Source organism: Spermophilus citellus (genome assembly GCF_964194105.1).
Source record: "Spermophilus citellus genome assembly, chromosome: 3".
Classification (NCBI taxonomy): domain Eukaryota; kingdom Metazoa; phylum Chordata; class Mammalia; order Rodentia; family Sciuridae; genus Spermophilus; species Spermophilus citellus.
In genome coordinates, this window is record NC_138184.1 from 217,317,232 (window position 1) to 217,461,410 (window position 144,179).

The following is a 144,179-nucleotide window of genomic DNA, read 5'->3' on the forward strand; positions in this document are numbered from 1 at the left end:
CCTCCTCATTGCACCTACACTTACCCTCTCCCCTTCGTGAGACAGCCAGGCTACCATGGCTCCTGGTTATCCTTTGCCATTTCCATTTCACACAAGGCTTGGGCTTGTTATGCTCACAAGTGCTAGAGCAGTGCATGGTACACTACAGGTACCCAGGTTGGGGACAATGAGTGCTCAGAAGTGTTCATCCATAAACACCCACATCCATGACTGTATCTCAGCCTCATCTTTCAGCCATCACACTTCTCCAGAAAAACATCTACTAAAATAATAAAACACATTATTTTTCGCATTTAAATTTTCAGAGAAAGTAAGGAACAGTTTTTCACATTCTTAAATAATTTCCTGAGATTTAAATAAGAAAAAGGGAATAGAAAGTCATAATTGGATATAGAATTTGGATTTTTTTTTTCTTTCAGAGACATATTTTACACAACTTTTGAAATTTATACTTTCAAACAAAATGAGCAAAAAATACACTGAGTGCTAAAAAAATCAAAACAGAAGTAATACAATTTTAATTTTAATATTTTAAAATACAGAAATTGGAAAGTAAGAATACCAAATACAACTTTAAACAAGTCACTGCTTCCCCTATAATAATCAATGTAAGCTACTTAAAGACTTACAAATTCAGAGTAAAACAGAAACAAAATAAATACTGTACACTTTCCCTGCCTGCAGGCAAAAGATGGGAAATACTGTTATGAATCGAAAAAAAATGCTCTTAAAGCTTCCACATCCCACTCCCCAGCCACACCCCGTTTCACTGTCACACAGTGTGCTTCTGTATTCCAAGGACACACATGTGCACACACACTGGCTGCCTACACACATAGACAAGACACTACTCCGCAGACACTCGAAACAAGAAGGGTAACAGTCACCTGGGACCGCAGACATAAAAACCAGTAAGGAAAGTCAGTCAGGCTAGCAAAACATTACTACAAAACTAGTAAGTACCATAGCCAACAACTGTCCCCTTTTCAAATTTCACAGAGTTAAAACCCCCAAAACCAATACTACCCCTCCCCATCACCACCCTCCAACATCCCCCCAAAAGAAAACTTGCTGAAGCACTGGTAAAGTTAGACATTTCACAGTAAATGTGAAAATTCATACTATATAATCTCTTAAAATGAACCTTTTCACCCTCTTTCCACAGCATAAAACTGTTATGGCTTAATTTATATTAAAAGTAGAAAAGTCTTTTCCGAAGGAAATACAGTCTGCAAAGATGCTCGTGCGTTTCCTGATCGGTGCTACTCCATGCCTAATAACTGCACGACGTGCTTTGCAGCCAGAAGCTGTTTGTGGAAAAACTGAGGCTGTAGCTTTTGATTCAGTCTAACCATAAACTGTAAGGCCCTTAGTTTGGTTTAGGTTTCTTTTACAAGATAAAATAACCTTGGGATTCACTTAGTTAAGTTACACCTCAGGTCCCTGACTATAGTGTGGAAGTTATATGTATGCTTTGTAAAAAATAAAACGTTACTTTTGAATCTTAGAGGGAAGAAATGATTCTAGACAAGGAATCAACTCCTCATTATATATTACATTTAATGCTGGTAATTTTTACCAACCAAAATCCACCAAATAAATATAAGAGTATGCCTGGGTTATTTTATTACTGCAAAATATTATATATCCTAGCACTTAATGACCATTGTTTTGGTGAAAAACCTTAGGGGGAAATAGCTTATATTTTGGAAAAGAAATGGCCAAAATAAAACTGGTTGAAAATAAGTTTGTTTGTTTGTTTTTTAAAGGAAGTTCTGTTTATGAGTGCTTTCTGAAATAAAGAAAAGTGAATTCAGAAGGTCATGGGTTTTGCATAGGTAAACTACTTGGAGGTCAAGGGCTACGTGGTAGCCAGGGTTTATTAGTGAAATAGTGCAGAGCAGATAAACTCGTTGGAAGAATCATTGAATACAGTTTTTAAAAGGTTTTAACAAAAATGTAATGTTGCACTTGTTAAGACAAAGTCTTAAGACACAAGAAGGGGCACCAAAGGCAAGAGGGAGAATCTAAGGGTCTCTCAACTCAGTATTATTTTCTCCTCCCAATTAAAGAAGGAAAAATTTCTACAGAGGAATAAAACCAGTCCATCACAATAAGTTAACTGCTTTGGAAATATGCATTTGTTCTGGATGATCTTAAAACTGTTTATGTAATATCAAGTATTTCTTTGACTTATGGCATGCTCACTGAGAAATAACTTAAAATAAGGGAAGGGTTTTTAGTAAGGCTATAGTACTAAGCTGACATTACACTCAACAGCAATTTAGTAATAAGTATAGTAATTTCTCCCCTTCCTTTCCATCTGACCTCAAGCATATGAACATCATCTACGGCAAGGCAAGCAGAGGCTGCAGTGTCACAGAACAGGTGCTGTTTTAGGAAGCAAGGTTTTATTCTATAGATCCCAAGCAGATTCACCCTGTGTCCCCAAGCAAATCACTGCCCTATCAGATGTACATTTGTCTCCTTTTTTCACTGGCTTTCCTAGGCTAAAGATACATGATGCTCACCCTCAAGATCACTTTGGATGAAGGTGTAGGACATCAGGAAAGGAATAGGGAGACTTCGCTTCTCTCTCTTTTGAAGTGCAGGGGATCTAAACAAGGGCCTTGCACAAACTAGGCAAGAGCTTTTCTGTATATAAGGAGAAATTAGTCAATATTTAATGAGAAAGATGAATTTCTGAAAGATGTTTATATTATGAAAGCCCTTGTCTCTCCCATGCAAAAACTAAAAATGCTTATTTGTTGTAACAGTTACTTCTAGCAGTAGCATACTGGGCCATGCAATCATTCCCATCAACTCTCCAAAGTAGCCTTACCACTTTAGAGAGCATCTTTTGAAACAAGCAGATTATTTTCTGTAGAAGACATAGTCAGTCTCCTTTCCTGCACTACTCCAAAGATTTCTTTTTTTACCCAGGCAACTGTCACCCAACCTGCAGCTGTCTGAGGAGTTCCGTCTTTCTAACCACCTTATGTCTTTCTACCAGTCCCAAGGGTAGTTGCTAAATAATTTTAATTCCATAATTTATTCCATTTTTCTCCAGTACCTCAAAAGTATGCCAAATCTGGAAAGCAGTACTAAAATCTAAAGGTATCTTTTAATCATTTTACATCATCTTCATGAACTTGAGAATAAACTCTCTCACTTTCCTATCCATAAACTAGGTCACCTCTTTTTCTTTCACTTCAAGCACAGGATCTAACTGTAATTCAGCACCTTGTTAGAGAATCTTCGGATTTTTTTAGATAGCATATATTTGATAAGAAACAACAGTTTTCATTTAAAAATGTATATAAAGATGCATTCATTACGAGTTGTAACTTAAATAATGATCAATTCTCTGTAAATATGAAGTATTAATAGATTAAGGAATGTTTTTCTTCAGTAATTATTATAATAAGCATTTTCATCCAAATTTACAAATAAGACAACTAAGTGACTTATTTAAGGTCAAGAGCTGACACATCAGAAGCAGAACTTAGACCGGTCTAAAACTCAGGACCTTTTGCTTTCTTCCACATCATTTCACATCTTTATGTTACCAACATTATTAACTAACTTTTGAAATGTTTCTTAAAGAACTCAGGCCGATTTTACTTCTACAGTGGGATATCTCAATTGAAACTAATAGAGATAAGCTACTTTTTTTTTTTAATGAATGGGCCCTCTTTTGCTGAAGTTTGCCTAAAAGTGAAAACAGTACTGCTAAGTTCCTGGAGAATTTCTTGGGCAAAGACTACAACTGCAAGTTGACATTACCCTACCATACTAAATAGTGCGAGGCACACAGTAAATGTTTGATAAATACCTGCTGATCCCATATGAAAACATACAGTAGAGTACAATGAAAAGGCAATAATTAGGGTTGTTAAAAATAGAACATTCAAGTTAAGTATTTAACTAGTGATAAAGATGAGCTTGTTTCCTCTCTGAGTTTATGATTTCAGTCTGAATGTTCAATTTTGTATGCTTCAGAAATGAACTGATACTTATGAAGTTCAAATGTATTCCTAAGACACTGGATTACTATAAACTGCCAGCTTTGTATTGTTTATATCACTCGTCAGTACTGGGGAGCATAACATTGTGTGATGATGTGAATTACAGTACAGTGGATCCCAAGTTAAGAATCAATATAGGAAAATTACTATCAATATAGAAAAAATACTACTGTTAAGTTGCATACATTAAATCACTAATTCTTGATTTTACATATTTGTATTTGCTTACAACTAACTAAATGCTGTCTTCCTGTCTAAACTGTGGTATACTGATCATAAACAAAACTAAGGGAAACACTAAAGGTTACTTGTGTTACTGTTGAGCCCAGAAACCGGCAGTCATTACCTCAAAGTTCAGTCAGTTCCAAGAGATAAAGGAATGCATCATAGCAGTAACTTTATAAGAGGTTTGATTAGAAAAGTCCCTGGATGGGTGGCTGAATTTTTACCAATTCAGAAAAAAAAGATACATGTATTCTCTTATAGTGGTTATATGACCTTGATTAAAGTTTTGGAACTTAGCCAGTTAGTGAGCTAAAACTGCCAAAAAACAAATCCACAGTACTTTCACTTAAAAATTCTACATATTTGCTAATCAGAATTAGTGTTTATTGATCTAAGGACACAGGGTGGATAGTGGCCACGATTTTTGTTCTTTAAAAATAAATTATGTTTTTTTCTCAATTTTTACGGCTAAAGAAAAAAGTAATTAAAAATAAGTTGTGAAAATTATAAAGAAAAAAATCCAGATCATGATGTAACTGGAAAAAGAAATTATAGTCCTATTTCTTAAACCAAAATAAAAATATGTATACTATAACATCAAAACAGGGTCTACAAAAAACCAAGACACACAAGTATATAGAGATATACTGTGGAGGAAGGTGAGAGAATCAATCAAACCCAGATTTTTGCATCTTGATATATGATGACCAGCCAATGGTTGACTACAGCCATCTCTCCACTAGTTAGGTATACTACAGACAGGGTTTTAAGTAGGTTGTTTACAAATTTTAAGGATTTCCATAAAAATTATTTTCCTGACAACCAGATAAGATTCAGACTCTGGCCCAGACACTCTGGACCAAAAAGGCCAACTCAGAAGTTATTTCATAGTTATCTCATGAAATACTGGAATGGAGACAGAGTAAGAAATATTTCTCTTTGGAAATACATATTTGAATGCAACCATGAAAGATAATGGTATAGTTTTTTTCTTAATAACTTAAGTGATACTTAATACAGAAGGAAAAGTCCTGCTACCTTGCTTATATATAAAAAAAAAAAGACAAATCCATAGTATGGCCATATTTCTTCTCCATAAAAATAAATTCCAGCCTATTTGCCTATATTGTCTTTGTAGAAATTTGTAGAATGCTATATTGTCAGACTTAGGAATAGTTCCACTTCACCCCTAGCAATCATTTATTTTTATACCATGGGTGGGTGTGGGGGTGGGGGTGGGGAAGGGAAACCAGAAACTCTGATAAGCAACTGAAAACTAATATTTAGTAAAAATTGTACATAAAGGAGATAAATGATTACCTTAAAGTTCAACCAGATAGTTAACCTAAGTATACACTGGTCAAGTTAAGATATATGGAAGAAACTGCAAAAAGAAGCACCCATTTTACTCCAAATCCATATATGAAATAATTATGCACAAGGTTAAGAAAAAGTAAACACAAACACACACACACACACACACACACACACACACGATCTACTCCAACATGCTTGCATCTATACAACTTAATATAGTATAATCCTATTATATTACGGCTTATTATGCAGATTTGTATATCCTACATCAATTCATACTTTTCAACAAATTAGGTGTAAAGAATAAAAGCATCATGAGATATAACCTTGCAGCAGGCGTTGGCCCTGTCCTCCAACACCGACAGTAGGAAGAAGGCCCTCTGTAGTTACAAATGTATTTGGAAAAAATACAAACATGACTATTTAACCAAACTTATAATACTTTCCGCACAAGTAGGAAAAAGATATTAAAGCTGTTCTCTTTGGGACCCAGATATCATCAGCAGAAATGAAAACATAAGAAGCCTAGTTCTTTATATTTAGAAGAAAACCACAAAGGAAATGAGAAATGAGGGATCTTTTATGAAGTTCTTACACATTGGCTATGGAAGTATTTCCCTGCAAAGAGAAGAGTCTTAAAGAGTCATCACAAAATGACAGGGGGGTGCAGAGGGAAGGTGGGGTATAAGGGAATCAACCTGGATAACAGTATGCACCTTGAATGTTAGCAAAAGCGAAGCTAATAGCTTATAAAAAACACATGAAATATATAAAATAAAATGATTTTCATATACATCTTAATTTAAAATAATTAATGCATCAAATCCCTGTTTAAGACTTTAACCTGAATATCAAATTTAAGAGTCCAGACTAGTTACTGTTACTGTGGCTCTTTCCCACATGTAACACACACACTATCAAAAATAATTTAAAAACCTTCACATTCTTAAATCTAAATTAGTGAGATATTTCTCCAGAAATCTTCCAAATAAATAGCTTTAAAAAAGAAAGAATTTAAAAGCTGTTAACTTTAAAAAAATCTGTTAAATAAATTATTGATAATTCTTTACCCTACTACTGAAAATAAATCAAGACACTACCAACAACAAAATGAAATTCAAGCCCTGACAAGAGACCCTTTCCAGTTCAAGGTCTCTTTTTAAGGTTCTACCCTCCTTCTTCCTCTCCCCCACCAAGTCCAAAGGGTTATTGCTGAGTGGGTGTGGCACAGTGAAAATGCAGCATCAGGTTCATTCTGTTCTTCGGGCAGTGTTCTTACTGTACACGCAAATGTTCCAGGCAGGGGGTGGTGGAAGCTCCAGGCTTCTGCACCCCAAGACTGGTCTCCAAAGTGAAGAGTGGCTGCAACAGTGGCTCTGTCACACAAAGAAACGTGCATGGCCATTTCTGTTCAACTTAAGGATCTTTCCAAGACGTTGTTTGGCTGTTGCCATTCCTTTTTTAGGACGTTTACCTATAAAACAGCAACAACAATGAAAAGCATACTCACCAGACAGCACAGAAAGACTTAAAGAGAATTTTACAGTAAGCAAGCCCATTAGGCATTTGACTACACCAAGCCACACTTTTGGACTTCAACTGTTTTTTTTTTTTGTTTTTTTTTTTTAATGTGGTGTCGGGGATGGAACCCAGTGGCTCATGCGTGCTATGCAAGTGCTTTACCACTCAGCCACGACTCCAATCCATGGACTTACACTGTTTAAAACTCTTCCCCCTCATCATGCTGGGGTAAAGACTAACCTCTTTCTAAACAAACTATGGTTTTCAGCTACAAAATGTACTGCAATTTCACCGAAACCTCACAAACTGTTCTTTCTTGGGTACCTTAGGTCATGCTCTCTCCTCAGCCTTCCTTTCTGTCTATTCTATCTATTCCCCAATTCAGCTTGGTTAACTTCTTATCATCTACTTTTAGGATCTGCCTCTCCTCCTGATCTTCAGGGTTGGCCAGGTAACTTCCTTCTTTGTTCCCACAGTAGCTTGAGCATACTATTATAGAGCTGTCAAAATTCATGAGATAGTGAGCATCTTGAATGAAGTAATGATGCCATTACTGCCAAACACAGTCAGAAATATACTTAATCTGCAAATATTTAAAATTTACCTTTTGTTGCCTGGTTGCTGATAGGTGGTGGATTTGATGCAGGTCTCTTGGTGGGGTGAAGGGGCACTGAAAAGGAAGTTTCACCAACTGGCCTTTCTGGGCTTAGGCTGCCATTACTCATCTGGCATGCCCCTGAAAGCAAGCTGGAATTCTGCATGTACTTTCCATTCTGAAGACCTGAGCCACTGCTCTCCATATAATTCCTACTTTGCACCTTCTGACTGGTTTCTGATGAACCTTCCTTTTTGTTGCATTTCTGGCTTCTGCTTAGGTCCTGAAAAAAAAAGGAAACAAAGCTGAATTTTTAGGGTTTATGATAAGTGAGGTATTCAAACTCTACATTAGCAAAGTTAAGAGAGAAAAGAAACAAACTATTAAATGTTAGTTTTCTTAATGTATTAGCTACAGATGACCACCCTTCATGATGGTCATCCCATCCATAATAAATCTAATAGTTCAGAAGAATCCAGGTCTTAAAGTTGCATTATAACTAAGTCAAGAAGGGGGGGGGGGGGAATAACAGAGGTGTCTGCTGCCATTCCATGAGCCATGGGGGATACAAGATGGGACACAGAGACCCAACCATTTCCTTAGCACATCACAGCTTCCACAAAACTCTCATGATGTAATGTGCTATATTTTTGGAACTTAACTTTGAGTGCCTGAGTTCAATACCCAGTACCACCAAAAAAAAAGGACTTTAACTTCTGTAAGGTTCATCTACACTGTATTTGTTTGCTAGAAAAATCCCTAATTCCAGAACCCTAAGCCTGTTTTTTATTTGACTATAATTCCTCTTTCAGTCTCTCAAGACTATTGAGTTAAATCTTCAAGCAGGGAGACACTACTAACTAATGAGTCTTGAAATTAACTAAGAAGATCATGACCAGCTGGAGAAAGGAACAGACTGGCCTTGATGAGTACCCTGCAGTGTGATGTTTCAGAAACTAGCTTTAATTATGCACACATGTGTATGAAAGAAATGTGAAAAACATTTGATCTGACTCTGCATTGATCAAATAAGTTTCAAAAGTAGTAGTATTAAATACAGAATTGCTGTAAATTAGTCTAACAAATATTCTAGACCATAATCCTATAATTTGACATGCCATTGTAATATCTCTCTAGATTATAGACAAAAGAAATTTGATTTGCTCTACTGTGATCTTGCTAATCATATGCCCTCTGCTTCTTCATTTATTTTCAAAGACAATACAAAACACAAAAGCCAGATTTAAATAATAGCTTACTTTTAATTTTTAATAGCTTATTTTTAATTCTAAATCCCTCTGATGTTAGTAAGTAACAAACTGTATATCCAGCCACTACAAAATCCACTACAAAATCACACACTGAAAAAGTGAATTGTAACCGGTAAGAAATTTCTTACTTGATCTTTGACTCTGGAGCATATCCGTCTGCTCAAAGAACTAGATTACACAAAGACTTTTTTTTTTTTTTTTTAACAACAATAACAACAAAAAACTTGGGGTACAGCACTTGCCTTGCATGTGCAAGGCCCAGCACCACAAAAAAACATTGCCACAAAAAACCTGACTTTTTCTTATTGCAAAAGTACTAAAATTTAGAAAATCCAGATAAGCCAAGCCAAGAAAAGAAAACCACCCATAATTCCACTACTCAGATATCAAAAATATTGAATTCATGGAGGCAGAGTCTTACTGCCTTTTCTGTGCACACACATACATCTCCCCCTAGGAGAGTTTAAATTCACACCTCCAACTCAACCCAAGGCTCTGGAAGACACTTCCAGTCCTGCTGAGGTCTATCAGTACAACACTAATCTTTATTCATGAGAGTCTCCTTTCGCTTTTTCTTAAACTGCCTACTCAGCTCCCCTCCTCTCACCATTCCCCTCAAAGTGTTTTTTTTAGACAAGAGAGAAATGACAGTATTTCTGCATTTGCTTGATTTACTTTCCTTCTTAAGTATGATTGGGGTTGGGGAGTTTTAGGGGCCCCACTCCACTTCATGATAACACTGATTCTTTCTCTGGCTGCCATTTTCTAAGGCTCACAACAAAAGGTCTTATCATGTTCTTTGTTTGGTGTTAATGTAGGTTTAGTTTGTTTGTTTTTTTTGTAGTTGTAGTTGTTGTTGTTGTTGTTTGTTTGTTTTAATGCTGTTTGGGGTTCATTCTATATGGTATAAGCACAAATATGCTGAGATCCTAAAACATCTAGTTTCTGTCTTAGAGCAGAGGTTTTTAATTTGTAGTCAATGGAGATTTGGTGATGGCAGCACACATCATTTAGCAAATGTAAGCAAAAGTCAATTAAATATTTTTTTGGGAAAGATAATCTGTAACTTTCATCAAATCCTGAAAGAAATTTAGTATCAAAATGTTTAAGAGACAATATCAGAGATGAAAAAGAGATGCTCTTTTCCTCATTTTTCACTCTAACCAGATAAAACCTTACAGTTTGCCAACCACTACCAACGGTTTCAACTCTTTCTTGAAAAAGTTACTCTTTTCCATATCACATATCACATTCTGTCTTTAAGCCTTGAAGCATCAGGCATCACAGCAGAATCTCTAAAAATGGACAGTTGTTCAAATGTGCATGTAACTGCCATTCTTTGGCTTCCTAGAGGTAGTAGTTAATAACCAGGTACAGTTTTAGAAATCAAAATAATGATGATTTTAAATCTCCTTTTAATGTTTCAACCTTGAAATATACCTGAGGATTAAATCTGGAAGTTCTATCAAATTGTTTAACCCAGGAAGAAGTCCTCAAGTCTTGATCTTCAGTCTTGACATGGTATCCTAGGGAGAAGTTTTAATTGAATTATCTTTGTACAAACTTGATTTTAAAGAAAAAAATTAGCTTACCATTTTGTTAATTCTTTGGACATTTATTCATATACCTTCACTTTCACTACACTTTTTCCCTCTCAAAACAAAAACAAAAGTTATCAGCTTACAACTAAACTTGTTACTACTTTTTTCAGTTCTCTCAAAGACTCTTTATATGACAGGTTTTATGTCAGATGCTAGAACACCTATGGCCACATATTGTTGATGTAAAACCAAATGTTAATATACTCTCTAAAAATGGCATGTTTTCCCATACAGAATTAAAGGCACGTGTTTGCTTGAACTTTGTAGTTATTTCCATAAAAAGAGCTTTCTTTTTAAAGGACCAATCAGATTATAAGATGACAAAAATGGAGCAGGGAAGGACAGACAAACCCAGATTTAAATATGAGTTTTTCCATTACTAAATAAACTTTAGGCAAACTATTTAACCTTCAACGACTTTGGGATCAGATAATACTAAGTTCAAATTATAATAGTTCTGAATAATAGCTATCTATGTATATGTAAAGTATGAGCAAGTTAAAATAAGTTCACTAAGGCAGGTGCAGTGGTGCATGCCTGTAATTCCAGATTTGGTCTGTTTTACATTTACTTTTTTTTTTTATAGTTTTTTTTTTTTTAAAGAGAGAGGAGGGAGGGAGGGAGGGAGGGAGAGAGAGAGAGAGAGAGAGAGAGAGAGAGAGAGAGAATTTTAATATTTATTTTTTAGTTTTCAGTGGACACAACATCTTTGTTTATATGTGGTGCTGAGGATCGAACCCGGGCCGCACGCATGCCAGGTGAGTGTGCTACCGCTTGAGCCACATCCCCAGCCCTACATTTACTTTTTGTTTTGTCAGGACTGGGGATAAAACCCAGAGCCTCGTGCATGTTAGACAAGTGCTCCACCACTGAGCTATATCCACAGCAACCTTGGGAGGTTGAGGCAATAGTTCAAGGCCAGCCTGGGCAACTTTGTGAGACCCTATCTTAAAATAAGTGGTAGAGCACCCCCTGAGTTCAATTCCCAATACCACACACAAACAAGTAACTTCAATAAATCTTATTTCTTTTCTCTGTAAAATGGGATCAATATTACCTATCCCATAAATGAAATGAATATCAAGCTCCTGGTCCACGGCTGACTCTTACTTATGTGGAACTGAACACCACTGGCATTCAATCTTAATACAGTACTGTGTTCTCCCAAATCCTTCTCAGACTTTTTGGCAAACAAAATTTTTCTCTGGAGGCACAGAGAAGAAAACACTAGGTGGCATCACTGACATGCCATTGAGTCTACTCTTTCCTAATTCTTCCTTTTCAAGGAGGAGAAAGAATATCCTCAATTAGAAACAGTTCAAAACTTGTTTTCCCTCTCATAAAAGGAAAAAAAAAGGTTGACTGTTTTAGTTAAGCAGACCATTTAAGAGACCAAAACATTCCTTCCAACTGGTCAACCTAACAGTGGTGAAAAGGAAACTCCAGTCTTGCAAGAGCAAAGGCAAAGCTGTGCCAGTGAATGCAATTCTCAGACCTGGGTCATTCATATTTTGTGTTCTTATGCTCACATATTACATGATTTGTCTGTCAGTACTATATATATTTTTTAGTGAATTTTCTTTTTTTTTTCAAAAATATGTGGAGCTGAGGATCGAACCTGAGGGAAAAAAAAAGGTTGACTGTTTTAGTTAAGCAGACCATTTAAGAGACCAAAACATTCCTTCCAACTGGTCAACCTAACAGTGGTGAAAAGGAAACTCCATTCTTGCAAGAGCAAAGGCAAAGCTGTGCCAGTGAATGCAATTCTCAGACCTGGGTCATTCATATTTTGTGTTCTTATGCTCACATATTACATGATTTGTCTGTCAGTACTATATATATTTTTTAGTGAATTTTCTTTTTTTTTTCAAAAATATGTGGTGCTGAGGATCGAACCTGGGCCGCACGCATGCCAGGTGAGCGCGCTACCGCTTGAGCCACATCTCCAGCCCCATGAATTTTCTTAACAACATGTCAAACTAAAGATGTGTAACAAATAGTCTTTATTCATACAATCTCTAACCTAAACTAGGATTATAGAGCTATTAAATTGGGGATCATATATTTTCAGAGACTTAATAATTTATGTTTCTTACCATATTCTACTGGTTTATCATAGCGATACAACTGCCTAACTTCATGGTTACTGCTGTGGCAGCTGTTAGGATCCTGGAGAGAGTTCTTCTCACCACCACAGTCTGTGCTTTGCATCTGCCTTTGTAAACACGTGGAATAGCGCAACCCTGCCATAGACAGCATGCCCTGAATAGCTTCTTCCTCTGTGCTTGTCGAGGTAGGACATTCCCTAAGGAGAAGGTCATCCAAAGAGAAAAGAATATGTTTTCTGATGAAATATATGTTAAAAAAAAACTTTAAATTAAAAAAAGTCTTCATTGCATTTATATCACAATGTAAAACAAATACTACCATCAGCAAGCCCACCTTTTAATTGGAATTTCACTTCTAGATGGCTTCTGACTCTTTTGTAGGAAGTTCCTCATCCCATTAGATTCCTCCTTAAAATTTGATGTTATTTCTTGTTTCTTTTCATCGCCTGAACTTTCGGACTCTTCAGTGGTAAAATTAATTTTCTGAGATAATAAATAATTAAATGGAAACAAAGTTATCTAAGAAATTGATCAAGATTGTACAAACTAATCAAAAAAGACTTCATCCATCCAGAGAAAGTTAGAATCTTTTTTTTTTTAGAATCTTAATTACCATAGAATTACTTCAATGTTTCATATGAAAAAAAGTGAAATCTCCAGTAACTATGGTAACATACAACCTAAATTTAAAAACACACTATATGGATTTTAAGGAATAATAAAATATAAAACATATTTGTGAAAAATACAATCAATCTAAGAATAATATAGGCAGAGAAGTTGTTAACCCTTTTCAAAACTGGACAAAAGCTGGATAGTCACAGAATATGTGTGTATAAAATAACTATAGGAAGACCCTGTTTTGCACAGGTCAGACAGACAAGCTTTGGGATGGGCTATTATTTGACTTCCTCCTAGGTGAAGTCCATGGATGCTTATCTCTCATCAAACGACGGAAGCCACAGGGTTTCGAGCATACCAGTGCAGTGCAATCAGCTCCAGAGTCTTCTGAATCAGAAATGTCAGAATATTCTGATGATCTATTCCTGAGTTCTGATTTCACACTTGTAAAAAACCCTGATGAAGAAGACAAAGGATGGAAGAAAAAAAAAAAAAAGCATTAGAACTTTATGAACAAGGTGGCAGGTAGTTTCCAAAGTCTATCTTGCTTCACAATACCACTTGGTCTTTCCTGCCCTAGCCTATTTTTTCTCTACTTTCATTTTCTCCTCATCTCTCCCATCTTTCTCCATAATTAACCAAGATACAGACTGAGGTATTTCTTAAAATGTCTGGTATTTATTGATGATGATAATATTTATATTCCTTACTTGAGTGAATTAACTACATTTCTTTCTAGAAAACAACCTTCAAAACTAAAGTAAGCTGTTAAGAAACCTTTACTTCTCCTTTTGCATTAGTTCTCTCAACAGAAAACAAAAAGACAATTCTCAGAACCCTAAAATGCATTCCCACAGACGTGAATTTATTATAAACAGGGCTTTCCTACTGTCTGTTTCTCCCATGAGGCACTGTCACACAGCACCATTTCTTCCATTCCTGTTGATCAGCTGCCTTTTCACTGGCATGTGAACAAAGGCAAAGTCAACAACTGTATATACCAAATTTACATGGAATTAGCAGGATCTGAGATATTCAACATGCATTAAGTAATACTCATTATCCGGAACATTTACTTATCAAGTGCTAAAATACTGCAAATTTTTTTTTTACTACTTTTTAAAATAGAAGGGCATATGGAAATCTTGACAGATGTTGAGAAATTGACTTTATTCAAGAAAAAAAGATCTGAAGGAGAAGGATGTATTACTTTGGCATCTGATAATGCTATTTTATTTGATGATAATCGATTAACAACCTAGTAGAGGCCTTCCTATCAAGAGGCAATAAAATAAAACTACAGAACAAGGATTCCAAGTAGCTTCAGGTCAGCCAATCATATATGCATGCTAAAACTATATATGTAAAGATCCATAAAACAAATGAGCTTTCGTGTGACTTTAAAACTGACTAGACATGGGTCTCACTTACCCACACGAACCCTCTCACAGATACATCCCTGGCCACTATACCTCATTGATATTCACATTCAGCACTTCCCTATTCAGACATACTTCTGATTTTTCAGAACAGTATGAGGAACACACTTTCAATCCTATTACAAACTTAAGAATTTTAACACTAGTAAGTTTCTTTATCAATTGTTATATGAATAAAGAGAACTTTAAAATGACTATTACAGCAAACGTACTGTTAAGTGGTTTTCGAGATTCTTCACTTTCTGTCCTGTCTATTCTTGAACTCTCGTCTGTCTTCATAATGGTCTTCTTTGTCCTTCTCTTATCCTCTTCATTTTCACTATCTGCTGTGTAAAGACTCTGATCTGCAAAGGGCTGTCTCTCATCTCTGTATCATTGGGAAAAAACAAATCAGAAATAATGCAAGACTATGTATTCCCTCCCACTTCATTTACAGAGCAGAGAACTGAGACACTTTCCCCATACTATAGTCAACACCAGCAGTATAGACAAGGCAGCGCAAGAACAAAGGGAATTTAACAAAAATTATCTGTTTGATACCTGATCTATTGTACATACTTAATTATTCTTCCATTTGTCAGCAGCAGTCGTAGATCATTATCTTTTGCTCTCCATTCAGGTACCGTGGAAGATGGTTGGAGATGTTTGTTGAATTTTCCATTCAGTTTAGAGCTCAAGATGTCCTTAAAGTATAAAAATAGAACTGACTTAACCTCAGGCACACCTGCTCCACTGAAGGAAGACAGGAGACTGCTATTTCCCCATAGCCCTGCCATGCAGAGTGACAGGCAGCTGCCTGGGTTTGGAAACATGCAACAATCCCATATTCTAGAGTTCTTCAAGTTAAGGCATGAGGATGGTTCATCTTTTGGGAGGGCCATTGACAATAAAATACATTTTGTAAAGCAGAATGTAAAATATGCATAAAGCAAATCCAAAGAAAGCTCCACTCCTGCAGAAGCTGAAAAGACGGGGCAATACGGTCTTAGATTTTTTTTATTCTCTTCTTCTTCTTCCTCTAAAGTGTAACTGCTGGGCCTTCCCACTTACCCTTACCTTGACCTCATATCTGTCTTCCCATGAGGCACTGTTAGCATCCACACCATTATCACCAGGCACGGAGGCCATGAGGTGAAGAAAGACACGATGGTAACTCATTTTATTCGTTCGTTTTTTATTTATTTATTTATTTATTTATTTATTTATTTATTTATTTATTTATTTTAGTTGTCAATAGACCTTTGTTTTATTTATATATATGCAGTTCTGAGAATCAAACCCATTGCCTCACACACGCTAGGCAAGTGTTCTACCACTGAGTCACAATTCCAACCCCAGTAGCTTTTTTTTTTAATATTTATTTTTTAGTTGTACACAATACCTTTATTTTGTTTATTTATTTTTATGTGGTGCTGAGAATTGAACCCAGGGCCTCGCACATGCTAGGCGAGTGCTCTACCGCTGAGCCACAACCCCACCCCCCCAGTAGCTTGTTTTTAATGTATAAAAATTATTTCCTTTCTGAGATATTTTTCCTTAAAAATAAGTAGAACCTTTTGTAATAAGCTAAAACTTCCCCAGAGGGCTATGACTTAAGTAGGTTTAGAACAATATATTATTTTATTTTGGGTTTTTTTGGTACTGGGGATTGAACTCGGGGGCATTCAATCACTGAGCCTCAGCCTCCTGAGCCCCGGTATTACAGATGTATGCCGCTGTGCCTGGCTTAGAACAGCATACTCTCAAAACAATGTAATTATTATGTCCAATTTAAAATATTTAAGAAGGTTATAATTTGTATGTAATTTTTTTAATGTTTTAATCTAGTGATTCCTCTACCTTATTCATTGTGGATTACTATTTATCCTGTTCTTAAAACATAAAATCATAGATGACACAGATCTCATCACAAATTCATTATCATGTTTTAAATGGTGCTGCATTGATCTTATTACTGCCTCTCACTCTCCCTTCTGTCCAATAGGCCAGCATTTCTCTGATTTTAAAGGGTTTATTCTAATAGTCTCCTAGTCAGGTAGTCAGCCAGGCTGGTACCGTTGGCTCAAGGACAGGTTTGTGCATTTGCTCTTCCCCAACCTGCAATACTATTCCCCAAATTTGTATATCTACGTGACATCTTCCTGTTAATAAGATGTCAGTTCAAACATCTCCACCTGAGAGGCTCTCCTACCATACCAGCTAAAGCAGCTAGTCACCATGACTATTTATTCTATTGTCCTTCAAAACACTTGGCATCTGAAATTACATTATTTTAATATATATTTTTGCCTCCCAATTTTTGTACTTGAACTCTGATGAAGTTTCATAAGGACAGGGACTTAATTTTTGCTTACTCTGGCAACTTCTCTAGAACCTAAGAGAGTACAGGGTACTTGGTAAACACTCAATAAACATGTCAGTAAATGAATGAGGTCTATTCATCCTAACATGACACTGATGCCTAGAAAGATTAGGCACCCCACCTTGCCCCCAGACAAAAATATTTGTTGACCCCTACAATTCTACAGCAAATAACAACAAGAATAATTGATAATATAAATTTTATTACCCCTTTAAAGAACTTTAACAAACAACTGGGTTTATTTTTCTCATCATGAAGTGTAATACTTACCTCTTCCCATGGACACATCTCTAATCTTTTAAGAACTTCCCTTGTATGGAGCTCTAAGATGTCTAGGTTAGAAGGAGTTCGAATATTATTATGATCTCGAAGTTTCCTCATCTTTCGTCGGGAATGGTATGGGGAAGTTGCTTCATTTGAGGATCGTGAAACTGGACACACAGTAGGAATTCCCTGAGATTTAACTGGTTTGCCATTTTCTTCCTTTAAGAATTAGATTCAGAATGTATTTTAAGAAAAAGGCTACTATATATAGACTTGACTATTCAGCCATAAAAATACTCTTAGAAAACAAAAACTATTCCATTTAATCACAGAAAAGAAAAAGACCAAATCAAAGCCTTGGTTTCCCCATCTCTTCTCTATGTAATATACTGTGAACACATTCCCTTGATTTCCAGTATTATACTAATAGCTGTGTAGGGGTATATCATGAATTACTGGCCTAATACTTACTGGTAGGTAGCTATTCAGGCTGCTTCCAGTTCTTTCCAATGAAAAAATTCTTTTTACATACATATTTGTGTAAATCAATACTTACTTTATATATGTATATACATATATATTTAGTTGTTGATGGACATTTATTTGTTTATATGTGGTGCTGAGGATTAAACCCAGTGACTCACACATGCTAGGCAAGTGCTCTACCATCAAACCACAACCCCAGCCCAATATTTACTTTTTAAATCAAAGTCACAGGGCTGGGACTGTAGCTCAGTGGCAGAATGCTTGCCTAGCATACGTGAGGCACTGGGTTTGATCCTTAGCACCACATAAAAATAAACAAATAAAATAAAGGTATGCTATCCATCTACAACTACAAAAATTTTTTTTTAAATCAAAGCCACACATTTTTGCAGTTTTTGTCCTTATTTTTTTTCATGTTAAATATATTAAAGAAAGTGTATTACAGCAAAATGACTAAATATCCAGATACAATAATGAAATGTTACAGCCTTCTAGAAATAATGAATACACAGAATTTAGTTAATATTTTAAACATTTTATTAAGATTTTGAATGATTCAAAACCCACCCTGATAATATGAAAACAAAGGAGATTTTTTTTCTCCTATCTAACTATATTAATTCTTCTGCCTTTCTTTTCTTTCTCCTTAACTTCGACTGCCACATGGGAACCTCGGCTCTACCCTAAGCCAAAGCTATCTTCTCTAAGGATTACCTATGCAATGGTACTTGAGTTTGGTACTTTTTCCTCCTGGTAATTTCTTATGGACCATACATCTATGCAGTTTTAAAAATTAAATAAGAATATCATGAAAAGCAGCAGTCTACTCTTTCCCATCCCTGATACCCATTTTTCAAAGGCAACCACTTACCCTATGGAAACACTTACATTACATAAAATTTGCCATCTTAACCACTTTTAAGTATACAATTCAGGGGCATTCTGTACCGTCACACTGCTGTGCAATCAGCACCCCATCCATCTCCAGAACTTCTTCATCTGCCCCTATTAACCACTAACTTCCCATCCTCCCTTTTCCCCAGCTCCTGACAGCCATTATTCTGCTTTCCGTCTCTATGAATTTGACAACTCTAGGAACCTCATATGAATGGGATCATACTTGTCCTTTTGTGACTGGTTTATTTCACTTAGCAAAATACCTTCAAAGTTCATCTATGTTGTAGCATGTGTCAGAATAACCATTTTATATACTCTATGTACCAGTTTGTTTATCCATTCATCTACTGATGGACTCTTGCGTTGCTCCTTCCTTTGGGCTATTGTGAATAATGCTGGTGCGAATACGGTACAAACATATCTGTCCAAGACCCTGCTTTCAATTATTCTGAGTACATAGCTAAAATTTGCAATTCTGACAACTGTTTCCCCCCCACCACCCAGTTATTTGTCTCTAACTTTCTAAATAATATGTTTATACTGATTTCAGCTTTAGGTATAACTGAATTCCTACTATGTAAGAAAAAGTTTTTTTAAATTTTAAATTTTTTTTTTTTTGTAGTAGTAATGGGCAGATTGCCTTTGTTTCATTTTTATGTGGTACTAAGGATTGAACCCAGTGCCTCACACATGGAAGGCAAGTGCTCTGCCACTGAGCTACTGCCCCAGCCCGCAAATTAAGTTTTAATCCTCATATACCACTTCCTAAACCTATCCATTCTTCCCTTTTCTTCAACATTTGGAATTTAAATAGGACTCGGTAAAATATGTTTTTTGATCCTAAATCCATTTATATGCAATTACTATCACTCTTTAAGAGATTTTTCTACTACATTTGAACATACTGAGAAATACTTGAACTATTCTTATTCTAAATCTAGGATTTTAATATTTCTTAGATATGTACATCTTTTCATTCCTTAAAACAGCCCTAATGTCAGATGTTAATTTACCAGTTGACTTTTATCTCCACTTAATTTCCTCTTAATTCAAGCTATACACTAGAACAATCACTTTCCTGAAAAATTTTTTAATTAAAAACCTCCTTTCTTAAATACCTAGAATATCTATTAATTATTAAAATACCTAATCAGATTTATAGGTTTTTATCAAAAGTATTTACCTCACTGGCTGCTCTCATATTTTCCCTCAAGTGGACTGCCTTGCCCAACCCACTAATATCATCCCTCTTTCCAACAGTTTCACCTAACTTTACTCACTTCCCTTAGGTTTTTTTTTAATCTTAGTTTTTTCTCTTGCTCTAATTATTTAACATGAATTCATTTCTGAATGGCTGAAATTAACTGGATCTGAAAGTTGTACTGATAACTATGTTGTTTTTGTTTTTTTAATTTTTGAAGTAACCTGAAGAACCTGAGGTAACCTGGAAACTGCCTCCTCATTATTTCATTACTTCATTGCAATACAATATTCCAAATTTTTCTCCAGGATTTTAGAAATCTTGAGACTCTGTCCAGCTCATTCTATTTCTTGTAAGCGCTTTTGGCTTCATTTTCTTCTCTTCCCTTCCTCTTTCCCTCTCTCCCTTCCTTTCTTTTTCTTATACTAGGGATGGAATCCAGGACCTCACATGTGATAGGCAAACACTCTACCACTGAGCTACACCCCAGCCCCTGTGTAAGGTGCTTTCAAATGCTTGCATCATGGTGGTATGCTGGAAGCCATCCGTGAACTATATGTGAACTATGCGTGAACTAAAAGAATGTAGAAGGCATTAGGCAGGAAAGTCTGGTATTGGGGACTTGGATTTTAGAGTCAGATATTTGGATTCAAATCTCAGCTTTTTCGTGACATTTTCGTGACATTTTCCTTTGGTGAAAAGGAACAACTTTGCTGGTTTGGGAATGCCTAATTCATGTAACTTCCTACCTAGCTCTGTCACAAGTTCAGCACAGCATCATGGGAGATGGAGTGACCGGCAGGAACCACACAGCTTCTCAGGGATGGGTGTGGCTTGACAAAATGCCAATCAACATTTTTACTGCCACATGGAAAAGCAAGACTCCTCCGACTAAAATCTTAAAACCTCATCCCTGACTTTGATGTATTCCCCCTTAAAAAAAAGGAGGGTGCCAGGGTTGTGGCTCAGTGGTGGAGCGCTTGCCTGGCGTATGTGAGGCACTGGGTTTGATCCTCACCACCACATAAAAACAAACTAATGTATCCACCTAACACTAAAGATACATAAATAAATAAATATTTTTAATAAATAAATAAATAAAGATATTGTGTCCATCTACAACAAAAAAAAATTAAAAATAAGAAACCGAGGACATTTTTCAGTTGTTCAGTTCCGCTCCTATCAGGATTAAAAGACCTATCAGGCACTCCCCTTTTTATCTAATTTCTGGCTCTGTCTCCATTTCTTATTAATTATTTCAGACTTTTTCTTTCCTAGTCAGCTCACACCTCCTGAGCAGGAACCTACCCTGGCAGGGTACTGGTCACCCCACAATAGTGGTAGATCCATTTGCTTCTCAAAACAGAGTAAGCAAGCATTTAGATGACAGTTTCCATTCTTACCTCTATTGCTCGAATTACTTTAGAAAGTTCCTTAATAAGATGTCCAGGTCTCACATTGTCTGGAATTTCAAAGGCATGTTCAGATACAAGCTGTATTTGGATTAACAAAGATAACAAAACCAAAGTTACTTACACCTTATTAATAAAAAACTAACTTACTGACCCTATTTTTGGGTTCTCTAGACTTTGCAGACATAGCCAGTAAGAATAAGCCCAGTCTCAGAGATCATATAGTTGGTATAATACCTTCTAAGGAGATCCTCATCATCATTTTATGTTCTATAATCATATAAAATCCTCAAACTGAATTAAAAACAGACTTGTTTGAGTGAATTTTGCTTTATATTGAATAGTAACATTATACTCTACACTTCAAATCCTGCTGTAATTCTAACTACACTTACAACTACAGACATATACTAAAATAATTAAGCCTAATATTTAATTGACAATACATAAGGAATTTTATGGGGAACACAGGCACTTAAATAATCCTAGTGTCTCATGGAAATCTAATTTGAATAAATTTTGATAAACTCTTTTCCATTTAACAGTTAAAAGCAAAATGAGGAAACAACCTAATGAACAGAAAAAAAAATTAATTGTTGAGTCACCACATTTACTGTACTGCAAACTAATGTTATTATTTTTCTGCCTATTTCCATATATTAATCTCTATATCTAATAACATTCTGATTTTTTAGACACATTCAACATAGCAGAGTTTCTACTTTTGCTTTGTACCCTCTACTTGGTTTTAGCATAATTTATTGAAACAAACTGATAATAATAGTAGTATTAACATAGTACTAACTCTGTGCTTTCATACTGTTAAATAATTTATAAGCATTAACTCATTTAACCCCTTCAATAACTATATGACACAGATACTACTGGTTTTAGTATTCCTTATCTGAAATGCTTAATACCAAAAGTATTTTGGATTTTGAAGCATTTCAGATTTCAGATTTTTAGATTAGGGATGTTCAACCTGTAAATTATTCCCATTTTGCAACCAAGGGAACTAAGGCACAGAGGTTAGGTAATGTGCCCTGAGTCACATAGTTTATTAGCAGCAAAGCTGAGATATGAATCAAATATCTGACTCTAAAATCCAAGCTCTTAACCATTAAGGCAAGCTGCCTCTCAGAGCAAATTTAACATTACTCATGATAACAAATTTTACTATGCACTGAAATCACCTATGAGGTTTTTGGGTTCAGACCCATCCCAGATCTACCAAACTATAATCTCTAGAGAAGAATCCAGAGGTTTTATTTTTAAAAAGCTCTACAGACAATGCTGATAAATACACACATTTGAGAACCACTCCTCTAAAGCCTCTAGCAGGAAACAGATTACACAGTTTTAAAAACATAAGCTTGATTTTGTTTTTATTATGTTAGGTAGTTGTTAATTTGCTTATGCTTTTCCTTATTATCTAGATAATGAAGTCTTCGATGGTGGAAGACATGATTTTTATTTTCTGAGAATTTTAATATTTATTTATTTATTTATTTATTTTAAATGATCAGCGGACACAACATCTTTGTTTGTATGTGGTGCTGAGGATCGAACCCGGGCCGCACGCATGCCAGGCGAGCGCGCTACCACTTGAGCCACATCCCCAGCCCGATTTTTATTTTCTGAATGTTTCCATACTGACTTTCTCTGTGGATATATAGCAATGATAATAAAGTGAAAGGAAGTGTCAAAATTACTGGGACTATCAGAACCTATTAATTATTATCTCCCAATAATATCTCTTAAAAGTAGAATTTTAATTTCAAATGGACATTCAAGAAATTAACATGGAAATATATTTTCATTAGCATATTATTTATCACTTATTAAAGCATTATGTGCCAAGATCTATGAGTTGAAATAAAAATGAGAAAGATGAAACCTACTTTTCAAGAGTTCATAAACCCAGAGAAAGGAAAAATGCATAATTTACTCTCTACAGATGTGTTTTAAGTTTTTACTCTCTATATATATAGATTAGTTTGAAGTCCACTGGCACAAGAAATAAATGCTCTAGAGGGAAGGAAATACCAATTCTAAACAGAGATGTAGGATGATATCTCAAAGGTTTCAAGTACAACTGGGCCACAATTTAGTGAAAATAAAGAGCTCATGCTTGAATATTACCACCTCCTTTTCCTCATTTTTTACATAAGTTTAGCAGAGTGACAAAGAGCAGAGGTTTACAATCTTAGAGACTAACTCTATGTCCCTAGCTCACCAGTTCTTTTGGGAATTACTTAAACAGGATACCAATAGACCTCATACAGTTGCTCTGTGGATTAAATGAAATCCTGTGTACATAAAGACAAAGCACATTATAAGAGCTCAATTTTATTTTATTCTATAGCTACATGTTCATCTCTTAGTCAATATCTTAAATATTTTTGAAATACTTTATTTTCCAGATTAAAGACTAAAGATTTACTCAAGTACTTTCTTATCAAAAATATAACCAGACACAAGTACATCTATAAATACTGTATAATAAAATGCAGGCTGTATTTAAAAACATGATTTCCATTCCCTCTACCAGTGGCAAATTCAAATGCTGCAAAAACAGCAAAAGTACTCTTTTCTTCTTGACCTTGCTACATAAAAACAACTATAATGACTCACATCTTTTTTCATCCATAATTTTAAAGCAGTATGCAGTGCTTTCACTCCCTGTACTAGATAAGTCTGAGGCTGGAAACCATCTTCTCTCAGTTCTGTAGGAATGAAGTAGGGTGGGGAAAGGAAAAGAAATTAATTTTAGGTTTTGAGTAACCAGCAAATGACAAATTGCGCAATTTCTATATTAACAAAAAAAAGCAGAATACAAAATAATCAATTCAAAAGACAAGGAACCTAACTATTAAATCTAATGATATTAAATGCTCCAGCTAAACATATTTTTTTTGGGGGGGGGGGAATTTTAATATTTATTTTTTAGTTTTCAGCGGACACAACATCTTTGTTTGTATGTGGTGCTAAGGATTGAACCTGGGCCGCACACATGCCAGGCGAGCACGCTACCGCTTGAGCCACATCCCCAGCCCAGCTAAACATATTTTTAAAAATACAAAAAGGTATAAGATAAAAAAGAAAAAAAAAAAAGCTTAAAAAAACCAGCTGGAATAGCTATATGAATTGATTTTCATTAATAAAGGTCATTTTATAATGGCAAAATATTCAATTCGTTAGAAAGACAACTATTTAAAACTTGAACTCAAAAAGCAATAACTAAACAGAATTACAAAACAAATAAGCAATTCCACAATCATAGTGGAAGATTTTAACACGTCTAATAAACAATAGAATAATAAGAATACTAAAACCAAAAATCTGTAGATTCTCTTTGAATAACATGCAATGTGATTCACTGGCCATAAATAGCACATTGTACTCAGCATCTGTAGAATACAACATTCTTTTCAAATATACACAGAACTGGGGCTGGAGATGTGGGTCAAGCGGTAGCGCGCTCGCCTGGCATGCGTGCGGCCCGGGTTCGATCCTCAGCACCACATACAAAACAAAGATGTTGTGTCCGCCGATAACTAAAAAAAAAATAAATATTAAAATTCTCTCTCTCTTTCTCTCTCTCCCTCCCTCTCTCAAAAAAAAAAAAAATATATACAGAACATTTACAAAAATCATCCATTTGCCAGGGTCATAAAAAAGTCCCATCAAATGTCCAAAGACCTAAATCACCTATATGTTCACAAGGCAACTAAGTTTGAAATCAGTAATAGACATCAGTCACAAAAAGATAACTAGAGAAAGCCCACGTGTTTAGAAACTAAGAAACCCAGATAATTAAGAAATAAACTGCTAAATAACATTTAGATTTTTAAAAAGTATTGAAAATCAGAAAACATATAAACAACAATGAAAACATACATTTAAATGTACATGTTAGAAAAAATGCTGAAATGCTGGGGTTATGTATCAGCGGTAGAGTACTCGCCTAGCATATGCAAGGTCCTGGGTTCAATCCTCAGTACCATATAAAAATAAATAAATAAATAAAAGGTATTTAAAAAGAGAAAGAAAAAATGCTGAAAATGAGTTAAGGGCACACTAAAATGTTAAAAAATAAAGAAAAAATGATATGCGAAAATTAAACAGAAAACAGATTATTTATTCTCAAACTGGTATTTGAAAAGATAATAAAATCCATAAAGAGAGAAAATCAGTACAAATACAAGTATCAAGAGACATCATTATAAATGTTACAAGCATTAAATAGTTAAGAGAATAACATAACTTTATATCAAAAATGTGAAAACCTAGAAATGAACAAACTTCTAAAAATTAGCTTATCAAAATGGACTCAACAAACTAGAAAAACTTAATAGTCCTTTATTCACAAATAATATTTATTAGCAGTAAGAAATTCTGCCATAAAGATAAGTATAAATCAGATTTCTTCATCAGTGAGGTCTACCAGGCATTCAAGAATCTTTCCAATCATATACAAACTCCTCCAGAGATAGAAAAAGAAGGAACAACCCCAACTTTTTTCCTGAGCCTAGCATAATTTTCATACCAAAATCTATTAAGGACAGATGAGAAAATAAAATACAAGCCTGTTTCACTCACTGCCAAAAGAAAAAATAAATACACACATACACACATTTATATACAATAAATATATTTTTCTTTATATTCAGAGAATATATTTTACTAGTTTAGATTTATTTGAATATAAACAGACTATAATATAAACTATATTCTAACTTACTATATAGAAATTGAAACATTATCAAGTCCAAGTTTGGAGTAATATTAGAAACATCAATAAATGTAGCCACTAAATTAAAAAATTAAACAAGACAAAGCATAAGACACGCAGGAAAAAGCTTTTGTTAAAATGCAACTACTACCAATTATTTACAAACTAGTCTTTTAGCTAACTTGGAGTAGATAAGGACTTCCTCAACCTGATAAAGGCTATCAACAAAAAGCTACAGCAAACCCAAGATTCAGTGATAAAAGGCTGGGAACAAGATAAAGGCTCCCATCTTCCCTACTCCTAGTTACAATTGCCCTGGAGATCCTAGACAACCCAGTAAAGCAAGAAATAAGTAAATGACATAAATATTATAAAAGAAGGAACACAATTCTCATTATTCACAGAAGACTATGTGATTATACATTAAAGAACCCACTATAACCTCAGATAAATGAAGTAACAGTTTTTAATAAGATTGCTGGATCCAAAATCAATACGAAAATTGTTTCTATATTCCAGCATCACATGGTTAATAATCTGAACTATATGAAATTGCCAATGTTTGACCATTTTTGAAATACAAAAATAGCAACTTCATATGCTCAGCCATATGTATAATTACATATGTATATCATTAATGTGGTTACAATTATATTATAATTATATCATAATAATTAATAATTAATTCTACTATTATAATCATATATTATTTAAGTAACAATATATAATGGGACCAAAGTATGAAAAACTCATAAATAAATTTAAGGAATCTGTGTGTAAGTTTTAATATATATATATATATATATATATATATATATATATATATGTATGAGACACCCTGCAAGATAACAAACGAACTAAATAGATGTTCCATGACAATTTTTTGAGAAAACTCAATTACCTAACTACATGGAATTTTACCAGAATTGATCTATATGCAATATGCTCAAATTAAGATACTAATACTTTTATTTGCTTGATTTTTGGGTGGGGGAGACTGGTGTCAATAAGTAATAAACTAACTCAAAAACTTAAGTGGAAAAGAAAAATAAAAGCCAGGGCAAAATAAAGAATGAGGCCAAGGCTTGAAGAATAAAATATGAGGACCTATTATATATCAATCAATTCTTAATATAATGCTAATATGATAATGTGCTTGGTGGAGAGACAGACTACCTATTACTGTTTGGACATCAGGTATCTCACAAAAGCTCTTGTGTTGCGGGAATATTCAGAGTTGAAATGATTGAACTATGAGAGCTGCAACCTATTCAGCCATCCTAGTTTGAATGGACTGATTAGGTGGTAAACTATAGGCAGGTGGGTCATGGGTAGAGGAGGTGGATTACCAGGGGTCATCTTCTCCTGAGTCCCGTTTCCCCTCCCTCTCTTCTTCTCACCATCCCTCACCTGCTTCTGGCTGCCAAGAGCAGAAAAGTTTCCCTCTACCATGCCCTTCCACGATGTTCTGCATGATCTTGGGCCCAGAGCAATGGAGTCGACCAATCATGTACTAAACCTCTGAAACCATGAGCTAGAATAAATGCTTCCTCCTCTAAGTTGTCTTGTTGCATATTTTGCTTACAGCAAAGAAAAGCTAAGACCGTGAGTAATGAGTGAGTATCAAAGGTTTCACACATATATCAACACATGAAACAAGAACAGGATAAAAAATGGATTGTTCAAAATATGACCCTGGAACAAATGGGTATTTGTAAGAAAATGATTGCCATCGTTTTCAAGAAAATCAATTAAAATGAGTTAAAGGCCTAAATGTAAAACATGAAACTACATAAGTTTTTAGTAGGCAAAGAGTATCTTCAAAACCTTAGGATAAGAAGTTACGGCACAAAAAGCACTAACCACAAAAACTGGGGAAAAAAATACTGTTTTAAAATTAATAAAGTTTGTCCTTCAACAGACACCAAAGAAAATAAAAAGGTAAGTCAAAATTGCAGGTATTTTTAACATATATTCCTGAAAGGACTAAGATCCAGGACATATGAAGAATTAGTATTAAAAAAACTAAATTAAAATATTGGCAAAAGACCTAAACAGGTACTTCACTGAAGAGGAAATCTAAAAGGCCAATACATATATAAAAAATGTTCAATTACATTAATAATCAGGAATATGCAAATTAAAAAGATAAGGAATACTATTTCACACCTGATGGGTTTGCAAAAATTAGAACCTAATGATACCAAGTATTGCCAAGGAAATGGGAATTGGGAACTATGTGAATTCTATCTATGACTCAACAATTGGGGCTGTTCTCTGGAGTAACTTTTGCACTCAGTTGACACTGACAAGAACTTCTTAGAACCATCTTCCATAACTACCAAAAACTGGAAAAAAAAAAAAATGCCTGGCAACAGCTATAATGGTCATTGGGCTCTAGCCTTAGTAGGACTAGATTAAAACAACTGTATTGCCAGTGTCTAACAACTGTAGAAGAAGCACACAAATTAAGGTATATTCACACAACATAATACTATAGTAATGAAAAAAGAAGACTACAGCTACACACAATAACATGAATGAACCTCACAAATAAAGCTTAGCAAAAGACAGGTTACATATAATAGAAAGTTTTAATCTATTCATATGAAATTTACAAATACATAAAAATCAAACTATTTTCATTTACAACACAGGTGAAAAAATTGAAGAAAAAGATTATCACAAAAGGTGAGACAGTGATTGTCTCCAGAAAGTGAAAGACAATGTATGGGGAGGTTAATGGGGTATTTTTAAGGTACTGCTGCTTTTGCTTCACTTGCAGAGAAATTACCTGAATAACAGCCTTCTTTAAATTGGATGAGAATATGTAGTCTCTGTGTGATCTATATACAGTGAGCTGTGTATGGTTTATTTTACTATTTGTCAGACAAAGTGAAAATATAAGCTCACACAAATGTCTTTTGGGGAATTGTAAACCAGACTGTGATTATCTAGAACTCATGCAAAATATTTCAGATGCGCTCCAAAATTCAGGTGAGTTGAATCAAAAGCAAAATATTTTAATTCTGCCCAGTGGCTAACTTACTTACATAAATTCAAACTGGTTCATTCTTTTATTATCATTAACATGAAACACACATTGTATGAGTTTCATATACTCCTCATTCATTTAACCCATCACACTGCAGAAGCTTTCTAACAGTCTGATAATTGGCAAACAGGCCACAATGGAAAAGTAGAAAAGTCAGTGAGCAGAACATAACATGAGATAAAAAGACTACCATTTCTGTTTCTGTTTCCAGGAAAAATGCCTAGGATGATGGCAACAGCTAGAATGGTCATTTGGCTCTAGCCTTAGTCGGACTAGATTAAAACAATTATATTGCTAAGTATCCTGGCTTACTGATCTGGCTGATAAAAAATTTTAAAGCAACTTACAAATACTCTTATTTACAGAATTCTTTTTTAAAGTCCTTAATGTACAGGGCCATCCTTCTGACTGGACCTCATTTCTGAATTTTTGATGGCCTAAGACAATACTAAATTATTATTTCTAAGACAGAGCAAATTACTGTTGCACCTTAAGGAGTCAACCTTTTGTCTCTCAGATAAACTCTAAATTTGTTCTAAAAGGGAAACTGATGAGCCTCTCCTACACATTGGGGGCTGGGGGAGACCCCAGTGGTGGTGGGGCAGTGGGAGGGAAGTATATGTGTGGGGGCGTTTCTCCTAAATAACCATAAGACAGGAATTGGGGTCCTGGGTCAAAATAAGAAAAGATGGGAAAAAATACTCTAGACCAAGTGAATTGCCAATCTCTTAACTAGAGAGTTCAGTAGTTAAATTTTATTTCTAGAAAATAAGACCATTTATAAATGTTTTTATAAGCATGCTTCTGCTTTTCTAGGCATGCACTTGGATAAGAGACTGAAGTTCACTGTCCAGTTTTTTACTGGAAACTGGACATTCTGGAGATGACAACTCTACGGCCCATTGATCTATTCCTGCAGCCAAGAACAATACATGAAAAGAACACCGAGTCTGGGATTTAGGATAAAGATTCATTTCTAAAGCAGGGGCTAGATTTGTAAAGAAGGACCTAGCTAGTCCTTCTCATTCAAGTGACCCTACCTCCATCAAACACCCCCACAGCACTATCACATCTCCCTCAAGACTGTCCTGTATGGTGACATTGTTTTATCCTTTCAGTCAAAAAAAGGGGGCTTATTTTGAAGAGGAAAAATCATACATGAATTTTATCATTTTACTTCTGTACATGCTTTTCCTGGGTATCTCTTTTCATCTTATCTTTTCTTCTTATGTGTCTTCTAAATGGAAAAGAAATTTCTGGATAAATCTTACTGTTTTCTCTATATCTATTCTCCTGAAAGTTAATTATAATATTTGCACCATTTGCAAAATTAGAAAAGTTAGGCAACTCAAAACTAGACAAACACTGTTCTCACTGGCACAAGTATATGAAAAGTAAAAAATGGATAGAAGTAATATACAATCTTAACTTGGCTGCTCAAAGATTAAGTCAAATATAAAAGCATGAAAATCTAAAATCTACCTTCTAAAAAATTCAAAGCTACATAAGGAGATTTCAAAAAATATTTTTCTTCAACTACAGATTACAAACCAACAATCAGCCCGTTTATATGCTAACAGGTGAATTATACTAGACAGAATTATGGTTGCAAAGGTGATGGTGCAGGCATTACCTGATTTCCTCAGGACATGAAAATTATCCACTTTATATTTTTAAAGCAAATGTCTGGGAACACATATTAGGTAACCATCTAAATTTTTAAAGCAAGGCACTTAAACATGCTTGAGAATGTATGTAGGCCTCTAGATCACTGGATGAAATGAATGTTTTCTAATATTACTCATGTGGCTCTAAACAGGTCTTCACATACCTGATTTCTAAGAACATGGGTTAGTAGGCTATGGACTAGAAACTACTTGCTATTAAGGTTCCTGGCAGGGGGGACATTATGTTTAACAAACAGATGTGACATCCAGACCCTAGAAAAGCATCTGTCAGGTAACTTTGAGGGAATTTACAAACATTATACATCATATTATACAACAAAGTGTACAAATCATTAATTACCTTTCAGGGTTTCCAGCAAATTTTTGGCTACAAACCAACATATGGCTTCAAAGAAAGGGAATTTGAAAAGATCTGGTGTTTTTAGTCTTTTCTCCATCTCATAACACCTAAATAAATAAGATTTGAAGAAATATTTAGTATTAATATTAGTATTTCAAAATAGTTAATTAAAGGTAGCCAGTTAAAAATAAAATAAGCAGGGCATGTTATATAAGACATACCAATCAAGTATAGTATATTAATATGATATGTCAAGAGCTTTGTAATGTTGTGAACAACCAATAAAAAAAAAAAAAGTATAGTATATTACTTAATGTAACATTTGAACAACACTGAATTGTGATCTTATCCAGGTTCTGACCTTCATAAACTTGATGGTGTACTTAAGAATTATACTGGGCTTTCATGAAAGGTCATTGAGATCTGTATCCTAGTTTTAATAAAAGATACTTTGCAAGGGTTCCACCATTATGAATTAAATAGTATGTTTAAAATTAGCTTCATGTGTTGGACAACACTGCAGCACCCACCCAAGCATTCAAGATCCGGACCACATTTGGCACTAGATTAAGGTATAAAGACAAGAACCACAGTTTTCCATGATAACTGTGAGTCTTCTGTAGGAGTCCATGCAGCTGTCCCTATATAAGCCATATTTCCTCCAATGACAGCTCAGGTACAAAGAGATCAAATCCAAATTTGACAGGTGTGGGTTAAAGCCTCATGACCTCTTATAGCTACTATCTTCTGTAATAACTCCACAGGTGCAGAGCATTCAGGGTTCCCTGAGCACATGCAAAGTTACAAGTCCCCACATTCAGTGAAGCCCAAAACTACAACCTCACACCAAGAATTTCTAGTTCTCCCAGTCCTTATGCATTTTATCAGTCACGAATTATTTGTACCATAAGCAATGTTGCACCATAACATTCTACCCTCATTACTATCTGGGGAACAGCAGATAGTCTAGTCCTTCTCATACAGAAGGGCAATAGCTGTTAATCCTTTATCCAAAGCAAAACTAAAACAGGTGTTCTGACAGCAATATCAACTTAAGAATTGGTTTGTTCCAGCATCAATAGTTACATGTAAGTCTGGCTAACTTAAATTCATTTACCTTAGGGCAAAAATAGCCAAATAAGAACATACAAATATTTATAATTTTTTTAATTTGGAGGGATATTAAGTTATTATTTTTGTTTTAGATTTGAAATGTATCAAGGAATCCTCCTGACAAAATTTTAAAATAATAGTTTTGTTAAAAATTTCTATTCCTAATGATTTCTCAAGGCCTATCTCCATGGACTCTCAAATAAAATATATCACAATTTTTCTTAAACAAGCAAACAAAAATGTCCTGTTTAAGGAAGGATGAAAGATCCTTTCAAAATTAATGACACAAACCTGAGCTGCATGCCAATGTTAAGGTTGTGCAGAAAGTTCCCCCCAAAAGCCATACAGTCCTGAGAAGTGAGCACAGCATGAATCCACCCTGAAATGGTTACAAACGTATAAATTAATGCTTTTCAATATTTAAAAATCAAACAAGCTGGTTGCCACGGCACAGTCTTGTAACTCTAGTTAATCAGGAAGCAAGTGGATCACAAGTTTAAGTCCAATCTGGGCAACTTAACATAGTCTCAAAATTTCAAAAGGGTCCTAGGATGTAGTTCAGTGGTAGTGTGTTTGCCTAGCATGTGTGAGGCTCTAGGTTTGATCCCAACTACCTCAAAACATGCAAAACAAAACAGGTATGCTATCTACCTGAGAAATAAGTAACTCAAATATCAAACATCTCTTTCCTTCATACTCCAGTGCTAAAGAAATTAATGATTAAGGCATTCAATTAAATATTAAATGCCTATAATATGCCAGACTCTATGCTGAGTTTGAGGAATAAAGTGAAGGGTTTTGGTGGTAATTTTTTTAGTTTAAAAATATAATATTTAGCATTTGTCTAAGATTAAAGATTTAAAGAGACAAGTCAAATGTGCTTTAAAATTAGGAAAGCACATTTGCCATTAAAAAACATGGGGGCTGGCTGAACATGCTGCTTCTCTGGTGTCACACTGAACTGAGTGTCCTGAAGGAAACAAGCAGAGGAGGATCGAGGAACCCAATAAGACACGACTCTGTAAGAAGGAAAAGGCAGATCACCCACATTTAATTATTATTTTTCAAATATTTTTTTAGTTGCAGACAGACACAATACCTTTATTTTATTTATTTATTTTTAGGTGGTGCCAAGGATCAAACCCAGCGCCTCACACTTTCTAGGCAAGTGCTCTACCACTGAGCTATAACTGCAGCCCTACCCCCACAAACATTTAATTATGGAAAGACATGGTCCTATAAATATAAATGTTGGCAATCAAAATGTTTTGTTTTCTCATTAAAATGTTTTCAAAGTGAGAATCATTTCAAGAGATGATAGCCTAACTTCTAAAAGAAATGCTAAAATACTTAACAGTCTTTCAGTACAGAAGTATAAATTTCAGTATAAATATGTAACGACAAAGCCCACTATTATGTATAATTATAATGCACCAATAAAAAAAACAGGAGAATAAAAAAAAATATAAACTCCACTGGGCCTTCATATAGGTACAAAGCCTATTCATTCACAACCTGAGCATAGAAAATAGAACTTCATTATACATCTAAACAATATATTTCTGAGTGGTTTGGGCACAATTTCCAGGAATATAACTACTCTGTAAATTGAAGGAAACTATAGTTTAGTTTGTATAGAAATATATCAGTTGCCAACTACTCTGGAAAGAAACATCACATTGCCTATAGCAGTGTTTCTCCAAATGTGGTCCCCAGACCAGATACCAGCATCAGTTGAGTACTTGTTAGAAACAAATTCTCAGGCCCACCCCAAATTAACTAAATCAGAATCTTGGGGAAGGAGGCCAGCAATCCAGTGGACAAGCCCTCCAGGTGATCCTGTTATTCCATAAAATTTGAAAACCACTAACTTCTACTCATGCCACTAACAGAATTTGAGTTGCCATTAGCACGTTATCTATACTGGTTTACTGACTTACACAGTTAACCAATTCATTCTGCCTCTATTGCTGCTGTGCACACAAATATCAAAATAACATTTCATTATAAATTACCTTTTCATTTCTTCCTTATATTCTAGTTGTTATTAAGTCAACTTTTAAAACAATGATTCATGTAAGTTATATTATCTATAAATTTCAATTTAAGATTTTGAAGGGGGTACAACAAAATATTTACTATAAAAAGAAGCAAGGAAGAGCTTAGTCATTCATAATGAAATACTGATACTTAACCAGGCAAATCATGGTGGTTTTGGTCATTGATTCATTCACTTATTTAAGCACACATTTATGATTATATATACCAGAGATAAGGTAAAAAGCAGGCCTATGGTAACAGAACCCTGTGAAGTTTACAGCCATTGAGGTCACCCAACTAAAGGAACACTGTCCTCAAAACCATTGGTCTGGCGAGTTTATACACTGCCATTCATTCACATCTCAGATTGACACGCTGATACCTATACTTGAGGTATCAGCTTTTCTCAGTTTTTTGTTTGTTTGTTTTATAAAGCACAGTTATTTGGAGGATAGCTTGGCTGTTCCTCAAAAAGTTAAACAGGGAAACCACCAGTGCAACAATTCCACTACTAGGTATACACCTAAGAGAAATGAACATACCGCCACATAAAAACTTGCACACAAATGTTTAAGGCAACACTATTCAGAATAGCCCAAAGTGGAAGCAACCCAAATGTCCATCAACTGATGAATGGATAAATAAAATATGGTATACCCTACAGTGGAATATTGTTGGGCCACAAAAAGATAAAGTACTTATGGCCTCCTGATGCTTACCACAGGCTGGGTTTGTATATACAAAGAGGAGGCAGAGTAAGCCTACCCCATGTACAACTCAGCCCAGGACCTGTGTCTGGTTGGTGTTGTGAATGGGGAGACATGGAAAGGGGGGAAAAAAAAGATAAAGTACTTATATGTGGTATAGCATGGATAAGCCTAGAAAATATTATGGTAAAGCAAAGAAGATGGACACAAAATGCCACATTCATAAAGTGTCCAGAATAGCAAATCAAGAGAGACAGAAAGTACATTAATAGTTGTCCTTCCTCTCAGGGAAGGGGGAAACGGGAAGACTGCTAAAGGGTATGTGTTTTCTTTCTGAGATAATGAAAATGTTCTAGAATTAGATAGTGTTGATAGTTATGCAGCCTTATTAATCAACTAAAATCCACTGAATTATATACTTTAAAAGGATGAAAGTGATATAGCATGTGAATTTTATTTCAATGATACTAAAAGTGAAGGCAAATGAAATGATGCCAAAAGGAACCTTAACAAGCCCGCTAAAACACAATTAAGTAAAAAGCCCAAGATCAGAATTATTTCTTAAGCAAATATGGAAAAGTCATATGTCCTAATTACAAGATGTAGCTTGTATCAACTATTAATAGTAGGGGGTGGGATTAAAACCTTACCTGTAGGAACAAATAAGGTATGCCCCTGCTTTACCACACATTTATAGCATTTATCCACTTTATCTCCAAAGAACACTTCACTCTGGGTCACAGATGAACTCCAAGATTCATAGAGTGCCAAATTTTCATTTGTTGGCTTTATCAAATAAAAAATCTTCTCACCCTAAAAAGAAGTAACATATGATATAATTTTGGAAAAAACAAATCATTTTAGGATGGCCTAACTGATACAATTTCCCAATACAATGATCTGAGTTAAATTAGATAATTATCAGATTGTTTAGGTCCAAAATATCTATGTCACATACCTGATCAATAGTTAATTCCCTTAATAAGCATTTTCACTGGAGCTAAAGCTCCCCCTACCCCCAAACTAATCAGGAGTCAATAATCAAATTGAAGAAAGGAAGGTAATAAACCAAAAAAAAAATCCCACTTGCTGCAACCCACAGCGTCAATGAAGGATTCTCAAGTAGGGACAATGGGAGATAAAGAAAAAACACAGAGACAAAGAAGACACAATAATTTAGATAATTTCACTAAAAAAGCTGGGGGCCAGGTGGGAAAACTGCACTCTGATGGAGTAGCAGTGACCCAGAACTAGTTCCAAAAGTTTATTATATAGATCTCATAATCAGAAAGTTAAACTATAGGGGCACTGTAAATTGTTCAAGGGTGGTAAGCTGTCAAAGGCTTCTTTGTGCCTTAAAAAGTTCCAGAGCTAGAAACATTTTGTAACAGCTATACTATTGCTGCAGTGCTAAGAACATTCTGCCATTATCCTGCTGTACCCAGGATACCCATTGTCCTGGGATGTCTGATAAATGTTAGCATCAGAGCTAGGCTGATAACATCCTTGCCTTTGGCAAGGAATGTTTCCCAGGCTTGTCTTTGCCAACACCGTAGGATCTGATGATGGGGGCTCATCTGCTCTCAACACCCACTGATGCCCACCGCACCCCTGCACTTTTATTGTCATGCCAGGGATCAAACTCAGGGCCTCAGGTATGCTAGGCAAAAACTCTACCACTGAGCTACATCCCTGGTCCATGACCTCCCATTTTTAAGGTGTAGAAATGTTAATAGGGTCCAGGTGACAGCACAATCACCTTTCAAATTCTGTCCTTTCTCCTAAGATCTATAACATAATGAATATTCTTAAAGATCTGGAAATAAACTTCCCTTACTGAATTTTGTGTCCTCAAGGAGAAAAGGAATAGGAGCTTAAGAACACAGTATCAAATACAGACCAAAGCACTGCCAACACAGAGGCATTTGATGGAGATGAAAAATCTGGTTCTAGATCAGCGCTCTCCAATAGACCTTCCTGTACCAATGGAACATTTTTATATCTATGCTATCCAATACAGTAGTCCCTAGCCACATGTGGCTACTGAGCACCTAAAATGTGGCAGGTATAAAAATGAACTGAATTTTTAATTATTTAACTAGATTTAACTAATTTAGTTAATTATTTAACTAATATTTAGCTAAATTTAATTAAATTTAGTCACATGTGGCTAGTAAATACTATATTAAGCAGTGCAGTTCTAGATAGAGCAAAGTGAATATAAACTATGTAGAATTAGCATTCTTATAGGCATATGTGACTTATCTAATCAGCTTTCCTACCCCCACCAAACTTAAAGTCAGAAGCAATCATAACTATAATTTTGCTCCTTAGATATCTGTTCAGGGATTAATGAATAATTGATAAGGGGGAGAGAGGACAGAAGGTTAACAGAAACAAATTAAAAGTGGAGGTAAAAAAGGAATCTACTGGGCTGGGGTTGTGGCTCAGTGGCAGAGCGCTTGCCTAGCATGTGTGAGGCATTGGGTTCAATTCTCAGCACCGCATATAAATAAATGAACAAAATAAAGGTTCATCAACATCTTAAAAAAAAAAAAAAGGAACCTAAATATATATAAAAAACTTGACTACTTGGGATTAAAAAAAATCACATCTTTTAACAACAAATAGATAGATTCCACTTAAAAAGTAGAAAAATATTCCCCTGTACAAATGTTATTTATAGTAACTGAATGTGCCAACAGAAAAATATTACTATGTGTTTTTGTCAATAAAAGGAAAAAAAAAAAAAAAACCTAGTCTTACCCAGAGGACATGGTACCAGACTGAAGTTCCACCGAAGTCAATATGGAAATCTGTATAGCTGTCTTGAACTCCCATTAAACAGTATTTCTGAACAAATGGCTTGGGAAAGACTGAATCATCTGGCCAATAATTTTCCACCCAGGAAAGTTTTCTGGCTATATCAGGGACCTCCACCAATTCAGACATCCTTTAAAAATAATAATTTTAAAAAGTACATACACATACCCCCACATAAAACAAATTAAAACTTCTTAAAAACCACTGCTCCCATGTTAACCCAAACCAAGTAATTAACTGGAATTCAAGGTTAAAAACACTTAATTAAAAGTTTAAAACTCATTATGTCCAAATATTCTCTGAGGGTGCCAAAGCAAAAGATGTAATATTACCACTAGTGGACAAATTTACAAGTCACAATCATATTTCTTACTAAAATAAATATATCATTAAACTACATTTAGCTAACACTCAGAATGCCATATCAAAATGCCCAGAATTACTCACTTTGTATCTGAAAATTCAAGGCTGATCACATTTAACACTTTTGGTCTGTTAGGATTCATGAAGTATTTAACATAATTGTGAAGTGTCATTTTGCTGTCTGCCTGCCTTGCCACATCAATGACATCTATCACTTTGTCACCACCTGCAGAGAAAAATTAGAATCTTATTATTGGGCTTAAGAGTTACATCAATAGATGCCCTAAACAAAAATAGTTTAAAGACTGCATTTGCGGGCTGGGGATGTAGCTCAAGCGGTAGCGCGCTCGCCTGGCATGCGTGCGGCCTGGGTTCAATCCTCAGCACCACATACTTTAAACAAAGATGTTGTGTCCGCCGAAAACTAAAAAATAAAAAAATACATATTAAAAAATTCTCATTCTCTCTCTAAAAAAAAAAAAAAAGACTGCATTTGCTTGGTATGATAATTAAGCCAACCATAAAACTATATATCTTAGGCAAAGGATACTTCTTATATTCTTACTTTTTAAGTCCAACTGGACATTTTGAAAAGAAGAGATAATGTATTATAAAACAATAACAAAGAATAAAACAATAACAAAGAGCTGCAAAATTAATACTGAGTGTAAAAACTTACAGGGCTTACAAAACGTATCAATGATTGCTTGTAACTCATAATGGCAAAAAAATACATTGTATTGGGATGTGAAAATTGTCTAATACTTTTTGAGTTTCAATTTCCTCATGCATAAAATCAAAGAATTGGCTTTTACTTTTAACTTCTGTAACACCTAAAATTCTATCAATTTGAAAACCCAATCAATCGTTGGGAAATTAGTGAGCAAGTTGACTAGAACAATTTCTGGGTTTTGTTCATTTGTTTGTTGGTAGCAGGGACTGAACCCAAGGGCGTTTTACCACTAAGCCACATCCCCAGCCCTTTTATTTTTTATTTTGAGACAGAGTCTCACTAGGTTGCTTACAGCCTAAGTTGCTGAGGCTGGCTTAAAACCTGTGAATCTCCTGTCTCAGCCTCCTGAGCTGCAGGGATTTATAGGTATGTATAAACCTGGGGGGTTTTATTTATAGGTATGTATAAAACCACACCTGGAGGTTTGAACAGGACAATATCTGCTCTCCTGGTAGTGTTTTCTCTAACTCTCAAGAAAAAAATTGGTGGTTAGGAAGGAAAAATCAGTTCATTCAGTACCTGTCTGAATGCCCAAGTTCTGAGTTATGATTAATTCACAATTTTCCTATAAAACATGACATGATAGCTTGCATTACCACCCTAGAAAGTGTAATCAATTATATAATGGACTAATGAATAGTTGGAATTCAAAATATGGCAATATTTAACCAATCTGAACAGAAAACTAATAAATGCCATTTTCTCAGTCTAATTTCACACAGGTTAATAACACTGCCTCATAGATTAGTCTTCAGGATGTAATATAGTTACATTACTAGTATTTCAACCAAGGTGCTTTGCAGTACTGAAAAGTTAGCAGTCCAAGTAGTTTTATTCTATACTTACATTACATTAGTCATTATATCACAGTGCTATCTACGCAAACAGGTTTAAGTTAAATGTCAGCCTCATCCGCTAATTTATCAAATTCAAATTTAGCTGAATGTGAAGTTATGGCATTAAATGGATTTCCTTAATAAAACAATCATCCACGAGAATTGTTAACCAATAGTTCAATAAAGGGACAAGTTCTTCTACATTCCAAGCTGAAGAGATAATGTATTTTAGTGGACATATAATTTTAAGTCAAAGTGGATCTGAGATGTAATGCTCAAATAATATCTTTCTACTCCTGACAAGGAATGGCACATACATACAGTCAGCCTTATCTACAGATAACATGAGGAGAATAAATAAATGAAATGACTGAAAATGTCAATAATACAGCAATCAGTAAAGGGCTTTGGCCCTTGTTTCTTTTTACTTTCTGAGCATCAAAAATCACAAATTAAATACAGATGTTATTAAATGGCAGTATTCACCAAGTTATTAAATATACAAACAGGTCTAAATATAATCTCTCTTTTTTTTATAAATATATTTTTTTTAAAGAGACAGTGAGAGAGGGAGAGAAAGAGAGAGAGAGAATTTTAATATTTATTTTTTAGTTATTGGCGGACACAACATCTTTGTTTGTATGTGGTGCTGAGAATTGAACCCGGGCCGCACGCATGCCAGGCGAGCGCGCTACCTCTTGAGCCACATCCCAAGCCCTAAATATAATCTCTTTTTACAGCCTTTCCTCCAGGCAACAAGTCACTAAGCAAATTCCAAAAAACCAGTTGTCACACGAGCTCTAGGAATTCTGCATCTGCATTCTACAGAGGCTCAGTCCCAATCCAGTTTCTCCATGTATTCTTGGCATCTTCAGCAGCCCCTCAGTCACAGTTTTCCCTAAGCAAGTATCACAGAACAGCAGGATGAAGCGGAGTAAATAAGATTAGGTAAAACCTTTCCCTCTTTTTCTGACCATTATTTCAGATCAGCTGAGAAAAGCAGTTTTCAACAAAGGTAACACTTAGTTTTACTTTTCCTGACCCATTCAATTTTAATACTGTTAAGACACTTCCATTTTTACTTTCACCATGTTTTGCCAAGTACTTAAAGGAACCAAGTTCGTACCTACATAACGTTCCACATCCATCACAGAAAAAGCAGGTGGAGGGAGCCTGAGTCCTAGATCATCTAATTTAGAGACCATAATAGGGACATCAAATCCATGTTTTTCCAGGTATCTTTGTGTCAGCTGGTTGCCATGCATCTTTACAATGATTTCATCGGCACTAAGAAAAACATAAGAATAAAATGTCATTTTTATTGTTAATTTCAGTTTTAAAACAATACTATGGTAATGGATTACTTCATAAATTGCATAATTATCTGCATTAGTGGTTCTCAACCTATCATACCTAATTCTCTTAATAACAAATGTTTTATAAAACCCCTTTTGCTATTCTAAAGGAAAATTCATAGATAATATAATCTATTTAATTCAATACAAAAGAATTAGAAAAACATAAGGTGCTCTAACTATAAAAAGAAAAAAACTAGCTTATAGTAAAATATGTATTTCAATATGTAAATGTTCAGGTAAATTGTACTAGAATACATAATAAAATAGTAGGATATTTAAAATTAGGTGTAATGAAGGACTGAGTTTAGGAGAAATTAAAGATCAAAAGTCACACAATACAAGCTGTGTAGAAAATAAAAAGAGCAATAAAGGGTATAATTTTTAATTTAAAAAATAGTGTTAGATTAAGTAAAAACAGATTAGATTTTATCTACACAAATATTTGTCAGACACTTCAAAGGGACATAGAACAATTAATTATATGTATATATGACATTGAGACAAGTGTCCCAAATGCCCTTGATAAGAATTATCAATTTAAATGATATGTTACAACCAGTATTAAACAAATTTTATTACTAGAAGTCACTTAATTCACTAAAACTTGTTGAACTCAGGCTGCCCTCTCTGATGATCTACCCAATCATAATTCCAAAGAAATTCAGTATGCAGCTGCCATACAAAAATAATTGTAAAACTTGCCTTACAGGTTAAAACACAACAATTTCCATTTATCCAATCAGAGCTTAAGTATTTAATGTCATCTGTAACTTCGGTGGATAGGAGCTGGTTCTCTGAATTACTGGGCTCTGATCTTCCAACCCTCTTAATAAGGAAAGAGCAGTTTGAAAACCGAGACAGCCATTTCCTAGTCTCACATTTAGGAATTTAGGTTTTCTTCATCTGACTCACCTACTGATCTTGAGTTCTGTCCCCATCTTTTAGTTTCCCCAAAAAGCATCCATAATTATCCCTCCTTCCCCCACCCTCTGAGGATTAAATAATTCCTTAAATGCCAAACTAAGAGAGAATTTTAAATCATCTATGTTCCTTGATCTCAAATGTTTAGTGGTTTACTTCCCCTATTGATCAGGAAAATATATATATACCAGTACTAAAATACAGATACATTATTTGCAAGAGGAAAACAACTGAAGACAAATTTAAATATATATCACATGGGGATGTTAAACAAATTATGGTATGTATACACTACTGCAGTTAAGGAGTGTAATAAATCTGTGTATACATATGGAAGAATATCTATGAAATAGAGCAAAAAAGTCAAGTTATACAACACTATGCATAACTTAATTTTTTAAAAAATTTATCTGGGGGCTGGTGTTGTGGCTCAGCAGTAGAGCACTCGCCTAGCATGTTCAAGGCCCTGGGTTCAATCCTCAGCACCACATAAATAAAGGTATTGAGTCCAACTACAACTAAAAAATAAATTTAAAAAAAAAAATTATATGCATCAATATATGTTTACACATAATGTTTTAAATGTTATTGTTTATATAGAAAAATATCTTTAAAGATACTACATAGTAAAATAGGGAGGGGATAGAAAGCCTACTCACTTATTTTTATATACTTCTGTGTTAACTATATCAAATATGTTTGATTTAGTAATTATTGTTACTCCATTAACATGTTTTTTTTTTTTTTAAAGAAAGAGGAGAGGGAGGGAGGGAGAGAGAGAGAGACAGAAATTTTTTTTTTAATATTTATTTTCAGTTCTCGGCAGACACAACATCTTTGTTGGTATGTGGTGCTGAGGATCGAACCCGGGCCGCACACATGCCAGGCGAGCACGCTACCACTTGAGCCACATCCCCAGCCCCCATTAACATGGTTTTAAATAATGCAAAAGCTCATGGAATTAAATAAAAGGAAACCAAAACCTTTAATTATTGATAATTACAATTTGGACATTTGTGCAATCTCTAACCTGTTCTAATTTGTGTTCATTTTTTGCAGAAAAACCATGCAAATTATTAGGCCAATGTTTTAAATACTACTTTTTAGGGGGTCACAAATCTATGTGAAAAAAGTAGAGGCATGGATGGCTCTTATGCCTGAAAAATGCACACTCACACACTGGTACTAAACTGTATATATAACAAAAATCATGTGGAAACATTATGTTTCATATGTTTTCTTTCTGTTTCTGTCTCTCAACAGATCTGATAAAGCCAACATGAATGCTTACTAGTATATGTTTCTGTTTAAGGATTATGAGGCAGAGGGACAGATAGGAATCCTAAAGATTGAAGAAAAATAGCAGCTTTCTTTTTTCATTTCATAATCTGAATCAATTCCATTATAGGCTGCATGTGATACTGTGATTTAAATTTAAATTGTGCTTCCCCTCTTTAACAAGCCTGGATGTGATCTTGTATAAAAGCCCATTAAGCATTATCACTTTAAATAGATGTCAGGCAGTGAGGAGGAAATGATCTAAATTAGCATGATTAAATGCTTTATAATGCTTTTGACTCTCTTTCACAGACAACTCAAATACATTCTATTATTTTTAAAAATCAAAAAGCTCAGTCCTGCTGCCATCAGAAGCTAAGCAATAATTGTGCGTTCTTTTGGAGATCCTAGGGCAGAGACAGATATTGAAAACAAGACAAGGGGAAAAAAGAGTTGGAAAGGAGTGAAGGTTAGGTCAAAGAAAAAGAGAAGCAGCAGCTGCATACCTGGTAGAAACAAATACTGGGAACAAGTGCTTCAATCACTATATTTCAAAGTTTTTGAACTGTGACCCACAATTAAGAACTGTATTTTTTCATGGTGCTGCACTATGTAGATACATATAACAAAAGTTTCATGAAACTATGCTTACTTACTCCCATTACATTAAATGTACAAATATTTTCTATCCTATTTCATTAAGAAATAAAATGAAGGGGCTGGGGATGTGGCTGAAGCGGTAGCGCGCTCGTCTGGCATGCGTGCGGCCCGGGTTCTATCCTCAGCACCACATACAAACAAAGATGTTGTGTCCGCCGAGAACTAAAAAATAAATATTAAAAAAAAAAATACTACTTTAGCTAGCCTCGGTGGCGCACACCTTCTTTTTCACTAAAGTTTTAGAAAGTTAAAAAAAGAACACACTTTTGTAAATACTATTCCAGCAGCTCAGGAGGCTGGGCAGGAGGATCCTGAGTTCAAAGCCAGCCTCAGCAAAAGTGAGGTGCTAAACAACTCAGTGAGCCTGTCTCTAAATTTAAAAAATACAAAACAGGGCTAGAGATGTGGCTCAGTGGCTCAGTGGTTGAATGCCCCTGAGTTCAATCCCTAATACCAAAAAAGAAAGAAAGAAAGAAAACACTACATTAGGGCTGCAGTTGTAGCTCAGTGGTAGAGCACTTGCCTGGTATGTGTGAGACCATGGGTTCGATCCACACCACCACATAGAAATAAACAAATAAAATAAAAGATCCATTAACAACTAAAAAATATTTTAAAAAAAAGAAAGAAAACACTTTACATAATGTCACTTTATCAGCCAACATTCTTACATTTTGTTTGATCAGAGCAAGTTTTCCATACCTTGGGAAGACTCGAGATCGTAATTCCTTAACAAAAGTCCTAGTTCCAGCTTGCACAGGTTTGGAACCATCATCAACTTCTGTGTAGTCATGCCTGTGCCAGTTTCTCCTCTTTTTCACTAAAGTTTTAGAAAGTTAAAAAAAGAACATACTTTTGGTAACTGGTAATACTATATACTTTCTCATTATTGTAGTCTATATTTATCAGAAATAATAACTAAGTACTATAAACTCTCAAATTTTTAATGCATTTCCAGGACACAGAAGTAAATTTTACTTAATCTAATGTTGCCCTTATAGACAATTAAGTGTAGATTTTAAAACTTACTTTTTTATTTCAAAATAATTTAAAAATTAAACCAAAGAATTCAAATCAGCAAATGAAACCTTTTACAATATCTACATTTACCCATACCAGAATATTTCCAAATAATTTTAAATTATGATTTTTACTGGAATATTAGTTCATAACATAATTATCCAGATCATCTAAGTTATCTTCTCAGAAGAGGGTCTTTTATCCCACATCAGAAATATCTTTTAATGGGCTGGGAATGTGGCTCAGGCGGTAGCGCGCTCGCCTGGCATGCATGCGGCCCGGGTTCGATCCTCAGCACCACATACCAACAAAGATGTTGTGTCCGCCGAGAACTAAAAAATAAAATATTAAAAATTCTCTCTCTCCTCTCTCTCTCCTCTCTCACTCTCTCTTAAAAAAAAAAAAGAAATATCTTTTAACAGTATGATTTCTTTTTCTTTTAAGATTTACTCCCAAATAAGCACATTTACCCTGACATGAAAAACTGAGTGGTAATTAAAGCGAGACGGTTGGTATGACAAAATAAACAACTTTATGATTAGTTCCAATGCTAAGAGCCTATGATTCTACAGCTCTGACTCAATCTTGAGTAGTCATAACAATTAAAATCAGGAGACTAGTATTTGATTCTTTTCTATTCCTCTTGCAACCTTGGGCAAGTTACTTAACATCTATGGATCCAGATTTCTCATGATAGTGAAGGGGATAGGTTAGAGTGCTGATTTTCAAACTGTGAGGATCTCTTCACAAAGAGAGAAGTGGAAAGAAGCCAAGGGAGAAGCTCTGGACCTCATTCCTCTTTCCACCACAATGGTGCCACTTACAACGCTTTTGTGTGGTATCAATGTAAAATTTCAGTTTTAAAATTTTTTTTTAAGCTTGAAAGTCACTCTTATGTATAAAACCCCCATGATTCTGGAAAATGTACTGATATTTGCAACTTATTCAGAAATTCATCAAAAAGAAAAAAGATGAATACAAAGTGGGATGGTTGCATAAAGAGATAAGTGGTAAAGCAAGTGATGTAAATGTTAATAGTAGAACCCAGCTGATGAAGGTTTATAGGGAGATGTTGTAAAATTACTTCATCTTTTTCTGTATTTGAACATTTTCATAACAAAATGTAAGGGGGAAAAAAACAACTCTATGATACCAAGGTATTTTAACTTTCACCTTACCAAGATCATAATAAGACAATAATACTTGATCTTCATTTGGATAAAGAGGATCACATCAAATAATAGAGTGGAAATAGAGTCTGAAACAAAATTCCAAAATAACTTATTGCAACCAGATCTCCAATATGGAAGAGAGTAAATTCCATTTTTTAAAAAATCTCACAAGAAAAATTTAGAATCACAGAGGAATCTTCCTAGAATATTCCATGGAGGGATCTTTTGTATGTTATTTTCTTCCTCACTTAAAACCACTCCTAAAATTCAAAGGCATTTCATTCCAGGTTTTTTTCCCCCCACTAAACACTGATATGTAGTACCATTTATTTTCAAGTGGGATGACAATGTTTATCCTGCTTACCTCTCTTAAGTCATGAGCATTTTCTCCTTATTAAATATTCAAAAGCAATCTAAAGGCAGTCTAGAATTTTAAGACATGAATGTATCATGTTATAATTATTTGTTATTCTTAAGCACTTAGTTCATCCTGAATCTTTCTTCAAACAAAATTATGGTTAGTATTCAGACATATTAATCTGTTCCCCTAATTAATTTCTTAGGGTTTATATCTAGAATTGCTAGAAGGAAGATCATAATTTTTTGAGATGCTTGCTACATACTAAAAAACTGCCTCCAGAAAAGCATTAGTAACTTGCATTCCTACCAGTACAGTATATAGTTAGCCTGGCTCAAAGCTTCCCGTTAACAATGAGGATCATCATTTAAAAAAAAAAAAAGAAAGAAAAAAAAAAAAGCTGCCAATTTGATAAGTGAACAATGATAATGCACTGCTTTAATTTCATTTTTGCAGAGTAATCAATGAAGTACACTGGCTTTGGTATTTGACAGCTAAGGGTTCAAACTCTAGCTCTACCAAACAGATATATATGAGAGCTACTTACTAATTTTTCCTATATCTCTTATCAAATTGTTATAAATATCAAAGGGGAACATAGATCAAGTACTTACCCACTATCATACCCTGGTATATAATAAGCAGTTACTATCATTTCTTTAAATGTGCTGACTTTAGGAGATTTAACAGAAGGATACAATTGTCCTATTGAACCAACATGCTTAAAACATAAAATCAGTCACTATAAAGGCTGGCTGAGAGGACAATAAAAGGAACATTTTAGTAGTATCACAGGGAAAGATGAAAAACTTCTATGTTTGGATTACCTGTGCCTGAGGAACACAAAGAATATAGGTTAAAGTGCCAAGCTGTTTTCTGAGACTTACCCTCAAATAATATCCTCAATTCCCAGAGGGTAAAGTCTAAAGTTATCATATTAAATGAGTATTATGTTGTCTAAATGGTATCTATAATAAAGATTTCTGGGGAACTCTGAAAGAATCAGGAAACCCTGGGTAGCAAGCAGAAGAGGTTTAATAGCAGAGGGAAAAAAATCAAAAGTAATTACCCAAGTTGGGGTTGATGGTGAGGGCTGGGAGAAGGTGAGCTTTAAATCAAGACAAAATAGATTACTGAATATTGGGCATTTTCCCTCTGAGTATTCAGAGCTGGCCCTCTGCCCAGAAGATAGCCAATGCCTAATCTTAAGTTCTTCAAGAATGAGAAGCACCCCAAGGGCCACATAATAAGCAATCTACTCTCTAAAGCATCATTATTCAAAGTGCAGGTCATAATCCATTATGGACTATATAATCAAAAGTTTTTAAAAAGATGAAATCACACAGCGAAAGTAGAAAATAGAGTGCATCACATGTAGTAGTACATTTTTCTGCCTCTAGTAGTAACTCAATATTTCACATAAATTAAATTAAAATTATTTCATTTTAGGATTATATACTTAAATTCTAAACTAAAATTGTTAGTTCTTTTTGTCCTGAGATAACAACATTGTATTGTTTACTTCCTCCAAGAATTATTCTTAGGCAACAATTATTTCAAATTGTATACCATATACTTCAGTGCTACAGAGTAAAATCCTTTAAAAACATCTAGGACAACAAACTACTCAATTAGACATGTAACAGTCCTACCAGTTTATTAACCTTAAGGTTTATACTGTGTAACTAACAAATTAAAAAACCTGTGTTTCCTACAAAAACACTTCAACGCACTCATAGAGCCTAAATTTCTAATTCTCTTACAAAGAAACTGTTAGAAAACTACTAATATTTCTAACAAAACAGATGAGCAGTCACTTGCTAGTAATCTATTTTCTTTTTTTTTTTTTTTTTTTTAAAGAGAGAGTGAGAGAGAGAGGGGGACAGAGAGAAAGAGAGAGAATTTTAACGTTTATTTATTTTTTCTTAGTTCTCGGCGGACACAACATCTTTGTTGGTATGTGGTGCTGAGGATCGAACCCGGGCCACATGCACGCTAGGCGAGCACGCTACCGCTTGAGCCACATCCCCAGCCCCAAGTAGTAATCTATTTTCAATGATAACTTCAGAGCAACATTTCCATTTTTTTTTTTAGTTGTACACAATACCTTTATTTTATTTATTTATTTTTATGTGGTGCTGAGGATCGAACCCAGGGCCTCGCACGTACTAGGTGAGTGCTCTACCGCTGAGTCACAACCCCAGCCCTCTATTTTTTTTTTTTAAGTACTAGGATAAAGTAAAAAGGTGGTACATTACCTACATCCCACCCACTTCTGTAACAAGGTATCTTCAGGCAAAGGTGACTTTTAGTTTTAAAATGACAAAACGTACAGTTTCCCTTTAAATTTTGTGAACACAGAAACACTAGTTTGCAAGCCAAATTTTTAAAGAAATGTTTATATTTTCTCTCATATTTGTACAGTGACAATTAATATTACAACTTGTTCTTTGGAAGCATCTGAATTGACAATTTAAAGTACTAGTATTTTTCCCTTATTCTTTTGACTCATTACTTAATAAGTTATTTTAAAATTCAGACAAAAACTACATTCTAAATATCTTCAGTGAAATCTTCCCTATAATTCTTAGTGGGTATAATGTAATTAATCAGAATATCATTAAAGCATTATCACACACATGTTTTCAAAATATCAATTTTTTAAGCATCCAGTACTTACTCAAGGAGGAACCATGTAGTACTGCACAGTTGGGACAGTGATACAGGTCAATGTCAACAGCATGATGTTCTTCTACTCCAACACAGCTAATATAAAGAAAAATAAAATAAATATTAACTTAATTATAAAAAAAATTTGGAAATTGAGCAGAGATATGTACTACAACCAGCAAATTCTGTATAATACAAAAACATATGCAAGGATAAATTTTATTTGTTTCTCTATATATTTGCTAAATATTGTGGGGGAGAATCACCCAAATATGTGAAGTGATTCACTCTCAGCAGCAGTATAAACATTGAAAATAATGCAATAAAATAAGCTATAAAATCCTAAACCATTATGCAAAATCTATTCTGGAATTAGTGTCAATAAAGTATGACTCAAAAGAAAAGCCATAGGGAGCCATCGCTGCCGCCGCCATGTCTTCCGGGGCCAGCGTGAGCGCCCTGCAGCGCCTGGTGGAGCAGCTCAAGCTGGAGGCCAGCGTGGAGAGGATCAAGGTCTCTCAGGCTGCAGCAGAGCTTCAGCAGTACTGCATGCAGAATGCCTGTAAGGATGCTCTGCTGGTTGGAGTTCCAGCCTGAAGCAACCCCTTCCGAGAGCCCAGATCCTGCATTTTACTCTGAAGACTTGATCGAACCCAGGGCCTCACACATGCCAGGCAAGCACTCTACCACTGAACCGCGACTCCAGCTCCTTCATTATTATTTTTTAAGAGGAAAAGGACCTAGATTTAGTCTTTTTGGGCTAACATATTTCAAATGATATGTTCTACATGATGTTTATACTGGAAGAAGTTTGTTGAGAAATGCCTTCGAGCACAAAGTAATGAATGACTGACTCCAAGTCTCAAGAAAACACTTTTCTTTAGCCAAATGACTGAGATATTTCAGACCTTTCCAGTGTCCTGATCTTACAGCCAAAATTCTACAGAAATTAATGATTTTCTACTCAAATAAGGAAACTGAGTGAAGAAATAGAATTGTTTTAAGTAATAATGGCTTGGTTCTTCTGAAGAAGTGCTTTGTATTAAGATAAAAACCTTACCACCAAATATACCAAAATACACCTCTTTAATAAGTGAGTTACTGGTGTTGCTATACCTAAAATATCATGTATGTTTTATTAACTGGATGTTTACATTTTAGGAAGGAAAACACTTTTGTTTATTAAAAAAAATGGAGTATTTGTAATTTGTTGTTCCTAAGATTTTTATACTATAATAAAATTTGTTCTATCATAAATTTACAATTACTAAATGAAGACAAGAAAGTATAAAATTGTGGGGGAAGAATAGACTTTACTAATCAAATGATGCCTTGATTTTTTCTAAATAAGATTGTTTTATTTAACACAAGAGGTGTTGTTTAGAAAGATTCATGTTATGATATATATTAGGTTGTCCCATTTTATGTATGAAGCAGATTTTATCTCTTTTTAAGTTCCTTTACTTTATAGTTGTGGTTGCACTTTTAAAAAGATACTACATTATTTCATGCCTTTAAAAAAATGTTTAAAGTAGGACCTACGTACAGAACATTGCAAAAGATTGAAAACAAAGTAATGTGAAAATATTATGACCTAAAAGAATTCTTCATGTCACAAGGGTTTGACTTTGATGATGTGCCTTTGATTTAATTTGGGATACTTTTAGAAGGATACTTAGTGTTTGTAATAATCTTTGAAGATCTTGGAAATAAATTCTGTTTAATTCATCATTTTCTATGACAGCAAAAAAAAAAAAAGAAAAGAAAAGCCATAAAGAAAACCTGAAAAATTGAGAACACAATGAAAATACTATATAAAAAAATTTAATGGATGCAGAACTTACAAACAGAAATGTATATGCCTAAATGAATGTGTAGAAAAAGGCTGAGCTGGGCTGGTGATGTGTACCTGTAATCCCAGCTACTCAGAAAACTGAGGCAGGAGAATACAGATTTCAAGGCCAGCCTGAGTAATGTAACAAGACCATATCTAAAATACAATAAGAAAAAAAAAAAAGAGAGAGAGAGAGGCTGAAACTACTGAGTTAAGCATATGCTCAAGAAGTTAAAAAAAGTAATAAAATAAATCTTAAAAACAGAAATAAAAGCATAAAGAGTAGAAATTGATGACATAAAAAACAAACAGGTAACAGAGGATCTAAGTCAAAAATGGATTCTTTGAGGGGCTGGGGTTGTGGCTCAGCAGTAGAGCTCTTGCCTAGCACGTTGAGAGGCGTTGGGTTCTATCCTCGGCACCACATAAAAATAAATGAATAAAATAATAAAATAATGTATTGTGTCCAAATACAACTAAAAAAATATTTTTTTTAAATGAATTCCTTGAAAAGACTCACAAAATTAGCAAACCGTAGCAAGATCAAGATAAGAGATGGTATTACGAACAATGTTATGAAATTTAAAAAGGCATATATGTGTGTATATACATATATACACATATATGTACACACACACACACACACACACACACACACAGGCAAACCTGACTCACAAAGAAATAGAGTATCTGAATAGTCCTACGCTATGACTAATTTTTTAAATCAACCTATAAAGAAAACTTCAAGTCTAGGTGACATCACAAGCAAGTTCTATCAAACATTCAGTGAATAAATAATTTTAATTATTATGTAAAACTTGCTCTAGAGAGTAGGAAAAGGTTTAATTCCCTAGATCATTTTAATGATAGCATAACCTTAGTACCAAAACTTGGAAAGGATGATTGTAGGTGGTCACTCTTGCTTATAAGCAAAGATACAAATAGAAAGTTTGGTCTATCCCAGGAATGCAAGGTAGTTTTTAATATTAAAAAAATAATAACCAGTGAAAGTAACCACATTAATAGATTAAAATTTTAGAAAGCATATTATACTTTTAAAACATACAGGGCAAATATTTGATAAAGTTCAACATTAACTTGTGATTAAAAAAGCAAACAAACAGAACCTCTCAGCAAACTAAAAGTAGAGGATACCTCCAATAAAAGGTAACTCTTAAAAAATTCTATGCAAATAACATGAAAGCAATCACTTTCAGATTAAGAACACAAGAGAAACACTTGATGGTACCACTTCTGCTAAGCATTTTGCTGCAGAAGCAAGATGGTATAGTAAAATAAGAAAAATAATAAAAGGGTAAAAGAATTGAACAATTAAAAGCTGTTGTTCGAAAATGCAACGGTGGCACTTGCAGAGAACACAAAATGATAAATTATAAGAATCAATTGCTAGATATAATATCAGTATATAAAAATAATCATATCTCCTTATATCAACAATAGAAAGATAAAAAATGAAATAAAACATGATGAGCAGTCAGGCATTGTGGCATACACCTGTAACACTTGTTACTCAGAAGGCTAAGGCAGAAGGATCTCAAGTTTGATAGTAAACTGCCCCTGAGTTCAATCCCCAATACCAAATAAACAAAACTTCATGTACAACTTACATTAAAAATGCTAAGATACACTGAAATAAATTTAATTTAATTATAAAACATCATTGAAAGACTTTAAACAAGACCTTAAATAAGGAGAGATTTACATCATGATCACATAGTTTCAATAAGGCAAAGATTAATTTTTCTCAAAGTGATTTATACATTCAATTTAATCCCAATCAAAATCTGTGGAAATATAAAGGGCCAAGAATATGCAAGGCATTCTTGGGGGGGGGGGAACCTCTACCAGGTATCAAGATTTATTTTAAAGCTATAGGAATCAAGGTAACTCAGAACAGATGCCTATACCCCACCCTACCCCCCAAAAAAATCTATGCATATGTGGACATTTATGTTTAACCTAGGAGGCACTGCAGGTCACATGAACAAGGACAGGCAAGTTTTCAATAGAGTTCCAGAGACACACTGTATATATCTGCATGGGATTATAAACCTAAACACAAAAGGAGAAAGTACAAAGGTTATGCAACACAATGTAGAAAATATCTTTAGGACTTTGTGGCAGGAAGGGTTGTCTTTCTTTTGTTTTTGGTTTTGGTTTTCTGTCAGTATTGGGGATTGAATCCAAAGGTACTCTACCACTTAGCTACATCCTTGTCCTTTTTTATTTTTTATTTTGAGAGAGAAAGTCTCACTAAATTGAACCTGAAATCCTCCTGCCTCCACCTCTTGAGTATCTGGGATTACAGGTGAATAGCTGAGGTTACAGGCATGTTCCACCAAACACAGCAGGAAGGGTCATCTTAATCAAAACATAAAAAGTACTTTCTATAAGTGGAACAACTTTTAACTGAAGCCATATTTAAAATAACTTGTTTATTTAATGATAAAGAGTGAAATAAACCAGAGTAGAAGACATTACAATACAGATAACCACTAAAGAAATTTTATCCAGAATATAATGAACTCCTACAAATTAATAAGAAGGGGGGAAAAAGAACCAGCCAATAGAAGAGCAGACTAAAGACTTGAAAAGGTACACCTCAAACAGGAAATAGCTGCACATCATGACAGGAAATTCAAGTGATTAATACAAAATGAAAACTGTATAACCTCAAAAATTACAGAAAGAAATATAAATTAAAACACTACATGGTATCCACTAGACTAATTAAAACTAAAAAGTCTGATGATACCAAACGTTGAAGATGATGTGAAGCAATGAGAACCTTAATATACAACTGGCTGCATCAAAACTGAAGAGCCGTGCACTCTACAACCACGCAATTCTTCTTTTAGGTAAATATATCTTAAAGAAACTCATGTACATATGCACTTATACAGGAATGGTTGTAGAATCTTTGTAATAGTCTATTAACAAAAACCAATAATTCACAGTATATCTCATAATGGAAGTCTACACAGCAATGAAAGAAATACCATGCTATAAATGGATAAATTCTACAATATGCTCAGTTACAAAAGACTTAAAAGAATACATATTGTATATATTCTTCTTATACATGAAGTTCAAGAGAAGGGAAAACTGGAGTATGCTGTTTAAGGATGATGAAACTACACAGAGAAGGAAGAGATGGATTGTAACACTAGGACAGTGAGCTCCTCTACAGAGTTTGAATCTGGAAAGAACGGGTGAGAGGATATTGTGGTCCTGGGTCTGTTATTTCATATTCTTCATTAAAATGTCTGCATGTTACCCTTATTTCATAATCAAAATATTTAAGGGTAAAATTTTATTAGGCTAACTAAAAATTTGAAATATATTAATCCAATAACTACACAATATATCAAAATCAATGAACAGAAGCAATCACTGGGTACCCCAAAACAAGCCCACACTTACCTGAGAAACCCATTACCTTTGCTACCATGAGGTCTTTGAGAATCTTGAGTATAATATGGTGTAATAAAATCCATAAAGTCAAAACCAAATAGGTACCAAATAAACAAACAAGGGCTGGGGGTGTAGTAGTTCAGTGACACAGTGCTGGCCCAGCATGTGTGAAGCTTGATCCTTAACAAGAATGCACCTAACTGAATTGGGCAATGACAATTTTACCTTTGTATAAAGCTGGCATTTACTTCATTTTTCCAATTTGGATTTACTTCATTTCTTCTTCACAAAGAGGGGGGAAAAAAAGAATATGCCAATTGTTTGGTGGGTGGTAACTTGTTTTCTTCTGATGCCAAGACTGAACCAAGGGCCTAGGCAAGCTATGCAAGGCTCTACAAGGAGCTATACATCCCCAGCCCCTAAAGTGTTTTTGGTTTTGTACCAGGTTTTGAACCAAGGGCAACTTAGCCACTGAGCCACATCCCCAGTCCTTTTAAAAAATTTTTTATTTTGACAAAGGAACTCACTAAGTTGCTTAGGGCCTCACTTTGAACTTGCAATCCTCAGCACCCTGAGCCGCTAGGATTGCAGGCATGTGCCACCACACTTGGCCCTAAAGTTATTTTTTTTTTTTTTTAAAGAGAGAGTGAGAGAGGAGGGAGGGAGGGAGGGAGAGAGAGAGAGAGAGAGAGAGAGAGAGAGAGAATTTTTAATATTTATTTCTAGTTCTCGGCAGACACAACATCTTTGTTGGTATGTGGTGCTGAGGATCGAACCCGGGCCGCACGCATGCCAGGCGAGCGCGCTACCGCTTGAGCCACATCCCCAGCCCCCTAAAGTTATTTTTTTAAACTGAAAGACTGCAAACTTCCAGTCCAATATAATAAACTTAATTTATATACATATGTGTGTTTATACATATATATATATATATATATATATATATATATATATATATATATAATAAATTAGCTCAAATGGGTCATATGCTAAAACTATACAATTCCTCAAATAAAATACAGGAGCTAATTGTCATGGCCTTGAATCAGGATATGGTTTCTTAGATCAGACACCAAAAGCACAAGGGACAAAAGAAAAAACAGAGAAATTGGACTTCATACTACAGTCTGAAGACTTGTGTTTTCTCAGCTTAGTTGGTGTGAAATAATCAGTTAAGTACGGAAAGAAGCAGGAGTGAGGAAAGAAAGTATAAAATGGTTGATGTGAAAAATGAAAGACCAAAAATGGCAGTAACAACATTACTAGCATTGTTGAGAGTCCACTGAGGTTTATGATAATGAATTACAAACCATTTCTGCAAAGTTTTGTGATTTTTTTTTTTAAACAATGTTCAGTTCAGAGTGGGAAGTTAGGTCTACCGCAGAATTAGGGTTTTCATAGGGGAAGACCAGAAAGGGAGTTGAGGGCATTTACAAAAGGAGTTAAAACAATGACAATACATGGAATTTAAGGTGGACTAAAAGGGAGAAGACAGAAAAAGGCAGTGAGAAAACAGTGAGATGATCTGAGAGATTTCAATGTGGTTCTAGCATTGATTCACTGGAAGGTCTTGAGCAAATAATCTACAAGGGACAGAGATTGTGCTCACAGAGTAGAATGATTAGAATTTGACATTTCTGAAGTAGTTCAGTCTATAACAGTGATAAAGTTTAAGTGTGATAACAATGGGTAGCCAAGATGGGACAATTATAAAGACCTTCTGCAGATCAGATGTATGAGAGCTAACTTGAATTCAATAAAACAGTTCAAAACCAGCTGCCCTGATTTTCAAAGTGAAATTTATTAGGTGTCAGTATTAGGTTCTACACTCCCATCAGAACAGAAACTCAAGGCCACAGGAGTCAATAGAGCACTTCTAGAAACTCATGATTTGTCTTGTCATTATCTTGCCCTTCTAAGACTTTTTCATATTCCTCACTACTTTTTTTATTTTTGGTAGGGGTGGGAGGGTGTGCTGGGGATTGAACTAAGACACACTCGACCACTGAGCCACATCTCCAGCCCTATTTTGTATTTTTATTTAGAAACAGGATCTCACTGAGTTGCTTAGCACCTTGCATTTGCTGAGGCTGGCTTAGAACCCATGATCTTCCTGCTGTAGCCTCCCCAGTTGCTGGGATTGCAGGTGTGCGCTACTGTACCCAGCTATATTCCCACTCTTAAATAGTGATGTCAGAAATGAGAGAAAAATGTTATGTGTCCATAAAAACCTAAAGTGGGCTCATATCAGTAAGCTCATCTATGAACATCTAAGATACATAAGTGAGACTCCCACAAAGCTTAGGGAAGAGAAAGAAACAGGCGTTTTGATTAGTCAAGGACACGTTAGGCAAAACTTAGCTATTAGTCCTCAAAAACCCAGAAATTGCCCTCTCTGGATTCTATTCTTCATGTCCCTTCTCATACCATTTAATCTGTTTTACTAAAATGTCAGTGATGTCTGCAGATTTTGGCCAATTTTCAATCAACCATCAGAACACTTACAGCTACATTTATTTTTAAATCTAAACATTTAGCAAATTTGGTAAATCAGCAAAAACATTAAATTTGATAAAATGAATAAACCTTTAAAAGTCCACTTTATCAAATAAAATATAATTTAAAAAAAACAAGTTTAACATAAAATTTTAATTTTCCTAAACCAAGATTATTTTGGATCTTTGAAGAGCACTAAAAGGAATTACTACATACACTTCAGTTCCTCTCTCAGGGAGGAACAGACAACTGCTCTCCACTCTTTATTAAGCCTACTCACTCTGCCCCTCACCCCCCATTAAAAGAATTCTAGAATCACTATGTCTTCTAACAGACATGTTAAGAGCAATTGCAGTAGGATGCATAAAATATACAGCTTTGAAAGCAAGTTTTGTAAGAATCACTTTCAAATCTGACACTAAATTGTCTCTGGTCTCTTCCATTCCATTTATTTCCCCTGTCAAATTTTCCTTCAGATTCAAACTTTCATTTTTTCCTACCAGCAAAACATTCCATGTTTATTAGACTATTGTGTAGGGGACAGAAGTGGGCTTTCCTGTGTGGTGACAATCTGACCTTTGATGAATAGCTCAGAACAGCCTCACTGCCATTTGGTGAGTGGGACAGTGACAACTTTAGCACATTCTATTGTCTTAATCTTCTCAAATGTTGCTTAGCTGGCTTTTTTGGACACTTGATAAGAAGAGAATTGAATTAATTGGGATCTGCCAAACACTTTTTCTCTTGGATAATGCTCTCATTTATATTTTCTACTCTTGGTGCTAGGAGAGTGGTCATTAAATTCTTTAAGACCTTAGTATCAATGGGCTTCATTAGATATTCCACTTACTTAAAAATACTCTCTCCATTCTTTTTTTTTTTTTTCCCCTCTCCATTCTTTACCAAGCAGTCTTACTCTGCCTCATCTTCAAAGTTCAGCACAAATTCTTCGTTGGTGCAACCACACTTGAGCACCCCAAGGAAGTCCCTCAACATTTTATTGATGTACATTTCCACTCATTTTGGCCTAATACTGAGCTATTTTGAATACCCTGTTTCCTGAACTAAACTCCCTAAGACTCTCAGTTCCAAGCACACAATCCCAGTTATACTCCATGTATGTATAATATGCCAAAATACATTCTACTGTCATGTATAACTAAAAAAGGACAACAAAAAAACCTAAAAATCCTGTTGTCAAGCTTCTAATGAAATCATTTCATGATGAGTACATGAAACACATGTGTACAACATTACTTCTATGCTGGCATCTTAAACTCTTGGCTTCCTGAGTGCAGAAGACATGCTTGCTGTTACTTGTTGTTGTCTCTTGACAATGAACACAGAGTAAGCAATGCAAATTATGAATAAGCACAAATAAACCACTCTCTCATGAAGGTAATAATTTCTATTGAATTCCTTCTAAACAAGAAAATGGTGTATAACATTTCTGAAATATCAAAAAAAAAAAAAAGACCTGTGGTCCTTCCACTAGTCATTCTACCTCTCAAACTAACATTTTCTAGTTCCTCTTCACTAGTCAACTTTCCACCTCTCCAGCTGCATGAGATGTGTCCACAGAGACTAAGGGAAGCTATAATACAAACAGTGCCCAGTGCACCTGCTATTTTGTGGAAATAAAAACTATACTTTTATGTATAACCAGCAATACAAAAGAAAAATAATCAGTGATACAGCAAAAAAAAAAAAAAAAAAAAAAAAAAAAAAAACTTCCCAAAATGAATCTTATGTGAAAATTTAATTAAGAATTTTATAAATCGTCTTGGAGGAGAAAAAATGAATCCGGGAGTTCACACATGCTAGGCAAGTGCTCTACCACTAAGCTACACCCTCGGTTGCCAAAATTATCATTTTATAGAGCAAAATTTTTGGTATAATGTACTTCTGCCTTCTCTGTTCACCCCCACCTCCCTTAACATTAAAGAAAGATGAACAGTAACGAACACCTAGAGCTCAAAGGTAGAAAATCCTTGCTTCTAACTGATTCCACCATCACAAGTTATCTCCTTTATGAAAAAAACAAATACATACTACTGCCTTAATATATTTTGACTGATGAATTCTACCTAATAACTTTTGCAAAGAAGAAACTTATACAAAAGTTTGTTTGAATCTAGATGTTCATTAAATATTTGCTAGTCCAACTCCTTATGAAAGGCAAAACTTAAAGAATTAACATTCCAAGAAAACTTTTTCTAAACCCTTTAATAAATTTGGTCTAAATATGGCTCCCAAAACTAGCATTAGAATCCTATGCAGAGCTTTTCCAGACTGGTACTAGGCAGCCTTTCAAAAGATTGAAGCAGCTCTATAAGAAGGGTTATGGGAAGAGCTCCAAAACACATTGTAAAACAAAACAAAACAACAACAACAACAAAAAAAAAAAGCCAGTTGAGAAACAGTTTTATAATATTCCCCCTAGAAACACACATTTGTAGATGCAAGGTGTATGTTTAGAAATATATGCAAGAAACTGGTAGCAGAGGCTGCCTCTGGGAAAGAAGAATGAATGGATACAAGAATGAAAGAGAGGATTTTTACCATATAGCCTTCTATTTTTGAAATTTGTACTGTGCACTGGTTATTTTTAAAAAGAAAAACGCATTCCTGAGCCCCACCTTTAATCTACAGGGAAAGGTAAGGGTTGGCCCAATAATCTTTATTCTTAACAAGTTCCCTAGATGATTCTTTTGCATCCAGCTCATCAAAAAGTGGCACTGGGGAATGAGTGACCCAAAACCCTAGCACAGAGGCTAGCAGAGTACCTTATTCACAACTATTTCCTGTGAAAACTCCATTACTCCAATTAGACTTTGGGCTCCTACTGGGTAATACTTAATACATAATTCAGAATTTCCTACTCTCAACAGACCTATCTAAAGCTGATTCCACACAAAATATTTACTGATTGATACAAAGCAAGAATGTAAAGCACAATGGGGAGGCATTATTTTGGGGATGCATTACTTTGGGCTACTAACCTGTAGACTGCTTAAACATGTATTTTGCAAATATGAAGGACTAGAAAGTGAATGTGAGGGGGAAAATAAACTCTCCTTTCGAGATCTTATTCTGAAATTCTTATAATTTTTGTCAATGAAAAAGAATGCAGTATTTTTACTGCAGGTTTAGTTGCACGTATAATCCTTTTGTATAGAAACAGTCCCTATTCATTACAAATTTATATAAAATGCTCATTTACTTTGTTATCCTTTCATGCTTTTCTTTCATGTAGCCCCAAAACCCCTATATTAACTTGATTTTACAAACAGACTATCTATAGATAATAGATGCAGAAATCAATTTTAAATGAACCAACAGCCATCAGAAACACTGCAATCCAGTTGCAGATTTATTTCCCATTGAGAGTATAGAAAGAAAAGTTATGTTTTCTAGGATAAGATGACACCTATGGAAAATTTAATATATGCAGGGCTAAGAGACTATCCCATGGAATAAAAGTTAACAGATAGTCAAAGTGTTTATATCCAGGACACTTAGTGATGTGTCAGCTACCAAGGACTGAAATCAACTAAAGCAGATCAAATCTTTCTGCTAACCTTTCTCATCTTATATATAATAGTTCCAGGGTTTGCATTTAAAGGAAAGAACACATGCCAAACCAAGCAAAAGCATTTATATTAGAAAACTTCCTGTTGGACAGAAACTAAGGTAACATACTTCAGGAGACTTAATACTGTTAGCATGCTCCTTCATTCTTCATGAGCGATTTCAATCACAGAAATCCTGTCATAATCCATAACAAATATCCCAAAGTGGAATTTCATATGTGACTCAGGAGATCTCAAAGAATTTCAATACAACTACAAATGAGAAATGCCCATCAACAGTAAAATGGGTAGTACAGATTTATGTGGAAAAGTCCAACAACAAGCACTGAACCATCTTATTTCAACACATACAAGTCAGAGAGACATTTAAAGTGCGCAATATACAAAAGAAGGACTTTTTACTTATTCATATATTGGTTCCTTTCAAAAAACAGTTTGTCATTACAGGTTCCTGTCCCTTTTGTAACTTTTAATTTCCACTAAGGTCAGGTGATGGATGACTGACAAATGTAAGAGAAATACAGGCAGCCCATGTTTTGCATGATAGCACAGGACCATAAAAGTAACTATACAAAGCCATCTTAATAATCAATGGTGGAAATTACAATTGTTCTGTGACCTTGAAAAATGTTTGTCAAAGCCTTAAAACCTTTCATACTGTTGTTACAATATAGAGTGAAACCAAGAATAGTAATATTTCTTTCTACATATTTCTTTAATATACTTTAATACATTGTGCTGATTAAGTGTGTCTTCACTAAGTGCCTCTGGCTGGATGGCTAGAGTCACTCCAGGGTTGGTAGCGTCATTGTTTCCATGTCAGTTATTTACGCTATTACTCCAGTTAGGCCCAATTCAATTTCACTTCCAGCAAGACCACTTTCTGTTTCTTTGCTGTACTTTCATCTTTACTGGTCACTTTGCTCTTTCAATTATCCATTTTGATAATATGTCCTGTGGGTTTGTTCCTGGGAGGCAAGGTGGCAGCACAACACACTTTCTTGTCTGGTGAACTGGAGAACAGATGTACATCTCTTACTTATAAAGTGATTTTGGATCTGCACACTAAGAGGTAGCAGTAAGTCTACATGCATTCACAGGTAATTTGTCATTTGACTATAATTTGAATATTGGGGAACTGATGTTATTCAAGCCATCTAGAGGAAATCAGTGCAAGAGCTAAAATAAGGACAAAGACTGCCTATACAGAATTCACCGGAAAAAATATTTTTAAAACTGTCCCACAAGACAAGGATACTAACCAAAAAAAAATTTATAATTGATAACACTAAGAAACACTGGGTTAAAATCAAATCACCTTTATTTACCAGCTTAACAAGTTAACCAGCACTCCAGAGTTCCATGATGGGAATCTAACATAAGTGATAAATATTACACTGTAACCTCAGGTCAGTCTTTCTCTCTCTCTTTCTTTCTTTTTCATGAAACACTTTGTCAGGCTATTACCTTCCACCATAGGAAAGTGTTTTAGGTTACTTTTCAGGCTCGTAAGGTGTGAAGAGGTTTACTGTTATAAATTTAACATTTTTAAGACTTAATTTTTGTTTGACCATTTTATAATTGGTATAAAGTACCAATAAATCAAATGCACTGCATAACAACAGAGAAAATTAGTGATAGCATTACCAAGCATTTACTGACTACCGGCAAAGCACATCAGTAGAATACATAAAAGCCAAATTTTTTTAATCTTTTTAAAATATTTAATTGATTTTATTTTTTAAATACATGACAGTGGAATGCATTACAATTCTTTTTTTAATCTTATTTTTTTAAATACAGGACAGCAGAATGCATTACAATTCTTTTTTTTTTTTTTTTTTGAGAGAGAGAGAGAGAATTTTTAATTCTTTTTTTTTTGAAAGAGAGGAGAGAGAGAGAGAGAGAGAGAGAGAGAGAGAGAGAGAGAGAGAGAGAGAATTTTTAATATTTTTATTTTTTAGTTCTCAGCAGACACAACATCTTTGTTGGTATGTGGTGCTGAGGATCGAACCCGGGCCACACGCATGCAAGGTGAGCACGCTACCGCTTGAGCCACATCCCCAGCCCCGAGAGAGAATTTTTAATATTTATTTTTTAGTTCTCGGCGGACACAACATCTTTGTTGGTATGTGGTGCTGAGGATCGAACCCAGGCCGCACACATGCCAGGCAAGTGCGCTACCGCTTGAGCCACATCCCCAGCCCTACAATTCTTATTACACATATACAGCACAATTTTTCATATCTTTGTATATAAAGTATGTTCACGCCAATTCATGTCTTTATACGTGTACTTTGTTTTGGGTTTTTTTTTTTTTTGCATTACAATTCTTATTACACATATAGAGCACAATTTTTCATATCTATGTTTGTATATAAAGTATGTTCACACCAATTCATGTCTTCATACATGTATTTGGATAACGATGTCTATTATATTTCACCATCATTGCTAACCCCCTGCCCCTCCCTTCCCCTCCCACCCCTCTATTCCTCCCATGCTCCCTCTCCCTACCCCATTATGGGTCAGTCACCTTATAGCAGAGAAAACATTTGGCATTTGTTTTTTGGGGATTGGCTAACTTCACTTAGCATTATTTTCTCCAATGCCATCCATTTACCTACAAATGTCATGATTTTATTCTTTTTTATTGCTGAGTAATATTCCATTGTGTATATATGCCACATTTTTTTAATCTATTCATCTACTGAGGGGCATCTAGGTTGGTTCCAGTTTAGCTATTGTGAACTGTGCTGCTATAAACATTGATGTGGCACTGTCCCTGTAATATGCTGTCCTATAACTTTTGGGTATAGACCAAGGAGAGGGATAGCTGGGTCAAATGCTGGTTCCATTCCTAGTTTTCCAAGGAATTTCCATACTGCTTTCCATATTGGCTACACCAATTTGCAATCCCACCAGCAATGTATGAGTGTGCCTTTTCCCCCACATCCTCACCAACACTTATTGTTGTCTGTCTTCAAAATAGCTGCCATTCTGACTAGAGTAAGATGATATCTTAGAGTAGTTTTGATTTGCATTTCTCTAATTATGAGAAATGATGAACATTTTTTCATATATTTGTTAATTAACTGTATATCTTCTTCTGAGAAGTGTCTGTTCATGTCCTTGGCCCATTTATTGATTGGGTTATTTGTTTTTTTGGTGCTTAGCTTTTTGAGTTCCTTACATTCCCTAGAGATTAATGCTCTATCTGATGTGTGAGGGGTAAAAATTTGCTCCCAAGATGCAGGCTCTCTATTCACCTCTCAGTTTGTTTCTTTTGCTGAGAAGAAACTTTTTAGTTTGAGTCCATCCATTTATTGATTCTTGGTTTTAATTCTTGTGCTATAGGAGTCTTATTAAGGAAGTTGGGGCCTAATCCCACATGATGAAGATTAGAGCCTACTTTTTCTTCTATTAAACACAGAGTCTCTGGTTTAATTCGTAGGTCCTTGATCCACTTTGAGTTGAATATTGTGCATGGTGAGAGACACAGGTTTAATTTCATTTTGTTGCATATGAATTTCCAGTTTTCCCAGCACCATTTGTTGAAGAGGCTATCTTTTCTCCAATGCATGTTTTTGTGAGCCAAATTTTAAAAAACCTTTTAACCTCAAAACTTAGCAAAGACATTTGTCTCAAATTATTATTATTTTTTTCTTTTTCCAGTACTAGGAATTGAACCCAAGGGCACTCTATCACATCCTCAGCCCCTTTGAACTATATCCACAGCCCTTTTATAGTTTATTTTGAGGGTTTTGATAAATTGCCCAGGCTGACCTCCAATTTATGATCTTCCTGCCTCAGCTTCCTGAGTAGCTGGGATTACAGGTGTGCACTACATCCAACTTTAAATTACTCATATTACAAATAATTACCAAGTATGTACAGGATACTTGCAAAGCTAAAGCCTAAAAACGGAGTACTCTTACATTAAGGAGCTACCAATTTTATTAAAATACAAAACCAAAATAAGAAGTAAGATACACTATCTCTAAACCATCTGATTGTATTCTGTAAAATAACATGGAAAGCTAGACTATCCTCACCACCAGGCACAGCTTCTATCTTTTTTTTTTTTTTTTTAAGAGAGAGAGAGAGAGAATTTTTAATATTTTTTAGTTCTCGGCGGACACAACATCTTTGTTTGTATGTGGTGCTGAGGATCGAACCCGAGCCGCATGCATGCCAGGCGAGCGTGCTACCACTTGAGCCACATCCCCAGCCCCACAGCTTCTATCTTAGGAAGAATACAAAGTGATCTAGTACCATGCACACTTGCTTCAAAAATTCCAACCCTGACTGCTAGGCCTATTCAAATGATATCTGACAAATCCTTTTAGTTTGGCTTGACTCCATTCCTGGTAAGGCCCCATACTATTGTCACCAATGTATCAGAAAGATGGAGTGGGCATATTAAGTTGTCCTGTGTCTGATTCCCCACAGAAATCTTAAGTTTTGCTCTAGTTATAAGAACAGAAAATTAGGAGCAGGGGCTGACCAAAAGCACACTAAGCAGCAGCAGGAAAAATAAACTGCAAAAATGGAGATGAAACCCTATGAATAAATGACAACTGTTCTGGGGCTATTTAGTACACAAAGAGTCCAAAAGCCCACAAGACAAAGAAAATAACTAAGGTCCATGATACTTAGTCATCAAAATTAGTGTACTATTCTATTAAGAAGAGCATAATATATCTGACAAAATCCTTCTAAAAATAGTTGACATATGAAGAAGTTTATCTCCTGAATAACTTTTCTGAGGACACTCAGTTACTTCACAAGTAAATCCTTCAGTTAGATGAAAATCTTATTTAAGTAGACCATACCACTTCCCAAAAAAGGTAAAATAGCTGCTAGTTTTCCTACGTGCTAATTACCTATGCATTGTTAACAATTTATTGCAGTGTTCCCATCCTAAAGGTTACTTCCCACTCTGGGGCATTTCTAGTGTTTTGATAAACATAGGATTTGAAAGGAAGACAGAAATAAAACAGCAACAACAGCTTCGAATTAAAATCACATCACACTATAACTTCCAGGCAGGATATCTTCTCAAAGTAGCAAGACCAAAAAACTATTCCATGAGATAAGGAAGCAGTTTTCATAATCTATTCTGAGAGCTACATTCATAACACATCTGCACATAGATGTAAGTAAATGAAATCATATTACTATACAGATATTATAACCATGATGTCAAAAACCTATTATCAATGAAATCCAAATTCTTCTCCCACCCCCCTTTTGGAACCCAGGCCCTCAAAAAGGCTTGGTAAGTGCTACTACAGAGCTACACCTCCAAATCCCCCACCCAAGCTTGCCATTCTAATCCAACATTTCTCATTTATCATCTTTATTCTCAATAATTTATCTACTGGTTTAGTTTGGAGTCCCCAGAAGCAGATCTTGAGACCTGATTTGAGTGTAAGTAGCCGTTCACACAGGAGGTAATCACCTGGAAGCACTAGTAGGAAAATAGAAGGGTGAGACAGGGAAGGGGAACAAGTCACAGAGTACCTTAATAAGCAATACCCTCTGGGGACATTTGGACTAGCAGAAGGGGCTTTAGGGTGGGGCCTAGGGGCCCACCCAGCACAAGAGGAAGTTTGCTTATCCACTGTTTCCCCTTAGACAATATTGGAGGGCTAGCCCAGAGGCATTAACATCCCAGTATTTCCAGCCTGCTTCAAGTACAAGCTGCTGAGCAACTGCAGCCAGAGAAGGCCCTTAGGCTAAGTCTCTGGTGCTTTTAGCAATGAATTTTCCAGAGGCAGAAAGAAACAGAGAAAGTCAGGGATGTGGGTGGAACGCTAAAGAATCCATTACCTGTGTGAAATTCTACTCCAAACACACACACATATTTAACCAGCCCATTCTTTGCATGCACATGCTCCTCTCAATACCCACTGTGCTCTTCCCACTTCTCTGATGTCCCATCATCCTCTCTGGGATAAACACTGCATAAGAATATATACAAGATAAGTATAATATGTAAATTTATTATAGGTAATCAGGTATAGATCAAATAAATAATCTTAAGCACTATTTAATACTTAATTCAACATAAGTAATATTTAATACTAATAATTTAATGTGAATAATAAGCAATATTTAATATTAAAATTGTCCAACTTGATGAGGAAATCACAATTGATTTGTATAAGAGAAAAAGAACCATCTTTGGAAAAATAATCATTCCTAGAAACTTACTCTATGTCAGTTCCAGAGCCAAAAATGAAATTGATGAGTTTTAAAAACAAATCTTGTCCTACCAGTGAGGCAGATTCACCTCTAATGTGTAGAAGATTGAGATGTGGAGTAGGTAGAGAAAGGAAAATAGTCTTTTAGACAAAAGGAACTAAAAGACACAAGCTATCTTTTTTAAATATGTTTTTAGTTGTAGATGGACACAATGCCTTTATTTTATTTTTTTTTAATGTGGTGCTAAGGATCAAACCCAGTGCCCTCCACATGCGAGGCAAGCACTCTACCACTGAGCTACAAGCTCCCACAAGCTATCTTAAGTTCTGCAAAGCAAGTAACACTTTAGGAAATATTTAAGAATGGGGAAATTGTACTGATGACCAGGGAATGTCCAGAGAAGCTTTTCATATGAGAACAAATGTTATGCTAAATTACATTTAAGAATGGGGTGGGGCGGGGTGGAGTGAGGGGACAGAAGATATGGAGAGGGATGGCTCTGAAAATGAGGAGGAAAGTCAAGAGGCTAGGACCAGGCAAAAGACTGGGTCAAGAAGACATAGCTAGAAGATAACCAAACCCATGGAAGAAGGCAAAAACAAGGAAGAGACATACTAAGAGACAAAGGTACATGCCGTATTATAGATGGGTAAAATACACATTTGATACCACCTTCTTCCCTTTATCAAGAGATACATATTGTGCCAGGTACAGTGTTCTAAGTCTGTAATTCCAGCTATTTGGGAGGCTAAACAGGAGAGAGAGCAAATTCAAGGCCAGTCTGTACAACTTAGTGAGATCCTATCTCAAAAAGGGCTGGGAAGGCCAGGGTTGTGGCGCAGCAGTAGAGCACTCACCTAGCAAATGCAAGGCCCTGGGTTCAATCCTCAGCAGAAGGAAGGAAGGAAGGAAGGAAGGAAGGAAGGAAGGAAGGAAGACAGAAAGGTATTATTTCCAACTACAACTAAAAAATAAATATTCTTTAAAAAAAAAAAGTGTGAGGCCCTGGGTTTGATTCCCAGCACCACATATGAATAAATAAATAAACAAATAAACATAAGATAGATTGACAACTAAAAAATGTTTAAAAAAAAGAAATGAAAAAAATAAAGAGTTGGGGATGTAACTCAGTGGTGAGTGCCCCTGAGTTCAGTCATCAATACTACAAAAAAAGGGAAAGAAACAAACTTTGTGCCATGGAAGAATTCAAAATGCTGATTACTGGCTCACATTTACTCATCCAAAACACTATCAGGACAATGAAAATGCAGCAATAATAAAATCAACAAATCAAATATCTACTCTGTTGAAATTTAAAAACCAAACAAGTACATATGTAGTGTTTCTGATGGCAGTAAGTACAATGGAGAAAAAAGAATGCTAGAGGGCAGGGGAATTTCTGTTTTATATTAAGAGTGGTTAGGCAAGGCCTCAATGAGAAGATGACAATTTAAAAAAAAAAAAAAAAACAGCAGAAGTGCAGGAGCAAGCCTTGCAATATCTGAGGGATGCTCTAAGCAGAAGTGAAGTAAATGCAAGGGCCCCAAGGCAAGAACAAGTCTGATCTGTCTGAGAAACAACTAGGAGTTTGTACATGAATGAATAAGTCTAAATTTTTATCTCCCGAGCCGTAGTTTGAACATGTAATTACCATTTTCATATTTCTATTTGGATAATAAGCATCTCAACCTGAAGTATATCCTGTAGAATTCCCTTCCTTCCTGACGAGACCTGTTCCTCCTGCAGTCCTCTCCATCTTACTTACTGGCAATCCTTCAAGTAGTTTAGGACAGAATCTTTGAAGTCTTCTTTGATTCTTAAGACCTGCTTTAAAAATCTTCAGCTAAATCCTAACGGCATACCTTTGGAATCTCAGCACTTCATATTGCCTTCACCATTACCAACTTTGTATGAGATGAGATGACTGCAGTAGACTCCTAACTGGTCTCCTTCCTCCTGCCCTCTAGAAACCACAGTGGTGCATGTAAATTGGTCCTGTTATTCTTCATATTGACACCTTGAAAGAATTCCATCTCACTCAAAGTAATAGCCTTTCTGTGACCCGTGGGAGCTTAAAAATTATTCCTCTGTCTGATATCATCACTTACCACTGCTCCCTTGCTTTATATCTACATATATGACAGGTAAAACACTCTGGCAGCTCACAGAGAAGAAAAGCCCAGGAACTCACAAACTCAATCTTTTGGGGAGAAAACTCCCATGTGATCACCCCCAAGAAGTTTTTGAAGCCACTGGCCAGAAACCTTTGCTTCAAGAGTTCCTTGTGTCCTATACTTTGTCACTTTGGGACTCAGGATGCTATCCAAACTGTTTTGCTTTTCTGAACTTTGTTCATGATTTTTTCAATAGCCTGCAGGGCTCCTGTGTAATGGGAATATATCCAGGACCTCCAGGGAGATCTCCAGGACCATTTTATTTTCCTTTTAATATAGTATTAAGGAATCCATGGGAAGTATATAAATCAAACTGACCACACTAGATTACATTCCTGTTGCTCTGTAAAACAGCAACCACTCATCAGACAACAGTTGTTGCACATTAAAAACAACAAACGAAGGCTGGGGGTATATAGCTCAGTAGTACAGCACTTGCCTAATATGCACAAAGATCTAGCCTCAATCCCCAATGCACTCGCGACGCACGCGCGCGTGTACACACACACACACACACAAAAAAAAAAAAAAAAAAGATCTACAATGGTATAGGTTTTCCCAGCTTTTGAAATTCCATGATTTTACAGCATATGATATCAAATGGTTATGATTACTAACTGGTAGAGGGGAGTCAATATTTTAGATGTTTGGAATTCCTGTTTTGTGCTCAAGGAAAATGACATTTCTAAATTATAAAGAAAGAGAAGCACTTCATAAAAAAATGAAAGTGTTTCATCCCCCTTCCCCACTATAAAATATAAATTGGATATAATGTCACTGTATTTTCTCTAACATTGAATTTTGTTAGCATGAGTTTAGAAAAGTAATCAAATGGACACTCAAACAAGGGCTGTTGATTGAAAATTCTCTCCAAATTGAAAGTGAATACAAAGAAAAGAATATTTTATCCTTTTGTCCCTCCAATTGATCTTTCCTTTTTCCTTTCTTCTGTATAAAACCTACAGATATTAATATAATCTGGAGTTTCCAGAAGATACTTCCCCTGCCAAATTGTGTACTTTATTAATCAGAATAAGACTGAGAAGAATGAAATACATCTTAGGGACGGCCCAAGAAATAACTCAAAATTTCTCCACTTTGGGATTCACTTTTAGAAGTGACAATTTTAAAGAAGACAATTGAGTTACCCCCAAAGAAGATAATATAGTAGTTATTTCCAGTAAGGTCTCAATTCTAACACTGATTTTTTTAAGATGATTCCTTTTACATATATATATTTTGTTTTTTGTTTTTTTAATGTGGTGTTGGGGATCAAACTCGGGGTCTTGCCCGTGCTAGGCAAGCACTCTACTGTTGGGCCACAACCCCAGTCCCTAACACTGATTTTTGATGTATCAGAATTATCAGATAAATATGACTTAGAGCTCTGGTAAAGAACCATCTTACATGTGGATTGCATATTTAAGCTCATCAAACTTATATATCAGTTTTCTTATGTTTCCTGTCTTTGTGTCCCTCTAGAACACAAATTTTAAAATATGATTACAGATAAAAACAATTTCAAAATGTATAATGCTAGAAACCTTCTTTAAGGATATCCAAATGCATGTCAGTTTTGTTTTATTCTAAAAGCTAAATATATGCACAAATAATATCTATTTACATATATACATATATATATTTCATTAAATATATATATTTAAATAGGAAGAGAGAACCCAATCCAAGCACACATGCACCACACACACACACTCAACAGAGGGCAAATCCACAAAACGGAATTCTATGCAACTACTAAAAAGGAGATATTTATATATGCTGGCATAAAAACAACTTTACTAGATTGTCAGAAAATTTTAATGAATGAAAGATACAGAAACAGGTTCACAGTATGATCCCATCCTCTGGATGAAAACTCAAAACTTTTCACATAATGGTGTTAATCGTTGGGGTTGGGACTGTAGGAAAGAGAAAAACGATTTTCACTTTTCAATCTGTCTACACTGCTTGAATTTCTTCCCAGATCTTTTGTTTTGTTTTGTTTTGTGTTGCTAATGTTTTAATACAGGATCTTGTTTTCCAACAATTCTCTCACCTCAGCATCCCCAGTAGCCGAAGGTACACACTGCCATGTTCCCATTTTTGTTGATGTTATCATTTTAATGATAGGTTATGTGGTCAAAGGAGACAAAAACCATTTTGTATCCATCTTTTTACCTCTTTGTATAGCCTAAAACTAATAAATATTATACATTTAGAAATGTATAATAACAATGGAGAATGCTAATGATCTGATTAACTGTTTAAAACTAAAGAAGAGGGAAAGCAAGTGTTTGATTCTGCCTGTCCTATATACACTGTACAACTAGGTAAATGAATAGTTGAAGGAAAATTTTCTCTTTACAGAAGTACTGCAGCTAACAAAGAAGAAACTTTGAAATGAAAATATTACTTTCCATCATTATTTAGCTTTCAATGATGTCTGCAAACATGACAAAAAAAGAAACCACTAGACATTTTAAGCCTTCTGATTAGCTTCCTGATAGAAGACAGAAGACTACATCAGCCATCTATAAAATATTCTTGAAGGGAAAAACCTGAATCTGATCAAGCTCCTCTAGAGTCAACTACCAATCTGCAGGAAAGAAAGAAACAGGTTACAGGAAAAAAGGAATATATTAAGACACTATAGGGATGTAAATCAGCAATATCCAAAAACTGAAAATTTTATAGGATAAGTACTTTCTGAAGCAGATTACAAAAGGGAAAAGAAAAATACAAAAAGAAAAATCCATAAATCAGGGTTTCTCAACAAGAACACATTTGGCCATTTTGCACCAGGCCCACAAGTGCATGTTCAGCAGCACCCCCACCTATTAGAGCCAGCAGTAATCACCCTCTGCCTCAAGTTAAAAATGTTTCTAGACATTGCCAAAGGTCCCTGGGGGACAAAACTGGTTATCTAAAAGCATATTCTACTTCTGGGTTGTTGTTTTTTTTTTTTTTTAATTTTCTCCAATAGCATTCAGTAAATGATAAACCAGCCCCAGAATGAATCTTCAGAACTTTCATCTTAAATCCCTGTCACAAAATACAGGCTTACAAAACACTCCATAGTATGGGGGAAGGGTGGGTGGGAAGGATTAAAAGAAATTGCTGCTTTAAGGAAATTCCTGGTCATTTATGCTTTGGGGACTCCTATTATATTCATTTGCTTGCTCAGTGTTTCTTTATTCCTCTAAGTCACTTATGTCAGTTTTGTTTTATTCTAAAAACTATCAAAGGCAGTGATCTTCTTAAATTTAGATATATGATAATATCTTTAAATTTAGGTACAGAGCATCCATAAGGTACAATTTAAATATCCAATAGTGAATCAAGTAGTTAAGACTATTTACCCAAGAGCCTATTCTTCATAGCATCTACTGACAAGTTACGCTTAAAATCATATTATCAGACCTAAGGAAAAAGGTATATGGGTTGTTTCCACAGATGCTTAAGCAGTCTTTGACAAAATTCAGCATCCATTTATGACAAAAACACAGGAAGGAAGCAAGGAAGGAAGCAAGGAAGTAAGGAAGGAAGGGAGGGAGGGAAGGAGGGAAGGAAGGAGGGAAGAAAGCAGAAGAACTTTCCTTATATGAAAAAAATCAGTCCTAAAGTTAGTATCTTCTTTCATCAGGACATAGAAGCATGTCCAGTAAGACCAGGAACAGAACTATCTCTGTCAATACCCAACTCTGAACTAGTGATGTAAGCCTGTGAAATTATTAAAGAGAAATCAGAGGCAGAATAAACTGATAAAATCACCTCTATATGCATATGATATGAACTTCTGGCAAACTAGTTAGTTATAATGATTTAACTAACTTAATTCTTTTAGTAAGACAACAAGATACAAAAGTAACATTAAAAAGCAATATTCTGCATATACACAAACAATAACCAATAATAAACAAACTGTAGAGAAAATGCCATTTATAACAGTAAACAAGGAAAATTAAATACTTAGGAGTAAACTTAACAAGAAATGAGCAAAATATATAAAAAGAAGGATTTTTAAAAATACCTGAAAGATACAAAAGTAGATATAAAGAGAGATATCCCTATTCTGGGAGAGAATGATTCAATATCATAAAAATGTCAGTTCTCACTGTTAATTTAAAATTTTAATATAATCCCAATAAAAATATCTATAAGCTTTTTAATAAAATTGGATAGATTGATACTAAAGTTCCTACAGAAAAAGAAATCTGCAAGAATAGCCAGAAAAACACTGAAAAAAACATTAACTATAAGAACAAGACTGATCTTACCAGAGTTAAAACATTCTATAAAAGCCTCTGTAATTAAAATAATATGATACTGGCCAGGTGTGGTGGCGTATGCCTGTAATCCCAGCAGCTTGGAGGCTGAGATAGGAGGATCTTGAGTTCAAAGCCAGCCTCACCAAAAGTGAGGCGCTATGCAACTCAGTGAGACCCTGTCTCTAAATAAAATATAAAATAAGGTTGGAGATGTGGCTCAATGGTCAAGTGCCCCTGAGTTCAATCCCCAGTACCCAGGAAAAAAAAAAAAAATTGTGAAGCTGGTACATGAATGGACAGACTGGTAGAACAGACTAGAAAGCATGGAATTTTGGGTCGCAAACACATACACACACACACACACACACACACACACACACACTCTTTTGGCATATCAAATCACTGGAGCAAATATGAACTTTTCAATAAACAGTGCTGGAACAACTGGATATTCATTTAGAAAAAAATAAAATCATATTTCTATTTTGTACCATATACAAGAAGAAAATCCAAATGAATCAGGATCTAAATTTAAGAAACAAAACCATACATATACTATTGAAAAAAAAATGGATAAAATTCTCTTTCTCCTTGGTGTAGAAAAAAGATTGCTAATTATGACTCAAAATCCAGAGCCAATTAAAATAAACAGTTGACAACACTCTGGTTTTTCTTTAAATCATATCTTTCACCTTTTACTAAAATAAAAAAAATTGATAAATATGACTACATAACTATTTTAAAAAATTATGTGGCAAAGGGGTTGGGGTTGTGTCTCAGTGGTAGAGTGCTTGCTTAGTATGCAGTGAGGCACTGGATTCAATCCCTGGCACCACAAAAAAATAAAACATATAAAATAAAGGTACTGTGTCCATCTACAACTAAAAAATATATATTTTTTTTTTAAAAAAATTATGTGGCAGGAAAAAAATCACCATAAACAAAACCAAAAGACAAGTAAAAAATGGGAGAGAATATTTAGAACACATCACAAAGGGTTAATATCTCTAATACATAAAGAGCTCTTAAAAAGTGGGGAAAAGGACCAAAAACCTGAGAGAATCAGAAATCAATGTAAACAAATGATTCTAAAAGAGGCTCTAAAACATGAAAATTGTTCAAACTCACTTATAATGCCTATTAAAACATAGAAACCATAAATTGGCAAAGATTTTAAACAGGACAGCATCCTGATGGCAAGGATGTAGACAAAGAGGCATTCTTATACACTAGTATAAGAATGCAAACTAGTCCAACCATTCTGGAAAGAAACCTAGTAATCCTAATAAAACAATGTTGCAAATATCTTTTAACCAAATAATCCCACTTTAAGCAATCTAACTAAAGATATACTTCCGACAGTATGAAAATGCATACGCAGAAATTATTCATTGCAGAATTGTTTGTGACTGCAAAATACCATAAACTTCAATGCCCATATACAAGAGAGTGATCATAAATAAGACATGGTACATCCACACAAAGGAGTACTATACAGAGATAAAGATCTCTATGAACTGACATGAAGTGATTTCCAGTATATATAAGTTTAAAAAGGCGGGGAGAGTACAAAAAAGCATTTATAATATTCTATCCTTCAGGTAAAGAAAGAAGATAAAATACATAAGCGTCTGCTTGTTTGTGGGAAAAACAAACTAAAAGCACAAGGGGTGGTCGGGTGCAGCTCAATGGTAAAGCACTTGCCTAACATGTTCAAAGTCCTGGGTTTGGTCCATAGCATCATAAAATATAAAATTAAATAAATAACCAAACACAAACAGGCTTTAGTAGTAGATGGTGGACTTAGCATTTATAAGGCCCTGTATTCAATCCTCTGCACCAAAAAATAAGTTAAAGACAACAATCAAAACACACACACACACACACACACACCCCACACGAAAAATCAGAAGCTAAAGGGACAGATCACTTAAAGATGTGAATGAGAAAGTGTAGAAAAAAGAATGAGAAAGTTATAAGAGGGACAAAGTGGGAGTGACATTTCTCTGTATACCTTTCATAAAACCATAAATTTATGAATCAACAATTACAACCAATTACAATGTGGGAGGAATCAAACTGCAATATAAACAGTAATAAACAAACCTAAATATGTTACAATAAAAATGACAGCACACCACAGTAGGGGAGAAAAGAATTAATCTAAGAACTGTGGAAAACAGTATTTTGACTGGATAGCATAAGGTTAAAGATAAAAAGAACTATATAAAAACAATGTAATACTTAGAAAATTTGTTTCTCACAGTGGGATGGGTTAACAATTCTAGGGTTACTTTATGTATTCACTGGGATTCAACAAATATATATTTATCATGGATAATGAGAGTTGAGTTTCTTACTATTGGACAAAAAAGTTACAAGTAGGGAAAAGGAAAAGACTAAAATAAACCCTGTGCTGTTGGACTAAAATCAAAGGTATCATTATGAAAATTTGTGGTTTTCACCATACACAGATACAGAAACAAACACAGATGTCCATGTATGTGGATGATTAGTGTATTTCCTAGCTCTGTCTACTGAGTATACCTAGAAGCAATGAGCCTGCCTAGTGCCAAACAGCCATCAGTTTCTAAACATGATTTTCCAATAAAAGGAACCAGAGTTCACACAAACATACACACACACACACACACACACACACACACAAATACAAGTTATTATTAACTCACACTATAATTAATGAGGAAAGTAACATTTTTATTAACAGAAAAGTAAGTAAAGACTGGCACAGTGGCATACACTTGTAATCCCAGCTAATCAGAAAGCTAAAGTAGGAGGATCACAAGTTCGAAGCCAGCATAAGCAACTTAACAAGACCTTATCTCAAAATAAAATAAAAAGGATTGGGGATGTTGCTCAGTCATAGAGTACTTGCCTACTATGTGTGAAGCTCCAGTTCAATCTTCACTACCTCAAGAGGGAAAAAAAATAAAGGATCACTATAATAATAAAATGTAACTTTCAAAAAGAACCAAAAACTTGGTAGCTAGCAGCTGTGAAATCAGCACCCGCCAGCTGTTCAAAAGCTGTGCAAATTATCTTGGAGTTTAAATTGCTAGAATCAACCAAAGCATGCTTTATAATCAAACTGCTCTACACCTGTTCTTATTCTCAAGCCCCCACTTCAAATCTTCAAAAATAAAAGCATTCCTCCCCTTGGATGATCAGAAAGCTCAATTTCAAATCTAAAAACACAGGATATAAGAGGATAACAAGCAGAAATCTGCCCCAAACTAATGGTTTAAAAAAAAAAAAAAGTGCTTGATGAGAAAACTCTTATGTTCCCTATTACCCCTATTATAAACTGTCTTAACAAAAAAAAAAAGAAGTTGGAAAGTTCAATAAATGGACACTTTGTTTTATTATGGGGAGATATGTTCATTTAGTGAGTTTATAATACTAACACTAAAAGATGTCATTATTTAAGAACAAATGTCTATAAAACAAGTTTTTAAAATAATTCCAACTCCCAACTAATTTTAAAAAATCAAATACACTCTAATAAGAAATCCATTTATAACAAAAATGAAAGCAAAGTTAAATCTGAAAATGTTTCAAATATTATATAAATATTTTGTCCTTAAAGCAGTAATACATTTTTAGATATTTATACTGAAGAACATAATTCTTAAAAAGAACCAAAAAAATAAAAGGTTGCCAGGCATGGTAGCGCAGGCCAGTAATCTCAAGATCACAAGTTCAAAGACAACGTCAGCAACTTGGCAAGGCCCTAAGCAACTTATCAAGACCCTGTCTCAAAACAAAACATAAAAAGGGCTGGGGATGTTAAGTGGTCAATCCCTGGTACCAAAAAAAAAAAAAAAAAAAGTAAGAGGTTTCTAGGCATCTCTCTCTGGAACCCTGTCAAATCTGTTCTATCTGCACACCCTCAAGACAGAAACAAAACCACTTCCATCTAGTTGTTTTCCTGAGTCTGGGTACTACTCAGGAGCAGAGGATACCCAGGACAGCTACTAGTTGAGCCATGAGCTCTGCACTTAGCCACTGCAATGCTCTCACCTTCTAGCTTTGCACCCCAGGGAAGTTACTGAACTCTCTAACCCTCAGTTTCCTCATCTGTAAAATGGGATAATTCTGACATTTATCCAACAAGGCGAATGTGAGAATTAGATGAGTTAATTAAACATGTAATACAATTAGAACAGTATTTAGCACTTGGTAAAATATTTGGTAAGTGTTCAAGTGAGTTTCTGTGGTTCTGTAGGGCAAGTACCTAAGAAATTCCCACCCAATTCTTCTACCCATGAATTAAGTCCTTCATTCATTCAAGCTGCATAAATAAACATCAACATAAGACATTTGTAAATTACCAAAACCTACTAAAACATTGCAGAGCATCTGTCACTTGGATTATTACAATAGCCTTCTTACTGGTATCTTGGCCTTTACCTTTGCCTTCTTCCAGTCTATTCTCCAAGCAGGCATAATCAGCTTGAGATGCTATACATGCTAGGCATGCCCTCTACCACTGAGCTATGCGCCCAAACTAAGACTGATTCTTTTTTTTTTTGGGGGGGGGGGGCGGCATTTATTGAGGACTGAACTCAGAAGCACTCAACCATGGAGCTACATCCCAGCCTGTTTTGTATTTTATTTAGAGACAGGGTCTCACTAAGTTGCTTAGTACCTCACTATTGCTGAGTTGGCTTTGAACTTGCAATCCTCCTGCCTCCATCTCCCAAGACACTGGGATTAGAGTCATGCATCACCACGCGAGGCAAGACTGATTCTTTTAAAGATTATGTCAGCTCAGTTACTCCTCCACTCAGATCAAATCTTTACTTAGAGTAAAATCCAAAATACTAGTCCTGGCCTATGAGACCCAACAATGACCCCCATATCCCTCCACATGAGTGTCCTTGTTCTTCCTATAAAATGACAAGCATGGCTCACCCTCAGGACCCTGCACTTCTTTTTCCTTTGGCCTGGCATTCTTGAGCTCAAATGTCTCCTCAGGGCTTTCCATAATCACACCAGATGAAAGTAGCACCAGTACTACTCTATCTCTCTCTGTTCCCAGCTCAATTTTTCTTCACAGCACTCTGCGCTCATTTGCCATATGCATTTGTTTACCTCTCCTGCACCCCAATAGAATATGTAACCAGAGAGCAAGGACTTTTTTCTGCTCATTGCTATATTCCTAGCACCAAGAGAAGAGCCTGGTATACAACAAACTAGACCAAAGTCAACATCATACTTAAATATAAAACACAAGAACAAAAACCAAAATTACAAAATACTAGACATCAGCTACCAAATTGGCAAATTTTTAATTTTTACAACTGTTTAGTGGGCTGGGCTCAGTGGTACAGTAGTTGCCTAGCAAGTATGAGGCACTGGGTTCAATTGTCAGCACCCCATATAAATATATAAAATAAATAAAATAAAAATAAATATAATAAATAAAGGTCCATATAAATAAATAAAATATAAATATAAATAAATAAAATAAAGGTCCATCAACAACTTTTAGTGATTAAAGTATACTTCAAACATTAAAATAAAAGGTTTCTTTTTAAATCCTCGGTGCACAGAAAACTCACATTTTCGGATCCATACACAGGTAACCAGTACCCAAGAGGAAGACACAAAACATTCCCTGTACCCAAGAAGTTCCCTCTCAGCCAATAACCCCCAGAAAACACTCTCTGGCTTCTATCCTTCAATTATACCTGTACTTGAATTTCACAAAAATGGAATCAAACAGTATACTCCTTTGTGCCTGGCTTCTTTTCCATTTTACATCTCTGACATTCATCCACAATGGTGCATATATCAATAGAGTATTCTTTTTTATTGCTGAGTAGCATTCCACTCTATGAATATATTACAAATTATCCAAACTACTGTTGGTGATATTTATGTTGTTCCAGTTCAGGGACTGCTATAAATAGTTGGTTGGCTTTTTTTTTTTTTAAGTTATTGATGGACTTTTTTTTTTTTAAGTGGTGCTGAGGATCAAACACAGTGCCTCACACATGCTAGGCAAGTGCTCTACCACTGAGCATACCCCAGCTGTATGAATAATTTTGGATATTTCTTTTGGTGAGAATATTCACTTATCTACAGAGCAGCAAAGTTTCTATTTGTTTTGAGGGTAAAAATGAATAACACCTTAGATTGGTAAGGATGCAAGGAACCAGAAGGTGGGCAATGCTGATGAGAACATAAATTGGAATAACCTTTTTAGAGGACAATCTGCTAGTAGACACAGAAAATCTAAAAACATCCGTACCTTCTGACCAAAAATTCTAGCTCAAGGAAAACTCTTATTGAGAACTGGCACATGCCAGGTCTTCTTCTAAGTGTTTCATGTGTATTGACTATCTGGTTTACTCTACAGAATAGAGATATCCACAATAATTTCTTAAAAATATGTCAATCATACCATTAATAAATACAAGAAAGTAGTAAAGCAACTGTTAATAAGGGAATGATTTTCAAGCATATAGTACTTTCATGGAATTAAATACTATGCTATCACTAAAAAGGTTTTCAAAGAACATTAAAGATATAGGGAAAGTACACGTTAATGGAAAATTTAGTTAACAATAGAATGCATAAAACAAATACCAATTTTTTTAAAAAAAGGATATACATGCCAGGCACAGTGCAATATGCCTATAATTCTAGCTACTCAAGAAGATGAAGCAGTAGAATTGCAAGTTCAATTCTTAAAATAAAAAATAAAAAGGGTTGGGGATGTAAAGTGTCCCTGAATTCAATCTGGGGTGTGGTGAGGAAGAATATACCTAGAGGCATACCTCAAATATTAAAAATAGAGGTTATCTCTGGAAGACATGGCCCTTTGTATTACTTTTCAATTTTCCCAAATTACTTTTAGAAATAAAAAGAATATGAGATTTTAAAAATCAATAAACAAACTTTTTTAGTTTGGGGCTGAGTTTGGGGTTCAGTGGTAGAGTGCTTGTCTCGCACAGTGAAGCACTGGGTTCAATCCCCAGCACCACATAAAAATAATAAAGTCATGTCCATCTACAACTAAAAACATATTTTTAAAAAATGTTTGATTTTAATGGGAACACAGCAGACACTCTAAGACAATTTACTTAGGGCAGTGATACAGTTTTTCATGGGATGATGTCAAAGTTCTATAGAAAGTCATGGAGCCTGAACATTAGAGAGTGAGGCATTATCAGGAAGAACCTCCATTGTCCTACTTCCACCCAGGACTTGGAAAGGAAGAATTTCATCTCTAGGTTGGAAGGAACTTTCCCGGGGAAAATTATGCTAATTCCTCAGCTAGGGTAGCAATTATACACCACACCATACCTGGTGAGTGTTCTTTCTTCCATTCTCTTGCATAAAGGCCTGGGTGGATGAAGGGATGGGAACTCCTGAATACCAAGGATGCACACCCAGACCTGGAAGAAGCTGTTCCATTCCCCCTGCAGCCTTGCTGAAAAACATCAAGGAAGGACCTTTCTTCCATCAGAAGAAATTATGACAACTTTTCAGATTTCTGAGTATCAGAAACTCCAAGCAGGATGAATCAAAATTTATACTGATTCACTGACTCCTCAAATTTAAAAAGTTCTTTTATTTAAAGAAATAAAACTATCAAAAAATTTTCCAGATAAAGGCAATTCTCTGTATCCAACTTCTTACTCCCCTGCTTTCTCCTCTGCTGATGCCACTTCTGTAAACTATAAGACATCTGAGCATGGGTATTGAAGATATACCTTAGTCTTTTAGGTGCCAATTCTCTTATATTTGCTTAATAATTAGTATATAAGAAAGAGTCTGGGGCTGGGGTTGTGACTCAGCGGTAGAGTGCTCCATGGTGCATGTGAGGCCCTTGGTTCAATCCTTAGCACCACATAAAAATAAATAAAACAAAGGTATTGTGTCCAATTATAACTAAAAAATAAATATCTTTAAAAAAACAAGAAAGTCTGATGTGTTAAAATATATGTGTGTGTATGTATATGTATGTATATATATGTATATATACATACATATGTGTATATATACATATATATATATATATACACATATATATGTGTGTGTATATAATTTCGTGGTACACTAAACGGTGGAGGCACAGTGGCACACACCTGTAACCCCAGCTGAGAAAGGAGGATCACAAGTTCAAAGACAGCCTCAGCAAAGGTGAAGCACTAAGCAACTCAGTGAGACCCTGACTCTAAATAAAATACAAAATAGGGCTGGGGCTGGGGCTCAGTGGTAGAGTGCCCTGAGTTCAATCCCCAATACCAAAAAGAAAAAAAAAAAATACTGAGCCCAAGAAAATTACATAGATCCTAAATTACCAATAATCTAATTCATTATTTTTTTAATTCTTAAGAATTAAACTTACTAAAAAAAATACTCCTTTGAAAGGCAGGAAATATCAGTAAATTTTCTAACTTTTGAATCTGAATAACATTAAAGTTTCCATTATTGGTGGTCACAAAGACCTTGGGCTCAAAAAGTACTATTTTAGGGTCACTTTCACAAACATGAAGTCACACACATGTGACAAAGCAGAGGACACCTGTTTTGGCCTCTCTGTGTCTCATTCACATATGTCCTCTTTATTTCCTATTCAATTTCTCCTGTTTACAAATGTGTACTTATACATGTAACAAAAAATTCTCCAGAAAATACCTGAAGCTTGTTGGGTATAGTATTAGGTTATCTAAATTAAGATTTAAAAAGCTCTAGTCTAAAATTTACTACCCATCAAATCTCTATATTGCATAGTGGAGCAAGTTTCTTATGCAGCTTAAAGAACCTCAATTTCAAAAAACAGTTCATTGAAAACAAACATTTACATAATCACTATGGATTCTAATTCTTATTCTATACAGAACTTACATGCTTGGATTATTCTCTATTCTGGTTGCTTAGAACATTTTACAAACAAAGGATGTAGAGTTAGAATTGGAAAGATTTTATATCTTCAAACTTCACTTTTATATATAATCAAAATATAGGAAAACATCAGTTTAAACTTAAAAAAATTTATGGATAGTTTACTCTTAATCACAAGTGCCAAAACTGCAATAATATTCCTCCACCACTTATCAGACTCTTAAGAGATTGCCTTATATAAAATGAGGATGCTGCCCTTCTTCTAAAGTGACAATGTGTTGTCTTGTTTTCTGTCGCCAGAATCCTCTAACCTGGTTAAGTAAAACTAAGTGTACTTCAAAATTAAGTAAACTATACCTAGAACTCAATGCCAAAAAGAACCTTGTAATTTAAATGGTTTTCTCTCGCCGGACCAGTAGAGGGAGACTAAGACATCTGGCCTGGTCGTGCACTGTTTCTGTAAAATTGGGGAGGGGGGAGCGGAGGCTGTATTTAAATGTCCTGCTGTCAATCAAAGGACACTTCCTACAATCACAGTCACCATAACAGCTACTACTCGCGAGCGTGCTCTCGCCAAGATACACCACCCAACGGTGCCTAGGAAACCGGCTTCACCTAAAGGTGACCGCAGGCTTTGCCACAACACCCAAATAAGGACTTTGGGAGCCCAACCTCAACTAGTTTCTTTGTTTAAAAGCCTACGAATCCTCCCACGCCGGAGTCAAGAGGCTGTGGCGCCGCCCTTTATTAGCCTCACACTTTGATTACAAAACACACGAGTCGGCGGCCTGGCTGCGGAGGCGGCCCGAGCTTTCACAAACGTCAAACCCGAGGCTCGGCGCAATCAGAAGGCAACGTCCGCCACCGCCGCCGCAGCGGCCCCAAAGTTGGACGCCCCGGCGCCCCGGTCGCCGCCGCGGGCCGTCCTGATGTCGCCGGCCCGCGGGCGACTGCAACCGCACTCTTTGTAAAGTTTGAGCCGCCGCGTGAGGACTACGCGGGGGGTCGGGAGGAGCTGTCCCCTCGCCCCGCCGCCCACTCCCTCCGCCCACCCCCGGCGGCAGGGGGTGTGTTGCCGGGTGGGCCGTCCCGGAGCCGACCTGCCGCCGCGCCGGGCCCCCGCCGCCCGCACCTCGCAGGTCCGCGAGAGTGCCTCAACTGTTGCTCTGTTTACTCGCCCAGCCCCGCCGCGCCGCTCCGCCGCCCCCGTCCCGCCGCCCGACGACCGAGGAAGTTTGATAAAGATGGAAAGGGGGCGCGACGCGATGCGACCCGCGGCGGGGACACGCGCGGCCAGAGCGAGCGCTGACGCCCGGAAGCAAGGCAGGCGCGGCGGCCGGCCGGGCAGGCGGCTGGGCGGCCGGCGAGTCGGGCCGGAGCCCCGGGCGCAGCGGGGAGGGGCGGCGGCGGCCCGGGCGGCGGCGGGCGAGGGGCTGCGGGCCCTACCGGCGCCCGCCGCCGTCCCCGCCGCGCCGCCCGGAGCGTCCCCTCGGCCAGGGTTTCCCCTGCCAACTTCTCCGCCGGCCCCCTTTGTTCCTGTTTGTTGTGGCGACTCTTCGCCCGGGCCGGGCGAGCCCACCGGCTCCCCTCGGCAGCCTGCCCGGCGAGCCCGGGGCCCCGCGCGCCCCTCCACCCGGCCTGAGGGCTCCGCGCCGGGGCCGTAGGGTGCGGGGCAAGGCGCGGCGGCCCGGCCGGAGGGAGGCGCGGCCGGCCAGCCGCCGGCGGCAGCGGCAGCTGGTCGGTGGCCGGCGACGGGGCTGAGGGGGTTTATTTACCTGCCGTGGAACCAGTCCTTGCAGATATCGCACTCGATCATGAAGCGGTTCACGTCGTACGGCTGCCGGCACACACAGTACACGGGCGGGGGCGGCGGGGGCGCCGAGGCCCGACCCGGGGCCCCCACCGACACGGCTGCCGCGGCGGCTCCAGCTGCTGCTCCCGCGGCCACCGCCGCCGCCGCTCCGGCCATCTTTAAAAAACACACACACGCTCGCTCGCTGCTCCGCTAGCCGACTGGAGCGAGCGCAGCCGCCAGCCAGCGCCGCCTCCTGCAGCAGCAGGAGCAGCAGCCGCGGCGGCGGCGGCGGCGGCCTCGGCGCCTCAGTGCGCGCGCGCGCGCGCGAGGCCGCGGCGGCGGGGGTGTGGGCGGCGCGCGCGACGCGCGAGGCCGGGCCCGGCTGCTTCCGGCGCTCTGCGCGGGGCCGTGCGTCTCGCGCACGTCGTCGCCTCGCGGCGCGCGTCCCCCGCTCGCTCCGCGGCGGCCTGAAGGAACTCTCCGCCGAAGGGCGCCCGGGGCCGGAGAGGCGGAGGCGGCGTCAGGACACGCGCAACGGCATCGAGCGCGCGGCTGCGGACGAAGGAGGACGGCGGGCGCGTGCGAGGCGCCGGCTTCGTTATATCTGAGTGGAAGCCGAGGTCGGGGGAAGTTCCTGCCGAGTGAAGAAGGGCCGGTGTTGCGTCTGTGTTCTGAGACGCGGAAGCTAGGAAGTTTCAGCCCGCTAGTGTCGCCTCGCCACCAGGGGAATCTGAGATCAATTAGCGGCCGCCCACGGGTGACAGGAGATGCCGCCCCGCGTCCTGTGGGGGGGCCCAGCCGAAGTGACTCGCCGGGCGGCTGTGTCCTTCCGAAGTGGAGGGACGCGCGGTGCAGTCCAAACTTCGGGAAGTGTCGTCCCCGAATTCCCAGCGAGCAGCTAGGAAATAGGAGTGTTGATGGGGCTGCTGTTGGGTAGAGGGTTGTCCCCAAGAGGGATTCATTAATGTCTGTCACCGAAGGAACCAGCCCTGGCATGGGGCTGTTGGCGAAAGGAATGGAGGAGAACCTGTGTGTTTATAAGTAACCTGTCTGAACTTTAAATGCTCCCAATTCCCCAGTTGGGAAGCTCGATATAAAATTCGAAATGACTTCCCTGCGAAGAGAAATAGTACAAAAAGTGGCTCTTACAGTGCTCAGTGCATCATGGGCCATCTATTAATATTTTTGAAGGATGCAATTGAGAGCCAAATGTAAGATGATAAAATGAAGGACTAGGGCTGGGGATGTGGCTCAAGCGGTAGCGCGCTCGCCTGGCATGCGTGCGGCCCGGGTTCGATCCTCAGCACCACATACAAACAACGATGTTGTGTCCTCCGAAAACTAAAAAATAAATATTTTTAAAAAATGAAAGACTAAAGCAGTTCAAGGGTGGGGCTGCCGAAGTGCTCTGGTTTAGACGGAGGGGAGTGAAGGAAAGGGAGGGGCACGGGGAAGGAAGGACAGTGGAACGTATCAGACATTATATGATTACACCATAGCTGAAATTCCACATCATGTACAACCAGAAGAATGAGGAGTTAAACTCCATTTATGTGTGATGTCAAAATGTATTCTACTGTCATTATAAATAATTAGAACCAAAAAAGAAAAAATAAGCAGTTTACAGGGCTGGGGTTGTGGCTCAGCTGTATAGCGCTTGCCTAGCATGTGCGTGCGAGGGGCTGGTTCGATCTTCAGTACCACATAAAAATAAATAAAGGTGTTGTGTCCAACTACAGCTGTGTGTGTGTGTGTAGCAGTTAACAAATGTTGATTTTACAAAGACTGCCTTGGAAGTATAATTATGATAATTGAAAGGGATTTTTTTTTAGAGAGAGAATTTTTTAATATTTATTTTTTAGTTTTCCGTGGACACAACATCTTTATTTTTATGTGGTGCTGAGGATCAAACCCAGCGCCCCGTGCATGCCAGGCGAGCACCACATCCCCAGCCCATGTTAAGAACTTTCGAACGGAATATTTGTGCAGAATTTCTGTAGGCCTATCACTAGGAAGAAACTAAGTAACTTTTATTAGGGAACTATGGAGGGTGGTCCATCTCACTCCCGCAGGCAGAGACTCACTAAACTATTCTTACCTCCTTTTCATAGTTGGGATAAGCAAGTAACTTGCCTGAAGTCTCACAGATACAGTTGAAATTACAATTCTTTTTCTACTGCACCAATGTTTGTCACATATATCATTGCAGGAAAAGAAAAACACAGAAATTATAGTTGACAACAAACTGAATTAGTGTGAAACATTTCTACTGGAGAAAAAAAAGAAAAGTACTATACTTTTGCATTTGATCAGAGATACCATAGATAGGTGGAGTGGAAAGAGCCCTCCCTGCATTTAGAGCCTGCTTTATAAAGGATGTGCGACTTCGGGAAGTCACTCCATCCCTCTTGAACTAGATCCCTGAAGATATGTTAAAGAAAAATTACGGATAATAATTATATTTATATAGTTGTTGATGGACCTTTGTTTTATTTATTTTACCTGTGGTGCTGAGAATCGAACCCAATGCTAGGCAAGTGCTCTACCACTAAGCCACAACCCTAGCCCACCTTCCCTAATTATTTCACTGAAGTTTTACAAAAAGCAAAAGAGAATTTTTTTATTTTTATTTTTTATTTTATTTAAAGACAGGGTCTCACAGAGTTGTTTAGCACCTTGCTAAATTGCTGAGGATGGCTTTGAATTCGCAATCCTCCTGCCGCCTTCTTCTGAGCCGGTGGGATTACAGGTGTGCGGTCCGCCCAGCAAGAGAATATATTTTTAATTTTATATTTTGTAGAGGGTGTGTGCAGTCAGGGGACCACACAGCATAATCAGTGAAGGGGAGACAGCCAGAGCTATGATAGAGTCTGAGGAGTGCATACATGAACGAAAATGCCTGGTGTGAGGTGTTCTCTGGAAGCTAACTGCCTTTGAGAGGGCAGCATAGAAGGGCAGTGGTTTGTAGAGAGCAACTGAGCAGAGCAGGAGGCTGCTGCAGCAAGATATGGTCATGTAGCGAGGCTTGATCAAATAACTGAATATGTTAAGGAAAATAGCCAGATTTCTTATTGTTGAGAAAATGAATTGCAAATATGGAAAGGTAAAACAAGAAAACCTTTTGATGGACTAGGAGTGGTGGTACCAATCTATTTGTAGAAATAGATTCTGGGTACGTAAGTACACACATTCTCTTTCCCTTGTCAAGACCCAGGAGTGAATCCACAAAACAATTAGTACAACTAGCCCAGACCTCGGCTTCTAAGTACCATTCTCCACTTTTCCTCTTGGTAAAATAGTTGATTCCAGAACTGAAGAAGTGAAGATATGAGCCCGAAGCCTCTAGTCGTACTAAGAACATGCTCAAAGAATAATGGGGCACGTCAGAAGGGAACAGGCCAGCTTTTAAGTGGCCAACTTGAGAACAAATGAGCTTAAAAACAATATATATAAAATACTATATGCATATAGTATTTTGACCCATTGAACAGTAAAAGCATACAGATGTAAATAAATACATAAACTGGAAGTTTGATAAGGATTTGGATATATACATAGTTTTTAAAATATCTCCCCACAGAATTCTTAATAATTATAGGGGGAACTACAGAAAATCTATAGTGTGGAAAACCAGACATCATCTTAATCAAGTAATCAAGTGCTTTCAAAATGGGAAAAACTGAAATCACATTCCATCTGATGGAAAAGTACTAGCAACCCTCCTCTGCATTTCTGCCCAGTCTACTTAATTGAGTTTCCAGTTTGGAAATGCAGCTAGTTTTAAAGGTATATGAAGAGAGCAGTAAATAATATAAACACTGTAAGGCACACAGATCTGCCAAGAAGGTTAAAGAAAGTGTAAATACAAATATTTGACTTTGAGAACAAAGGGATAAAGGCTACAATTCTGGATAATGCAAAATATCCATAATAATCAAACTCATGGGTTTGGATTCCACAACCTATATCTCTTAGGACAACTTATGCTTGGGTTTTAGTTTTCTCATTTTAATGGGGATGATAATATTTTCCTCACAGGTTGCCTGCATTAAATGAGAGAACAAATTGCTGAGCACAGTTCTTAGCACATCATAAGCCATATAGCTGCTAACTATAGTTATGAATAATCATTTTTGCTTGTTTATTAAAGACCAAAGACCCTTTCTGCCTCTGATGCTACCATGGCGCCTATGTAAAACCTTGTGGCAAAGGGAAAAAAAAAAAAGAAGAAGAAGAAGAAGAAGCATGTTATAAAGTTCACCTTTGAATGCACCCACCCTGCGCAGAAGATGGAATCATGGACACTGCCAGTTTTGAGCAGCTTCTCCAAGACAGAATTGAATAGAAAAGCTGTGAATCTCTGTGGGGTGGTTGTGACCATCGAAAAGAGCAAGAGCAAGATCATTGTAACACCTGAGGTGGCTTTTTCCAAAAGGTATTTGAAATATCTCACCCCCTGCCCCCCAAAAAAATTGAAGACTAGTCTACATAACTGGTTGCACACAGTCACTAAATGCAGAGAGTTATGAATTACATTACTTCCAGATTAACCAGGATGAAGAAAAGGAGGGAGATGAGGATTAAAACTTTTTTATTTGAAATATTTTGTAAGAGGTCTTGAATAAAACTTGGGAACCAAAAATAAAATAAAAAAGACTGTAGAAAGCTTAGAAAATTAGGATAAAGAAAAAGAGAGGATGGGGACATAGCTCATTGGTACAGTGTTTGCCTTGCATGCACAGAGCCCTGGGCTCAATCCCTAGTACCACCAAAAGAAGAGAGAGAGAGAGAGAGAGAGAGAGAGAGAGATAGATAGATGAGAACACACTAGGAGAGCATAAGAAAGAAAATATTTTTCAGAAAGGCACCCAGACCCATGCCAGTGTTGACTGGAAAATGACTATGGGATTTCCTCCACCTTTCTCTTTTGTGTACGTGCAATAGATCTCTGTTCACGTCAGATCTAAGCTATTTTATCTGTTTGATTTTAATACTCTACTTGTCCCTAAAACCTCATTTCTTCCACAAGGAATTTTTGTTTCAACCCAGAAATCCTTCTTCCTGTTACTACCAATACTTGTCTACCTCCATAGTGCCTGTTCCTTCTCTTCCATGGAAAACAAACTTTGGGGATACTACATTGAATCATTGGCATGCATTGTGGTTTGGATCTAAGAGTCCCTCAAAGGCCTATATTGGAAAGATGTGGTCATCAGCTTGTGGTGCTACTGGGAGGTAATGGAACCTTGAAGAGGTGGGACCTAGTTGGGAGAGTTAAATCATTGAGGGTGTGCCCTTGAAGGGGATACTGGAACCATGGTCCCTTCCCCTCTCTCTGCTTCCTGACCTCCATGAGGTGAACAGGCTTCCTCAGCCATGATTTACTACCTTGCCACAGGCCCAAAAGCAACAGGGCTTATTGACTATGGAACACTGAAAGTGTGAGCCAAAATAAACCTTGTAAGTTGATTGTCTCAGGTATTTTGACACAGTAATAGAAAACTAATACAACATGCATTAAATGACAGTTATTTGTTTTTGTGTAGCACTTCATACTACTTGATCTTCATAATATATAGCCTATTCATCTTGTTAACTAGAGGAAAGAGAGGGCTGGGGATGTGGCTCAAGTGGTAGCGCGCTTGCCTGGCATGTGTGCGGCCCGGGTTCAATACTCTGCACCACATACAAACAAAGATGTTGTGTCCGCTGAAAACTAAAAAAGAAAATAAATATTAAAAATTCTCTCTCTCTCTCTTAAAAAAAAAAAAGAAAGAAACTAGAGGAAAGAGGCTGCCTACAAAAAAAAAAAAAAAAAAACTAGGAAATTTTATTCTACTGAGCTGGAGGGAAGAGGATAATGTCTGGATTGAAAATATTGCCCAGGGGGAGTAGATCTTGAGGAGGAAATATTTCATTGGTCCTGGGAAAAAGGAAAGCAGAATCGCAGTGGAGAAAGCAGGACCCCAAACTCAAAATTCAGCAGCTTCATTGATGGTCAACCTAGTTGTCTTTGCTTCTACCGAGAAGATAAAAATTTTACACTAATGCCGGCCATGGTGGTGCACACCTGTAATCCCAGCGGCTGGGAGACAGAGGCAGGAGGATCACGAGTTCAAAGCCAGCCTCAGAAAAAGTGAGGAACTAAGCAACTCAGTGAGACCCTGTCTCTAATAAAATGCAAAACAGATCTGGGGATGTGGTTCAGTGGCTGAGTACCCCTGACTTCAATCCCTAGTACCAAAACAGAAAGAAAAAGAAAATTTACACTAATAGCTCTAACAGCTCAAGGTTAAGATATTATTAAAAGAAGACTATTGGGGGCTGGGGATGTGGCTCAAACGGTAGCGCGCTCGCCTGGCATGCCTGCGGCCTGGGTTCGATCCTCAGCACCACATACCAACAAAGATGTTGTGTCCGCCCATAACTAAAATAAATAAATATTAAAATTTCTCTCTCCAAAGAAAAAAAAATTGCTTGTAAAAAGAAGACTATCAACATGTTCAATGTATTCAATCTAAGTGATAATATAAGAATAAAACAGTTATGAGAAAGAAATATAGGTGAAGACAAAGTAAATAAGCGACATTAGTAAGGAAGTGTATAAATATGTAGCCTGGCATTATACATCTCAGTATGAGGTTCACAGCATCACAAAGAATTCTTTTTTTTTTTTTTTAAGAGAGAGGGGGGGAGAGAGAGAGAGAGAGAGAGAGAGAGAATTTTTAATATTTATTTTTTAGTTCTCAGCGGACACAACATCTTTGTTGGTATGCGGTGCTGAGGATCGAACCCGGGCCGCACGCATGCCAGGCGAGCGCGCTACCGCTTGAGCCACATCCCCAGCCCATCATCACAAAGAATTCTTACCAGAAATGTTTAACCTGAATGCAATTGATCCTTTAGACTTAACTTCCAGTTTACAGAAATTCAGGAAAGAGGGCAACAAGTTGTATGAAACCACAAACAAGACAAATCCAAAATGTGAAATATTCTCCAAGACTTAGTTTATTTTCAAAAGTTATATGTGTGTGTGCACATGCACGTGCACAGGAACTCATATATGATAAGCACATTAAAGTTGTTAACAACAACAACCAAAAAGACAGGAGAAGGGAGGAACAAAATAAGTCTTAAGAAACAAAATCAAACACAATCCATGATTCTGATTATAAAAAAAGGTCTATATTAAAAACAATTTGGGAGATACATGAAAATTTTTAATATAACTTTGAATTAGGTAGTATTAAGGAAATATTCACAGTAATGTGATTTTATTTTTAGGACACATGTGCTGAGATTTTTAAAGGGGAAGCATGAGGTCAGCACTTGCTTTGAAAGATTCAGCCCAAAAAAGTAGGAGCAAGAGAAAGAGAGAGAGGTCAAGCAAGTACAATACCACTAATATTTGCTAAATCTAGGTCCTAATTAAGAAATTAGCCACCAAAAGGGGTTTGAAATTTTAGTTTTGTTTTTTAATTGCACAAAAGCTGTGAAATATCACTGACTATGTTTCCTCATAGTATAGGAGTTCGGAATTGCTAGTTATCTTTTGCTTAAATATTAAAATGTAGTAAAATGTGTAATCATCCTTACTATTCAGGGCTGGTTTATAGGGGAATGCCTTATATTTTCACATGTCTGAGAAAGACTACCTTTAAAGACACTTTTAACAAATACACTAAAAAGACTCACTTTAGCATTTGGTAACAAAAATAAGTTGGGTTGATAAGATTTTATGGTGGTCTTTCATATAAGGCACTGTGCTAGATGCCACAGAGGAAATGAAAGAAATATAAAAATAGTTCCTACTATGAAGCACACAGAGAGCCACAGGGCAGGATTTTCAGAGAACTTAGAGAAAGGGACATTCAATCAAGAGCAAATACGGGGGCCGAATTCAAGCTCCTGTTCGCCTGCTTCCCGCAGACAAACAGCTGTGACTCAGCACTAATCCATCCAGCTGAAACAACTGGTCGGCCCTTCTGTTCCTACGGAGGTAAATGCCTACCGAGCCTTCATAGCTAGTGGCCACAGGTTTGAAACGGGGCTTGGGAGAGACAGTAAGGACCCACCCGTTGCATTGGTCACCCGGCAAAGGGGAATGAACTGTCGCCATTTGCAAGAGACACCACCATGGCAGAGAACTGACGTCATCAGACTGCGGCGGAGGAGATAACTTCATTGAAACCTGCGGCAACAGTGACTTCTTCCCTTCCCTTCTAATACCTTTCCTCCCAAGCATCAAATAAATTTATAGGAGTAAACAGTAACTCAGCAGCCAAACAGAACAAGAAGTAACATGAGCAGCTTCAAAAAGCAAGGAAGAAAAGGAGTACAAACAATGCAGGACAGCCTAAATATTCAGGAGGACCTGGACTCATCAGAAAAATGGTCATATAAAGAACTCAAGGAACACCTTAGACAGATGGAATGGAACCTTAAAGAGGATACAAGACAGCAAATTCAAGCAGCAAAAGAACACATTGAGAATGAATTACATAAACAGATAAAAGAAGAAGTTAAGCATCTTTATCAGGAGATAGAGATTATAAAAAATAATCAAACAATAATTCTAGAAATGAAGGAAACGATAAACCAAATTAAAAACTCAATTGAGAGTATCACTAACAGAGTGGAGCAAGTAGAAGCCAGAACGTCAGATAATGAAGACAAAATATATCATCTTGAAAAGAGTCTAGCCAACTCAGAAAGGCTGGTAAAAAAATCACGAGAAAAACATCCAAGAGTTATGGGATAACATAAAAAAACCAAACTTACGAGTCATCGGGATCGAAGAAGGTACAGAGATTCAAACCAAGGGAATGAGTAACTTACTGAATGAAATAATTACAGAAAACTTTCCAGAAATAAAAAAGGAAACAGATATACAAATTGAAGATGCATACAGGACACCAAGCATACAAAATCACAGTAGACCAACGCCAAGACACATTGTTATGAAGATATCCAATATACAGAACAAAGAGAAAATATTAAAAGCTACAATAGAAAGGAGACAGATTACATTCAGGGGTAAACCAATAAGGTTAACAACGGATTTTTCATCACAGACACTGAAAGCAAGAAGGTCATGGAACAATGTATTTCAAACACTGAAAGACAATGGATGCCAACCAAGAATTCTGTATCCAGCAAAATTAAGCTTCAGGATGACAACAAAATAAAAAATTTTCATGATAAACAAAAGTTAAAAGAAGTTTCAGCCAGAAAACCAGCATTGCAAAGCATTTTGAGCAAAACACTACACGAGGAAGAAATGAAAAACAATAACCAAAACCATCAGTGGGAAGTGCCTCAGTAAAGACAGAGGGCGAGGGGAAAGATAATCATGGAGAAACAAACTAAATTTTTTAAAAAAAGGATAAACAATCAAACATGGATGGAAGTACAAACCATATATTAATAGTAACTCTGAATGTTAATGGCTTAAACTCTCCAATAAAGCGACATAGGCTGGTATCATGGATTAAAAAAACAAATCCAACAATATGCTGCCTCCAGGAGACACATCTGATTGGAAAAGACATACACAGGCTGAAGGTGAAAGGATGGGAAAAAATATACCACGCACACGGTCCCCATAAGCAAGCAGGGGTGGCCATCCTCATATGGAATAAAATTGACTTCAAGACTAAGTTAATCAAAAGGGATAAAGAAGGACATTATATACTGTTAAAAGGAACCATTCACCAACAAGACATAACAATTATCAATATTTATGCACCAAATAATGGTGCTGCGACATTCATAAAACAAATTCTCCTCAAGTTCAAGAATCAAATAGACCACAACACAATAATTATGGGTGACTTCAACACACCTCTCTCACCATTGGACAGATCCTCCAAAGGAAAGTTGAATAAAGAAACTATAGAACTCAATATCACAATCAATAACCTAGACTTAACTGACATATATAGAATATATCAACCATCATCAAATGGATATACTATTTTCTCAGCAGCACATGGATCCTTCTCAAAAATAGACCACATATTATGCCATAGGGCAACCCTCAGTAAATATAAAGGGGTGGAGATAATACCATGCATTTTATCTGATCATAATGGAATGAAACTGGAAATCAATGATAAAAGAAGGAAGGAAAAATCCTACATCTCATGGAAAATGAACAATATGTTACTGAATGATCAATGGGTTACAGAAGACATAAAGGAGGAAATCAAAAAATTCTTAGAGATAAATGAAAATACAGACACAACATATCGGAATCTATGGGACACAATGAAAGCAGTTTTAAGAGGAAAATTCATCGCCTGGTGGTCATTCCTCAAAAAAAGAAAAAAACAACAAATAAATGAGCTCACACTTCATCTCAAAGCCCTAGAAAAGGAAGAGCAAAACAACAGCAAATGTAGCAGAAGGCTAGAAATAATTAAAATCAGAGCGGAAATCAATGAAATTGAAACAAAAGAAACTATTGAAAAAATTAACAAAACTAAAAGTTGGTTCTTCGAAAAAATAAATAAGATCGACAGACCTTTAGCCATGCTAACGAAGAGAAGAAGAGAGAGAACTCAAATTACTAACATACGGGACGAAAAAGGAAATATCACAACAGATGCTACAGAAATACAGAAGACAATTAGAAATTATTTTGAAAACCTATATTCCAATAAAATAGAAGATAGTGAAGACATCGATAAATTTCTTAAGTCATATGATTTGCCCAGACTGAGTCAGGAGGATACACACAATTTGAACAGACCAATATCAATGGATGAAATTGAAGAAGCCATCAAAAGACTACCAACCAAGAAAAGCCCAGGACCGATGGGTATACAGTGGAGTTTTACAAAACCTTTAAAGAAGAATTAATACCAATACTTTTCAAGTTATTTCAGGAAATAGAAAAAGAGGGAGCTCTTCCAAATTCATTCTATGAGGCCAACATCACCCTGATTCCGAAACCAGACAAAGACACCTCAAAGAAAGAAAACTACAGACCAATATCTCTAATGAACCTAGATGCAAAAATCCTCAATAAAATTCTGGTGAATCGAATACAAAAACACATCAAAAAAATTGTGCACCATGATCAAGTAGGATTCATCCCTGGGATGCAAGGATGGTTCAACATACGGAAATCAATAAATGTTATTCACCACATCGATAGACTTAAAGATAAGAACCATATGATCATCTCGATAGATGCAGAGAAAGCATTCGACAAAGTACAGCATGCCTTTATGTTCAAAACATTAGAAACACTAGGGATAACAGGAACTTACCTTGACATTGTAAAAGCTATCTATGCTAAGCCTCAGGCTAGCATCATTCTGAATGGAGAAAAATTGAAGGCATTCCCTCTAAAATCTGGAACAAGACAGGGATGCCCTCTATCACCACTTCTATTCAATATAGTTCTCGAAACACTGGCCAGAGCAATTAGACAGACGAAAGAAATTAAAGGCATAAAAATTGGAAAAGAACAACTTAAATTATCACTATTTGCAGATGACATGATTCTATACCTAGAAGACCCAAAAGGGTCTACAAAGAAACTACTAGAACTAATAAATGAATTCAGCAGAGTGGCAGGATATAAAATCAACACGCATAAATCAAAGGCATTTCTGTATATCAGCGACAAAACTTCTGAAACGGAAATGAGGAAAAACACTCCATTCACAATATCCTCAAAAAAAATAAAATACTTGGGAATCAACCTAACAAAAGAGGTGAAAGATTTATACAATGAAAACTACAGAACCCTAAAGAGAGAAGTAGAAGAAGATCTTAGAAGATGGAAAAATATTCCCTGTTCATGGATAGGCAGAACTAACATCATCAAAATGGCGATATTACCAAAAGTTCTCTATAGGTTTAATGCAATGCCAATCAAAATCCCAACGGCATTTCTTGTAGAAATAGATAAAGCAATCATGAAATTCATATGGAAAAATAAAAGACCCAGAATAGCAAAAGCAATTCTAAGCAGGAAGTGTGAATCAGGCGGTATAGTGATACCAGATTTCAAACTATATTACACAGCAATAGTGACAAAAACAGCATGGTACTGGTACCAAAACAGGCGGGTGAACCAATGGTATAGAATAGAGGACACAGAGACTAATCCACAAAGTTACAACTATCTTATATTTGATAAAGGGGCTAAAAGCATGCAATGGAGAAAGGATAGCATCTTCAACAAATGGTGTTGGGAAAACTGGAATTCCATATGCAACAAAATGAAACTGAATCCCTTTCTCTCGCCATGCACAAAAGTTAACTCAAAATGGATCAAGGAGCTTGATATCAAATCAGAGACTCTGCGTCTGATAGAAGAAAAAGTTGGCTCCGATCTACATATTGTGGGGTCGGGCTCCAAATTCCTTAATAGGACACCCATAGCACAAGAGTTAATAACAAGAATCAACAAATGGGACTTAATTAAACTTAAAAGTTTTTTCTCAGCAAGAGAAACAATAAGAGAGGTAAATAGGGAGCCTACATCCTGGGAACAAATTTTTACTCCTCACACTTCAGATAGAGCCCTAATATCCAGAGTATACAAAGAACTCAAAAAATTAGACAATAAGATAACAAATCACCCAATCAACAAATGGGCCAAGGACCTGAACAGACACTTCTCAGAGGAGGACATACAATCAATCAACAAGTACATGAAAAAATGCTCACCATCTCTAGCAGTCAGAGAAATGCAAATCAAAACCACCCTAAGATACCATCTCACTCCAGTAAGATTGGCAGCCACTATGAAGTCAAACAACAACAAGTGCTGGCGAGGATGTGGAGAAAAGGGTACACTTGTACATTGCTGGTGGGACTGCAAATTGGTGCAGCCAATTTGGAAAGCAGTTTGGAGATTCCTGGGAAAGCTGGGAATGGAACCACCATTTGACCCTGCTATTGCCCTTCTCGGACTATTCCCTGAAGACCTTAAAAGAGCATGCTACAGGGATACTGCCACATCAATGTTCATAGCAGCACAATTCACAATAGCTAGACTGTGGAACCAACCCAGATTCCCTTCAATAGATGAATGGATAAAAAAAATGTGGCATCTATACACAATGGAGTACTATGCAGCAATGAAAAATGACAAAATCATAGAATTTGCAGGGAAATGGATGGCACTAGAGCAGATTATGCTTAGTGAAGCTAGCCAATCCCTAAAAAACAAATACCAAATGTCTTCTTTGATATAATAAGAGCAACTATGAACAGAGCAGGGAGGAAGAGTAGGAAGAAAAGAGTAACATTAAACAGAGACATGAGATGGGAGGGAAAGGGAGAGAAAAGGGAAATTGCATGGAAATGAAGGGAGACCCTCATTGCTATACAAAATTACATATAAGAGGTTGTGAGGGGAATGGGAAAATAAACAAGGAGAGAAATGAATTACAGTAGATGGGGTAGAGAGAGAAGATGGGAGGGGAGGGGAGGGGGGATAGTAGGGGATAGGAAAGGCAGCAGAATACAACAATTAGTAATAGGGCATTATGTAAAATTGTGGATGTGTAACCGACATGATTCTGCAATCTGCATTTGGGGTAAAATTGGGGGTTCATAACCCACTTCAATCTAATGTATGAAATATGATATGTCAAGAGCTTTGTAATGTTGTGAACAACCAATAAAAAAAATTTTAAAAAAAATAAAAAATAAAAAGATATTTTTATGAACCCCCCCCCAAAAAAAAAGAGCAAATACGGAATGTCACTGTAGATTTGTATGGAAGGTATCAGGAAGATTCAAACCTGGGATAAGCTGGGCCCTGCCAAAATAAGTTAAGGACAATTAAAAGGATCCTTTAAGGGTGGGGATGTGGCTCAAGCAGTAGCGCGCTCGCCTGGCATGCATGCGGCCCGGGTTCGATCCTCAGCACCACATACAAACAAAGATGTTGTGTCTGCTGAAAACTAATAAATAAATATTGAAATTAATTCTCTCTCTCTCTCTCTCTCTCTCTCTCTCTCTCTCTAAAAAAAATAAATAAATAAAATAAAAAATAAAAGGATCCTTTAATCTATATTTAGGAAAAGAACAAGAAAGGTATAGGCATGATGCCTGGTGCAGATAATGTAATACTGGTGGGTGATAAGACAAAGCTGCTCAACTTCTATTTTGTTTTCATTTCAGTTATCAGTAGATGTCTTTGAGCTAAGAAGTACTCGCCATCCAAAAAGATGGACATGGAACTCAGTATTGACTTGATCATAATTTACTTGTAGCAAGATTGGGCAGACTGGAAATTTTCTCTATTTGAAGCTAGACTACGTTTCCTGAAGGCCAAGGGGAAGTATCAAAATCTGGGCAAATTGGAGGTAGCTGGTGCCAGAGAAACGGACCAAGGTGCTGACACAGGGGGAAGAATGAGTTTGTCACAAAAGTGAAAAAAAGTAAATAAATAAGCTCATTGTCCAAAGGAATAGAAAAACTGGATGACAATGATGCAAAGAAGCACTGGCTCTGGGACCAGAGATAAGAGAGCAAAGATGGGAGAACAGAGCTGGCATTTGTGTGCCAGGAACTCTCCCAGCTGCTCAGTACTTTGCCTCTCATTTAATCCCTGCAGCAACCTGAATGCAAGTGCCATGCTGATCCCTGGGCTCTTCTAATGCAGAAAACAAAACATAACTATTTAAGGGCATGGCTAGAAAGCGCCAGGAGATCTGACCCCAGGTCTACATGACTTTATGGTGGGTCTTTCTTCTGTATGCTGAAGAGGACACAATAATGTGGAATCCAAGACACGATAAACTAGAGAATGTGAGGTGTCCATAGCATCAAGGAGGTCTGTGAGCAGAGGGGACAGCCTCCCTCCTGGGGCTGGAGCTTAGGGGGAGGATGATATTTTGTCTGGTTTCTTTCACTTAGCATAATATTTTTAAGGTCCATGCATGTTATAGCATTAACATGGCAGTACTCCATTCCTTCTCATGACTAAATAATATTCCATGATATGAATTTACCCACATTCTGTTTATTTGGTCTTTTTTTTTTTTGGTACTGGGAATTGAACTCCGAGGCACTTGACCACTAAGCCACATCCCTAGCCCTATTTTGTATTTTATTTAGAGATAGGGTCTCACTGAGTTGCTTAGCACCTTGACCATTGCTGAAGCTGGCTTTGAACTCATTATTCTCCTGTCTCAGCCTCCCAAGCCACTGGAATTATAGACTTGTGCCACTGCACCCGGCCCATCTGATCATTATTGATGGACATTTGGAGTACTTCCACTTTTTGGCTCCTGTGACCACTGCTATGAGGGAGGCCATTTTAAATTTTGCATTAAGAAATTCTTGCTTGGGGTGGGGATGTAGCTCAAGCGGTAGCGCACTTGCCTGGCATGTTTGCGGCCCGGGTTCGATCCTCAGCACTACATACAAACAAAGATGTTGTGTCCACCGAAAACTAAAAAATAAATATTAGGAAATTCTCTCTCTCTCAAAAAAAAAAAAAAAAAAAGAAAGAAAGAAAAAGAAAAAAGAAAGAAAAAGAAATTCTTGCTAGCAAAGAAACTTTAAAATACTGTCCCTAGCTAGGCACACTTGTAATCCCAGCAACCTTGGAGGCTGAGACGGGAGGATCGCAAGTTCAAGGCCAGTCTGGCTAATTTAACAAGACATGGTCTCAAAATAAAAAATAAAAAAGTTTTCTGGGAATATAGCTCAATGCCACAGTTTTAATCCTCAGTATGAAGAAAAAAAAAATACAGAAAGAAAAAAGAGAGACAGAGACAATATAGCCTGTCTCATCTGCCCCCATCCCCTTACCTCTCTAACATCATTACAGATAATATTCTGCTTCGCCAGATGTGGTAGCACACACCTGCAATTCCAGTGACCCAGAAGGCCAAGGCAGGAGGTCTGCAAGTTCATGTTCAGCTGCAGAAACCTGATGAGATCTTGTCTCAAAATAAAATTTTAAAAAGGTTAGGGGTATAAAGCTTAGAGGTGGAATGCTCCTGGTATTTATTTGGGTACAAATACCAGGTACCACAGGGGGAAAAAAATCTGCTTTGCTTTCTCCACTCCAGGTACTCTGGCTTTCTTGCTATTCCTGGAACTTACTGGTACACTCCTGCCCCAGGACACTAGCCATTCTGGCTTAGATACTCCCAGATATCCACTTCCTAATCACTTTCCTATGTTTACTCATTTAGTCACTCTCTCAGTGAATACTTTCCTGGCCACCCAACCTTTAACTGTAATACATCATCCCCTGACCACAGGTGACCAAAGGGTCACTTCCTTTGACCTTTGTCCTAATGGAAGTTTCTTTAGAACATACCGCCTAGGATGTCGGCTTGTGCACTAGGATGCAGGTTCCATGAGGACCATTTTTCGTTTGATTTTACTTGTTCAAGTTCCCTGCTGCATCCCAGCGCTGCTCACCTGGGATGTGGTAGCAATGAGTTCTCTTGATCTGTGAGGCTAGTAACCAGGAAATAAAGACAGAAAGTTGTTATGGGTTTGATGTAGAATGTTCCCCCAAAGGCTCATGTGGTGAAGGCTTGGTCCTCAAAGCTGCAATGTTCAGAGGTGGAGAGGCTTTGGGGAAGTGATTGGATCGCAAGGGCTCTGATCGGTGGGTCCATCACTGGATGGCATTATTGGGAAGTGAGGGAAACTCTAGAAGATGGGACCTAGTTGAAGGAATAGGTCCTCAGGGGCATGCCCTTGGGGACTGTATCTTGTCCTTGGCCCCTTCCTCTCCCTCGCTCCTCTCCCTGGCTGCCATGAGCCCCCCCCCTCTGGGCGCGTCCCCGCCATGCCATTCTGTCACAGAGTCTGTGTCACCTAAGGTCCAAAGCAGCAAAGCTGGCCAACAATGAACTGAATCCTCTGAAAGTGTGAGCCAAAATAAATCTTTCCTCCTTTAAGTTTTTCATGTCAGATATTTTGGTCACAGAGATGAAAAGCTGACTAACACAAAAGCCAAGTTCACTGAGCCATACAGGCTCCAACTGATGCCTCTCTCCTTCATTGCCTTTCTCATTCAACTCAGTTTTAATTATAGAAATGATGCGCAAACACAGAGAAACGAAAACGATCCAGGAAAGTGCAAAATGCAGAGGCAGCTTCATGTTCCCCTCTCCAAACTCCTCCCTCTGTCCCACTCCCCAGAACCTCTCATTGCCAGGATTTTCTGTTTTAAATTTGTATGGTGGTTTTTACAGAACCTGAAATAATTTGTTTATTTCTTGTCAATACCAAATGTGCCTGTTAATTCTCTGCTAAGAAAATGAAGAATTTAATGCCTCTCTAATGCCACCTACATTCCCTACTCAGTTTTTATCAGGTATATTTTAGTTCTTTCTTTCTTTTTTTTTTAAGCTCTTCTATGATACATTTTACAAGTTCAAATAAATATTAAAACCTTTATTCTGCATTTTTCAAATTCAGGCAGATCCTAATGACCCTCTGCTATGATAGATAAGAATATTGGCATACTTTGCATTTTCTTTTTTTTTTCTCATCCACCTCCGATTTCTTTATTAGACTTTGTGTATGTATGTGTGTGTGTGTGTGTGTGTGTGTGTGTGTGTGTGTATGTTGCTGTGACTCAAACCCAGGAACTTGCACATGCTAGGCAAGTGTTCTGGCTACATCCCAGTCCTCTAACAATTTTTTTTTTTTTTTATCTAGGTTTGGTGTTAAGGAAAATTTCTAAATTCTCAAAATGTCTTCCATTTGCCCCCCTGTTGGGCAAGGAGTTCAGCTGGATGTAGAATTCAGGTTCAAAGTCTTTGCTTCTCAGAACTTGGAAGCAGGGGTTCTTCACGGACATGACACCTGTGCATGAAGGTATCACTGAAGGTACCACTTGTTCATTCTTTATTCGATTTATTTGCTTCTTTTAAAACACAGATGTTGGCAGTGGTACCTTCAGACAGAAAGTGACTGACAGACAACTGGCATTGGTCACTGAGAATGATCCTGCAGTGCAGGAAGTAAAAAGTGCTAAAAAGGGCCGCACCCTTGGTTAATGAATGCTTTTCTGTCGCCATCTTGAATTTCTTCAGTGATCCCTGTAAATTATTTGAGCTCCACCAATGTCAATGAGTCTAAAATAGATTGACTCTTATTTCTTTGTAGGTGACAAGCTTTCTCTTTCTGGAAACTCTTGATACATATACACACATCCTCATCCTCATTATCATAATTATTATTGAAATTCTGAATTTTTACCAAGGTATGACTAGATATGGTCTGACTACCCTGTCTTGGCATTCACCAGGCCTTTCCAGTCTAAAATCATTCATTTTATTTTTCACTTTGGGCAAGTTTTTTCTATAGTTTCTTGGAACCCACTCACCACCTTCTCTTCTTCTTTTTCTTTCTTTTTTTCTCTGTCGAAGTTTTATTAGGTGGATGTTGGGCTTCCTTTACCTCCTGCACCTCCACCTTCCTCTCCTATCTTCCATTGCCTTTTTGCATCATGTTCTAGAAGACTGTCCTTGGTTCTACCTAACAAATCACCAATTTGCTCATTCGCTTTGTTCATTCATTATTCAACTTATTTGCTTCTTTAAAAACACAGATGTTGGCAGTGGTACCTTCAGGTTCCCCACCACCTGCGAGGAAGGGGGGCAGGCTCCTTTTCCACAATAGCTTGCTCTTGCCACTGGAAGTTTGCTCTCAAGTTTCTCTGACGTCTTTTATCAGAAACAAGGCACAGATGCATTTCTCCTGTGTTCCTGAACTTTGCTTCTTCCTCCAGGTGAGCTGTTCTTTGGGGGTTTGCATTTTGTGTTGCTGTTGATTTTTCTCACATGCCTTTCTTTTCCTCCACATTTCCGTCTCTGGTTCTTCATCTGTAGCTGGGTTGGGTTTTTCTGAGGTTTACCAGTAGGATCCTTCCCTCCAGGAAACCCTGGTGGTCCTTTTCCCTAGGGAGTCCTGACAGGCCTTCCCAGCTCTGACCTGGTGTAGACCTGAGGCCGGCAGGTTGGGAACTCCTCAGTTGCCATGTGAGAGGGTTTTGTCCTGGGAGAGTAGAACCTGGTGTGTTTCTGGCCTGCCTCTCCTGCTTCTCCTCTCCTTCCTGGTGGACTTGCTCTCTGCTCTAAGGCCTGAGTTACTTTCCATTAGGGCACTTCTCTCCCCACCCTCAGTACCCTCACTCCTGGGCCTCCCTAGGCCTGTGGCTCATTTTCTTTAGAGAGCAGTTCTAGCCCCAGCCTAGACCTGTGGCTCACAGTGTGGTGGCAGACCACAGCGTCAGCAAGACTGGGAACTTACATATGCAAATTCTCAGCTCCACCCAGGACCTATGGAAACTGGGCGTGGGGCTCAGCAATCTGCATTTCAACAAGTCCAAAAAAACCTCTGTAGCTCTGTCACTCCAGGACTGCTGGCCCCAAACAAAGCCACTGCTGCCAGCAGCTCTGCTCCTGGGGAGGGGTCTACTACCTCTGGGGCTAATAAGTGGGCCTGACCATTGTCCCGTGGCTCACTCCTTTTCTTCAAATGTAGGAACTGGAGCTCAGAGCTTCTCTGAGGTTTTCTGGAGAAGACTCACAATGAATTTTGTGTGGATTCAATCAATCAAATCCTACCTGCTTTTCAAAAAATAGCATATTTTTAGCTATACCCTTATAATCCCAGCAGCTCAGGAGGCTGAGGCAGGAGGAGCATAAATTTGAGGCCTGCCTTGGCAATTTAGCAAGACCCTCAGTCACTTAGTGAGACTCTGTTTCAAAATAAAAGACTAAAAAGGGCTGGGATGCAGTTCCTGGGGTCAATCCCCAGTAATATAAAAAGAAAAGGAAAAAAAAAAGGAAGAAAAACAAAAGCAAGAGAGAAAGAAAAGAAAATGAGAAGGAGTTAAAAAAAATTAAGAAATAAAGAAGAAAGAAACAAACGTGGAGAGTTGGCAAATCCATAGAGAGAAATATTAGTAGCTCCTAAGGGTCAAGGCAAGGAGTGAATGGGAACAACTGCCTATTGGTCATAGTGTCTCTGCTTGGGGTGATCAAAACATTCTGGAACTAGAGAGTAGTGATGGTTACACAACAAAGTGAGTGTACTTACTGCTACAGAACACTCTGATGTGGTTAAAATGGTAAATTTTATGTTATGCATTTTTTACCACAATAACACACACACACACACACACACACACACACACACACACAAAGAATCTATGGCCTCCATTTGTACAAAGCCCCAAACTTCGTTATTAGCATTTACTCAAGAGTAATGTATTAGAACATTTCCATTTACAAACTTCATGCTTGATATTATTTGACATTAAATAGATGATACCTAAGAAGATTTCTTAATTTGTGACTTATGAAGACAACAGAAAGGTCTGTTAGAATCTGACAGCTTAATTTTAGCAAGATATTAGATAAAAATGTCTCATTGATTTCTTATGAACAAGGTAGAATAATCAGGACCATACAGAAGGTGGATCCATGGCTGGTTGTCTAATGTTTCCCAAGCAGTGTTAATTGATAGACGTGTACTAGCTTGGATGAAGGTCTCCAGTGGCCTTGAATGCTCTCACCCTACCCTTGCAGGTTTGGTTTTTATAGCTTCCATGTGCATCTTGATAACAAACTGATCAAAATTATATGATCTGAGGGCTGGGGTTGTAGCTCAGTGGTAGAGAGCTCACCTAGCATGTGTTAGGCACTGGGTTCAATCCTCAGCACCACATAAAAATAAAAAAATAAAGGTATTGTGTCCATCTACAACTAAAAAATAAATATTTAAAAATTTATATTATCTGAGGTTGGGAAGGAAATGTAAAATTAGATGACAGAATTAAGACTCCAAAAGATTTTGAAAGGTTGGTATCTGGACAGTCTAATAAAATAAGATTTAATTAGGATAAATCTTATTACAAAATACACATAATTCCTCCAAAGCAACTTCCATGATTTTAAGATAGGATGAAGAATAGGGGCTACAGCACTGTGGAGATCCATCCTTCAGCAGAATATGTGGAAATGAACTTGGAGGAGATTATTGGAATGGAAGCATGCATTACCTCCCTAATTAAAACAAACAAACAAACAACGACTGAACCCTGTTCTGTTCTCCAACCGGAAGATGGACATTGAAAAAATAGAACTCATCCTTAAGAGGACAACAGGGCTGGCTCCAAGCCTGGCATCCAAGTGACATGAGAAATGAGCAAAGGACCTAGAGATGCTCAGCCAGGCAGTCAAGAGGGCTTGGGGGATGACATTACTGTTTCTCATACTTTAAGGGTTATCCTATAGAAAAGGGATTAGGATAAAATAGGGGACCAGAAGTTACACACCCCAAGTTAGATGTGAAAGAAAACTGAACTTGATTCCATAACTTTCCTGATCATGTTCTGGAGCTGCCATTCTCGTTTTTTTGGGGTAGGTCAGGGTGGGAGGGGGGGTTTGCATATTGAAGATGATTCTACCTTTTCTGATTTAGAATAGTCTCCTGAATATTAAAGCGGTAGCTCATGATGTAAGTTTGGTTAGCTCTGGATGGTCCCCATTTGCCTTGTTTTTTGTTTGTTTTAATGGAGGAGGGGGCAGTGCTGGACATTGAACCCAGGACTGGGCGTGCTAGGCAAATGCTGTACCCTGGGCTACACAGCTACCCCCAACCCTACCCAGATGCCTTCTTGAGCTTTCTCCCCAAAAGTCTGTAAAGTTCAAGAAGAGTAGGGGGCTTCTGGATCATCCTGAGTCCATGGAGAGTTGTCTAAATTACAAGATGGTATCATGTGGCCCCATACCCTGCTGAAGTGAAGAGTTTCTGCAAACAGACTTGCTGTTTCCTCAAGCAACCCTCTAAGAAGCAAAGAGTAAGCCCTTCTGCCTTAGGATCCCTCAGATCACAAGCAGATTTGATTTCTTATTATTATTATTTGGCTGTGCTGGAGATTGAACCCAGGGCTTTGCTTGTGCTAAGCACGTTCTTTACCAATGAACTACATTCCCAGCTTTGTAGACTCTAAATCATATTCAACTGTGGCAGACCTTTAAAGAAAATGAATACAAAATTAAGTAATAAAAATAAATAGCTACAAAGGATGATAAAAGAATCAGATTTGGGGGGATACACACTCTTTGATTACATTTATTTATTTTTTTTTTTTTTTTGTAATTGCAGATGGACAGCATGCTTTTATTTTATTTGCTTATTTTGGCATGTAGTGCAAAGGATTGAATCCAGTGCCTCACCCATGCTAGGCAAGCGCTCTGCCCCTGAGCCACAGCCCCACCCTGATTACCATTTCATGTGGCAGTTTTGGAATACCTGTGCTTTTGAGCAGAGTCTCTCGCTAAATTGCCCAGGCTGGCTTCAAACTCTTAATCCTCCTGCCTCAGCTTCCTGTGAGGCTGGGAGGAACACCCTATTTTCTTTAGAGAACAGAAAGATAATTAATTCAGTCTTTCCCCTATGATGATTCATTGTTTTTAATGTATATATTTTTTTTAGTTGTGGGTGGACACAATACCTTTATTTTATTTTTATGTGATGCTGAGGATCGAACCCAGTGCCTCACACATGCTAGGCAAGCGCTCTACCACTGAGCCACAACCCCAGCCCGATGATTCATTATTTAAAATCTTATTTATAACTTAGAAAAGTTTCTTCCAATTCCACAAATAATTAGTAGAAATGTCATATAAATTTTTAGGATTACTGTTAAACCTATTTAGTTTCCTTCAAACATGAGCTGTGAGATTTCAAGGCAATTCCAATTTTCTTGTGCAAGAACTAATCTTCCAATTGATGACACAAAATAACCAGTTCATTGTTACTATCCCCATTGTAATGTCATATTGTCAGTTTTAGTTGTTTTAATTAGTGTCAATATTTTGAGTTAATAATGAAAACTAAAACCTTTTCCCAATATGCTTATGTAATTCTAATTATTAATTGGAGTATCAGAAATTTAAACCTATTCTTTACTCCTGTTCAAAGTAAATCTCTTGGGCTGGGGATGTGGCTCAAGCTGTAGCGCGCTCTCCTGGCATGCGTGTGGCCCAGGTTCGATCCTCAGTACCACATACCAACAAAGATGTTGTGTCCGCCGAAAACTAAAAAATAAATATTAAAATTCTCTCTCTCTCTCTTTTAAAAAAAAACAAAAACAAAGTAAATCTCTTCCTCTTCATGAAATAATACTTCTGATGTGATCAGAATGTTTTTCATATCACCATTTCTGTCAAAATAATTTACATTTTCTCACTTATTTGTATTTTTAACTTTCATCTTCTATTAACGCTGATTTGAATTTTCTCTTAGATATTCCACAAATATATTTAAAGTTGACAAAAGAAGGTCCCATTTGTATACACACAAATGAGGATTCCATTATTTCTCATTTTCTTATATGGAGATGTTCAAAGCATTTTCCAAATTGCAGTTTAAGTGGTAGATTCAAGCTTTATAAACACCACCACTCCCGTCAGTGTAGACCATCTCCAGAATGGCCTCCAGTGGTATCCGCCTCAGGTGAGCTGGACACAAAGCCTTCTAACTAGGTCACTTTAAACTAAGAGGCTACAGCAGACATGAGGGGATGCCACTTGGGAGATTAGGTTAGAGAAAGACTATGGCCTCCATCTTGCTTTCTTCTCTTCCTCTTTCACTTCCTCACGCTGATGGAGACTGGCTGCCTTGTTGGGAGCTGCCTCAGGGAGAGCCCTACACAGCGAGGAACTGAAGGCCTCCAGCCAACAGTCGGTGAGGAACTGAGACCCTCAGAGCCACAGCCATGAGGAACTGAATGCTCTTGAGTTGACAGAACTTGGAAAAGCATCCCCACCTGGGGTCAGGCCCCTCCAGCCCAGACTCCTGACCTGAGGAAACTGCAAGGTACTAAGTGTTTTCTGTTGAACTGCTAAGTCAGGGAGTTACTTGTAATGTAGCAGCAGGTAACTTGTCAACTTTCTCTCACTGACGAAATACCTGAGAAAACCAACTTGAGAGGAAGAAAGCTTCATTTTGGCTCAGTATCACAGGTTTGGGTCTTGGTTGCTGGACCCACTGCAGTGAGCCAATGGTATCCACCTCTGGTGTTGGTACTCTTATTCAGGCAAGGAAGAACATCACAGTGGGGGTGGGGGGGTGGGGGGTGGAGCAAAAGCCAACTCTCTGGGTGGCTGAGAAACAAAGAGCAGACATCTCCAAGGACCCTGCAAGGGTCCAATAACCTACTTCCTCCTAAGGTCTCCACCACCTTGATAGCACCATCGCCTGGGAACCAACTTTGAGGCCTCAGAGGACAATTAAGACCCAAACCTAACATACCATCCAAAATAAAAATTTGAGGATTGAACCCGGGGTGCTTAACCACTGAGCCACATCCCCAGTCCTTTTTTAATTTTTTATTTTGAGAAAGGGTCTCACTAAGTTGCGTGCGACCTCACTAAATTGCTGAGGCTGGCTTTGCACTCAAAATCCTCCTGCCTCAGCCTCCTGAGCCACTGAAATTAAGGTGTGTACCACTGCCCCCTGCCCCAAATATTTTTAATATGTAGGCATTGATAATTTTATACACTAAATTACCCCAAGTCACTAAGCATAATAGTGACAGTTAAAAACTTTCACTTGACTGGGCACTGATGGGAATCAAAACCTCTGGGCACAAATTTACACATCTTAAGACTGAAAGAATTTGCCTCAGACTAGTTTTAGGCTGCCTTCTCTTAAAAAAATCTTTTTTCTCCTCCACTACTCACATAATTCATTTCAAATGACTAGCTTTTTTGTTGTTATCCTTAGTACTGGGGACTGAATCTGGGGCCTTGCACACACTAGGCATGTGCTCTACTACTGATCTACGGCCCCAGTCCTTAAATTCCTAACTCCTGCCCCAAAACAGAGTGCACCAACAAATTGGGCAGTAGTGGTGTGCTGGTGGCTCTCTCCAGCTCTTGAGAGCCAATGGTCAGCTGGTCAGGAGTTTGGGGAGCCATCTGTTAAACATTTTGTTTTTAGTATTATTTATTTAATTATAAATTTATATGATTTAATTTTTACATTTTTGATTTTTAATTAAAATATAAATTTATAATTAAATAAATAATAAGACAAAAAGGACAAACCACAAAACTCATCACTTCCCAACTATTTCACTGTATTTTACTATCCCTTTGCTCTTGAAGTTATTTACATCTATTTAGATACGGGGGAAATGCTATGGCATGGTGTCCTACCTTCCCAACTTGGCATTAGTGCTGTCACATTTGACAGTTTGCTGTAGGCCATGAGTTATCTGGAAATTGGCGCACAAACACTAGCAATCCAGTTGTTGAACACTTACTAGAATACTCTCAACCCCAGTAGCCATCACTACTCTGGGACAGCTAGCTGTAACATAACTACATACAGATCTGACGAACTGTATCCCACAAAATCCAAACGAAATGAGATCCCAACTCAAATTTCCTTAGCCCAATGTCAACAATGTCTTTGGCCACTCTTGATCACTGGAGAAGAGGCTACATGTGGTGGAGAGGAAGACAGAGTGGCAACAAAGAGCAGTTTTACCCCATGGCAGTTAAAATATCTTTTTAAAAAATTTAAATGAGATAATGTTAATACATTGCTGAGGCCCCTCTTAGGGCACCGGAAGATGCCCCAGCAAGAAAGAGGCTCTGTGGGCTGGGGATTGGCTCAAGCGGTAGCGCGCTCGCCTGGCATGCGTGCGGCCCGGGTTCGATCCTCAGCACCACATACCAACAAAGATGTTGTGTCCGCTGAGAACTAAAAATAAATTAAAAAAAAAAAAAAAAAAGAGGCTCTGAAACCTGAGCTTCATTAGCTTCGTGATACATCTGCCTGTGCTGCAGAACTCTCTGGATATTGCCATTGCTGCTCAGTGGCTCCTACCTGGGGCTGACTCCAGGGGTGAGGAGATGGTGGGGTGAGAGAACACTGGCATTTTACGTGCGCTTCTTCCTGTTCACATGGTGGGCTCTTTGTACACAGATGTGGGTAGGACTTTGCATATCCTTCCATTCTTTCCTGTGGCTTAACTCTCTTATTTTTAGGGGTCCTCATCCTTCCCAGAGACATTATGCCTCTGTCCCTTGTCCTAGCATTAATGGTAAAACAAAACAAAACACGGCTGGGAAAAAGTCTTCCTGATTTATCATGAATGAAAACAGAAAAGTATTTCAAAAATTATCATTTTGGCTGGGTGTGGTGGCACACACCTGTAATCCCAGCTGCCCGGGAGGTTGAGTCAGGAGGATCATGAGTTCAAAGCCGGTCTCAGCAAAGTAAAGAGATCCTAAGCAACTCAATGAGACCCTGTCTCTAAATAAAATACAAAAAAAGGGCTGGGGATGTGGCTCAGTGGTTAGGTGCCCTTGAGTTCAATCCCCAGTACAAAAAAAACACAAAAAACTATCAATCTGTTATGCAATGGTTCTATATAAATTCATACAGAATAAGGATCAGATCTGGAGTCCAGGTGTGGAAGCTGAAGTGGAGCCAGTTTTAGTTCAGTGTGAAAGTATGGTCCAGAGTGGCATTGCCTTGTAGCCAAAGAGTTCTCCAAAACCTGACAAGCTCAAAGGGAACTCAGGCATCAGAGGGACACGCCCAAGCCCAAAATGGAAGCTAGTCTGAGGATATTCACACACCAGACCAAGTTTTGAATTAGATGACTTTCTTTTTTTTTTAATATTTATTTTTTTAGTTTTAGTTGGACACAATATTTTTATTTTATTTATTTTTATGTGGTGCTGAGGATTGAACCCAGGGCCTCACATGTGCTAGACGAGTACTCTACGACTGAGCCACAACCCCAGCCCGAATTAGATGACTTTCAAGTCATCATTCTCCGATTCTTTTCACAACGAGAATAGCAAATACACCACTAGCTTCAGGAAATCTTTTATTTTAACAGTGTAGGAATAAGTTACTATTCAAAATCTACTTCATAGCTTAGAACTGTAGGTAAGTCATTTTCCTTTAAAATTTTATCAGGAAAAGATCTGACATGATTGAAAGACAAAACAAAAACAAAAATTCCCCAAGCTCCAGGATTTGAAATTCAAGAAACAACGTTCCAGATCTCAATATGAAATGATCCAAAATAGGCAATATAATTTTCACATCCCTTGGGAAAATACTGAGTCATATTGCCCACCCACATCTTACAAAAATAACAGAAATCCAATGATTCAAGCAAGATACACTCTGTCATTGTCTGAAGCAAACACTTGAGTCATTCTGGAAAATTTAGGAGCAAACTCTTGTCAGTGACAAAAGTTTAAATTCCATGTCCCAAGAAACATTTTGCAATGAGGAGTTCTTTCCAGGCCCAAACGTAAGCTTTTCTTGTAGCCTGGGATACCTTGGGGCTGGATATTACCCTCTTTCAGGAGAACAACAAACATCACGTGTTGGACAGGCTGTGCTGAATGGGCGATGTCATTCATTCAGGCAGAGCACAGCCAAGAGTCCAGGGAGCAGTGATTAGGACTCCATCAACAGTCCTTAGGGAACAGGCCCAACAGCCTGGGACAAAGAGTGGGAACGGCTTCCTAGAGACCCTGGCAACCCGCAGGACAGATGGAGGCCACGCCTCCTCACTCTCCGGGTCCCCCTCCTCCTCCAGATTTGCTGTCTCTTTCCACCTCCTGAAGCTGCAGCCTCGCCCTCCACCTGGGAGCTCACACCTCCCTGCCCTCCCGTGGTGCTTGTGCATCCCTCATCTCCTTTCTCTTTTTTCCTACAAGCTCAGCTTTCCCTGTGCTTGCCCAGCAGTGTCTGATGACTGTCCTGGAGAAAATGACAACTAAAGCAAAAGTCATCCTAAGAAGCTGTCCCTGAACCTGTCAGTCCTAAAGGAACCAACTCAGCCTTCCCCTGATCCCCCCACAAGGAACTTCAGTGGCTCCATTTTTCTCTCCAGTCCCTGGGTTGCACCACAAGAACACACTGACATGATCCCCAGAAGGGCACCAATGGCCTCTTGGCTGTTGCCCCAGTTCATTCTCCTCACTGTCAGCAGCCCTGGACAGTGATGGTGGCCCACTCTCTTGGGGAGTTCTTTGTGGCACCCCTGCTTTTTCATGTAATCATACCAACCAACATCTGCAAAGCCCTTTCCCTGCACACACCCCCCTTCCTGCTCCACGGATTCCCCTCCGAGCCCTTCAACCCTCCACTCTGGTGCTACAGATGCCCAAACTGCCCAGCTTCCCAGTTCCATTATCAATGGCCAGAACTTCTTCCTCAGCCCTCCTCACTCCTCCCACCATCCTCAGGGTCTTCATCTTTGCCCCACCATGGCCGCTTCCTGATTCCTGCTGCAAGCATCTCACTTCTATTTATGCAGACCTCAGCCTTCCATCTTCTCTGACTCTTAGGTAGGCCTGGTCACCACCACCACCCACAACATCCCCAGGCTGATCAAACATGTAATAGTCTTGACCTGACCAGGCTCTGTGAAGGCTTTCTTTAAACTGTTTATCCCATCACCTGCCCCCATCAGTGCACTGCTACCCCTTACCTACCACACTCCTGGATTCTTGCACTTCCCACCCACAGATTTATCTCCCAAGGTTTAGCCTCTCATTCCTCCCACTCAGCTTGAGGCCTCTTCCCCAAGCACCCTACTGGTCTGCTCTACCCTGCTCATGACACTCAATGTGTTCCCATCCTCCCTAAACCAATTAACTTTCTTAGCTCCCCAGCAACAGAATCCCCCAGCAGCAACAAACAAACAAGTACCTGGCCCTTACCTTCTTGGCCAGCAGCACTGGAAGCAGTTCTCTAGAGCCAGATTCCTCCTTTCCACTAATGCAATTTTTTAGCAAATCATCTAACCTGAGTCTCAGTTTCCTTACCTGCCAAATGGGGCCAAATAGCAACTTACATTATAAATTAAATTTACATATAAGAGTAGATATAGCATAATAACTAACAGATAAGTTGGTGTATAGAAAATAGAGCAATGCCTGACATATTGCAGTTGCTCAGTAGAAGGTGGCTAATCTGATTTCTGAACCTGTTCTCCCGCAGCTCCCATCTAGGAACCTCTTGATCCACCACTCCAGTTGGCCTGCACAGGCTTTCCCCAGCTTCTCTGCTATGCCCAGGTGAGCGTAACCATATAAGATGCCCACCCTTCTCCACTGGCTGAAATCATTAAAGACAAACTCAAATGCTACCTTCTCCGTAAAGCCCTATTTAATTTCATTAGCAGGAAGAAATAGTAGGGCTTCTTTCCTGGTGCATTTCATCTTGTGCCCAGTTGGGTGGATTATATTTACTTCAGAATTTTTCATATGTATTTTCATCTCTGAAAGTTTAACTTGCTTTATTTTAATAGCTTTTCTTTTCATGTCTATTTTTTAATATTTATTTTTTTAGTTGTAATTAAACACAATACCTTTATTTCATCTATTTATTTTTATGTGGTGCTGAGGATCGAACTCAGGGCTTTGAACGTGTGAGGCAAGTGCTCTACCGCTGAGCCACAACCCCAGCCCCTTTCATGTCTACTTTTAATCATGCTCATGTTTCTTTTTTTTTTTTTACCTTTTTGAATACATATTTTAATATCCTTATCTATTATTTTATCTTCTGGGTCTGTTTATAATGCATCATTTTTCTTCTCATTATTTTCCTGTTTTCTGCCTGCCTGGTAATTTTTGTTTGGGTGCTAAACATTGTGACTTTTATATTGAGTGTTGGGATTTTTGTGCTTCTTGAACTGTTTTTATACTTTGCCCTGAGATGCAGTAAATTATTAGAAATAGTCTAATCTGCTCAAAGTTGCTTTTAAGCTTTGTTTACTAGTCAGAACAGCTGTTAGTCTAGAGTTAATTTGACCCCAGCACTGAAATAATGCCTTTCTGAGGTATCATCATTCAGTGGTCCATATTTCCACTCTGGCTGGTAAAATCAGAAATTATTCCCAGCTCTGTGCGAGCTTAGGTGATCCCCGTCCCCCATCTTTTCAAGTGATACTTTCCCAGCCTCTGATTATTTCCTCATATGCAAGCGCTGATTAGAATTCACATGAAAACTCATGGGGAAAACTCTACAGATCTTCTGAATTCTGTCTGTCTTTGTCTGTCTCTTCTGGGTCTCCATCTCTGACCCCGCTCCAACCCCAAGTATGAGTGTGTGTGAGAAGCTTTCTCTTCTCTGTGACTCTGCCCTGCAGATTCTAGCCACCTTGAGCCTCCAAACGCTGAATTCTGCTTTCGCGCCCTCAAGTTTGCTTGCTGGGCTCTATTTGGTTCCCCCTCCCTGCATTACAGACTGGAAACTCTCTCCAGATAGTAACTAGAGGGGTTTTATGATGCACCTCATTTATTTCAATTCTTTCAGCATTGCCTGCTCTACAATGTCTGAAAACACTTTTTTCATGTATTTGGTTTTTAAAGTGTTTTAGGTGGGAGGAAATATCTGGTCCCAGTGTCTCTAATATGGCTAGAAACAGTAGTATATCTTTACACAAAGCCATGGAGAGTATTGTTTGTTGATCTAAATGGTCAATATTTTAAAATAGCATTTTTATTTCCAAATTTTAATTTTCTTATTTTACTTATCACAGAAAATCTTTTTTTTTTATTTTTATTTTTTGGTACTGGAGATTGAACCCAGGGCCACTTTACCACTGTGCTACATCCCCAGTCTTTTGAATTTTGAGACAAGAACTTGATAAATTGCTAAGGCTGGCCTTGAACTTGCAATCCTCCTGCCTCAGCCTCTCAACCCACCGGGATTACAAGCATATGCCATTGCACCCAGCCAGAAAATTTTTAACTCCAGAGAAACACAAAGTTAAAAAAATCTGTTCACATATAGCCTCCCCCTTTTCTCTGCATGACATTCATCTCTTTATGAATACATTGGTGAATATATATTTATTATCTCTATTACTTACTCACTAAACACTTTCAAATGAATACCAGTGAACTGATGCTAAAGAGTCTGGGATCACATACAAGGATTCTCAGAGAATCCTCTTTATTCTCTTTATTCTCGAGTGGAAAACAAATAGCTGCTTACTAGGTGGAGGGAGCTGCTTCATGAGAAAGCCCTTCTGTGAGAGGTCCTTTCAAGAGTTTAAACGACCGACCGAGGTCTACATGTGAGCCCAAACCTGACTGCTCTGGGGGCAGGGCTTGCCTTAAGCTGGCAGGTCACAAAGCCTCTCTTTCCAGAGAGAAAGGTAGACTATCTTGTTGCACCTCAAGTGAGGCTAGTTTGAAATGACTACAGAAAGAGGGAAGAAGACCCAAAGGTTTGAAGGGGCCCAGACATCCTGAGGTGATCTTCAATACACCCTGGTGGAGAAAGGGCATCTTTTAAAGTTCCTCAATCTCATGGGTAAAACCTCTTTCACTCCCTCCCCTTCGTTCCCAGCTCACAGAAGTCAGGCCATGAATATTGGTTGGAAAATGAATGGAATACATAAATATAACAATAGAAGGTCTCTGAGACGCAAAACCTTCTGGAAAGCCATTCTCCCCATGATGGTTTCACCTAAGCCAAGCATGTTGGTAGCTCTGCCCGTGCTGGATCTGAAATGTTTGGCACTTGTCCCACAGGGACAGGGATCCAGTGAACCGAGTCACATGAGCAGAGGTTTTCATCATCCTTTCAATTTTCAATTGTCCGACCTTCAGCCATTGTTTATGTGACCAAGCTGGTGCCCTTTGATTCCTGCCATTGACTTCTGACCTCTCAATTCCTTTTGGTAACTGTCTCTGAGTAGTAGGGAAAGATAGAGAATGGAAGGAAGTTCAAGTGTCCATCAGGCAGAAATATTTCTTTTGATGAGAATCCAGTGAAAAGTCTGAAAATCTATAGCAACAAAATACAGGGAAGGGGAAGGGAGAGAGAAAACACCCTATCCTTCTTCTTTTACACTGAGCATCAATGACCCTGGGGTTGGACACGGTCAAGCCATCTCAGCCAAGCATGGGAGAAACTCTCATAAGCAAACAACAAGTTCTCAATTCTCATAGTCAGAGCTAAGGCAAGGCCTCTTTTCCCGTCTTTCTTATCTCAGTCATGGAGAGCAGACCGGATGCTCTAGTATCTAAGTGCACACGCCTGGAGTGTTACAGACCAGGTTTGCATCCCAGCCCCAATGCCTCATGCCAACATGACCTTGAGCTTGACCTCACTTATAAGGTGCCAACAAACTTCACTGTCCTTTATGCACGAGGTTGTTGTGAAGGTTCAGTGAGGACGGGCTGAAGATGTAGCTCCATGGTAGAGCACTTGTCTAGAACATGTGAGGCCCTGAATTTGAAACCCACCACAAGGAAAAAAAAAAAAGTCAATGAGGTAAGAAGTATTTTAAAAGTCTCTGGTATTCAATAAATCTCAATAATGTTAATAAATGTTAGCTTTATTGGGCTGGGGTTGTAGCTCAGTGGTACAGCACTTGCCTGGCATGTGTGAAGCACTAGGTTCTGTTCTATGTAAATAAAAAAATAAAGAAAAAATGTTAGCTATTATTATTATTTTATTTTCTAGAACTTTCTTCTTACATGTCCTCACATTGTTTGGTTTGACTTAAAGAATCATGAGGTCTAGAGTTGGAAATGGTTACAAAAAAAATAATGACATTGTGGCTGGTGGGTAGATCAGTGCAGAGAGCTCGCCTAGCACTGCAAAGCCCTTGGTATCATCCCCAGCACTGGAGATAAAAAAGAAAAGATTGAAGACATCATGAAACAAATGTTTCTGAGGGGAAACAGGAGATAAAAAGAACTTAGGGGAAAAAAGAAATATCAAATGGGAAAAATACATAAATACCCTTTTTATGTTATTCTTTGCAGGACTAAGAATTGAATCTAAGGCCTCACCCATGCTAGGAAAGTGCTCTACCACTGAGTTACCTGCCCAGCCCTTTTTATTTTATTTTAGACAGGTTCTTGCTAAGTTACCCAACCGTCTTCAAAATTGTAATCCTCCTACCACAGCCTCCTGACTAGCTAGGATTGCAGGCATGAGCCACCACACCTGGCCACATAAATGCCCTTTAAGCTATTGAAATTGCTTTGATGTTTACAAACATTAAAAGATTCTTGCTGGGCACAGTTGGTAGCCTGTAATCCCAGCAACTCCTGAGGCAGAAGGATCACAAGTTCAAAGACAGCCTCAGCAATTTAGCAAGGCCCTAAGCAACTTAAAGAGACCCTGTCTCAAAATAAAAAGGGCTAGGGATGTGGCTAAGCACCCTGGGTTCAATCCCCAGTGCCCTCCCCCCCCAAAAAAAAAATGCACTTGCTCCTAGAATGTTTCGTATATTAAATATAAAGATACACCTCGCCTAGGCAGAGGATTTGGGTAGCTCTGCCCACAGTGGATATCCTGTCAGATGACTTTCTTTTTTTTTTCTTTTTTTTTTTAAAGAGAGAGAGAGAGAGAGAGAGAGAGAGAGAGTTTTTTTAATATTTATTTTTTAGTTATTGGCAGACACAACATCTTTGTTTGTATGCGGTGCTGAGGATCGAACCCGGGCCGCACGCATGCCAGGCGAGCGCACTACCGCTTGAGCCACATCCCCAGCCCTTTTTTTTTTTTTTGATACCAGAGGTTGAACTCAGGGGCACTCGACCATTGAGCCACATCCCCAGTCCTAATTTTTTTGTATTTTATTTAGAGACATTGTCTCACTGAATTGTTTAGTGCCTTGCTTTTTGCTGGGGCTGGCTTTGAACTTGAGATCCTCCTGTCTCAGCCTCCGGAGCCGCTGGGATTACAGGCAGGCCTGTCTTGTCAGCTGACTTTCTGTATTGAACTCTTGCTGTGAATAGAGCTGATAGACGCTGAAGCACTCTAAGTTTCTAAGTTGTCAGTTTTTGCCTAAGAACTGGGAGGAAAGTCGACCTCATAATAAAACAAAGGAAATCCTTATGTTCCTTGTACCCAGTGTCCTCTGCTGTGCCAAGAAAATACAGAGAGCCCTGGTTTCCAGAAAAGGAGCTGAGAATAAAACAAACCCAGATTCGCAGAGAACATCTTTTTCCACTTGTCTAATCAGTCTGTGTGCTGTCACTAACATAAATTTCTGCTTTTTTGTTTCATTTTATCATTTTCAAGGATTTGGGGAGAATGAAATTTTGTCTTTCCCATGTTAGATTATTTCAAAAACAAACATGTCATTTATTTGTTTGCTCAAAAAATATTTATACCTTCAGTGTGCCCAGCACTGTGTCCTGGAGGACCTCACTGGGTAGGAGGGAGACTTGTAAACAAGAAAGAGGTCTAAAGAGGCACAGGAGCAGTGCCTGGCTCTTGGAAGGAGGATCAAACTCAGAGAACCTCACCGGGGTGTCAGTACCAAGATTCAACAATTCCATTTTCCTTCCCAGCAGTCTTTTGAAAAAAAAAAAAAAAAAAAAAATATATATATATATATATATATATATATATGATCTCTTTTTGAGGCTGGCATCCACTCAGGTGATTTTCACTGGGCTGACCAGAGGTCACAGCTGAGATGAGTTAGTGTAAGGCAGGCTGTGAGGAGTGTGAGTGGGTGGCAGGCTGGGGATAGGAGGAGGGGCGCCTTGCAGAGGCTGGATCAAAGCCCCAGGCCCCCAGTGGGGGTCCCAGGATCTGGAAAGGAGCCAGTGCAGAGAGGGTGGGGGAAAGAAGTCAGACCCGCTCACCGCCAGATCTTAACACCTTCCTCCGACTTCCAGAAGCACTGACCATCTGCCCTAGCATCCCCAGGTTTAGGGACAAATAGGTGCCTATGTGGTTCCCAGAGGAAACAGAATGACACCAAGACTAGTTGGGAGGACATCTGCTGGGGAAAGGCTTCAGGATCAGCCACTGACCAGAGTGAAGGAAGCCGACGTGGGCAGAGGGAGGAGCCTCAGCCAATCCCACTGAGAGCTCTGGAGCTGGCGTGGCCCTTTAGAGCTGTCCTGAATTGGGACGTGGGGGCCGGCCACGGGTGTACCACAGCATTAACCAGCCAATGGATATAGGATGCCCTGGGGTAAGGGGTGGACCTTGAGCAAAGAAAGCAATTCCTGGAGGACCCAACTAAGAGCCATCAGCTACCACAGCTCCAGCAGCCAGGGGAGCTGACGGGACCCAGGTCAAAGGTGTATGGTTACATAATAAAGGATCAATCATTACCCGCTGTCATTTGGTTTCACATTAGATGACAAACATGTTCAAGGAAAGACTTGCCCTTGCAACTCGTGCGTGGCACCCAGTGCCAAAACCCCTGAAAGCTCAGGGTGAAATCTGGGTTTCCCCACACAGTATCACCAACGGGGCCTGTAATTAATTAGCATTATCTAAAGTCCTCTCTGATGCATAGATGCTGGCATAACAAATGGGAGTGCATGCGGAAGGGTGTCATCTGGCCTGGGTTTCCTCCTATTTCAGAGTGCTAGCAGTCTAGAGCTGAGAGCAAGGGGGCCTCTCAGAACTCCAACCCCCTGCTGACCCAGAACTTCAGGGGGTCTCAGGGTATGGTCTTTGGGCCAGCTGCATCAGCATCACCTGGGAACTTGGTAGAAATGCAAAACCCCAGGCCCCACCCCAGACCCACTGAGTCACAACCTCCTGGGCTGGGCTGGGGAGGGTTGCTCCTGTTCTAACAAGCTTTCCAGAGAGGCAGACTCTGATGCAGCTTGGCAGGCAGGGGGACCTGAAAGTCACACTTCTGCTAAGGCCGACACCGGCCAAAGAGAAGAACAGGACAAGGGCAGGAAGGAAAAAGCAGGAGAAGCCAGTGTGTCCCTCCAAGGACTTACCCTGGCGGGGGGGGGACAAGAGGAAGGAGCCAGGCTGGTCTTGACATTCAGCACCTGTTGCCATGTGAGATGAGGTTTGACAAAGATGTCCCTCAGGAGCTCTGTGCTGGCTGTCATCTCCTTAGTGTAGTTCCACTCTGGGCCTTATTTCCTTGGGCAAGAAATAAAAAGTTTGGGCCTAAAGCCACTCCCCTTCACAGGAAAGTGAAACAGGTTGTGGGCTGGGAGGAAGGAGCACCAACTGTGTGAGCTGCGGGCACCCACCGGCCTGGCTGCTGTCCTCTGCCAGCACAACCCCAGTGGACAAAGAAGATGGAATTGGCTCCTATATAAGCAGGTGCCTTCAGGTCAGGGGTTCTGTTTCTGTACCTGCTCATACACCTGACAATTATCACAGCCTACACATGCTTAGGACACCACAGAGGACATAGTCCCTGCTGGAAAGGTCCAGTGGCTACTTAAGGGGAACAGACAAATTCACCTGAAAGAACATCAAATGGCCCCAACCTGTATGATCAGGGGCTACACTGCAAGCTCTGGGCACTAAGAGCTGCCTGTTGGGAAGGAGCACACCATGAAGACTGCAGTCAATCAAGAGGAGGAGGCTTGAAGGAGGAAAATGGCCCCAGAGACCAGGAGAAAGAGAGAGGACAGGGCCTGGGCACAAAGCTGCAGGAACAGAAGGCTGGCGGCAGGGCAGACTGTGAAGTGCAGGCCTCGGGAGAGCAGAGAGCTCTGCAAGAGAGCCAGGTGTGGGGTCAAGACCCAGAGGAGCTGCCTCAACAGGGTCATGGACAATATACAGGACACATAGTTAAGTTTGGATTTCACCTAAATAATGAGTAATGGTCAGCCTAAGTATAATGCAAGACTTTCATTCTAAAATATGATCCATTGTTTATCTAAAACTCAAATTTAACCTAGCATCCTGAACCTTCTTTGCTAAATCAGGCAACCCCAGACCTGGAGTCCTTAATTTTATACTTCACTCTCCTCAGGACTTCCTTCTGCTAGAAGGAATCTGAGTCACAGAGATGCCCATGACTACATAGTCTGTTTCCACAGTCTGCTCCTAACCTCAGGTACCTGACAGTTTGTGGTCCATCAGGCCTTAATCTAGTCAAAGTCTGGCTCTGCCACTTTCTAAGTATGTGACCCTGGCAAGTCATTTAACCTTCTGAGCCTCAGTTTCTCCTTCTCGGGATAATAACTGGTTCCTGACTTACAGCATTTTGTGAGAATTAGGTGAAATAATTGAACATATCGCTTGATCACTAAATAGTAATGTGATGATGGTGGTGGTGATGATGATAACCATGGTGATGGGAAACCTGAAGCACAATCATTTATGACACTAAGACAATGAGGAGCCCTGGGCAGGCTCTGGGCTGTTCTCCTGCCTTCACAACCCTGCCTCCAACCTGTGCTCTGTGCTCCATTCTCTAACTTGTTCGCTGCTCCCCATCTGTAGGCACCAAGCTTTCTCCTGGAGCTACCAGGAACCTCTTGAGTCCCCAGGTCCTCAGTGCTCGTGGCTGCAGCAAACCGCCTGGACATCTAGCCCAGGTTCCTGACTATAAACAGCCCAGGGTTTTCCTCAAGTCTGACCACTGCCCAGATGGGCCTCCATCCTAGTTCTTGCTGCCATCAGGGGAAAAAAATCCAAACACTGAACATTTTCCATATGACAGTTTCCTTTCCGTATTATATAACAGCCTAATTCAGACTGCCAGCAAGCGTGCTCTGAACTACTTTAACTACTTGAGTAAGATCAAGACAGAAAATATCTGTTGATTAGGTTCCATTTTAGTCATTTCCTGCCTTCGCAGGAAAGTCAGATCGAGAGATTCCTTCCTGGTCCCCAGCTTCCCCCGAAAGCCCCCTTCTGGTTCCAGGTCTGCAGAGCAATGGGGTGACCCTGACCAGGTGTCTCCCTCCTCACACCTGGATTAGGTTGAGCTGGGTTAGGATGGTGATCCAGCTACTGGCAAAGATCACCTTCTGCTTAGCACCGTGCTAGTTTAGATGTTTCTTTTTTTTTTTTTTAACCATGCTGCACTTACATATAAATCCTAGTAAGCAGAAAAATGTCTAGTCAATTCTCCCGCTGAACTCTCTCTACTGCCCAGTGCTCGAAGAGCCCATTCTCCCACTATCAAGGCCAGTCCTTCAAGCAGCCTCCTGAGGCCTAATGCTCAGCCTGATCTGCATGACCCTCATTTTAGGAATTGTGTATGGCAGCATATACAGAGCAGAGAAAGAGTCCAGATTCTGGCTCTCAAGAAACCAATAATAGACTATATATATGTACTTATATGTATATGTGTGTGTGTGTGTATATATATATATATATATATATATATATATATGTGTGTGTGTGTGTGTGTGTATATATATATATATATATTTTTTTTTTAATAGTACTGGAGATTGAGCTCAGGGTATTCTATCACTGAGCTACACCCACAGCCCTTTTCATTTTTTTATTTTGAGACAGGGTCTCCCTAAGTTGCTGAGGCTGGCTTCAAACTTGCAATTCTCCTGCTTCAGCCTCCTGAGTCACTGGTATTATGGGCATGTGCCACCACACCCAGCTGACCCAGATTTCAATTGTGTAGTCACCCCTGGTCTCTTTATTGTCTTTTTTCCTGCTGTCTCCCATCCCACCCACCCCCTTTTTTTTCTTTGAGATGGGGTCTTGCTGTCATTCCCCAGGCTAGCCTCAGACTTCTGGGCTCAAGCGATCCTCCTGCCTCAGTTTCTGAGTGCTGGGACTATAGGCTTGTGCCCCAGTGCCTGACTTCTTAGCTTGACATTTAGGACTGGTAGCTGTAGACCTCTCACTGAGCTCTGGCTCCACATTCTCCTAGATCCCAACCTGTTCCTATACTCACCTACCTGGCCCACACAGTTTGCAGTTTTCTCTGACTCTCTCAGCTCTAGTGCTGAGGCCTGCCCCCAAGACCCTTGGTCGCCCACCCCACAACACTGACAATGCAGAGAGTCCAGCCATCTGGCCCTCATAAAATGTCTCAGGCTCCATGCCAAATTGTGCTCCAGATTGTGTGGCCCCCAGTTCCCTAGGAAACTGTACACGGAACTGGCTGCCAAGCCGTCAGAGAGTTTTGGCCATGTGGTTGGCCACCTGGGCAGGAACCTGGCTGATTGCTTTCTTATCTGGCAGTTCCCCTTCCTGGGTCTTGGAGCCCAACCCCATCTGAGTCACCTAGGCCTTGGAAACCTGTTCCTCTGAAGTCCCAGCCCTTCTGAATTACAGGCATCTAGGATATCTGATGTGCACTGCTTCATTTATGTCTTTTGGACTCTAAACTGTTCATCTCATTCCTGGTTTTGCTCCCAGATGCCCTAGACCTATGAGAGGTGGCTTCCCAAAACTGGCTATCCTATCCCCTGAACCTTTCTCTGAATCACCAGAATCTTGGGAACTTTTTCTAGATCAACCAAAATCTACAGCTATATCAGAGTCCTGCTTTCACTCACCCGCTCTGCTCACCCGCCTACATCTCGACAAATACTTATGGAGCATGTATTTTGAAACCAGATAATGTGTTAGCTGAGGTTTCCTCCAAGGAATGGACAAGACATGGTTCCTGGGCTAAAGGAGTTCACAGCCCAAGTGGAAGATGTCAAAGTAAACATAATTCATTTCAAAGCATGAAGTGTTACACCTTGAACTTGGGGCACCTGGGAAGGGTATCTAAATCAGGCCCAGGGTACAGGGAATATCTTCCACTGTGGGTGATATGAAATCTAAGCTAAATCCAAAATAGCAGCAAGAGCTGGCAAATGGATGTGGGGGGAGTCCAGATTTCATGTGTGAAAACCCAAGAAGAGGAACAACTAAAAATGGGAAACTACAAACACCAACGTGATATGGGGCAGTTGGAGAAGTGGGCAGGACCTCACCATTAAAAAGGAGTTGGCTGCTATCTGAGGGACAAGAGGAAGCCACTGAGGGTTCTCATTAGGACCTGCTCTACTCTTCAGGATGAGGTCTACAATTTGGGAACCTCACTCTGCCATCATAATGGAGAATGAATTAAAGGGAAGGCAGGGCCTGGCAAAAGGAGCAGAGGGAGACTGTGGCAGGATTCCATGCAGTAGATGACAGTGGCCTGAACACTGAATGGAGCGGTGAGAAGAATTGGGAACAGGAGACCCATAGGAATTAGTGACCCATGGTGCGTAAAGGCCCGGGGAAGGGAGGAATCAAGGATGATGGACAATAGGGAGCACATCGTTGCCATGAACCATCCCCAGAGACTAGAGGAGGAAGGGCAGGCCGTGGGGAACGGGGAACAGGAGGCAGGGCCCTGGACAGGAGGGCAGTGTTGAGTTTCAGTGGTTATGGGTCATCCTGTGAGGGTGCTGTCTCCAGAGCGATCCTGGCCAAAGACAGATCTGAGAGGGATCAGGGAAGCCAAGAACACCGGGGCATGAGAACAGATGGCTGAGGATGGAGCCCTAAGAAATATCAGCACTAAGGGGCTGGGGATGTGGCTCAAGCAGTAGCGCGCTCGCTCGCCTGGCGTGCGTGCGGCCCGGGTTTGATCCTCAGCACCACATAAATATTTAAAAAAAAAAAAAAGAAATATCAGCACTAAGAGAAAATTTTACATAATCTCAATGAGACTCCCTTACATGATACTCATCACACAGTGGAGACACCTTAACCAAGTGGCCAAAGTCAGCAGCAGCAGGAGCGGGACAGGGAGACATCCCGTGCCTCCTATGGGACGCACTGGGAAGGACACCACAGCGCGTCTGCGGCACTGCTGCCCAAAGAGTGCCATCTGAACCTCATCCCAGGGCACATCTGACAAACCCACATGGAGGGTTGATCCACAAATAACTGGTCTGTGCTCTTCAAAAAATGTCAAGGTCATGAACGGCAAGGACTAAAGAACTGTTCTGGATTAAAGGAGACTAAAGACCTGGGCGTGGTGGCTCACACCTGTGATCCCAGTGACTCAGAAGGCTGAGGAAGGAGGATCCCGAGTTCAAAGCCAGCCTCAGCAAAAAAGCAAGTGCCCCTAAATTCAATCCTCGGTACCAAAAAAACAGAAAAACAAAAAACGGAGACTAAAGAACAAATATAACTTTACCTATAATCCCAGTAGCCCAGGAGTCTGAGGCAGGAGGATTGAGAGTTCTAAACCAGCTTCAGCATCTTAGCAAGACCCTAGGCAAGACCCCATCTCAAAAATACAAATGGGCTGGGGATGTGGCTCAGTAGTTAAGTGCCCCTGGATTCAGTCACCAGTTCCCCAAAAGTAAAAGAACAAATGTAACTATATAATTCAGTGTATGGTCCTAGATTAGATTCTAGACTGGGGGGGGAAAAAGCTCACCTTTTTTTTTTCTTTTGTTACAATTGTTTTGTGATAATTAGTAAAAGTTTAAATGTAGTTTATTGATTAGATGATATTATATCAGTATGTGTTATGTTTCTAATTTTAATCACTGTTCTATGTTAGAGAATGCCTTTTTAGGAGATACAAATTTAACTATTTAGGGCTGGGGTTGTAGCCCAGCAGAGCACTTGCCTAGCATTTGTGAGGCACTGGGTTCAATTCTCAGCACCACATATAGACAAATAAATAAAAATAAAGGCCCATTGACAAGTAAAAAAAAAAAAAAGAATGGAACTATTTAGGGGTAAAAGAGAATTGCATCTGCAACTCACTTTTTTTTTATATATATTTTTATTTTTTAGTTCTTGCCAGACACAACATCTTTGTTGGTATGTGGTGCTGAGGATCGAACCCGGGCCGCACGCATGCCAGGCGAGCGCGCTACCGCTTGAGCCACATCCCCAGCCCTGCAACTCACTCTCTATAGTTCAGGTAAAAGTTTACATATAGATGAATGAGCTGGGTGCTGTGGCGCATGCCTATAATCCCAGTGGCTCAGGAGGCTAAGGCAGGAGTATTGTGAGTTCAAAGCCAGCCTCAACAACAGTGAGGTGCTAAGCAACTCAGCAAGATCCAGTCTCTAAATAAAATATAAAAAAAAGGACTGGGGATGTGGCTCAGTGGTTGAGGGCCCCTGAGTTAAATCCCCAGTACCCCAAAAAGAAAAAAAAAATGAATGAGAAGTAGATAGTGCTGAAGCAAATGTGATAAAATGTTAACATATGGGAACCTGAGTACAAAAATGCTGGAATTGTTGGTTACATTCTTTCCCAGTTTTCTGTAAATCTGAAATTATTTTCAGGTATATATTAAATACACACCTAAGTTGCTTAGCTCCTCACTTTTTTGCTGAGGCTGCTTTGAACTCAGGATCCTCCTAAATTGAGTTGAAAACCAACTTGTTCCTCTGAGAATTTCCATTCCCACCTTTACTCACCCTACCCTTCCCTTTCAATGCTACTATGATTCAAATAGAATTTTCTCTTTTAAAATTATTATTATTTTTTAATAGTTATTTTTTAGTTTTAAGTGGACATGATGTCTTTATTTTACATCTATGTGGTGCTGAGGATTGAACTCAGTGCCTCAAGCATGCTAGGCGAGCACTCTACCACTGAGCCACAATCCCAGCCCCTCTTTTAAAATTATTACTGAAAAAAAATGATATAACATTAAATTTACCATCTTAACCTTTTTTAAAATTTTACTTTTTGCAGTGCTGTGGATGGAACCCAGGGTATATCACACATGCTAGGCAAGTGCTCTACCACTGAGCCACACATCCCAGCCCCTTACACATTAAGTGAAACAACAGAGTCGAGTACAATCATATTATTGTGCAGTAGATCTCTAGTAAGTCTGCAATTATTTTCAAGTAAAAGCTTTGCTTTGTTTTGTTTTGTTTTCCTAAAAAGGTAGCAGAAGACACACCTATTAGGAGACAGAAAGAACAGGTACAGAGGCAGGAGGGGAAAGAGAAGGCAAGATGTGGTGATGCTAAGAGGGGTAAGGGGATAGGTTAGGGTCCCAGGGGCAGAGACACCATGCAAACATGGGAGGGAGACAGAAGACCAACCAAGCACAACTCCATGAATTCAATCTAGAAACATCTTCTCCATCCTCTTTCCACAGGTACTCCTGATGGGGAGGGAAGCCTAGAATGTTCTTTGAGCCTACTAATTCTCTGGAATAAAAACTGGCATCAGAATTCCTGCCAGCACCTGTGCAGCTGGGGAGACTGGGGAGGGGTGGACTGTGCTTCTGTTGGAAGGTTGTGGACGGCTGGCTGCATCAGTACCAGGGAGGCTCCCCAGCACCCACCCTCGCCCTAGCCTGGAGGGAAAAGTTGAGTCAAAGGGGAAATGAAATCACCAAGCACAGAGAGTGGGGGTTATTTTTGTGAACCCCAGGTGATGCAGGACTCTGGGGTGGGCCTTGGAACTAAAAGATGCTAAAATATGGAGGCCATTCCAGGAGGAGAGGAGGAAACTCTAGCAACGTAGCAGTGCAGTGGCCAGAGAGAGGCAGCTGGGTAGAGTCCCCGGGGCCCACAGGGGCAGATGTCCAGCTTTCTTTGCTTTTTCTTCTAACCTGTAATTCCCCCAAATTATCCAGACTCTTTCTATCAGTCTCTGCCGCCCAGTGGCACCCAGTGAGCAGTGTCCTTGGGCATGAAGACAGGAGGTGAGTTCACATCTAGCATGATGCAAATCAGAGAGTGCTGGGCAGGGCTGGGGTGGAGCTCAGAGATGGGGGCAGCACCCCCCCAAAAAAATGGAGAGGGAGGGAGGGAGAGCTTGAGTGAACAGGCACTCAGCAGCCACAGGTGACTCAGAAATAGGGTCAGGACCAGGAGTCCAGAGGGAAAGCTTAAAGTTCAAAATACACCTCCACCCATATCCCTTCTGACATGAGGGATCCTCCACTACAGGGCACCAGGCTGGTCTTAAATGTGTTTCTCATATTTCCACACTGAATTTGACTTTGTTAAAGTAAAGGGTGATCTCAAAAAGCCCAAGGAACGAGGGACATTCAGGTCACATAAGAACTAAAATTGCTTATTGGGGTTGTTTCTGGCCCTGGCAGGAGCCCTTTTGGTAGAGGGATTTGGCACAAAACAGCTGACAATGACCACAGGTGGGCAGAATGGAGAGGCTGCTGGTGTAGACAACCTGAGTGAGTTTCTTGGCTGTGGAAAGAGAAAAGATACAGGTAACAAGGATCTTCCGCTTAGAGGTAAAAGGGGTTTCTTTTGTCTTGAGATGGGAAATCCTTCAGAATATTTAACTGATGTGAGAAAAATAAAAACAGCAAAGAGGAAAAGATACAAAAATTAGGGAAGAAAATCCACAACAGAGGGACTTGGTTGGTTCTCTCCACTGCCCAGCAGGAAGAACACCGACCCATGAGACCAGAGACAGGAGCTCTACCTAGACACCTGCTTAGGTGATGCTCCAGGGTCACAATGCCAGCAATTTTATTTTAAGCCTTGAGAACTAATTGGTGGAATTCTTAAAACCAGACCTTTTTAATCTACCTTAACCCCTGAGGTGGTGTGGAACCCTATGATGAACAGGTGACATCGAAATAAATATTTGCCAGGCGCAGTGGCACACGCTATAATCCTAGTGGCTCAGGAGACTGAGGCAAAAGGATCACAAGTTCAAGGCCAGCCTCAGAAACTTAATAAGACCCTAAGCAACTTAGGGAGATCCTGTCTCATAATAAAAAAATTTAAAAAGTGTGTGGGGGGGGTGCTAGGGATGTGGCTCAGTGGTTAAGTGCCCCTGGGTCAATCCCTGGTATCAAAAAAATAGATTAAAAAAATAAGCTAACATTTATATAAAACCTGCTAAGCTTTACATAGCTAGTTCCCAGTAGTTCTTACAGCAGCCCCCTTGGTAGCTGGTCCCAATCCCATTGTATAGATCAGCAAATTGAGGTTCAGAGTAATTAAGTAGAAAATGGCAGATCAGGGAAACAAGCCCAGATCTTATGCCAAAGTTCATTTTCTTTTCACTCTGGACTTTAGGGAATATAGCTAATGTCCCTGAGGCAAGACATTGATGTCCAATTAACTATAGATGCACTGAAGTATGACCATTTTTCTACTAGCCCCTGGATTTTCACAATTACTGACACATATCCTTCTATCTCTGGAACCACAGAAACCTGAACCTATAGAACTTGTCCAATTTGGGCTGGAGATGTAGCTCAGTTGGTAGAGTGCTTGCCTTGCATGCACAAGGCCCTGGGTTTGATCCCCAGCACCAAAAAACAAAAAACAAACAAACAAAAAAACTTGTCCAATTTGCTTCTTCAGAAAGTTTCCACAATTGCTCCTGAAGTTTCTGCCCTGCCCAGGTTACTGTAGAGCTGATGAGGTGCGTGGGGCAGGAAAATGCAGGTAAAAGAGCCCAGGAAGAACCTGCTCAGCTCCTCTGTCTCAGCCCTAGTTGTCCTCTTTAATTTCCAAGGCACCCCCAGGAAACCCCAGGACTTGGAACCCAGTTTAATAACTTCTGCTATAGGACACAATCTTTTTTTTTTTTTTTACTTTAATGAAGATACTGAAGTTCACAAAAGTCAAGCATTCTGTCTAGGATCACAATGAGAGTTAAGTGAATTGTAAATCCCAATAACCTGTTTACTGCACAGCTACTTATCCAGCTTTCTCTAATACCTGCCTGTTCAATTCAGTCCCAAGGCTCTTTCTGCACCACCCAGCTTTTTCTTTTGGGCACCGGGGATTGAACTCAGGGGCACATGACCACTGAGCCACATCCCCAGCCCTATTATGTATTTTATTTAGAAACAGGGGCTCACTGAGTTGCTTAGCAACTTGCTTTATCTGAGGCTGGCTTTGAACTTGCAATCCTCTGGCCTCAGCCTCCTGAGCCTCTAGGATTACAGGCACGCCTAGCTCTTTCTGCCCCCTTTTAACAAAACCATGTATTTTTTTCAAAGAGTGCATACTCTGCAGGCTGGGGTTGTGGCTCGCTGGTAGAGAGCTTGCTTAGCATGTGTGAGGCACTGGGTTTGATCCTCAGCACCACATAAAAATAAATAAAATAAAGGTATTTTGTCCAACTACAAAAAAAAAAAAAAAAAAAGAGTGCACTCTGCTAAATTTCTTATATTTCCCAACCTCTCTTCAACTTGGTCTAAATGTTAAGTCTGGTCAATAAAATGCAAATCAGGAACAACCTCAACCATTTTTTCCAAACCCTAATCCCAGTTCCCAACTATGTGTCTGTCTCTGGGGCCTGGAAGGCATGAGCAGCGACCTCCCATTCACTCTGGAAGTCCCATGCTCCTGAGGCAGGGCAGCCTGGCAGTCAGCTCCATCCTGGGGAGGATGGGGTCATGATGGCTCCTCGAGGTTTCCTAAGTCTACATTCTGGATTCCTTTTCCAGAACTCTGAAAGCTTAACTGCTTCCCGAGCCTTTGACCTGATGTTTTCCCTCAACCTCAGAAAACTTCTGTGGTTTTGAGATTACGAACTTCAAAGAGGAGTCGCCAAAAATCCAAAGAAGTCAGGAAAAGAACCTCCTGGAGTTTGTCCAGTGAAAATACAGGGAGTAGCCGTAAATGAGGCAAAACAGATCTGTAAATTAAAAGATTAGCATCCAGTTGTGATTAGAAATAGTTAGGCTGGGCCACCACACCGCCTGCCTGTAATCCCAGCAGCTCTGAAGACGGGGAGGCAGGAGGATCATGAGTTCAAATCCAGCCTCAGCAATTTAGCGAGGCCCTAAGCAACTCAGTGAGTCCCTGTCTCTAAATAAAATACAAAATAATACAAAATAGGGCTGGGGATGTGGCTCAGTGCCCCTGAGTTCAATCCCCAGTACCACACCACCCCTCCCCCCCAAAATATAACAACAACAAAAATAGAATGAAAACCTGGAGATTTCAGCAAGGAGTATGCAATATTGCCCGGAGAGACCAGTATTAAGAAATTTCCGTTCACTTCCCCCTGAGGAGAAGCAGCATCTTAGGAAACAGCCCTGTTGGAGAGGAGTAGTTACCAAAGGGCTGGACCACCACTGATTGACACCTCAGCCCCAGAGCTGGGAGTGAACAAGCCTGGGGACTGCCTGCTAGCAAGAAAGAACACAGCAGCTGGTCAGCACTTAGCCAGTGTCCAGAGAAGCTGACTGGAATGGGAGGGCAGGCTGGACATGGCCCCATTTATCAAAATGTGGCAAAAGGAAGTTCACTTCCTGAGAAGGGTGAACAAACCATGACATTGCAACCACCTCAATTATAAAAGCTGCTGCAGACGGGCACTTGCCTATGGAGGAGATGAGATGGTCCTGAGGCAGATGCGAGGCGTCTCCCAAAACATCCGTGAGCTTCCTCTGGTGCCCAGAGGCAAACAGGGACTTTCCTATGGAAGTCTAGAGAGAACTTTGCTTCTGAGTCCCGCTGACAACAGCCAGAGAGGACCCACCGACATGACAAAAGGACTGACCTGGTGTGTTTTCACAAAGCTTATTTATGCTAAGAAGGGCTCTAGTTTATTCTTGTCCCTCCTGAAAGGTGATATTCATAACTGAAGGTAAGAAAGACATCATACCTTGGGACACAACTGTCCAGGGTGGGGCTGTTACTTAGCTGTCACCTTCCAGCAACTTGAGTTTTGAGTGGAAGTAGAAAAGCTCTGGGCCTGGCCCTAATCCTACCCGTCACTTAACAGTACAAGTCTCTTTGAGATTCACATTCCTCATCTATAAGTAAGGGTAGAAATACCTTGCCCAGCTCCCTGAAGCATTCTGAGGACAACACACTGGGCCCTGGTTTCCAACAGTATTTTCACATGGACACGCCACATCATGTGATTCTGAGGCCCCAGATGAATGTAGGTCCTCAGCTCCAACCCAGCAAAGCATCCTTGGGTCTTTCAGGGTGTCCTCAAAAAGGGTATTCCATCTGTTTAACCAATTAATCCCAGTCATTACCCCCCACCAACCCACCCACACACACATGCAAACTAACCCATACCACAGGAGCAAATTCAGATTGGCTGGATCTTTGGTCATTCACACCTCTAGACACATCTCCTGGCCTCAGACCTGGCTTACCCTGAATGGGTGATTAACTCAATCAGGAACCAAAGCTTTGACCTTCGGGACCAATTCCAGTCCCTCTTTGTTATGGTGTATATATGGGGTGTCCCCCAAAAGCTGATAGGTAAGACAATGCAAGGAAGTTCAGAGGTACAATGACTGGGTAATGGGAGCCTTGGCCTGATTAGTGCATCCATGCCATGATAGGGATTAACTACGGGGTAACTGTAGGAGGGTAGGTATGACTGCACCAGGTGGGTCATTCAGGGTGTACCTTTGGGGTATATATTTTGTCCCTAGTCTGCATTCTCTTTTCTCTGCTTCCTGGTGCCATGTCCTGAGCTGCTTTCCTCCACCACACTGTTCTGCCATGGAGCCAACCATCTATGGACTGAGATCTCAGAAACCACAAGCCCCCAAATAAACTTGTCTTCCTGTAAAATTGTTCTCTTGTGTGTTTTGATCACAGCAGCAAAAAAGCTGACTGAAACACTCCACCCTGCCAGCTTCCACGGAACAACAGGAATAGACCTGCCTGTCCTGGTGGCCTTCAAAAAACAGAAGGACTTTAGCTCAAAAGTGAACTGAGGGGCTGGGGATGTGGCTCAAGCGGTAGTGCACTTGCCTGGTATGTGTGCGGCCCGGGTTCGATCCTCAGCACCACATACAAACAAAGATGTTGTGTCCGCCGAAAACTAAAAAATAGATATTAAAATTCTCTCTCTCCCTCTCTCTTTAAAAAAAAAAAAAGTGAACTGAAACATCCCCCTCGAGACCCAGAAAAATGACAGTCCCCCTTTACAAGGCCCTTCCTCCTCCTGGTTCCCAGGAGAGGGGCCACACCAGGGCCCAAGTTGCCTGTCCTTGTCAGAGCAGAGGACAGAGAATACCATCTAGGGAAAGCATGAAGGGCCCAGGACTGGGAAATCCTGGGGACAATGGTGTGGCAGAGATGCTGGAGCACTTGGAGGGCACGTAGGTTCAGAGGAAATCAAGCAAAGCAAAAAACGAAGCTGTGATTGCATCCAAAGAGGAAAAGTGTCATTGTAGAAGAGGGTCTGTCCCAGACACGCATAGCTCCGAGGTGAACAGTACTTGTCTTGTGCCAATGAAGCAAACAGGAACCGCTCATCAAATGTTGGGATACAAGGACATGGGGGCGGGAGGAGGAGAATAATTCCTCAGCTACCATTGTGGGGAGTCAACAGGTAATGTTCCAATTGAAAAATCCAGACATAGTAATATAAGCATATTATTTAGAAAGATGGTGGCAAATACTAGGGGAAAAAAAAAGACTACAGAGTGAGATGGTTGCCTCTAGGAAGGACACCCTGAGAAGTTAGTGGCTGAGAATGAGTGTAATTTTTCATTTTAATTTTTATGTATGTATTCTATTTCACTTTTTAAATTATGTACATGCATCATTCTGTTAAAGAGGGGGGATGATAATTTTATATCAAGCGGGTCCTCTAAGCCTTTACAGAGCAAGGTTTCCAGAAACTTACGGCTCTATAGTATGCAGGGCCCTTATCAGATGCGTGGCCACCTGGATTAGTTTTCTAGGTATGGCAAATGGATGGCTTAAATGACAGAAATTGCCAGAAGTCCAGGATAAAGGTGCTGTCAGCATTGGCTCCTTCTGAAAACTGGGAGGAAGAATCCATCCCCTGCTCCTCCCCTGGCTTCTGGTGCACTGGCAACCTTTGGTGCTCCTTACTTGTAGACACACCATGCTGGTGTCTGTCTTCATGTCCACGCGACATTCTCCCTGTAGGCATGTCTCTATTCAAATAGCCTCTTTTTATTAGGACATCAGTCATGATGGATTAGGGACCCATCCTCCTCCATCCAGTATATTTCCCCATAACAAGTTACTTTTGCCATTACCCTACTTCCAAGTAAGGTCACTTTATGAGATACTGCAGGGTTAGAACTTCAATATATGAATTTGAGGGGACACAAGTCAACTGGTAACACTGTATTAAAGCTGTAAGGTGTTAATGTAATACTTTAAAACAAACTGGTCAGCTTGCAGGACCTGCATCTTAAGAGTGGCCACTGCTTAGGACACACACTGACAAGCTGGCTACCCAGTGCTCCTGACTCAGTCCCACCAATACCCACTTCTATTTCTCCCTGAACATGTACCCACTTGCTGAACCCCCCACACACACACACACAATAATACCAATCATCTGTTGTCCCACTGTGTCATTTGTCCCACTTTGTTGTTGTTGTTGTTGTTGATCCCTGCCTAGACAGGTGACCCTCATCTGTGATCCAGTCATGCCTTTTCCAAAGCTTGTTCAGCAGCTGGGGGTGTAGTTCAGGGATAGAGTACTTGCCTTGCACATGCAAGACTGTGAGTTGACCCCCAGCACTAGCAAAAAACAAACAAACAAACAAAAAATCTAAAGCTCCTTTGGGGGGATGTGGACTGGGAAATCCCAACATGCCCCCATGGTAAGAATTCATAAAGAACTTCAGCACAAGCGGGCCAAACACTTCCATCCCCCCAGTGACTGGGTGACATAACTATTCATAGGTGTTGCAACTGCACCACTTACTTACTAAGTTGGGTTATATTGAGCAATTTAACCTCTGGGTAGCCGTTTGCCTAACTGCAATGTGGGAATAATAACAGAAGGCTACATCATAGGGTAGAGTTAAATGAAATGAAGCACACTAAGCCCCCTACACAGTGCCTCACACATAATAGATAACCAATACATGCCATTTGTTATTATTATCAGGTGTTACTCCTCCATTTACTTTTTAAATTTTTACTTTTATTTATTTTTATCCTATCATGTTTAGAGCAGAGCCTGGCTGTACCTGATCTCCATTTAGCCATTGACTAAAGAGGCCCTCTGTGGGTACCCTGCCATACATCTCAGTGACCTCTGCTTCAGTGGCTCCTGCATCCTCCCCTCTTTGTCCTGCCAACACCCAGTGGGGCAGCTCAGCCCACCCACCTTCCTCCTGGGTCTCCAGAGGCACATCTGCCCCAGGTTAGCCAGATCACACTGTCTCTTGTTCAAATCTTTCTTATTAATCTCAAATCAGTTTTCAGGAGACCACCACTCCAAAGGCAGCACTTTTCTCTCTCTCTCTCTCTCTCTCTCTCTCTCTCTCTCTCTCACACACACACACACACACACACACACACACATACACACACAGATTTAGCAAATATCAGTTGTTTACTTTGTGAAAATTTAAGACAAAGTCAGGTTACATTATCCATGTCATGAAAACAAAAGTAAAAACAACAACCCACATTCCATTCCACTCTAGACTCCTGGACTTCAAAGCACCCAGCTGAGAGCTGAACAGCTTGCTTTTGATAACATTCTAACAGGGAAAAGGAAGGAACCAAAAAAGTGTGGGAGCAAATCTCTACATGAGAGGACATTGTAAAGTGTGTCTTGGCGCATCTTGTTGGGGACCTGCATTCCCAACACCATTTGGAGATGGTTCTATAACCAGAGAAAAGCAAACCCTAACACATTTCTAAAAGAATTCATCAAGGTCTGCTGCCTAAGGTTCTTGTAGAATTTACTAAGGAAACAGAAGTTTTCAGTTTCTTATTTGTAATAAAAGTGATAAGAACAGCTGTTTGTTGTGCACTTACCTTGTGCCAAGAACTGATTGATGTGTTTCGTTTGGTTTGATTCATTTAACTAACCCAATTAAATTTCAGTGAAGGAGGCACAAGGAGGAAGGCTTGGAGTCTGATAGCTATGTGAGCTAGCCTCTGATTTCTCATCTATAAAGTGGGGATAATACCTACCTGGTAGTTATTGTGAGGATTAAATAATTTAGGTAGAGCGCTTCAGCCCAAAGTTTTCCATTGTAATTTCATAGGCACAGAGAATTGCGTAATCCACTTCAAAAATATGTACTGTATTAATGAAAGAAACAAAACAAGAGAAATGGAAAAATTTGAGATTCTGGTGTATGTCAATCTGCCCTTCAATACGTCCTTCCTGGTGAAGGTGAACTTGGAGCAGTGTTTGACTATTGGTCCCCGTACTTAGTCTGCTAAGCCTCCCTCACGGCCACATCAAAGGAGCCACGGAGACAGAAGAACCAAAATCCTGCCCACACTTCAAAGGGCTAGTCTCCCGGAAGTTGTTACAGCATCCCTTTCAAGGAGAGTAAACAATACAGCTCACAGAAGCCACAGGGAGCTACAGCCACAACAAACTGGCTTCCATGCTGGGACGTGGAACTTTCTGGGGCCCAAGTGAAAACAGCACTCTGTGCTGAAAATGTCAGCCCCACTGCCTTTCCATTCTCACCCTTATACTAATGAGCAGCGGGAAGAGCCTGGCCAGGGTGGGCGGGCATGAATGGCCCAGAGCAGGTGGCATCCCTCTTTTCCTTTCTGCACACCCTCAGGACTTCATGGACAGCTCTTTTGATTCCTGGGCTCCCACCCTTCAGTCTACACTTTTGATGGTTCTGTTTGAAAACCACAACCAAAAATAAACGGCTCCTCCTGGGAGTAGGGCGATGGCGAGGGCGACCTGCTCTCTCCTGAGCAGGTGCTCTGCGCCCGGCGTTGAATTCCCTTCTCCCTCCCGGCCCTCGGCTGGGCTGGGGGATGGCACGCGGATCACCAGACCGTCTCCACCCGTCCTCGGCCCAGTTTTCAGTGAGAGGCACTGGGACGTCCCCCACCCACCCCCGCGCTGACCACGTCGCCGGGTGGCCTTCCTAGCCTCGCCCTAACATTAATGAGCAGCCGGAAGCGCCCAGCACCGAGCGGGCTGTCAATGGTGGTCCCGAGCAGGTGGCGTCCCTCTTCCCTTTCTGCCCTCCGTCCTGCGTTTCCCCGCTCTCCCTGATGGCTAAGGGGGCAGCCTAGTGGCGGCCTCGGATACGCAGCCCTCTGCACGCTCCCCTCACGCATCCCCCGGCCCGAGCCTCCACACCTTCCCGGATCCCTGCGCTGCCCGCCGCACGCTCACACGCGCACACCCCCCACCTCCGGGCGACCCGGCGCGTTCACACCTCCCGCCGCGGCGTGCCTCCGCACCGCCTCCCCGGCCGGGACGTGCCGCACGTGCGCCGCGCCGTGATTGGCAGCGCCGGCCCCGCCCGCCCCGCGCCCCCGCCCCGCCCGCCCGCAGGCTGGGGAAGGGGCGTCGGGAGCCGGCGAGCGGCTGGCGCGGTGGCTGGGGCTAGCCGACCCGGGCGCCGCTCAGAACCGCCCGGGAACAATGACAGCTCGGTGGGGAGGAAGAAGGGGGGGTCGGCTGCTGGAAAGCGTCGGTGCCCTCCAGGTGCCCTCCGGCTCCGGGTGACGGAAGCCTGCCCCGGGGGCTAGGGTGCTGTCCCCTCCGAGTGGAAATACTTTTCTAATGCTGGGAACAGGTTCTCCACTGTGTTCGGTTGTTGGGTCGGGCCCAGTGCACCTCCACCCCCGCCCCCAGCGTTCTTGGGGACAGCCTGGAAGTCCCCGCATCCTTCGACCTGTGTTAGGGGAAAGGACAGGAGAAATTTAGGAGGGGACCTGAGAAAGTGACAAAGGCAAAGCTCCGGTACGTAGCCCCGGGAGCGATGCTCCGCCTTGGAGTAGGGACCAGAAAGATGTCCATGAAAGGAATGGCGATGGCTTAGCTGGAAGTCTTCCCAAAGGAGGCGATTTGAGCGGAGACGGGGCCAAGGCTAAGCGCAGCCGGGCAGGGACAGCCAGCTCGCAGCGGTGGGGCAGCAAGGGGCTTGGGGGGTTCTCAGATAGGCACCTCGAATGGTGCTGCCTGTCGTCACCCCAACAGCAGTCAGCCAATGAAAAATAAGTCCAATGGAAACCTGCCCGGCTGTGAGGAACTGCCACCAGAAACATTTATGGAGACTCGGCTAAGGGCCTTCCCTTGGGGGCTGTCGTCCCAGAAGCCGAGGGCAGGTGTGTATCAAGGACCGAATTGACATAGTGGCTTTTTTTGGACTCTGTCACTTGGATCAGAGCGCCTGACATTCCCATGGTCCAGCCGTGTAGTGGAGAAGAGGAAGAAGGAAAGGGGGTTGGGCCCCCCCCCCCCCCCCGGGAATCTCAGGAGCTCACAAGGCTGTCTGCTGGGGTATACCCTGCCTCACTTTCCCTATTGTAAAGGTTGAAGTCTTGCAATTGGGTGGTGCTTTAGTTTCTAAAGTGCTTCCACTTGCGTGGTTATTTTATCCAGCAATCACTGTAACCTACAAGATAGGTATGATTAGGCATATTTTACCCTTAGGGGAAGTGAGGCTCATATACCTAAAGTGACACAGCTGGTTGGTGCAGGTTTGGAATTGGAGCTCAGGTGTCCTGACTACAAATATAGGACTCTTTAAATACATCAAAGGAAGAGACAGGGCCTGGTTTATGATCCTGGTGCCAAGGGCACACCCATCCATTAAAATGAAATCCAGAAGGACTGGGTTAATACCCACCCCCACTGCTCTTTGGAATTATCTCCTTGAAACACAGGTTAGCTTTGCAGTTATTCACCGAGTGTGGGAAGAAGAGATTCCATCAACTCACTGCCAGGAAAGCCAGGACCAGAAAGGAAAACAGGATGAGGAAGAGATGAATTACCTGCTGTGCATTTCCTTCTTACCCACACCTTCAGGCCAACTTGAAAGCCAGGGTCTCCTCTCATCTCAACAAGCAGAGATGCTATTTCCTATCCACAGGTTGGGTGGGCTCTGCCTGCCTAAAATAGACTATACCCAAGGGGACTTTTGAAACCTCCCTTTTATCTACTGCCTTCCTCCAAGCCCTGAGGAAACAAAAACTCACACTTCCCATAACTACAATGGCATTGTTAATAGAGGGGTTTCTCCTAGAAGATTTGTTAGGAACTTTCTGTGCCTCTACCCTGCTGCCAAGTGAGGTCTCTTGAGCTTTTTCAGGAAAGCAGATGGTGCTCAATGGTTCCCAAGGCTGAATGCCCGGTACAGTCACCCATCAGACTTTAAAAATATACACATGACCATGCATCTCTGGGTTGGCATTAGGGATGTCTTACGTGTGATGTATTTTGTTTTCTTTCAAATACAATCCACATCACTTAATAATGAGTATACATTCTGGGCAGGGGTTGTGGCTCAGTGGTAGAGCACTTGCCTAGCATGTGTGAGGCACTGGGTTGGATCCTCAGCACTGCATATAAATAAATGAATAAAATAAAGGTCCATCAACATCTAAAAATATATTTTAAAAAAATAATGAGTATACATTCTGAGAAATGCATCATTAGGTGATTTTGTTGTACGAAGATCATAGAGTGTAGTCACACAAACTAAGATGGCCACATCACTAGGCAATATATCTTAAGGGTCCACAGTCATATGTGTGTTCCATCATTGGCCAAAACATCATTGTGTAGTTCATCACTGTTCTGAAGTGATTGGGGTGACCAGCCAGGTTTGGAACCCACAGATGTAGTATGACTTCCATCTGAAAAGTCTGAGGTGACTCAAGGTTGAAATTGGAGGCTTGTTGGGCAAATATGGAACCTGTCATTCAGATGTCTGTTCTGCCTAAGAATGTGCAGATGACAGCTCCGTTTGTATTGAAATAATATTTTGTATCTGTTGCATTAAATCAAATATTATTAAAATTAATTTCACCTGTTTCTCTTTTACTTGTTTTAACGTGGCCAGCAGAACATTTTTAACTTACGCATATGGGTTGTGACTGAGAACATTCTTGATGTGGATGCCAGCTGCTTGGGCTGTCTAGTTTCTTTTAACCAAAAGCATCCTCACTCATAATAGGTGGTCCAGGAAGAAGGAGGTGATGTTTGATGACCTGAATGATGACAAAAGCTAACCACATAAAGATGATATGGAAGAAAAACCTCCCACATTTCAGGTGCTCTATAGCCACATGTGGCCAGGGGCTGCCGCACTGGACAGGCAGTTCTACAAAGGGGTGATAAGTGGCAATGAAACCAAGAGCATCCAGGCTGGGAGGAAAAGGCCAGTGCAAATACAAACACCCTTGTCAGGCTGGGGTGCCTCTATGGGGGTCGTCTTTGAGGGAACAGTCTCCTGTCATTCAACAGTGATTAGTTATGTATGTCTGCATGGGTGTTGAAGTTGTGCCCTTGAGCTTGCTTTGTGCACTTTACTGCTGTATCTAAATAAATCCATTTTAAATTAAAAAATGAAGTAAGGAAAGTTTCCTGATGCATATAAGCTCCTTTCCTTAGCCACCAAGACCCTGGCCACCCTCTATGTCATCCTGTACCATCTTCCCATATCACCTTCCCTAGGATCCTTGATCTTTCTGCTTTTCAAACGTTCCGTGTCTGGGTCTACCTCAGGGCATTTGCACTTGCTTTTCCCCCTGGCTGACAGGTTTTTCTTCCAGGTCTTCTTTCTGTGCCTAGTTATTTGTCATCTTTCAGGTCTCAAATATCACTTCCATCCTTGGTCAAAAGAAACAAGAGACCCCCTACCCAACCAGCCGACTTAAACACTGAAGGGAATTTGTTACTTTGAGAAATAAAAAGTCCAAATCACACCAGGCTTCACCTGGAAGCCTGCTGGTGAGGGCCCCTGACTCTTTGGGTCCTTCCTTCTCCATGGATCAGCTCCATCCTCATGTTGACCTCCCGCACACTGGCAAAATGGCTGCAGCAACCCTTGCCCTCATAACATATCCCACCTTTTGCAGAAAGTTTCTTGTCTTCTGACACTCAAAGAAAACTACTGGATTTCATCCAACCAGTCATTTAACCCTGGAGAGTCTAATATGGTGAATGTCATGGGCCTGAACCAGTCACTGCCAAAAGAACCCTGATCAGGCTTTAGAAAGTCAAGGCTCCAATCCTCCAAATTTCCAGGCCACCATGTATTGGGTAGATGTAGATGAGTTCTAGAAAGGCCAACAGCACTGTCCACCAGGCAACCCTACCTTGGCAAATCACTACCTAGACCGTTATCCTTAAAGAAAGGGAGGACAGTGAGTCATCATGTCACCTGAGTGCCCCTTCCTAGCCAAGCCAAGGGAAAGAGGGCAGGCTTGGGTCAGACGGCCTGGACAAACGAGGACACGACTTTCTCTGTTATCTGTAGAAGGCCACCCTCCTGCCCGTATGCCAAGACTGTGTCTCCTGGGAACGCCGCTCACACAGGCAAACAACGAGGAGACGCTGGTGATGTCACCGTGTCTGCAGCCCGACCCATAAACGCCTCTCTGGGGTGACTGGGGCGAGCTGAGGGCACTGTGGAAAGGACACACGTCGCTCCTCCAGCTGGCGGCCACTAGACAAAACGCAGCAAGGGACAGAGGTGCTGTCTGTTCAGCTGTCAGCACTGGACCCTCCCAGTAAAGCCCTCTGCCATCAGCCATCTCTGGGCAGCTCTTTGGTCTTTGAGCAGCCCACCCCACTCCCTGGCACATCGGGGCTGTGGGACAGACAGCTCAGCAGACTCTTTAGTTAGTCTTTGCACAGGTTGATTTCCATTCTATTTTCCTACTCTTTAAAAAATAAAAATCATTCTTAACTCATGGATCTCTTAACAAAAATAGGACGAAGGTCATGGTTTGCCAATATCTGATTTATACATTATGCTGCTGATGGCATCTCAATTTCCCTGTCAATGTTTTCCTGACTGTGAAGTTCTATAAAGCAGGCTCCATGTCCACCTTTTTTTTTTTTTTTAACAACTGACTTCCCAACATTTAAAGTAGTGCTGGGCACATAGTAGATGCTCAATAAATATTCCCCAGGGGAGGGCTGGGGCTATAGCTTAGTGGTAGAGTGCTTGCCTAGCATACGTGAGGCCCTGGGTTCAATCCTCAGCACCGTATAAATATAAGCCCATAAAGGTATAAAAATACAATAATATTTTTTCAAAAGTATATTCCCTGGATGAACGAGTATAAAAATACCATTTCAGAGCATGTCAGGACTCAGTGCCTAGCTCTGACCTGGATTTTCTGTCCTACCTAGGGGACAGAGCTGTCCCCATACTAACCAGTGCAGGAATGGACAGGGCTGCAGTTGGTCCCACAAATCAGGAAACGGAAACTCCCTCTGGCTGCCGGAGCCCAGCACCCAGGACCATTGTGAATGGGTAGGGCTGCTTTCAGCCTGCACCTGCCCCTCTTGAGGGCTTCCCAGGGTGGGACCCATCCTGGTCAGGTGCGTGCACAGCTCCAGGGCAGAGTTCCAGGTGAGAGTTCTAAGGCCTCACCTATGTTTACTGTGGCCACACCTCGATGGGAAAATCCTCCGCGGGGCCCTTACCTAGATAGCTCTCACTCGCTTCTTGCACCAACTCCTAATGTCCCCTCTTTCTAGTTCTCTTCAACGCAAGGACTACAATTTGTTTACATTGAACCAAAATTCTCACTTTGTGCTTAGAGGTACATCTAAGCATAGGAGAATGTGGCTCAGGGGGTCGTGAGCTCGACCACCCAATCCTGAACCAGAACTAGCAGTGCTTAAAGCTAGAGGGGGTCATGGTGAGGATTATAAAGAAAGTCCTCTTTACGTGGTGGGTGGCCAACCCCTGGAACTCATGACCCCAAGCAGGGGTCAGACTGAAAACACCAAGTCATGCAGGACATGGCTGTAGACAGAATCCGAGTGACTCAACGAGCAACTAAGGATGCCTGGGGATTGGGGATGAGCCCCCTGAGGCACCTGATGAGGAGCTGCCTGGGGTCCTCAATGCTTTCCTTCCTGCCCACGCCAGGGACAGGGTTCTGAGCAGGGGAGGACAGGAGCTGGGGCCGTTCCCTTGCCCTCTGGACAGTCTGAGAGATGGCCTTTATTGGGGGTGGGGGTCCTCGTGGATGAAGACTGACTTTCCCAAGTCAGCTATAGTCTATTGCTGGGAAATTGAGGGTCACTAAAACAGTAAACTGATGTTTGTGGGAATTTGACACAGCTGCCTTCTCTACTCACTGGGACCTCACGGTTGTCATGGTGATAGCTAACATTTATTAATCTGATTGTGTACTATGCCCTTAATTATTTGTCAAAACAACCCTGTCAGGTAGGCACTATTATCCCACCACCCCATTTGACAGACAGGGAAACTGAGGCATATAGAAATCACTTTCTCAGGGTCCCACAGCTAATAAATGATCCAAGATTCAGGGTCGGCCCACAGACTCTGGGGTACATAATTTCCCATAGGGTGGGGTTAAAACCGTCCCTGCCTTCTGCTGAGGACACACCACTTCCTTCCAGCCCTGTGTGGCTATAAAGGAATGCAGACCCATCATGGCCTCAGCCATTTTTTCCCAAAGAAGCCAGGAGAATCAAGACAGGGTAGAGGGAATAAATCCAGCCTTAGGTCACCACAGTCCTGACATCTGCTCTACCCACAGCACCCACCTGTGACACATCTTACAGACACAAAGCTGTTGCCCACACCTGTGGAAGACGTGAGTTACTGGGCATGGGCTCTGGGCAAGGCCAGAGATTGGCTGAACCTACACACAGGGCAGAGGCCCTCCTGAGGCAAAGGGTGGGGTGCCTCTGTGTCTGGGCTTTGTCCTTGAGGGAAACAGGCTTCATCCCCATCCAAGTGATCTCTCCAGGCCATTCCAGGATTCTATGAACGTCGGCATCTCACAAAGCTTCAAAAACTCTAAGGTGGAGAGAGACGTTGGATAGGTGGGGAGATGGGCTCAGAGTGTACCAGGAGTTGGCACAAAACCAGAACGTAAGGCAAACCCTTTAGAGTTGTGTGCAGGAAACCGGACGGTGTGTAGAGCCTGTGGCATGGAGTACAGCCTCCATCCAGGTCACTTTGCAGGGTGGGCAGGTTGTACATTGAACTCAAGCCCTTGGGGAGAACTAAAGCTTTTGCTAGTTTGCACAAAGGTGCTCTTCACTAAGATGAGCACCAATGGGGTTATTTCTGTCCAGAGGAGAGACCTTCTCCTATTCTCAAGTCCCTCAGTGTCCCAGGGGATGGAGGCAGGGGCTCAGGCCACACTCCCACCCCATCCAATTGCTCTTCCCATCTTTTACTATTGATCAAGGGCATGTGGAATTTAGGGGACTCGGGAATTCCTGAACTCTTCCATGGCTCCTCCACCCCACACTCCTATGGGGTTCTTTGAGCACACGCAGAGGACAAAGACAGGTGTCACAGACCCTGACATGCCATTTTGGGAAGTCCATGCTGCATGGCACAACTGAGGCTTAGAATTCCAGAGTCCCGAGGTTCCCCTACCCCTCATCCTCCCTGCCAGGGTTCTTAGGAGAAAGGGAGGAAGGGAGGAAGGGAGGAAGGGAGGAAGGGAGGAAGGGAGGAAGGGAGGAAGGCCAGGCTTCAGCAGGACCTGGCTTCAGCTTCCTGGTGCTGTCCCCAGAGCAGGAGAACACCAGCCAGGTAAGCCAGATGCACCCGGCCCGAGAGCAGGCCGTGCGAGAGGAGGCCACAGTTGGGCACAGGAATCTTTATCATGCTGACCCAGACCCTGGATGCTGCCCAAGCTGATTAGCAGCAGTTCCCTGGAGGGAAGCCAGCAGAGGCAGGGGTGTGCTTTTCGTCCCCTCCAGAAACACAGT

General features: G+C 39.3%; 1 protein-coding gene and 2 pseudogenes across 3 annotated transcripts; 2 read left to right on the forward strand and 1 right to left on the reverse strand.

The window, feature by feature from the left end:
* Positions 1-507: 507 nt before the first annotated feature.
* KDM7A (lysine demethylase 7A) lies at positions 508-85,132 on the reverse strand. Its single transcript, XM_081287463.1, has 20 exons — positions 83,884-85,132; positions 49,229-49,314; positions 44,701-44,818; positions 40,908-41,068; positions 38,297-38,438; positions 37,793-37,979; positions 35,677-35,839; positions 32,571-32,658; positions 31,167-31,273; positions 23,983-24,074; positions 21,340-21,429; positions 17,359-17,571; positions 15,285-15,409; positions 14,939-15,093; positions 13,646-13,743; positions 13,001-13,149; positions 12,655-12,863; positions 10,398-10,483; positions 7,696-7,969; positions 508-7,044 (listed from the first exon to the last, which is right to left on the reverse strand). The coding sequence occupies exons 1-20, from the start codon at positions 84,075-84,077 to the stop codon at positions 6,950-6,952; spliced, it is 2,832 nt and encodes a 943-aa protein (XP_081143589.1). The 5' UTR covers positions 84,078-85,132; the 3' UTR covers positions 508-6,949.
* LOC308645353 (guanine nucleotide-binding protein G(I)/G(S)/G(O) subunit gamma-10-like) lies at positions 49,639-50,956 on the forward strand (annotated as a pseudogene). Its single transcript has one exon. The product of its transcript is annotated as a guanine nucleotide-binding protein G(I)/G(S)/G(O) subunit gamma-10-like (transcript).
* Positions 85,133-88,102: 2,970 nt separating the features above from the next.
* On the forward strand, positions 88,103-88,487 carry LOC308643494 (large ribosomal subunit protein eL22-like; annotated as a pseudogene). Its single transcript has one exon. The product of its transcript is annotated as a large ribosomal subunit protein eL22-like (transcript).
* Positions 88,488-144,179: the final 55,692 nt, after the last annotated feature.

What these genes read in the sequence shown, in the direction of transcription:
- KDM7A (XM_081287463.1), bottom strand. Translation starts at nt 84,077, where the DNA reads ATGGCCGGAGCGGCGGCGGCGGTGGCCGCGGGAGCAGCAGCTGGAGCC. An exon ending in TCTGGTACCATGTCCTCTGG is followed by an intron (nt 35,840 to 37,792) that starts GTAAGACTAGGT and finishes ACTTCTTTTTAG; the next exon opens with GGTGAGAAGATTTTTTATTT. An exon ending in AATTATGGATGAAAAAAGAT is followed by an intron (nt 21,430 to 23,982) that starts GTGAGTCATTAT and finishes ATCCAAATACAG; the next exon opens with CTTGTATCTGAACATGCCTT.